The sequence below is a fragment of the Myotis nattereri genome, assembly GCF_964212035.1.
Source record: "Myotis nattereri genome assembly, chromosome: 10".
In the NCBI taxonomy this organism is placed as follows: Eukaryota; Metazoa; Chordata; class Mammalia; order Chiroptera; family Vespertilionidae; genus Myotis; species Myotis nattereri.
The window spans coordinates 81,166,781-81,279,481 of record NC_138085.1 but is presented as its reverse complement, the minus strand read 5'-3'; the positions used below and the strand labels follow the sequence as shown (position 1 = coordinate 81,279,481).

The window sequence follows — 112,701 nt, the reverse complement described above, 5'->3', positions numbered from 1 at the left end:
AGCTTGACTTTTCTAATGAATGCTTGGTCGCTGACCCAAGAGGCAGGGGGACAGGCAGATGACAGTAGGGATGCTCCATGATACACTTCCACTTATCTGCCAGAATGTTTTTTAAAAAAATACTTTTATTGACTTTTAGAGAGAGAGGAAGGGAGTGTGGGTGGGGTGTAGAGAAACATCGATATGAGAGCAGGGATCCAGCCTGCAACCTGGGCACGTGCCCTGACCGCGAATTGAACCAGCAACCATTCGGTGCATGGGATGATGCCCAACCAACTGGGCCACACAGGCCAGGGCCAGAGTGTCTTTAAACCAGCATTATGGAGCACTGCCTCCAGGCCAGGCGTTGGGCCACAGTTATGATCTTGATTGATCCTTCCCACAGCCGGTGTGGGTGGCATTACTCTCCAATTTGACAGAAGAGAAGGTTGAGGTGCGGAGAGTGCACAGCACTGGAGAGGAACAGAGGTCCCACTGCTGGACTCTGGTCCCCAGAGTCCGTCTCCCCCCACCCCCCCCCCCGCCTTATGAGTGGCCTGTCACCGTAGGAGACGCATAACGATACGGAAAAGTCAATCCTAGGATGCGTTTCCGTATGTCCGTCTTGGGCTTTTATAAGCACTCTCATGGATAACAGGTCAAGAAGACGTTATTTTACAAGATGATGCCAAAGAATGAATGCCAACCCTTTCTCCCCTAGGAAATAAAAAGCCCGTGAGTATAACAGATTTAGGTCAGCGTTTATGAAACCGTCCCCTTGTACATGTCGTTATTCCTATTTTGGAATAAAAGCAAACCTTCTTTAGTTACATTTGTCTTTTGTACATAGGCAACTTGGTGCTGTTCTCCCCATTTTATTAATTTAAACTAAAAAACAACAACCCCATCTCAAACGAATATCCTGTTGGTTCCAGTCTTACAAATAAAACTGATGCATTTGTTTCTTTGCGGGGTATGGACACCCTGTTGAGAGGAAGCTTTGTGGCCAGCGCTTTCCAGGGGCTGCCTGCTTAACAGCCGGACAGCATGGCAGAAAAGACAGTTTTGGAAAGGAAATAAGACCAAACCCACACTGGTAGGAGCATAGCAACACGAGGAAGAGTCGCTGAGAGAGAAAAGGCAAACCGGTGGACATGGAGGAGCCGTGGCTGAAAATGTACGAAGGGGTGTGCCACGCAGAACGGTGGCTTTCGGGTGCTGTGAGCTCCCCTGTGGCTAAAGCTGAAAGGGGACCCGGGACTTCTGTTAGGAGGTTCATGGGAAATAAGTAATCAATTCCTCCCAGCTCTTCCTGCCACACTCCCCGCACTCCCCCGGCTGAGGCAGAGTGTGGCCAGAGGTGTGTCTAGACTAGAGAATAGAACTCGGGGTGGGGAGGAGACAGCTGTTTTCCATGACAAGCTTTGTATTTAATATTTTTTGACTTTATGAAATCTGTATCTTTACAGGCTCCCCAGGTAATTCCTTTTTTTAAAAATCCTCACCCGAGGATATTTTTCCATTGATTTTTAGGGAGAGTGGAAGAGGAGGGAAAGAGAAAAACATCGATGTGAGAAAAACACATCGATTGGTTGCCTCCTGCATGCACCCTGACCAGAGCCCAGGCCAGGGAGGAGCCTGCAACCGAGGTACATGCCCTTCACCAGAATCGAACCCGGGACCCTTCAGGCTGATGCTCTAGCCACTGCGACAAACCGGCTAGGGCTCCCCAGGTCATTCTTACACCCAGTAACGTTCGGCCACCACTCCCACAAGAATGGGAAGAGCACAGACTTTGAGTTCGTTTTAAATTCTGGACTTCTGATGACACTTCACTAGCCTGGAAAATGGAGGCCCAATGTTCTGGGTGGCCTGAGGATTAGAGGTGAAAACATAGGCGCCTGCTCCCCCCTCCCCCTAATCTGGATGAAAACGACCATGGCAGGAGTCACTAGCACGGGGTGCCAGCGGGAGGCAGGCTCCGGCACCCCGTCCACAGCCTTCAGCTCCTGCTTCTGCCCCACAATGACAGCCATGGGTGGGGCCAGGCCAGGCCAAGCGAGGCGCCCGGAGGAGGACAGCAGGGTGCAGGGCCTGTCTGACGTCAGCAGGAGGCTGGCACCCAGGGGCTGGCACAGGGCCAGGCAGTGCTTAGTGCTTGGGCCAGCCATGCTGTGCACCGTGGCGTCGGTGCTCACCATGTGCATGAAGAAGTAGATGCAGCAGCCCAGGTCTCCGGAGACCCAGGGGGAGCGTAACCACGTGAAGTTGTAGTTCCATGGGCATGCTGACCATCATCACCATCATCATCCTCATCGCCATCACCGTCATCTCCATCAACATCATCGCCGTCACTATCATCATCGCCATCATCATCATCGTCATCATCACCATCATCATCCTCATCGCCATCACCGTCATCTCCATCAACGTCATCGCCGTCACTATCATCATCGCCATCATCACCATCATCATTGCCATCACCATTAGCAGCAGCAGCAGCATAGAGAGCAGGGCTGAGCATGAGGTAGCTCAGCTGCCTTGGCCCCGTGTCCACGGCTTCAGCACCAGGGTTGTGGACAGCGCATTGCTCCCAGCCTAGCGCCAAGATGAGCAAATGGAGCTGGTGCCCAGAGGGCGTGCCCACAGTAGCTGGAAGTCCAGGTTCATGGCTGGGCTGGGCTGGGCTGGGCTGGGGTTGGGCCTCCCTCGGGCTGCTGGTCTCTGTCCCCCTGCCTCAGCCTATGCTCCCTTCTCAGTGCCTGGAGACTGGGGGCTCCCCGAGGGTGCCCCGGGCAAACTCAAGATCACACAGATGTTTGCAGCAGATTTGTTTACAGCTGCCAAAACCTGAAGGCAGCCAAGATGTCCTTTGGCAGGTGGATGGGTAAATGCTCTGTGGTCCTTCCACACAATGGAAGATTGTTCGGCTATTGAGCCATGAAAAGACTTGGAACTGGGACAGGTGGCGAGGTGAGCACAGGGTTTTTAGGGTGGTGAAGCTACTCTGTAAGGTACTCCGGTGATGGATCTATGCCATTAAGCAGTTACCAAAACCATAGACTGGCCCGGCCATGTGGCTCAGTGGTTGAGCATCTCCCTATGAACCAGGAGGTCATGGTTCGATTCCTGGTTAGGGCACATGCCCGGGTTGCAGGCTCCATCTCCCATAGGGGGCGTGCAGAAGGCAGCCGATCCATGATTCTCTCTCATCTTTGATGTTTCTATCTCTCTCTCCCTCTCCCTTCCTCTCTGACATCAATAAAGATACATTTTTTAGAAGGCCTCAGAATGGAGAGCATGAGGAGCGAGCCCTAGTGTGGACTCTGGGGTTGGGCCACTCTGGTGTGGGGTGTTGATGGTGGGGAAGGTTGTCTAGATGTGGGAACAGGGACATACGGGAACTCTCAGCTCAGTTTTTCTGTGAACCTAAACTCCAAAAAAGCCACTAGTAAAACAAAACATCTAGTTTATTCATCGAGAAAGAACCTGATGTGACTTTTTCCCATGCTCGGTCCCCCCCATGGCGTGAGGCACTGTTGGAACTGAGGGTGAGTCGGGCCTGGATCCTGTTCCGAGAGCCCCTGAGGCGGCGGGGATGCTGAGTCATGAACTCGGGGAGCTCCCCTTAGGGATGCTGAGTCATGAACTCAGGGAGCTCCCCTCAGGGATGCCGAGTCATGAACTCGAGGAACTCCCTGTCACTCTGTGTCCACTAAGGGGTGTGGGAGGGGAGGCCCCTGAGCTCCACACCCCCCGCCCCCCCCCCCCGCCCCGCCCTGGCCAGGCGAGCCGCTCTGAGCCTGTTTCCGCTTCTGGGAACGATGACCCCAACCTTGAGGATGAGCGAGGAAAGGCACTGGCGCGTGGAAGGAATCAGAAACGTCCGGCCAACCGCGTCCTCTCCCTGAAAGGCCAGCGGAGGGAGCAGCGTCACGGGTGGAGAGGGCAGGGCAGGCTCAGGGAGGAGTCTCCCCGGGCCCAGGAGGCAGGCACGTGGGAAAAGGAGGCGAGGAGGGGAGAGGCATCCTGGGAACAGGTCGCATGAGCGAAGGTTTAGAAAGGGCAGACCCCAAAGTGCTCTTGGGGGCTCCCAGGGACGCCCGGGCTCTGTGCTGGGAGCCTGAGCGGAGGGCACCCTGTGGGCTCCCAGCCGGGGACACGGGGTGGATGTGTTTCAGGGGAAGGTCAGCCTGGTCCCGAGGCCCCTGGGGGCGGGGCCGGACTCCTGGGGAGCCCTGTTGTAGGAAGAGGTGGGGAGTCTGCAGCTGATGGAAACCCAAAGTGAAACGGAGGCACTACAGCCTGCCTCAAAGTGATTGTGAGGATGCCTCGCTGCTACCGCTTTGTGCAGGTCCGGTACGCGCCAGGCATCGTGCCCAGGTGCAAGGCCTCCAGTACCCCCACAACAGCCCTCTGAGAGGGAGACTATTTTTATCCCCGTGTTTCCCAGATAAGGAAGCCAGGGCTCCTCGAGGCTGAGTGTCTTGCCCTGAGTCAGGACGGCTTCTAAAGGCCAGAGTCAGACGGAGAGCCCAGGTCCGTGTGACTCAGACTCAGAGATTCACTCACCGGGCAGCTTCTGGGGCCTGTCATCGCTCGCATCCCATCCTGATGTGTCCCAGGCACCTAGTGCCGGCTCTCGGCAGCCCTGCGCAGTGGCAGGAGGCGGTTCGCCCGCCCGCCCTCCCACCCCATCTCCAACACGGTTGCCCTCAGGGCTGTGAAACCACTGCTGGCCCAGGACGCCGAGCCCTGCGTCCTCTTTCCGGAGGCTGCCCAGAGACACCGGGTCTGCCGTGATCAGAGCACCCACCCTGTGCCTCCACCTGGATTCTGGCTGAACGCTCAGCACGGCAGGTGTAATCACTCACGTCCTGTCCCTGGCTGGTCATGAGGTTCTTAAAACATCTTGACAGGACGAATTAGGAACAGCCAGAGTGGCAGTGACACAGCTCAGGAGAAGTGCTGAATGTGCTGTGTTCTCCCTGGCACCTCAGGCCGAGTGGGGCACGCTGACTGTGGGAGCTCGTTCAGGGGGTGGGGCGGGCACCCGGCTGCAAAGCTGTGCACGTTGGTCCCTCCTGGCACTCCCTGCGCTTCTCCGGGTGAGGAAGGCGGGGTGTCTGTGTGACCAGGACCGTGGTGTCGTGACGGAGGCCGGGGACCAAGCACCTCTGTGCCCTCACTGGATGCAGGACCCGGAAGCCACTGGCCCCTGCGCCTGCAGAGGGAGGAGTCAGAGCCACTGCGTGAGCGACACACGGACATCAGTCATGTTTCCTAGCACTTCTCCCACAGCCCGGGCGGGGGCGGGGGTGTCTGTGGGGTCTGTGGTCCGGGCCCCTCTGGAGGGAGGAGGCACCCGCGGTGAAACCTGGGGAGGCCCGGCTGGGGAGGGGTTTGGAGACCCAGGGAGGGGGCTGCTCTGAGCCTGCGGGTGGCGGGTGGCAGGTGGCATTGGAGGACCTCAGGAGGCAGTCCCCGTCCCAGGTTGCAGGGACTCGCACTGGGGCGGGTCTCCGTGGTGAGAGCTGTCAGGGAGCCGACCTGGCACTCCACCTGCCCTCTCCCTGGCCCTGGCCTCACCCGCCCCCATGCTCAGATTCCCGTGTTCCAGACCCCCTTCCGTTCCCCACCGTGTGCTCCGGGCACCGCCCTTTCTCCCGCTGGGCGAGATCGCAGTGTCCCCCACTCTGTCCCTGTCCAACGAGATCGGAGCGCTGCACCCCCTTTGGCAGTGCCCTCTGCCTTTGGCTCGTAGAAACTGCCCTGCTATGTGCCTCCCTCCCACCGGCTGCCGGTCCCTTGACACCCCAGCTCATCACCCTGAGTCCCAACTCTTGGGGGGATGGGAGCCGCTCGCCTGCACAGCTGCGGAAGCCAGTCTGGCCCCCTGTGGCCGCTTCCCACGTTGGGACCCAGGGCCGGCTCTTCAAGCTCCTATTTTTGACCCGTAACCTTATAGCGCTGCTGTGCGCGGTATATGCCAGCTTCCGGCTTAACTGCTGAGCTCCCGGGGTGGGGGTGTGGGAAGCGCTAGGAACCCAGAGCTGCTGTGATGATAGAGGCAGCTGAGCGCCATGAGGTGACGAAGGTGGCCCACTGACCGCGCTCTCCTGACTTCCCGAGGGGGGTGGAGGCGCCCAGAGGAACAGAGAGGCTCCCCCAAAGCCTCGGTGTGCTCTCGGCACAGCCTTTTGCGAGGTGTCCTGCCCCCGGCACATGAGGTGGTCTCCCCCCTTCCCCCGTCAAATCCCCTCTGGTCTGAATCCCAGCTCTGACCTTCGGGGCTGCGTGACCTTGGGGAGTCGGTCGTCTCTGAGTCTTTCTCAGAGTACCTCCTCCAGCCTGTGAGGACACGGAACGAATCACGGCCAGCAGGGGTCATGCCCCGCCCGCCTCCTCTCCCCACGCCCACGGACACTGGCCCCGCGGCCCCTGCACGCTGGGGACTGGGGTGTCTCCGTGTTGTGTGCTAGCCCGTCCCCAGGTGGGAGAGGCCCTGCAATCCAACACTCTGCTCCCTTCCTGCGCCTTGTGACTTGGCCGGGCTCCTGGGTGTAAGGGAAGCGCCTGCCCTGTGCAGTGTCTCGGCTGCGCCGGCCTCCTGCTCCCCAGAGGGTGCCACCAGCCACGGGAGCAGCGTTTCCCCCCCAGAGCTCCTGAGTGGTGGGGAGGGGGCGGCCGCGTCCCGAGGGCGGCCATGGAGGAGCAGGACGATGCCAGCAGCTCCAGCTGGGAGTCCCCGCCTGACAAGAGCCCCCCGGACTCGGACTCGCCGTGGTCGTGGGTAAGGGCTGCTAGGCCCCTGAGAGCGGCCGTCCCCACAGAGGGTGCCCGTGGGGCCCGCGGGACTGTCTGTGCTGAGAGGGGTCATTTAGGATCCGCGCATTCATAGTTCCTCCTTAAGTGGGGGGACAGCTGCTCCCCTGGCTCCTGTCCAGAGGCTGCGTTTATTGAGGTGTTAGATAAAACCTATTCAAGCATCAAAGATGTGTTTCTTGGCTTTGGATAGAAAACAAATAGCGCTGTTTTGATCCCCAAGACAGGGGTATGGGGTGTTTGGGGGGCCTCCTGCTCCCCAGGCCTGTGCTTGGACCTCGCATTGTCTGCGCAGGCGGAGGAGGGGCTCTGAGCGGAGTGTCTCTGAGTGCTGTGCGCTGTGTGTGCTGTGTGTGCTATGTGTGCTGTGTGTGCTATGTGTACTGTGTGCTGTGTGTTGTGCGTGCTGTGTGCTGTGTGCTGTGTACTGTGTACTGTGTGTGCTGTGTGCTGTGTGTGCTGTGTGTGCTATGTGTACTGTGTGCTGTGTGTTGTGCATGCTATATGCTGTGTACTGTGTGTGCTATGTGCTGTGTGTGCTGTGTGTGCTGTGTACTATGTGTGCTGTGTGCTGTGTGTGTTGTGTGTGCTGTGTGCTGTGTGTGCTGTGTGTGCTGTGTGTGCTGTGTGCTGTGTACTGTGTGTGCTGTGTGTGCTGTGTGTGCTGTGTGCTGTGTGTGTTGTGTGTGCTGTGTGCTGTGTGTGCTGTGTGTGCTGTGTGCTGTGTGTTGTGCGTGCTATGTGCTGTGTACTGTATGTGCTGTGTGCTATGTGTGTTGTGTGTGCTGGGTGCTGTGTACTGTGTGTGCTGTGTGCTATGTGTGCTGTGTGTGCTGGGTGCTGTGTGTTGTGTGTGCTGGGTGCTGTGTGTGCCATGGGCTCCTCTGGACTCCGAGCCAGCGGCTATGCTGTCCTTCCTGTGCAGCCCCCATCCTAGACACTGGGACTCTTGGGTGGGGTGGGGCAAGAAAGTTGTTTCAAAAGGAATTGTTTTCACGTGAGCCCCAACGCAGGAGCAGGGGGTGTTCAGGTAACACGCATGGACATGGGGGCTCAGTGGGGGGCCTGGGCTGGAACTCAGGCTGTTTCTTCCCATGGCCAGGGGTTTGGCTGTGTGAGCGTAAGTGTGGAACCCACCCCCTGTGGCGCCCGGGCCCTGTGCCTGCCTCTGGGCCTCCTCGGCAGAAGGCTGGGCTGGCACCCAGGTTCCGAGGGTCGCGTGCCAGGGAGCAGAGAGCGCCTGGGGCTTTCTGCATCCCAGGAGGCAGCGGGAGGCGTGTGCCATGGCTGGGGCAGACGGAGCCTCCTGGCTGTGGTCGCCATCCCTTCACTCAGGGCAGCCTGCTGCTGGTGCTCGGGCCGAGATGCTGTGGGGCGCCGGGAAGCAAGGGGCCACCCAAACTCCCAGGTTAAGACCTTCACTGGCCCGTGTGCGGCCCCAAGGTGGCCCGGATGCCCCACTGTGTGCCATGTGACTTTCTTCCCGGGGCAGCAGGCCTCCGTGGCAGGAGGGTGCTGAGGAGGCAGAGGCTGGGGCCGCAGGGCTGGCCCTGAGGGTGTGTGCCCCGGGCACGGGGTCCCAAGGGGCTGGGAACTGGGGCTGGGCTCGGCTGGTGCCCAGGTCTGGAAGAATCTGACCAGTCGTGCTGAAGGCGGCTGGAGAGCGGGGAGACTGGGAGCCTGACCGGCCGCTCCAGGGGGAGAGCCGGCCTCCGGACCAGCCCTGGAGGACAGAGGAGGGCCTGGCCCAGAGGGGTCTCCAGCAAAGCAGCGCGGGACACGGCACAGGGAACGGAGGCAGAGCCCAGAGGGACGGACTGCGGGCGGGGGAGCTGGGAGGAGGCTGCGGCTGCCGTGGCAGGAGCCGGGCCGGGCTGGCCGCTTCCGGGAAGAGCGAAGTGGCTGGGCCATCATGGGGCACCTCGTCCTGGCGCGGGGCAAGGGCAGCTGCAGCGCTGTGCGCCCTCGGAGGCACCTGTTATGTTGGCACCGTCACCTGTGACATTGGCCACCGCCGTTCCAAGAGCCTGTGGGCTTGACCTCCAAGCCCTAAGTGTGTCAGAGCCCCCTGGGGTGTGCCGAGATGGGGAGACCTGGCCCCCACCTGTGGGAGGTCAAGGCACAATGTGAGTGGGGGGACCTGCACCCAGCCAGCTGCCAAGCTCACGGGCGCGTGGCCAGGAGGAATTCCGACCGCCGGGCCAGGGAGGGAGGGCGTCTCTGAGAAGCTGGAGTTGGAGGCCGGCCTTGGAGAAGGGTAGTGTTTCAGCAGAGTCCCCGGGGCGGAGCCTTCGAGGCGGGGGTTCAGCCTGAGCAGAGTGGCTCCGAGGGGACAGGCTGTTCCCGGAGTGAAGTCGCAGGGTTTGCTCCTCCCACTTGGGATGTTATTTCTCCGGAGCCCACGGGTGACAGTCACCTTGGTCGGGTATCCAGCCGGGGCCAAATGTGTAGACTCCAGAGTGAAGGTCGGGCCTGGGCTCCAGCCCCAGGTGTGCCACGTGCAAGCTTTGGTTTCCTGGAGGCTTAGCGTTCTCATCTGTGAAATGGGCTTACAATACCTAACGATGTGACATTTGCAGGAACTCGGTAAATGGTAACTAGTGTTCATAAGAGCACTGAACCTAAAAAAAAAAAAAGCCAGCCCGCTGGTGCAGGTTGGACTGTAATATAATGGGGAGGAGGAATCGGATCCTTCCACGTGGACCACTGGGCTAGGCACTGTGCCTCGGCTCCGGGGGGGCCAGTCCAGCCTGCACTCCGCTCACCCCGCTGACTGGGCACTGGACGGAGGCCCGCTGGGAAGTCCGAGGGGGGATCCTTCTGGCACCTGTCCATCAGATGCCCAGAGGGGCCCGGTGTGCCAGCTGTGCCCAGGAGGTGCCCTGCCCAGGACTTTCGGCACCTGCCCTCCCCTACACGGAACCTTTGCCACCAGGGAGAATATGCAGACGCCTCCCTGTCGGTGACGTAACAGTGGGCTGGCTTGTGAAGATGCCACGATGGTGAGCGTGCTGCCGCCCCTTTGCGAGCCTCCTTGTCCCACATCGACCACCTCCTTGCCAACCCCACATCCCTCTCCCCTTCACCGGGGCCCGGGCAGCGGAGCTGGAAACCCCTAGGGGAGGGATCCTCCTTCAGGCCGTTCAACTCTGGAATCACTGGCTGGACTTCTTTTTGGAGCAACATGGAGTGACAGTCTCCAGGCCTCGGACGGGTGGGCGGAGCCGTTCTGTTTGGCACGGAGGGCGGGGTGGCGAGGACCCTGTTCCCACACCTTACAGCGGTTCTCAACCTGTGGGTCGCGACCCCTTTGGCGGTCGAACGACCCTTTCACAGGGGTCGCCTAAGACCATCCTGCATATCAGATATTTACATGACGACTCATAACAGTAGCAACATTACAGTGATGAAGTAGCAATGAAAATAATGTTATGGCTGGGTCACCACATGAGGAACTGTATTTAAAGGACCAGAAGGTTGAGAACCACTGCCTTGTCACACCCTGCAGGCCCGGCCATGTCCTCCTTTACCCCATAAGAGGGCGGGGAGCCTTGAACTGCTGTCCTTTGGCCCCTGTGTCCTGGCTCAGGAATACCCGCTAGAGGGCGCTGTCCCACTGGGACCCAGGGCCAGGCACCCGTGGGCGGGATCACACCCCTCCGCTCCGGGGAAGTGAGGACAAATGAAAAGTGAATTAATCCGTAGAGCACTTCAGCCAACAGTCATGTCGACACCCTCCAGGGAATCCTCTCATTCTAAGGACAAGGTGATTGGAACTCCAAGGTGTTCAAAGGAGAGGGGAAGGGAAGGGGCTGGCCGGATGGTGTCTTCCCTGCCTTGACCAGGCAGAAAGCGAGTTTATTAATAGCCACCTGACCGACACTCGGTGCAGCGAGATGGGATCGGGTTCTGGGTTCTGTCCAGTCAGAAGCGCCCAGTGGGGCAGAGGGCAGCCCGGGGAAGGGAAGAGCAGTCTTGCACGTTGAACGTCGCACAGCCGTCTTGTGTGACTTGTGTAAGGTGTTTTGCAAGCATATGAGTGACTCCCAGGTTATGGACAATTCAACGTGCTTTCAAAAACGCTAAGCGTCCGGGTTCACGATGACTTGCGCTGCTCCCCGAGAGCTTTCTGGGTGCCCAGGACGCACGGGCCCCCGAGTCTCCTCCGTCCTCCTCAGAGCCGGGGGAGTGGGCTACTAGCCTCAGGTGCACACAGAGGCGCTTAGCGAGCTCACCTCACTGGCCGGAGGGCTCATGAGTAGCAATGAAGCCGCGGTCCCCGCACGGTCCTCCTGCTTCCAAAAACCTTGCTCTGTGCACCGGAAACGCTGCCTGGAGCATGTGTAGGGGCGCACGCGAACCTCTCTGGGAGCCGCGCCTCGCAGCCTGCGTGCGTCCGCTTAGCCCTGCTGCTTAGGGGTAACAATTGGGTCCCCAGCAGGGAGCATCCCACTTGGATGATGTCATTTCCAGCTGATCTCCGCACTCAGTGCCTCTTCTAAGGGTGATGGTGGGCGGGGGGGGGGGGGGCGCGTGCCACATAGCAGGAGAGACACTGTTCTCCATGTGTCCTGCCCTTGCAAACATTTTGAATGGAAAGAGGACCTGATGGTACATGGGATCCTTACTGCTGGATGGGAAGGGGCCTTGGGCTGGCCATGTAACGGGGCCTTGCACTCAGAGCTGGTCCTGTGGGAGCCCAAATCGCCGCCCTCAGCCCCGGACATCAGAATCCGTCACGGAGTTTCCAAGTGATGCAGGCTCTGCGGGCAGCAGTCACGGCCCTGCCAGGAGGCGAAGGGTTCACTTTCGAGCCCTAGTTCCCTGTCTTAGATTGCGCCCCCCCCCCCCCGCCCCCGGTAGACCTGGCCAGGCCCTCTGCTCCTGTAATTCTGGGATCCAATGTATAGATTGTGTTGCTTCTGGAAATCTGACCATAACTCATGAACGTCTTTCTATTTCAACCCAACGTTGATAAAATAGTGGAGGAGGAAAGAGCTAGAATAGAGCCAGCGCATTTCCACACCCTGCAGGAATGTTTGTTTAACGAGCTGTGCTTATTACAATATTACCCAACCAGTCCTCTAGGGCACGGTGGTAGATCTTACCAAATGCCTTGGCGAAACCATCACGGACGCATGCCTGTGCGCGGCCTGGTGCCTGGGCACGTGTGTGTGTGTGCCGAAATTCCTCTGACCTGAGAACCCGATTCTTCTGTGACAAATGAATGGGTTTACTTGGCCAGAGTTGCTCCTGCATTCTGGTGCCTGCCGCTTTCTGAGAGGTTGCCCATGTCCCCTGCCTTCCAACGCCAGGAACCACCCGCTGGGGGCGTGCGGGGGCGAGTTCACATGGCGACCCTGCCCTCCATGGAACCTCCCTTACGGTGCGTCCCCAGGGAACGCTGGAACCGTCAGAGCAAAGCGTCGCCACTCCCCCAGGATTCTGCATCGTTTTACTTCTGGTGAAAATGCCGGGAGACAGTCTGGCCCGTTGTCTTCTCGCCTTGGCTCTGGCCTGTGTGAGTTCCCGTGAGTGACCTCATCTGTAACACGGGCTGCCGTGAGGGTTCAGCTAGGTGACACAGTGCATCCCAGATCCCAGGCCGCCTGGCGGCGGGAGACGGTCCTGGGTCCGGCCCCTAGAGGCCCTGCCTCCGTAGGTTAGAGGGGGCCTGAGCGTGGGCCATGCTAGCGAGCTCTCCTGTTGATCCGAGAAGCCAGCAGTAACCTCTGCAACATGCTTAGCAAATGCACCGGAGGCCTAGCAAGTGCTCTGGGGAGGGAGTCTCCCCCTCGCTCCCCTCCCCCACACCCCCTTCCCCTCCCCCAGGTGCGTGCTGCCCTCATGCTGCTCGGTGTGTGCCCATGAGGAGGAGCCCACAGGATGCCACTCATTTCAGTTGCTCTTCCCGGGAGGTTTTTCTGTGATAAAAAGAAAAGAAAGGGCAATGCTTGGCTCAGTTTCCACTTAAATTTTACCGTCACTGTTACAGAGGCTGTAGACTCGCTCCCCTTTCTTGAGCCCCGCGATGGAGAGATGGAAAGATTTCGCGCCCCGCCCCTGAGGTCTCGGGCTCACATTGTCGCCTGAGGGATGGACGGCATCGAGACCAGCTAGAGTGGAAGCGCGAGTTCATTTTGGGTCGGGGCCAGCCTTCCTCCTTCCTTCAAATCACCCTCCAGGGCTTTCTGGGCACTTCTGCCCAGCTGTGGGCAGTCGCTGTGACAGATACACACGGCAGGTGGAGCTAGAGAGTCACAGGTAGAAAAGGTAGAGCTCGTTGGGGAGGGGGGCGGTTGGGAAGGCCAGGGGGGCGGTTGTCTTTGGAAAGGCTTCTGCATCAGGATCCCTGAGCACCTTTTTCTTTTTTTTAAATTCTATGGATTCCCAGATCCTATCCCTACGGAATCAAACTTCTGGCGCTGAGCCATGGGCATGGTTAGCCAGTGGAACTCTGTGGTGCAGCTGTGGGACACGCTGATGGGGGGCTTCTAGGACGATCTGAAGGTGACCCCGGCTCTCCACGGAGCGATGGCCCTGCAGCCTGAGCAGGTCTGAGCCTGGAGTCCTGAGCTAGTCAGAGGCTGGTCCTTGCTGAGCAGCAGCGCCAGCACTGCCTGGGAGCCAATCAGGAATGCAGGTGCTCAGGCCCCACCAGAACCTGCGTTGCTAACCGGCATCCCCCCCCCCCCGCCCCCCGGCCCTGTGTGCTCCCCAGGCCCGCCCCACGGCTGCCTCTGGGAAGAACTGCATGTCCTGGAAGCCTAGCCCAGCTCCTGCGTTTGCAGCAGCCCTGAGTCCATGGGCTGCAGCTGCGCTCCTGGGCGCCCGGGGCCCGGGGCAGGGACAGGAAGGCGCCCCCTCGGCCACGCTGGGCTAACACAGGGTGGGCGCTGGCCCCTGCCTCCCCAGCTCAAGGATGCTCAGAGCTTGCTGATTGCCTGGCTCCTTCCTCGCCGGCCATTGGCCGTGGCTCTGCCTGGCCAGGACGGGAGAGGCAGCACTGATGGAGGGCGGGCAGGGGAGAGCTGGGTCGGCGGCCTTTGAGGCTGAACACCTGCCTCACATCTAATCAGTCAGCCTTGCTGGCCTGGGAGCACCAAGCCCCCGTGTCCCGCCCCACCTCCCCTCTCACTCCGCCCCCTCCCATCAGGCTGGGAGCAAGGCCCTCCCCCCCCCCCCCCCTCCGCCCCAGGTCCCTGCAGCAATGGTGGTGGCGGTGGCGGCGGAAGGACAGAGAGGACAGGCCCGACCTGTCACTCCTTCCTCAGCGCTGGCTCTTGGCTGGTTTCCCAGCCGGATCCCAGCGTTGTTTGTGGCCCCGCCTGGGGCTGTGAGCGGGCCAGGCAGTGTCCCTGGTTCAGGGCTGACTGTGTTGTCCTTTTCTCTCAAGCAAGGGACAACCTTTCCCTCCAGTGCCTCCCCCGCCCCCTCCCCCCAGCCAGGTGCCGATTCCCCAGGGGAGCGGGGCCTGTTGTCTCCGCTGGCCACGGGATGAGCCTGGAGGAAGGGGCACACCGTGTCCTGCAGAGCCCGGGATCCTGGGCCACCTCCCCTCCGGCCTGCCCGGGCTCTGCCATCTGGCCCCGGCCCAGCTTCCCGGCTGCTGTCTCAGGAGAGCAGCTTTCGTAGAAGGAACTGGATGTACCGAGGCCAAAGGGCTCTCGCTGGGTTCTTTAAATAAAAGTCCTCCCTGGCCAGGGCCGCTGTGACTGGCTCCCGGGCCACCCGCCTCTTCTGAGAAACGCAAGCACAAGCCACATGGCCCTGACGTCCTCAGAGGCAGCGGTTTCTCCGTGCTCCGGGGTGGTGAGACCGCCTCCTGTGAGTTCCCGGGTCAGGGCCTGGCTTTTACATTGCCCAAAGCTGGGCCTGCCGTCTGGGGAGCTGTGGGGGAGGCTGAGCAGGGGTTGGCCAGCTGGCAGAGGGGGCCGTGCCATTCAGAGAGGAAGGCGCGTGCATGCCCGCTGTGTGGCCTTGGGAAATGACTCAGGCTTTTTGAGACTCAGCTTCTCCAGTAAAAAGCAGATGGCAATAACCACAGCGTTCAGAGAAGGAGGACAGGAGCTGATTCTGTACCTGGCACATAGTGGGTGTGTGTGACTACTCCACACTGAGGAAGATGCGCCATGGCTTCGGTCTGCCTCGGCCTACCGGGTGAAATCCCTCTAAGTGCAGCTCCTAACGGCCACCACGCATCAGGGGTGACTGGGGGGCTGGGCGCGTGGTGCCCAAGGTTCATTGTCACCTGCAGTCAAGGATTCAGTGTCCCCGGGAGTCTGTCCAAGGGCAGAAGCACAGCCCTGCCTCCAGAGCCGGACCAGCCTCGGTCTAGTGCACAATGCCCAGGGCATTGTGGGTAGGCTGAGTCTCAAGGCTGCCCGGAATCCTGGCATGCATGGCCCTCACGGCCTCTGCCATCCTGCCCTCTGTCCCATTGTGCGTGCTCTCTGTCCTGGCCCGCTGCCACCCCCTCAGGCCCTGCTCATGGGCTGTGGCAGGAACCTCAGTGCCTCCTCCCTGCCCCTCTGCAGGCAAATCAGACAGAGAGCGAAGGCCTTGGGGTTGGACAGGCCTGGTCGGGCCTCAACTTGGCCACTCCCACAGCCGTGGATTCTGTGGAAGTGGCCAACCAATGATTCTCTGTCTCGTCAATGTTTCTTTCTCTCTATCCCTCTCCCTTCCTCTCTCTCTAAAATCAATAAAAAGATATATATATATATATATATTTAAAAGTGGTGTTTAGGGTATTTACAAGGCTGTGTGCGACCATTACTGCTATCGAATTCCAGAACGTTTCCATTCATTCATTGCTCATGTTTCTGGTTTTCAGATTCCCATGATGCGAGACCCTGGCTGGATTCGGAGTGTGTGGTCTTCAAACATTAACGTAAGTGAAGCTGCTGTGAATGTCCTAATGATATCGTTACATTTCAAGAGGAGAGAAAAGACTCTTAGACTAACTGTGGGTTATGGTCCGGGCAGATGCAGGCCAAGCCGGGACCTGGCCATGCAGCTACGGCTGCCGAGTTGGTCTGTAGCGCTTTTCTCAGGGTGTGGTCAGTCCCAGAGGAGTCAGGGACGTTTCAGTCCGTTTCTGATCTCTCCCTGCGATCCGTCCTCCCCCAGGCCTGGTGCGATGTTGCTGCCTCTCCGACTAAAGTGCATTCGGTGGCTCCCTCAGGCCAACAGGAGGGGCTCATATCAGTGCCCATGACATTGTTGCCTCGCCATGTACCATGAGGCCTCCTCTCCCCCTCAGCCTCCTCTCCCCCTTGTCCAAAGAGCTCCTCTCTCTCCTCCCCTCTCCCTCTCTCTCCTGGATTCGAACCTCAGGCCCTTCAATCCTCAGGCCGATGCTCTATCCACTGAGCCAAACCTCCTCTCTCTCTCTCTTTTTTTTTAGGGCCTAAAGCAGAGGGTTTTCAATCACTTTTTTTTTTCTGGTAGAGTCAACTAAGACCACTTGTTGAGGTTAAAGCACTCACATTTGCCTCTTGTTGATCCCTGAGAGAGAAAGAATTCGACAGGGCCCCTGTAGTTACATTGTGAAATCCCTACATGAGGAGAGAGAAAAGGAGAATATGTCATTTTTTCCCATGTCTCTAATATTCAGAAATATTCCCCCGAGAAAATTGGGGAGAAGAGACAGGGAATAAGGTGATGTGTGCCTAGCTCCTGAGAAGCCTTCTCAAACTCTGAAAGAATAACAGGAGAACTCCCTGTGCACTAAAAGGCATCTCTGGTCCGCCTCGGTCTTGAAGAAAGTCTTGGCTTAATAGTCCTTTACCAGGTTGCCTAACTTAGTGAAGAAGTTGCACCGTGTGTCTGTTTTCCATCCCCTTCCTCTGACCTCATCCTCTTAGATTTCTTCTCCTCAAAGCCAATTTAACAGTTGTATTTCAGACTCAGGCTCAAAAGCCTCTCGGATGAGTTGTCACACCTGTATCCTACTCTCACCTCACCCTAGCATAACCATGTGTACATATTTATCTAGATTAAAAGATGGTAAGAACATCAAGAGAGAATATTGGGAGAGCTATGCGTATATTGACTACTTATTATCTCATCCTAATCTCTACTTTATTATTGCAGTTCTTCCAGAGCAGTCCAAATAAGACCCCAGAGGCTTGAAATAGTGTACAAGTTGGGGAATTATGATGTGTTCCAACCATAAAGTGACAGAGAGGATGGAAGGAGATGAGGTTGGAGAAAGGGGTCCCAGGCTGTCCGCACATGCCAGTCATTACAAAGCCTCTCTTTCCCCCACACCATCTTCACTCTCTTTCTCCCTTTCACCAGGTTCACCTATTTGCTTTAACATAACCCCTCAATTGAAAATTGAAAACAACTCAGGCCTTCGTCAGGATTTTCACCTTTATCCTGAGAACAATAGGAAACCATTTGGCAGACTTAAATGAGTGGTCAGAGCAGTTTTCTTTTTAAGTTGATTCTCGTTGCTGCATTGAGAATGGTCTGAGAAGGAATGGACAAGAAAGATCTGGACAGAGCAGTCAGGTGGTGATAGGTAAGAGAGATCATGGTGAACTGAAGTGGTGGGAGCAATAAGATAGAAGGAGGATTGGGCAGGTGTGGAAAGTATTTCCAAGGTAGAATTGATAGGTCTTGCTGATGAGTTGAATGATCTTTTACCCTCGCTGCATCCACCCCCTTGGGCATTTAACTTTGAAGTGTCCTCTGCCTCTGTCTCCTGACTTGACCATGTGCCTGGCTTTGGGTAAGAGAATGAAGCAGAAGTGCAAGTATGGTGCTTCTAACTCGAGAGGCCTTGCTCTTTCTTGTGTTTCTGTCATCTCCGTGAGGACATTCCTGAGGTAGCTACTGGCATGGAACAGATACGTGGCAGAGACTTGAAGTGCCCAGTCAGCCCAGTTGAGACTCGTCTAGATCAGTGGTCGGCAAACTCATTAGTCAACAGAGCCAAGTATCAACAGTACAACGATTGAAATTTCTTTTGAGAGCCAAATTTTTTAAACTGAAACTGTATAGGTAGGTACATTGTTATTAACTTAATTAGGGTACTCCTAAGGCTTAGGAAGAGCCACACTCAAGGGGCCAAAGAGCCGCATGTGGCTCTAGACCACGGCCCTAGACCCCACGGTCAGCAGCCCAGGGGCCGCGCCCACGCCTCATGCCTGTCCCAGCTTCTGACTCTCCTGCCTGTCTTAGCCTTCGCTGTGTGGGAGGGGTGTTGGCTGGAGCCCCCCCGAGTGGTCCCCTCCCACAAAGCCAGCTCCTCTCTCCTAGGGCATGCGCCTGGCTCTGGAGCCAGACTTTTAGCTTCAGCGACATCATGCAACTTGCTATACCCCAGGCCCCTTGAGCCTGAGCTATGTGCCTGTGGAGGATGGGTGTGAGGTCCTAGGTTTGGGGTGGAGAGTTTCAGGGAAGGACTTGGGGGATGGTCCAGGGACGACGTGATAAAGCCTAGACACACACTTGTCCCTCTGCGGCCGTCCTACGCCGTGGGGGTGGAGAACAAAAGCAACAACACTTACTCTTTGTTCTCGAAGAGGTCACAGTCTGAGGGGGACCCTGGAACCGGGTGGGAGCAAGGTTTTTTGGGGGGACTCAGGAAATGTCGTGCAGTGCCGGTTAGAGTGGGGTTCTGTCCTATGAAGAGACCAGAGGCCCCCAGTGAATGAATGAAACAGGCTGCTGAGGAAGGCCTGGCCCTTGGACTCTGTGAGGAGCAGAAATTCCATATCCGGGGGGATTGGCAGGGACGGGGCCCAATCAGAGGCCAGGAATGCTGGCCAGCGGGCAGTTAGTGGCTGTTGAGCCGGGAGTGGGGGAGCCATCTCCACAGAGGAGACAGGGCCACCAAGTCCCGGTAAGCAGTGAGCAGTAGGCAGTAAGCGCGCCGTCTCCTGCAGGTAGGAGAGCAGGGCAGCTGGGAGAGGGTCTGAAGCTGCTTCCCGTGGCCAAGCCCCCCTTCTCCAGACGGAGGCGGTTTCGGGGCGGGGGGATGCTGGAGCCCAGGGCCACCAGGTGCCCAGCCCCGGCCGTGGCCCGTGGCTATTGTACACAGCGAGGCAGGCAGGGGCAGGCACTCGCTGGAGCCTCTGTGCGGCCCCGCAGCAGGCCCCTCATGGAGCTCACCTGGTGACAAGACAGGAGGCCCTGGGGCGGACAGGGGTGGCGGGAGGTTTCTGCTTAGAGGGCGAAAGGACAGAAATCGTCGCCATCTATGCAGGAGAACGGGGCAGGAGTCCAGGCTCTGGTCACAGCTCTGCCACTTAGGGTGGGTGTGTCACTGGGCACGTCGGCTGGCTTCTCTGAGCTCTGTCTAGTGCCCCTGTGTACGTGAGCTTTGTTTAATGCCCCCTGTACCCGGAGAGCCCATCCAGCCGGCAGCGTGAAGGGCTTGCCATCTGCTACCAGTTACTGTGGGTTTGTAACTCAGCTTGGTGGGGTGGGAGGGTTAGAAGCAATTTCAGAAACATGCCCCCAGGAGAAGGGGAGAGCCATGGGGTCTTGAAAAGGCCTAAGGCAGGCAGGCGTGGAGGGCGGGGCATGTGGGAGACGGACCTGGAGGAGGAGGAGGAGGGGGAGGAGGAGGAGGAGGAGGAGGGGGAGGAGGAGGAGGAGGAGGAAGAGGCAGGTCCTGATGACCAGGGGCCTTGTCCTCCTTCCTAAGGACCTAAGGGGAGGAGGTAGCAGAGGCGCTGGGAGGGCGGGCGTTAAGCAGGCGATGCCCCGAGATCCACACCTGTGGGAGCACAGCTATGGGGGGTGGTTGGGGGCGGGGGGTGGAGACAGGAGTTCATCGTGGGCCCGGTTGAGCTGGAAGTGCCGTGGACCATCCGCATGGAGGCGTCCAGGAGGTCGCTGGGTGTGTGGTCTGGAGCTGAGGGCTGAGGTCTGGCCCGGAGACGGAGACGCTGAACTGGGTGCGGGTCTGGGGGGGGTGGGTGGGGGCCGTGTCACTGCAGGGGGCAACGTCACAGGGGGGAGTGTATGGCACCGGGAGGTGGGCCTCGGGTCAGAACCTCTCCTATCAGAGCATCTGGTCATTTTACTTATTTATTTATTTAAATATGTTTTTGCTGATTTTTAGAGAGGAAGGGAGATAGAAACATTGACGAGAGAGGTAGGTCATCCATCGGCTGCCTCCTGCACAGCCCCCACTGGGGATCAAGCCCACAACCTGGGCCTGTGCCCTGACCTGGAATTGAACTGGTGACCACTTGGGTCCTGGGTGGACGCTCAACTGCTGAGCTACACCGGCCTGGGCCGTATTATGCTCTCACCCGTACAAGGTAGGTTCCTAAATTCCCAAAATGCTCGGTGATGAGAAAACCGAACACGAGGGGAGGTAAAGCAGGACACAGGCGAGAGCATCGCCCTCTGCGTTCGTCTCTCTGTCCGTCTCTCTCCTCGTTACGTGGCAGATGCGCTGGGCACGGGGACTCGGGGGGAGTGCGCCATGGCTGGCCTTTCCTCTCAAGGGCTCACCAACCAGGGGAGGCGGCAGAGCGTGTACCGGACACAGTGACGGCTTCAGGGAGGGTGCCAGGGTGGGGCACACGTGGGCTCGTTAGCACAGAGGAGCCGGGACTGATTCTTCGGGGACCCGAGGGATGCCTGGGGGAAGGCTGGTCTGAGGGCCTGGCTCTCGGATGGAAGAATCTGGCCGTGGAACGCAGAGACCCAAAGAAATACACGCTCACCAGCTCACCTGCCCCCCACCCCGCGCACCTGCCTGGATTTGTTCAAGGCAAAACGCCTGGACTTCCGGAGGGATGGCTGAGCAGCAAAATGTTCACCAAAATGCCTGAGCCCATCTTGCTTGCCAGGACGTTGGTGCACGTCCTTGCACTGAGCCCGGGCCATCCTTCCTGCTGTGTCCAGAGCAGCGTGTGCCTGGAGACGCCCCCTTGGCCACCCGGTGCTGGGGTCGCGGCCTTGCTAATAGGCACCACGATTCCCAGAATTTCGCTGATCCTGGCCCCTTACTGGGAACCACACTTGGCTGTTTTCTTGTTGGCATGAGGTTTGGCAGAGGCCTGGGTTTGGAACGCAGCCTTGCGGGAGGGAGCCTGCTTGTAGGGGAAGTGAACATGGGTCTGGATGTCCTTCTGGACACTTGGATCGACGTGATGCCTGTGTCTGGTGTGTGGACAATCAACGAGGACAGCGTGGCTCACAGGTGAAGCCGGTTTCCCCGTCCTGCCCCCGTCTGTGTGTGCATGTCCTTGCGCGTTATCCTCCGCACGGAGGATCCAGTAGCGGAGGGCCTCGCTGGTTCTCCAGACCGTCCTGTGCCAACGCCGCCCCCTTTCTCACCCTCGGCTGCGGGGGCATCACCTCACCCCGTGTTTGCTCTGTATCAGACTTTGCCTTTCTCTGGATGTGGGGGGGGGGGGTGGTTTTCTTGGGGGAGGTGTGTTTTTCCAGAAGTTCTGTTGGCCTTTCTTTTTCCTGGTTAGGAGACACAATTCCTTTCTCCTTGCCTCTGTCTCCCCTCCCCACCCCCCGATATCTCTCTCTCTCTCTCTCTCTCTCTCTCTCTCTCTCTCTCACACACACACACACACACACACACAGAAAGGGCTGCAGCCCTCTGAAGGCTGCCGGTTCTAGCTTGCTCGCTCTCATTTCCCCAGTCAGCCCTTCCCTTCGCGTGCACCTCGCACATGGCATTCACTACCTTTTCCACGGAAGAAAGATGCCCCTTCCGTCGTGAGTCTGTACGCTCTGAAGCTTTCTGGTAACGTCATAACCCGCGATCTGGAAGTGAGGGGAAGATAAATGCACATTGGTCTGTTCTGCTCCGCCCGCCCCTGCCCCCTGCCCCCTGCCCCCTGCCCCCTGCCCTGGGGTGTTACTTTTTGTCCGGAATGGGTAATGGAGCTGCTGCGCGTGTCTGAGGACATTCGCTGTGTTCCTGGCAAGCCGTGTGCTCCTCGCCAGGCGCTTCTCCCTGGAACACAGGTCCCCACAGTCCCGCTCTGCACCGCGTGGGCTGGCGGGGGGCGGGCGCAGCCACGCACAACAGTAGCGAAGTGAATGAGAACGGGAGGGCGCCGGCCAGCTCCTGTCCGGGGACCCTAGGTCTTGCAGAGACACCCCAAGGCCCTTTCTCCTCCGAACAGAAACACTGCAGGGACCCACCTCCGCAGCATGAAGCTGAGCGGCCTGTGCGTGCTCACCGGGGCCCTCCTCCTCCTCCTCGGCCCCCACGCGGCTCAGCCCGGCCCCACGCGGGCTGCAGACAAGCCCGGCTACTGCCCAGAGTTCTCCCCGCACTGCCCTTTCACGATGCTGCCCACGTGCTGGCGCGACAGAGGCTGCAGGAAGGCCAAGAAGTGCTGTTTCTACAACTGCCGGCGCCAGTGCATGGAGCCCTGGTGGAGTCTGGATTGAGGCCGCAGCAGCCCCTGCCAGCCGGGCCTGGGGGCGGACGCCGGATTGGGTGCCGGATCTCCACTTCTTCCCTGTTCTCCGCCCCCCTGAGACTCCCTCTCGTCAGCCTTCAGGGCTTAATTGGAAAACAACACAGAAATAAAGCGTTCTCTATTTAAGACCAAAAGAGGAGCGTTGCAGGACTGTCTCATCCCCCCACTCACCAGTCCCTTCTCCCACAGCCGTGGGCACCTTGTTGTGAATGGCCTGTCCTTGTGTTCTCTCGCTGGGGACACTGTCCACCCGACCTTGACCTCTTTGGGGACAGAGGCGTCTTTCACTCAGACACCTCCCACTGTGCCTTGCACTCAGACATGGCTTGTTGCATAAATGAGTTCATTCTTTGGGACATCCGTCTTGCTTCAGTCATGAGAAGGGCATCGGTATATATATTTTTTACAAATTGTATTGATTTTTTTTTTTTTTTGAGAGAGGAAGGTCAGAGCTGATGCTCCTCTCTTCTCCACTCCCCCACTTGCCACTGTGGAGCCTGAGGTCTTGGGGTGACAGGTCTCATGAGTGACAGCACAGCCCGAACCCAGTCTCCAGCTCCCCAGATCACACCCCGTGTCTAGGACACCCCAGCTCCCAGGGCCTGCATCCTCGCTGTTCTGGGAGGAAAGCCCCCGAGTTGGGCTGAGGCCCAGGTCACGTCCAGTGTGGCGATTGGGACGGCGGCTCCCCCTCCCCTGAGGACCTGAGTTACCTGACGGGCAGGACCCGGGTCTGGTGCGGGGGCCGAGCAGAAACTCGGAAATATCTTTTGGAACCTGCGTCTTCCCAGAGTTCCCCTGTCGCTCTGTCCTCCCTGGGCAGAAGCCCCGGGTGCCACCTGCGTCCAATCGTGGAGCTTGCCTAGGCCCAGGTCATCGTGGGCGGTTGGGGGGCAGCAGCTGAGCCCGTCCAGGGCCAGCAGAAGCAGGCGGCAGCCTTCTGAGCCCAACCTGACCCCCTCCACACAGGTCCCCGCCCCCCTGTGGGTGGTTCAGACGGAGGCAGGCACGGGTGGTGCAGTGGTTTTGCAATAGATTCAGCACTTCACTCTGGAAGACAAGAAGAAGGCGAGGACTGACTCAGTGAGGAACATTGGGCCAGTGAACTTCTTGGCTGCCCCATGTTCAGAGCCCTGCACAGCCTTTTCCAACCAGGGCTCAGGCTGGGAGCTTCCCAGCGCAGACACGCCCTGAGGGCCCCCACCCCGGCCTTCCCAGTCTCCTTCGGTCCTTGGCAGAGTGAGCACAGACCCACCTCCCTTCCTGCTCAGCTCCTCGGGAGCCTGCAGGCATAGAATCCCGCCCTCGCGGGCCAGCCCTTGCTCTGAGGCCGCCAGTCCTCACCTCCCGCCCCCGACGCTGGGCTTCCTTTGGCAGGTTGAACAGCGTGGCAGTTAGACCCAGAGCCAGCCTCTCCTGCTGGGCCATCCCCGCTCAGACACGCGTGCCGCTGTGAGGGCGGGCGTGGTGCGTGGACAGCGGCCGCCGGGCACTGGCTGCGGGTAGTGAGTGTGGCCCGATGGGCGGAGACCGGGGAGAGGCCTCCCTCTCTCAGGCCGCAGAGCGGCAGCCGTGCGGCCAGCACCACGGGGCCAAGGTCTGGCGTCCGAGTCCACGGAGGCTGCCAGGGGGCGACCTGGGCTGGAGGCCGGCGGTCCATCGAGCGCGCCGGCTCCGTCACACCCTCCTGGTCGCAGGAGAGCACTGCGCTTTTGGAGATGAGGATCACGACTTAAGACGCAAGTGGATATTTTAGGTTCCCCGCCCTCACCAGTTTTGGTAAGGAGGGGTTCCATGACCTGGAGAGACCCTGATGGTGACCCTGGCACTGAGTGGAATGACCTGCTGATGCTGCAGGCACGGTGGCTTCCTCTGCATCTGCTCAGAAAGGCCACGGAACGTGCTAGATTTGCACCTGATTGCCTGACAGGCGCTGTGTTGCATGATGACAAGTCACCGAGGCAATGTCCCAACACCAGGCGGTTACTGGAACCCCGGCCCAGCCTTTCACCCTTCGGCTCCGGAGTCACCGCCAGTCTATCCGAAGCACCGTGAGCTGGAGAAGAAAGAAAAGTTGTCTTCCTCGTAAGAGCTTCTTTCCTATGAGACGCTTTTCATGCAGAGTCAAAAGCACCCTCCGAAGTGGACTCGGGGCGGGGGATGCAGGTTTTGTCCGTCGGGGAGTCTAGGGGAGCCGGCTCCCCGCCGCGCCTTTTCCCAGAGAGCGAGCGCCCACGGCTCGTCAGCGGGTGTCACCAGCTCTTACCTTCCACTCTGCTGGCGGCACGTGGAACAGGCGTTCTGGTCTCGCCAAGGAAATGGCGGGTGAGAAGAGCGCCCACTCTCACCTCAGCATCCGTGTAAAGACGGCTCAGCCGGGCCCAGGATGCTCCCCGATATCCAGTCCAAAGTTTGGGCTCCCGGGATCCCACCTGAGCAAGGACTTCTGACGGTTGTCCAGCAGTATTGTCATATTTTTTAAAAATAAGTTTTTATTGATTTCAAAGAGAGGAAGGGAGGCGAGAAAGATAGAAACATTGATGTGAGACAGAAACATGGATGGGCTGCCTCCTGCACGCACCACCCCCCCCCTCACCGGGGATGGAGCCCACAACCGGGGTATGTGCCCTGATCCGGAACCAAACCGTGACCTCCGGGTGCATGGGATGAGGCTCCACCACCGGAGCCACCCTGGCCGGGCAGTATTGTCCTGTTTTATAAGATTCCATTCTGACGTTATAACTTTTCGCTTTTATCACCGTTTAAAACTAATTTTAGTTGATCCAACAGTAATTCAGCAATTGTATCCTGTACCTAGCCATCATTTCCCCTGCGACGTGGGCATTTGAAAGGGCTGCTGGATAGCTTCCCGTTCTTGGAATTGCGGCACCACAGAAACCTCTTCATAGCGGGCCTCGTAGATGCCACCAGCTCCCATGCTTTGTGAGAAATGGGCATGGCGGCTTCCTCCTGCAGCACGTCTTCCCTTTGTGGGAGTGCAGCTTTCTGAATGAGACCTTCCTTCCAGTTCGCTCGTTGTGCACCGAGGAATCAGGAAGGCAACACCTGCTGTCGCGAAGGCCTGGAGCCAGGCCGTGCTCCGAGCTTTGTGCGGCCCCGTGCTGACCAGGCCCTTCTGAATCCGGGGCTGGTCTCCAACCAGCTCCCCGGCAGCCGGCGCAGTCCGCACTCCTCCTCCTCTCTCCGGCCTCCCCTGCACTCCGCCCGATGCTGACATCACAATCTCTGGAATCCTCAGAAGCCTGCCAGCCAACAATGAGCGTTTCCGGGCCCCTAGCAGAGGGCGCGCAGGAGAGGAAGCGCGAGGGGAGAAAATGGGAGGGGAGGAGGGGGGTTGAGGGCCAAGATCCGGAGGCAAGACGGGGGTGATGGGAGCCAACCATGCCCATCCCGGCAACAGCTGATAAGCGGGGGACGAGGCTGCTGAGAACTAGAAGACCAGGAGGAAGGGGAAACCGGGAGGCCAACGGCCCCACGAGCCGGGGCCTCCGAATGAAGTCACCGGAAGTTCAGGGGGTCCTGCCAACATGCCCTCCGCATGGGGGAGACCAAGACTTCTTCCAGCAGCTGAGGTAGAGGATGCGGAGGGGAGAGCTTAGCTCGGTTCCCGTGGCTTCTCCACGGGCAGGCTCCTCGGGCGCAGAGCTCACCGAAGAATGGCACCAGGGCCTGGGACTTGGGGACACGACCGCCCCATGACATAACTCCTGGGGTTTCCGTTCCACCTTCTGCTAACTGGTCTGCTCTCTCCCTCTGTTAAGAGTAACCCATGGTCTTCTTGCAGAGTCCTTTAAAGTACAATGCACCATGGCCTGTATTTGTAAAATTCTAATGTATACACATCCCCCCCAATATTCGATCTTATGAACATGCAAAACACAAAGGCAGCGTCGCGTGGGCGTGGGCACCCGCGTGTGACACCGCGTGTATTTGCAGGGAGCGCTCCGAGCCGGGCACCTCCAGAGTCTGATTCCCGTTAGGAGGACGACAGGCAGGAGGGACAGGAGCTTCGATTCCCAAACCAGGACCCCAGGAGCCCCCAGCACCGTGTGAAGTAGGTGAGGCTCGCCTTCGGCCCCCTGGCCCCCCTCTTTCCCTTTGTTTGTTCCGTACAGCGGAGGCTTTTGTAGCGCGCCCTCATGGAAGAGTAATCAGCACACGAGTGTTCCTGGGAAGTGCAGCTTCCTGGAGATTTAAGATAGCGGGTTTTCTTCTTGGTTTTGTTTCTCAATTGGGAACAGGCAGTTGTCAGACTTCTCAGAAGAGCCAGCTCGTGTACACAGACAGACAGACACCTCCCACAGGGCCCCTGGCCGGGACAAGGCCCGCGGGTGCTGCCTGCGTCTCCCCTGTGCCCGTGTGGGGAGGGGCAGTGTTACGGCCGGTGCTGCCCATGTTCATGGACTCAAAACCGGGTTCCTTTGTAAATGGGCCGCCCCTCCCCCCGTTCTCCAGGGCAGTCGACTCCTGATCATCGCTTGACCCTGTAACTGGGTGTCAGACCATCGCAGGAGCCTGGCCGCCGTCCTGCATGGCCTGCCCCCCTGGCAGGTTGCAGACACAGAAAGATGCCCCCTCCTGCCTCTCACCCCCAGGCAGCAGGGCTGATAAAGCCCACTCCACCCTCGCTTTCTTTCTTTTTTTAAAAAAATATATTTTTATTGGTGTCAGAGAGGAAGGAAGAGGGAGAGAGAGACGGAAACATCAGTGATGAGAGAGAATCATTGATCGGCTGCCTCCCGCACGACCCCTACTGGGGCTCGAGCCTGCAACCCTGGCGTGTGCCCTTGCCTGGAATTGAACCTGGGACCCTTCAATCCATAGGCCGATGCTCTATCCACTGAGCCAAACCAGCGAGGGCTGGGTTCAGGACATGGACTTGAGCTCTCCTCAGTAGAAAGGACCACTGTGCTTTCCTCCAGGAAATGGACGTTAGCTCTCCTGAGCGGTAATTCCTTCCTGTGCTAACTTAACTGAGCCGTCAGTCATTCAGTTGATGACTGAGACCGCCCTGAGGCCAGCCCATGTGCGGGCGGCGCTGGGGGCGAAAGAAGCAGAGTATGGATTTATTTTTGCATTCCACCCGGGAGTCAGCCCCACCGGGAGCCCCACAGCACGGATGGCTCAGCACGCCCCGCCTGCCTTTATCGTGCCTTCCCGCGCGCTGGGCCGTCAGCGTGGAACACCTCCTCCCACGCGCACTTCATCTGTCCGGTCTTCCCCCTCCTGAGAGCCCAGGCCTGATCCTGTGTGTGCTCGCAGGCTCCGAAGTGTTCGTCGTAAACGAAAATAACCATCACCGTTGTTGTTGCTGTGGGACTCCCCGCAGTGGGCCGTGCGTATTGTGCTGTAGTCACTAAGTGGTTTAGTTTAAATAATTTATTCCTTCCGACAGCCCAGGGGAACGGATATTTTCAGCTCAGTTCAGAAGAAAAGGAGACTGCGGGTCCGAGAGGTCCCACATCCCTTCCCTTCAGTCCCACAAGTAGCAAGAAGCGAAGCCGGTGGAAGGGGTCCCCCCTGGGAGCCGCTGCCCTGGCGCCTCCCAGCAGGTGGCTGCCTTCTGCTCTCGGGGCACCTGCTGCTCTCCCTCTTTACAGCAAGTCCGCGGGGGTGGGCAGGCGTAGGAGGCCTTGAAGGGAGCTGCCGGGTCTGGCCCACGGCTCCACCTCCCGCCGTTGAGCACTGTGGCCGGGGCTCACCAGGGGGAGCAACGGGGCTGTGAGCAGAACCGGGCGGCACTGGACCAGGGGTGGAAAGTGCCCCGACGGGAGCCATTCCTGGGCCTCCTACAGGGCAGGCTGAGAAGATGGCCTGGGCCAGTTGATATGATCTGCAACCCAGGCATGTGCCCCGACCGGGAACCGAACCGTGACCTCCTGGTACTGTGACCTCCTGGTTCATAGGTCGACGCTCAACCCCTGAGCCACGCCTGCCAGGCTGGGCAGCAGCATGTAAATTCTGTGGTGAACAGTGGCCCCCCCTCCGGAAGCACGCCTGCACCCTCCCCTCCGCCTCCTCTTCCCTGCGGCGCCTCACCTTCACTTCCTCTCACCCTAAGCCTTGCCAGCGACGAGACTATTAGAAAGCTTCCTTCCGGCCCCCTCCTCTCTCCTCTGCCCTTTCTCTCACCCCTGTAACTTGTTTCCTGAGCCCATTTCTTCAGCCGCTCACGTCTGCCTCTGTGACTTTCTGCAGAAACGTTGTCTCATAGTTTGGGGAAAAATTCTAGAGCTGACATAGAATGTATTGGCAAATCCAGTTCTATTTGTTTTGCGCTGACAAAGGATTATATAAGCAGCATCTTAGATTTTATCTTAACTGGGGATAAAGGTCTAGGAGCTGAAAAGTCTGGTAGCTGAACAGTTCCCCGGGGGCTGCCCGAGCTCACAGGCTGTCATGGACAGGGGGCATGCTGATGTCTCCGTGGGAACCTGGTTTTATTCTGCCGCCAGCTTCTGGCACCGGGTCAGAGACCGCCGCTCTGCTTAGCTCTGCGTCCACGGTTCCGGTGGGGCTCCCTCCACCCGCAAGTCCTCATCTGATTCGAGTCACCTCCCCATCTCCACGTGCCAGCCCACCGGGACTCAGGGCTTCCACCTGGCGTGGCGGTGGGGTTCGTGGACATTCAACCCATAGCAGATGAATTCCTCAGTTAAATACATGGACGTTTTCTTCGTGGGTACATTCATCTAGGCCAGTGATGGTGAACCTATGACACGCGTGTCAGAGGTGACACGCGAACTCATTTTTTGGGTTGATTTTTCTTTGTGATATGGCATTTAAATATATAAAATAAATATCAAAAATATAAGTCTTTGTTTTACTCTGGTTGCAAATATCAAAACATTTCTCTATGTGACATGGCACCAGAGTTAAGTTAGGGTTTCTCAAAATGCTGACACGCCGAGCTCAAAAGGTTCACCATCACTGCTCTAGTATGAGCTCATCTGGCCTTGCCTACGCTGAAAATATTAGGAAGTTTCATTCCCGCCCCTTCATCTCTCCTCTTCCCTTCCCCCTCCCACCTGCGCTGTGCTGCCTGGCATCTGTTCCGATTGGTCCATGCTCTTGCCACACCCGATAGCGTGCCTGTCGACCCTGGGACTGGCACAGACGAGACTAGTGTTCGCTGTAAGGCAGGGCCTCGGGGGAATGCTGGGGAGGACGAGGGCCGAAGAGCTGCACTCGGACACACTGATCTCTAATACACACCAAGGGCCGGAACTCTGGTTTTTGTGGGATTGGCCGTGATACCCCCGATTACTGCCCTGACTGACCGTACTCTCCCCGAGCTGTGGTCTGCTCCCCAGAGGAGCCCTGAGGGCTCCACACAGGCCTGGCACAGGGCGGACACCCAGCAAACAGGATGCATGCAGGAGGGCGAGTGACTGAGCCAGGGATGGCTGGGGCTGCTCTCTGAGCGAGCGAGACAGTGTGACTCTTCCTCTGCTCAGCGCCTGGCCACGGCTGGTCCGCGATGCTATCTGATTGATGTCTGTTGGGGTGATGGGGTGGGGTGGCCTCCCAGATCCAGTGCGGCCAACTGTCAGCCTCTCCCCTTTATCTCCTTGCGACTCCTTTCCCTCTTGGATGCCTCAGCCCTAATCTAGGATCCTCACCCTCATTTGGGGGTGGGCCCTCTGGGCTTGGGCTCCAGACATTCGCTCTCCCTGGTTTACCCGCCCCCCTCTTCTCCCCATGGAACCCGGGGCCAGAGCCTGGCTTTGGTCAGCCGGCCCCAGGTCTCCAGGGTTTCCAGGCTGCTCTGTCCCCTGGTTTCCATCGGGTTCTCGGGGCCCCAACAAGGGAGTGTCCCTGCTGAAGTCACCTCCTCAGGGGCTCCAGCCAAGCCAAGGACTGGCCTTGGATCCGGAGGCCCCCTCCCTTCCTGGGAGCCCAGGCCACCCTGGGCCTCTGGGGGAAGATTTACTCTTTTTTTCTCTTTATTGATAAAGGTATTACATATGTGTCCTTATCGCCCCATTGCCCCACCTCCCCACTCATGCCCTCACCCCCCTGCTCTTGACTCTTCTTTCTGGGGCACCCTTTCCGCGGGGGCATTTACAGGGCTGACCACTGGTGCCGCCCCCCCCCCCCCCCCCCCAGCTGCAGAGCCCTGTCTACTGTGTCGGCAGTTAATCTGGAAAACTTCAGAGCTCCCAGGGGGTAAATTACTGTCACTGGCTAAAAGGGGGCGGTTCCCAGCTAGAATAGGGCGGCTGCCACCACTCCGGTGGCCTTTCTGTGCAGAGGGGTTGTCATTGCCTAGCCCTCCGCACCCTCAGCGATGCGGTGCTCTCTGGGTGGCCCTCCCAGGAGGGCGGCTGGAGCCGGCTGAGCAGGCCTAACACTCAACAAATCTTTCTGGGGATCCCAATGTGTGGGGTTCCAGAATCTGAAAATCTTTCAGGAGGTCAGCAATCGGCCACGTAACCTACTTAATGGCCTTTTCAGTCCTCACGGTGGGTCTGTGGGGTGAGTGTCTGCCCCCACTTTCCAGATGGTAAAACTGAGTCTGTAGAACCCAGGATGCTGTGTTGCTTTGCCCTGGCCCCTCCTCCTCCTCAGCCAGCAGGAGCAAGTTTCCCTCCTCCCAGGTTCCTCCTCCTCTGCGCTGGCTGCCCGTTGGGCTGAAAGCAGCGGGTCCTGGAAGTGGCCTTGGGGATGCCTGGGCCCTGCCTGGCTCCTCCTGCTGCCTGCTCCCCTGGCAGAGTCAAAGCTCAGACCACCTCTGACCCCCTGGGGGCTGACAACACAGCAGGGCCCTTCCAGGGGGACTCCAGTCCGGGCGGGATCAGGAGAGAGAGAAGCAGTGACCCTCTGTTCCCCTTATCTATGCATTCATTGATTATTTGTGCCCTGACCAGGGATTGAACCTGCAACCTTGGTGTATGGGGACAATGCTCTAACCAGCGGTTCTCAACCTGTGGGTCGCGACCCCTTTGGTGGTCGAACGACCCCTTCACAGGGGTCGCCTAAGACCATCCTGCATATCAGATATTTACATGACGATTCATCACAGTAGCCACATGACAGCTATGAAGTAGCGACGAAAATAATTTTATGGTTGGGTCACAGCATGAGGAACTGTATTTAAAGGGCCAGAAGGTTGAGAACCACTGCATCAATTGAGCTACCCGGACCAGGGCACTATCTAGGCCTCTTAACATGGCCCACGGGACCCTAAAGGTTGGGTCACCGGTACCCCTCCAGCTACCCCCCAGGAAAGCTAAGGTAGGCGGTGGAAGGAGGGCTGGCAGACCGGCCTCCCTCCGAGGGGGGCTCTACCGCCTCGGGCGGGCGGGCTCTGAAAGCGACAGCCCGGCCCGGGCGTCGCGAGGCCCCCGGCGCTCACCCGCTCGCAGGCCCCGCCCCTCGCCCCGCCCCCTCCGCCCCGGGAGCCGCGCTGTCAGCGAGCGCGCCGGGCGGTGTTTGCATACAAAGGCGGCCACGCGCGGCGCCCGCGGTGAGTAGCAGCCCTCGCGCGGCCGTGGGGCCCGGGCCGAGCCCCGCAGAGCCCCGCAGGCGGCGGTCGGGGGAGGGGCCGCAGCCTTGGCGGGGCCGCGGGGCGGAGCGGGGGCGGCGGGGACCGGGGCGCGCGGCCGGGCCCACCTGACAGACGCCCGCGGACCGCGCTCTGTCCCCGCGGCCTTTCGTGGGAAGTGGTTCCGGGAGGGAGGGGGGTGCGGGGGGAGGCGGGGACAGCGGCCGCGGTTAGATGGACGGGTTCATCCTCGGGCCTGCAGGGCTGACCTTGAGCGGCTGGGCCGGCCGGCGGGGCGGGGCGCTCCGGGACCGGGGATCCTGGCTGGGGGGACCCTCGATGGCGGCAGGAGAGGTGGTTCTTTCTGTGCAGCGAGCAGCCCCTGCCCTCTGCCTGGGACTGTCACGCGATGTGCCCCGGAGGGTTAAGATTCCTGCTGTGCAGTTGGGGAAACTGAGGCCGACACGCCCAAGGTCATGCAGCTGCCGGGGCAGGGTCAGCGGCGGCGAGCCGGGCTGGAATCTGGGTCCCCCGATTGCCAGGCCTCTGTGCACCCTTCCCGCAGCCTCGTGGGCGCTGGGCCTAGGGAGTCCCGTCAGGTGCCCCTGCACATAGTCTAATTTTGGGGAAAGCCCGACAGAGTGGGATGAGGAGTAGTGTTCTGCAAATCACTGTAGGGCCACAGCGCTGGCGTGTAGGTGGCTGGCGAAAGCAGATGTCAGCCCTGTTTTTGACCACGACACGGGGAACGTGAACGCGGATGGTGGGCAGCATTAATTCGGAGAGTTTTTAGCACCCAGGACAGTAGGGGTGTTTTGGGAAAGATGAGCTTGAACAGGGTTTCTTTTATGTTATCGGGGTGTGTATGGCCGGGAAATTCACTGTTAACCTGGGGTGTGTATGGCCGGGAAATTCACTGTTAACCTGGGCCCCATAATTCCGGGCCCAGGGATTAAAGTAAGCCCCGAGGACAGTGCATAGTAATCCAGAAATAAACACACTTCCCCCCCCCCCCCCCCGAAATGTTGGAAGATCTAGGGGTTTATGTTTTGGTTCCTTATTTTGCTAGCGCTTCATGTTTGCCAACATTTGTTTGATTAGCAAGCGTTTTTGTGTGTGGGTGTTAGTCTTGGAGCTTTTATTCCTGTTTACATGGGACCACGTGGCGCAGGCCTGGACAGAGCCCCGGATGGGACCTGAGGCCGGGGCTCCAGTCTAAGTTTGGCCTTAGCTGGCTGTGGGACCCAGATTTCAGTTACCAAAACAACCCTCATCTATTCGAGAAAAGACCGGACTGCAGGGGCAAACCTGCTGGATGTCAGCGCACGGGGAGAACTCGGGGGTTCAGGGGAGGGGCCGGAGGATCTCTTGGTTCTTCAGGCGGAAAGATGTCCCCTGTCCCGCCGGGAAGTTGGGTGGAGGCGAATGGACGGGGCTCAGGCTGGCGAGGAGCAGGCTGCTTTCCCACCGCTGGTGGTCACCGCCACATCTCTCAGCCCGCTGACCGAGTTTTGTGATCCCTCCCACAACTGGTGTTCAGGTCCCAGCTCCCCGCAGACTAACCTGTTACAACAAGCAAGTTACTAGCCTCTCAGCTTCAAATCTTTAGAATGGGATGGCATGCCCATGACCCAGCCTCCCAGGAATGATAAGCCAGAATGTTTTTGCTGGTGCCGAACGCCAGGGCTTTCCAGAAACATAAGCTACAGGCTGCTGGCCCGAACTCAGGGCTCCCTGAGCCGTGTGCTCCGTGCACGAGCTGACCACAGGCCCTGTGACCCAGACGCACCTGTTTGCCAGCTGCTCCTGGGACAGGACAGTCCATGCGCGCCGTGTGCCTGGTTTCCAGGAAGTCCCTGTCCTTTTGATGAAACCTTCCTCTGTGTGCACGGGCCTCCAGAGGCAACAAGCATGGGTTTACGAAAGGGACAAGCCACACAGGTCATGGGGTCATGGGGCCCCCTCCCCCACAAGGTGCACTCCTGGGCAAGAGCATTTCCTGCCGCTGAGCTCTGCATGCGGCAGAGCGCTGCCCAAGGGGGGGCTGCCTTTGGGCTTAGATTTTTTTGGACAAACAAATGTATCCGCACCATGTGGGAATAAAAGCGTACCCTCCTAATATTTCCGTAGTCATTGGAGCCAGTAGTATTCTTTGCCCTGTCTTTTTGGGGAAGGTGCACTTAAAATAGTTGGAGGGGCTTGATGGGGGAAAAAGGGGCACATATGTAATATTTTCAACAATAAAGATAAAAAAAAAAGTTGGTATGTGCAAAGTTCCGCCAGGCAAGAACTCAGTTCGAAGCCCAGCCTTTGCCTGGAGCCAGTTGTGACCACAGGATGAGCACCTGGCTGGCATTCGGGCAAGCCCCTGGGAAAGTACTTTATTTTCTTATCAGTCCTGGGAGGCTGGGCCATGGGAATGCCATCCCATCCTATAGATTCGAAACTGAGAGGCTCATAACTTGCTTGTGGTCACAGGTTAGTCTGCGGGGAGCTGGGACCTGAACACCAGCTGTCTGCATTCTTGCCCCCGAGCTGTGTAGGCCGGACTCTGGACCGGCCAGCTGGTACTCAGCCCTCCAAGAATTCTGGGGTGGAGTGGGCGAGTGGGTGTCATACCGAAGTCACCAAAGCAGGGCATTCTTTTTGACCGAGACACAGACTTGGGCAGAGGGGTCTGGCCAGTGTGTGAAGAGAGGAAGCAAGCCCGGATCAGTTAGAGTCCAATAATGAACAGCAGAGGGTCGGACCGAGGTCTGGCCGCCCAGTAGTTTAGGCGCCTGCGTCACCCACCGGCCAGGCCTTTTGTGCTCCTTGGCAGGGCCCTGCGGACACTCGTCACGTGGGGCTATCCGGTCCGAGCGTTGCAAAATGCTGGAGGAGCCGAGCGGGCGCCCATCTGACCTTCCTGACCCCCCTTTACCCTCTGGCGTCTCAGTGGGTTCAGTGACGGGGAGACCTTGACACGGAGCGGGTCAGAGGGTTCTGTTCTCTGAGGTCCTTACAATTTAGTCATCCACGCACATGTAGAAAGCGACGCTCAGAAACCAGCATGGCGGAAACGCACGCGATGAGAAGTGAGGCTCCCCCTCCCCCGGGCCTGTGAACGAAGCTTGCTTGGCATGGGAACCAGTCCGGGAGTTTTGTGTGCACATCAGGATATGAGTACATGTAATTCTTCACACGGGGGCTCATGTTGTAAGCACTTGTGTCCCTTCCTCCTTACGGTGTGGCTGGTCCGTAATCCACGTACTCAGAGTCCTGGAGACGTTGGCGTTGTCCCTGAGTTTCCCTGTCACGGTCAGTGCCGTGATACGGTCTGTATGTGGCCCTTGCAGAACTGCTGGGGTGCGCTAGTAGGTGTCGAGTGACAGCTGTTCCCCTGTCGCAGCCCCCCTCGCCCCCCACCTCAGTGCTCACCCTGTTTCTTACCCCGCCAGCAGTGAGCGGCGGGTGTGCTTCCCCCATTTTCACCAACCCTGGGGGTTTCTGAAATGCACTGAATTTGGGCCGCCTGCAAGGCCCCTTTGAGTTGCATGTGGTAAATTATGAATAGGGTTGAATATCTTCCCATGTATCCTTGACCGGATGGGGTCCTTCCCTCTTTCCTTCCTTCCTCTCTGAACTCGTTTTTTATTTTGCCCATTTTTCTGTTGGGTGGGGCTGCGGCCATCCTAAACTGGCCCTGCTATTCTAGAGGGGCCGGTGTGGGCCAAAGCGGCCGGGTTATGAAAGCTGTGGCCGGAGCTTTGAGTTTGGGCATTTGTTCAAGAAGCCAGTGTTCCTTGGCCATTTGTGAACCCTGGAGGAGGATCCTGCCAATTTGGGGACGAAATGCTGATATTTTTCTGATGTAACAACTAGGTGAGAAGTGGTGAGACCTCCATTGCCCAATCCCGACCCTGTCAGCAGCCCCGCCCTCCTGGGACCGCGGGGATTGGGGTGGCTACCGCTCTGGCACATCTGAGAGGTGCCGGCAGTTGTACTGATTGGCTTCAGCGTGGGGCGCTTCCGCCCGCCCGTGTGGGGACCCCCATCCGCTCTGTCTGCTCCCTGCAAGTCTGATCGTCTGGCGCCCACTCCTGCAGGGTGACAGGGCCCTCCGTCCTGACACACTCACTCCGCACACCTGCCACTACCTCCTTCCCTGCAGGATTGCCGGGAGCAGCCATCCCCTCCTGGCCCTGAGCTGAGCTGGGATGAGCGGGAGCGCTGGCTTTGTCTGACCGGCTCCATTTGGACAGGACTTTGGTGGGGCGACTCCAGGGCCCCCCGGTTTTGCTGCTGTGTCACTTCCCTCAGGAGGTCTTAGTCTGACCTGCAGGCTTTTTCAAAGCACCTCCAGCTTTTGTGGTGAATTTTCTGATTTTGGACGAGTGTCGCCAGAAGAACCCCGACGAGCCAAGAAGGGGCCCGCATCCCGAAAGGTATGGCCGGCTTCGCGCTCTTGTTTAAGACGCCCCTGTGTGCGGCCGTGAACGCAGCGGGCGGAGCGGCTGATGGACCCACGCAGCCCCAGTCCGCGGTCCCAGTCCGCGGCTGGCGGGAGGGAGTGGCCTGCCCCAGCTGGGCTGCCAGGTGTGCTGCCAGGTGTGGGTTGAGAGCAGGTACCTTGACTTTCAGCCTGCTTTTCTTTCCCCTGCGTCGCGCTGCATCTAAGTCATTCTTCCTGTTGTTGTGATGTAACCGTAATTTACTGTCCTCACCGGCTGGTAAACGTCCAATAGGCAGCACAGACTTCCTTGTTGCCGTTACCATAAGCCACAAGAGGAAGATAAGCTGTCTGTAAGCCAGCTTCGTTTTCATGCAAGTCTTATTAGTCAGATCGTTTTTGGCATTTCTTACAACACGCTTTTAATGCTTTGGATGAAAACCAGCGTTGACGTCATAGCCGTGCAGGTGAGCGTGATCCGGGCCAGCGCAGTGGCAGTGAGCTGTGTGTGCTTTTACTCAGGGTTCGTCAGACTCAGATTTGGACCCCAGACCTAGAGACCGACTGGAAGGTGCTCAGAGAGCAGCCAGGGATAGCCCGCACCCCATCCTCCTGGGGCTGGGCTGGGGGCCGGCCTCGCCCCCTAGAGTGCTAGGGCCTGGGACAGCAGCACTGCTCTCCTCCGCGGCCCCAGGACAACCCGGAGGGTGGAGGGTGAGCTATTTCTGGGCTGACTGGGGAGAACCCAGGGGAGCAGACTCGCATGCCCTTGAGGAGGAACCGTCCACTAAGAGCCAAAGGGCTTAAGTACCCCTGGTGACAGGCTGCTCACTCTCCCAAAACAAAGTACTCAGCTTCCTAGGAAGGTTACAGGTGGACATGTATATCTAGTTGTTCAGTAACTGAGCCAGTTTAGGGAAAGGACTTTCTGCTTCCAGGGACAGGAATCAGTCTTACCTGGTGCCGAGCCCAGAGCCAGGCCCCGGCGAGCGCTCGTGTCACCTCTGCTGCGTGAGGGGAGGGGTGGGGATGGGCCAGCTGCCCATCGGTCTCCAGAGGCCATTTCAGACACACGAGGTGGATGGGGATGAAATGAGGAGGGCGGAGGTTTCAGCCCTGAGTGTTTAGACTTTCCTATCAACACCTTTCTGCCCTTCCCTTCGTTAACACAAAAGTAACGAGACCCCCCCTCCGCGCTGCAAGGTGCATGGGCTTCCCCCTGGCTCGAGAGCTGGTGGCAGGGCTTGGCCTTGTCAGCGAGCCCGACCCGAATGGCTGCCTTACCTGCCTGTGCCACCCGGAGAGGGCAGGGGCGGGCTGTCTGCTGCTGCCAGCTCAGGCACACCTCCGGAGCACGCAGGCACCTTAGGGAAAGGAAACACAGCTATGGAAATGCGCCGCAGTGGGTCATTTTGGCCTGGTCATTGGGAGTCAATGTATTTCCATGTACGGAACATGTGCTCTGCTCTCCTGCGTGGTATGACTGAGTGTGTGTGTGTGTGTGTGTGCGCAGCCACATGTGCAGTGCGGACTGGGAAGTCACGCGGGAGGCTTGCAGGATGGCGCAGGCTCCCCTGCATGGGAATGCTGCTTGCACCTCTCACCTGCTTGGGGCCCTGAGTGAGTTACATAACCGAAAGCTCGGGCTCCCGCTCTGCCAACGGGGACACCATACCCCTCGCGTCACCGTGAGAAACAGTGAGTTATCGGACCTCGCTGTTCTCATCACCCGGGCAGCGTGCGATCCTGATGGCTGTGACAGTGGAAGCTGGGCGTAAAGGTGTCCTGCCGGTTCCTGGCTGACATGATCTCGGCCTGGTGCTGCTGCTAAACTCCGTGGCTGTTTGCAAGTTTCCCCGATGAGCTCACTTAACCACAGGCTGGGCCGGGACAGCCAGGCCGCCGGTGGCTCCGCACCCAGGTCTGCAGTCCTGCCGCGGATAACAGGGAACAGCAGGCCTCGCGGGGGCAGAGGTGGAGTTGGTTTCCAGTCCGCGAGCTCCCGGCTGCCTTAGACCCGGGCCCCACACTTGCTGTGAGGGAGGTGGCGCAGTGTGCGTCCCTGAGCACCGGCCGTGGGCCGTGGGTTCGCGGCAGAGCTCTCCAGGAAGCCATGCTCGTTCTGAGGACAGATGTGCAGACACTTCGACCGCAGGCTGAGCAGAGGAGGGTGTTCCCGCCCTGGTCCTCGTGGGGAGCGTTTGGGATGTACCTTTAAGGGCCCTGAGGAGGGACGGCTGATGGAACACGCGTGAGAATAGCCCGTCGGAGCCACGGCTGAGCCAGACTTCCTAGTCACGTGGCGAGGTAGTGACAGTCCCGTGGCCCCAGCTTTCCTGGGCAGAGACCCATCAGTCCCCACTCCCTGCAGGAAGATCGGATGAGTGCTGGCCCCCCGTGGCGGGAAGACCACCTCCAGGCCTCCGCCAGCCCCACAGTGGGTGCAGTTCCTGCTTTTCCGGCTCTTATCCGTTACCTGCCATGGCCTGTTGTTGGCAAGGGGTCTATGAGCCTCTAATTTAAACTGCGTTTGGAGTGAATTTTGTGGGGGCATTGTCTTGACAAGTTTCAATGGCGAGACTATACTTTCTTAATTTATTCTAATTTTTAAATTCTAGCACTTTCCCCCATATCCAGACTTGCCTAACTACTTCGGAGGGAGGTGGAGGGTGTGCCTCAGTATCTTTACAGCCTGTACTCCATTCTCCCATTTCCCCGCCCCCCATCCCTCCCCCACCCCCCCATCCTTCCCTCCCCCACCCCAATTCCCGGGCTCCTGCTTGGGTTGAAGGCTTGATTTCTTTTTATTTTTTTATAATATATTTTTATTGATTTCAGAGAGGGAGAAGGAGAGAGAGACAGACATACTACTGATGAGAGAGAATCACTGATCAACTGCCTCCTGCACGCCCCACACTGGGGATTGAGCCCACAACCAGGCATGTGTTCTGACCTTGAATTGAACTGTGAGCTCCTGGTTCATAGGTGGACGCTCAACCAGCCCCGCCGGCCGGTGTCTTGACGTCGTTATGACCAGGCCCTAGAACCATAAGCTTGGAGCCCAGCACATCCTTGAACCCCCTCTCTAACTGCGTCGCCAGGGGGTGGCTCAGACTCCGACCACAGCTGGTCTCCCGTTGTGCCGTCCACGCCGGCTCCGGGCGGCCTCTAGGTGGTTCTGGCTTTCTCACCACCTGTGACCATCGTGCAGCACTGGGTACCCCGTGGGCAGTCTGAGTGTTCGTTGTCATTTAGACCCGGATGCTCACCCTCTCTTTGCCTCAAGCCACACAAGGGGCCTTTCTTACCCGAGCCTCGCCCATTGGTACCAGTGTTAGCCAGTGAGATGGGGCAGCCGTGCCAAGGGGAGCAGCGTGGACCAGGGCTCCAGCCTGGCTCCTGTCCCCGCTCTGCCCCGTCCTGGCCGGGCTATTTGCTCCGAATGAGCGTCACACAAAGTTGGCGCCCGGGTTCCTGTGACACACTGGGTGGCGCTGCTGGTCCTGACCGTTGCGCAGGGTTGCCCAGGTTCGTGTTCCGTCCCGGAGCTCCCGGTGCGAAGGGCCTGCACACTGGGAGGTGCTCTGTGGACGAGCGGGGGGTCCACGCGGCTTCTTCCCGGGTCCCGGTTGGCGCTAGTCAAGGGTGTGGAGCACCACGGGATGGGTGCTGGGGCGGCGCCTTCGCATACGGTTTCCTCTCCAGGTCGGTAGGCCTGCTGGTTTCCTAGCCCGCTGCCGCCTTTCCCGGAACCGCCTGCGGCGATCACCCCGAGTGGCCGGCTGGGTGTCAGGGAGCGGCAGGCGTTGGGCGCAGGGGGCTGGCAGCCGGCAGGCAAACATTTAACACGTTAAGCGCCTGTTCTGCCTTCCGGACGGAAAGTATAGTGCCAGTCACCGGTGACTGACCGGGCGCTTACCGTGTCAACTCTTCAGGCCGCGGATTTGTTTCCTCCCGGAGCCGGCAAGCCTCGGTTCAGGGTGTCCTTTCAGAGCCGGAGCAGAGGTTAGCCGCTGTGGAAACGCAGTGCATTGGGTAATCTGCTTCCAGGAGTCTCCGCTTGCTCCCAGTGGCGTCCTCATCGCGCTCTGTCGCCACCGCAGGCCTCATTAGCGCGGAGAGGCCGCGGGTCCTGCCGAAGCGGGGGCCTCCCCCGCACAGAGCCGCATCCCCCCCTGCACGCTCCCTCCTGCTCGGCCTCAGCGTCACCTCAGCACGGACCCTTCCCCGAGCCTGGCCCCCATGCTGGGCATGATGCTGGGCATGATGCTGGGCATGCATTTGTTGTCACTGTGCTAGAGGAGGAGGGAGGCAGTTCTGACCCTGCATCCTCTGTTTCCATGGTAACAATCTAAACCAGCATTTTCAACCCGTGTGCCGCGAGGATTTTTTAAAACTCGCCATACCTGACTATTTAGTCAGGGGCACTGACCTCTTTCCCCTTAGGTTGCGAAATAAAAAAAAAATGACACCAGCCAGCACAACAATAGCTGTCCGGCGTGAGTGCCCTGCCTTGAACCATAACATACAGGTCATATAACAGAGTTACATTTTATCCGTCATGTTGCATCATCAGGTTGCATCTGGTTGGTTAATTATTGGTACCAGAAATCCTTATATACGGTACAAATATAGGCATCTGATTTTTTAAAAAGTCACTTTGGGGCAAAAAGGATAGGTAATTATTATTATTTTTATTTTTTTGTAAATCAATCAAAATGACACCTTTTTTTGGCCAGCATTTTAGTCGTTGGTTTATGTGTGCCAGGAGATAAGAGAGGTTGGAAATTGCTGTTCTGAACCAATAAAGCACTTCCTCTTTGGGAAGACGGTCACCATAGAGATTTAATTCAGTCCTGCCAGACGCACCTAGTTTAACAGACAAGAGAAGTAAGATTAGACTCCCGTCTTTCGAAAGTTGAAGGATCTAGATCAGCGGTTCTCAACCTGTGGGTCGTGACCCCTTTGGGGGGTGGAATGACCCTTTCACAGGGGTCGCCTAAGACCATCGAAAAACACATCTATAATTACATATTGTTTTTGTGATGAATCACTATGCTTTAATTATGTTCAATTTGTAACCATGAAATTGGGGGTCACCACAACATGAGGAACTGTATTAAAGGGTCGTGGCATTCGGAAGGCTGAGAACCATTAATCTAGACAAAGGACACATGGAAATAGTTAGAGAAAACATGACAGGTGTGACCCCAGACATCTCCCAGGCCCCTGGGGGGGCGCCCGGAGAGGAGCCAGCCTCCCGCCCTCCGGAGAGACCAGCGAGGTGGACGAGGTCCGTCCAGCCACTTGACAAACGACAGCTCCCATCTATCCAGCCGCTGCCCTGGACGGGCGGTGAGGTCATGCACTGGCCCGGGGGACAGGGGCAGGTTGGCCGCAGGTGAGGAGGGACATGGAGGAGGCAGCGGGAGTCCTGATGAAGGATGAGAACAGAAAGCAGAGGCGGGAAGGGTGGTTCTGAGAGCTGTGTTCAGTGAGCGATGTTTGCGTTCAAGTTGACCCTGGCTGAGGTGGGGTCTCACCGCCGAGTCCCGGGCTGCAGCCTGCCCAGAGAAGAGGAAGGTGGTGGCACATCCTGGGGTGGCACCCCGTCACCATAGGAAATGGAGAAACGGTTATTTCCCAGGCAGCGTGCCTCCAATAACGTTACAGCTGGGAGGGCTAGAAAGGAATGGAATTCACTTTACCCACTTGTATAGTAAGTGAGCAGAACTACTGGTTTCTGAATTGACGATTAAGGGGCTCGGCTTCAAAGAATCCAAATTCCCATATGTAGTTTTAATGATTGACTCCTTTTGGTAAGATTTCTTTTTTTAAAAAATATAATGGACTCTTTTTGATCTGAACACACTCTTTCTTCTTAAAGTGGTAGGTGGGCTCCCATGTGGAAATACGCTTTGGGTTTTTATTCCTGCTGTGCCATCGATTTGGGTCTGATGTAAGTGCTCTTGTCGTTTTTAATTGATGGAAGACTACCTGGAAAAGTGGGGTTCCGGCGGGAGGCAGTAGCCCCAGACACGTAGTATTTTCCAGGTCAAGCTCGGAAATGCCATGTAAGGAAAAGTCTCATGTGTCCGTGCTGCTGCGTCTGAGAGCCACTCTGACACCCACACCACGCCTCGGGGACCCGCTTGTCTGGAGGGTTTGCGCGGTTCGGCTCAGCGCTCCCGAGACACCCTGTGAACCAGGCTGCGGAGCCCCTGCCAGGCGCAGCAGCTCTTTCTTCCAGATTTTGAGATGAAAATCCACCGATGGGAAGTGATTTGGAGTGGGGGAGGGGAGGGGCACGGGTTTTCCATTCTGTTACCCTTTTTTCTTTAAAAGTATATTCTTATTGATTTTTAGAGAGAGAGGAGGGGGGAGGGAGAGAGAGAGAGAGAGAGAGAGAGAGAGAGAGAGAGAGAGGAGAGAGAGAGAGAGAGAGAGAGAAACATTGATGAGAGAAAACATCAACACCCATTAGCTGCCTCTGCACGCCCCCTGCTGGGGGTCAAGCCCACAACCCCTGACGGGGAATTGAACCCGAGACCTCCTGGTGCGCAGGTCCAGGCTCAACCACTAGGTCACACAGGCCGGGCACATTATGTTGCTCTTGAAGCTTTTAAGGTACTTTCTTCTTCAAAACAAATGTTGCCCTCAGGCCTGGTCACGCGTCCTGTGAACCTGGCAGTGATGCGGTGAGCGCAGAGTCCCTCTGGGCTCTGTCTGGTTCCGTATCTCCAGGTAAATCAAGTTAGCGACTTTCTGAGCCTGTTCCTTCAAAGGGAACCGAGGCGGCGGAACTTGGGAACTGGCTTCCCGCTGGTCTGTTCCTGGCTCTTTAGTGTCTCCTTTGTTTAGAGGACATCCTGGAAGGGTGGATAAAGGAGAGCTGGTCGCCCCCCAGCTGGCCTGCACCCCTCCGCCAAGCCCGCCCCCGGGCCTCCTGGGCCCACCCTCTCCCGGGCCCCCTGGGCCCACATGATCTTCCAAATACATTTTTTAACCAAATCAGTCACCTTCCCAGAATGAGTTCTTGGTGAATACAGTTTTCTTCCTCATCCCCTTACATTTTGTTTAAATGGAGGTGACATATACATAACATTAAATTTATTATCTTAACCACTTAAACCTGCCCAGTTCCGTTCACTTAATACCAGCACATTCACGCGGCGGCAGCCCTCACTTCGTCCAGGCCCAGCCGTTTCTCGTCTCGTGGGAAGAAGCTGTGTCCCCATGAAACTTCACCTCTCCTCCCCCGTCCCCTCGGCCCGGTAACCACTGCTCTTCTTCCCGTTCCTCTGAGCCTGTCTGCCCCCGCTGCCTCCCACGCGAGCTCATGCAGTGTCTCCCTTTTGTCCTAAGCGTCATGTCCTCAAGGGCCACCCGTGGTTAGCATGTGCCAGGATCCCCCGTCTTTTGAAGGCGGAGTGAGCATCCGTTGTGTGTATAGACCGCATTTGTCCCTTCTCTCATCATTGGACGCGTGGCGCGTCCCGCCGTTTGGCTGTTGGGAGTCCTGTAGCTGTGAGCATGGGGGTGCAGATCTCTCTCTGAGACCGTGCTGTTAGCTCTCGTGGCCATACACCCAGAGTGGAATGGCTGGACGGTATGGCAGCTCTCGGTTTAATTTCTGGAGAATCAGCACCCTGTGCTGTATTGTGGCTGCACCGTTTCGCATTCCCATCGACAGTGTGTGGACTCAGTTTCTCCACATCCTCACCAATGCTTGCTTTCCCTGCTTTTCAGATAGTGGCCATCCCAGTAGGTGGGGGATAGTAGCATTTCCCTTTTAAAAATTCTCAGTGCCCAGCTAAGGCCGCCCCGGGGTACAGGCTGAGGATGGGGGTATTGCCGGGTGGGGCCATGACCCTGCCGTTTGTTAAGAATTATGGACCAGGTTCTCTGCTTCTCCATGGGGGGTATTTCCAGAGGCCTCCTGGGGTCTCCGGGATAGAGGCTGGCGGGCGATGGGGTAGGCGTGGAGCCCATTCCAGGGAATAGAAAACAAAACGATGCTGGCAGGGTGCCAGGTTGGACGCGAAGTTCGTGGTTTGACGGGCTGTAGGTACTGGCCTCCCAGAATTAACTGTGTGTGTGTGTGTGTGTGTGTGTCTGTTTTCCAGGCTCAGACCATGAATTACGTGGGGCAGCTGGCGGGCCAGGTGTTTGTCACCGTGAAGGAGCTGTACAAGGGCCTGAACCCCGCCACCCTGTCCGGATGCATCGACATCATCGTTGTCCGCCAGCCCAACGGGAGCCTGCAGTGCTCCCCGTTCCACGTCCGCTTTGGCAAGATGGGGGTGCTGCGCTCCCGAGAGAAAGTGGTGAGAGCGGGGCCCCGGGACCCCGTTCTGTGGCTTCCCATCTCCGGAGCTTGTCGTGGGCCCAGATTTTTAGCTCTCCGTTGGGTAGGGCTGTTCACTGAGTAGACGGTGAGCTCAGGTTGTTCTGGTTACGATGGCTGCGTGGACGACTCCAGAACTCTGTGGCAGAAACCAACTGTTTATTCAGCTCCTGGGTTCTGTGGTCAGGGATTCGGACAGCAGAGCTGACTGTGTCTGCCGCCGCCATCCAGGGCTCAGCTGGAAGGCTCCAGGCCGGGGCTGGAACCCTCTGGAGACACGTCACTCACATGACGGTGGCTCCTGGCTTTTGGCCCCTCCATGTGGTCTGGGTGTCCTCACCACATGATGGGTGGCGAACATGGGGGGGGGGGAGAGAAAGAAAAAGAGAGAGAGAGAGAGAGAGAGAGAGAGAGAGAGCCAGCCCAGTGGACGCTGCCTTTTCCTCTGACCCAGCCTCTGAAGTCACATACGCAAGCCTGCCTGGGCTCCGGTGGTGGTGGTGTGGGGCGGGTGCAGACTGCATTTCCCGCTGGGGGAGAGCAGGCAGGACCAGGCTCACCGACTGTGACCTGGAACTGTGAGCTCTCTGTGGCGTGTGTGCGATTCAAGTGCACGCGTGTGGAGGCGTGGCCAGGGGAGGTTTGTTTCCTGATGTGAAGACGTGCGCTTTTCTTCCAGGTTGACATAGAAATCAATGGGGAATCTGTGGATTTACACATGAAGCTGGGAGATAACGGAGAAGCCTTTTTTGTTCAAGAGACCGATAACGATCAGGTAAGGAAGGCTGGAGGTCAGGGCCGCTTCCTAGCTCCGCGCAGGAGACAGCGGAGTGTGGGTGGAGCACACTGCCAGCTCCCCGACGGTGCGGACGGGGGTAGCAGAGGAAGCAGGCGCTGTCTGTCCTGGCATTTGAGCCAGACGGGCTGGTGTGTGCTGAGTCCACAAGCCTCAGCAGCCCGGCTGCTTCCGCGGGCTCACCGTTTCCAGGGGGACAGAGGAACCCAGTCGCCTGGCCTGAACCCTGGTCCATAGCACACGGATTGTACTGCTGTCAAACGCAGATGGCCGAGTGGCCGGTTTTTGTCTAGTGATTGACCAGATTGCTTGTATTTTTATTATTTTATTTTATTATTATTATTTAAAATTCTCACCTGAGGATATTTTTCCATTGATTTTTAGAGAGAGTGGAAGAGAGAGGGAAAGAGACAGAAATATTGATGTGAGAGAAACACATCGATTGGTTGCCTCCTGCCCGCACCCTGACCAGGGCCCAGTCCGCAGAAGAGCCTGCAACTAAGGTACGTGCCCTTGACGGGAATTGAACCCAGGACACTTCGGTCCGAAGGCTGACACTCTATCCACTGAGCTGAACCGGCTAGGGCTATTTTTATTATTTTAAAATGTCTAACAGCGTTGTTGAGATGATTCTCGTACCAACAATTTAGCCATTTCAAGTGCACAATTCAGTGATGTTTAGTGTTTTCACAGATGTGTGCAACTGTTACCACAGTCAGTTCTAGATCACGGTCATCACCTCCAAAGAAGCTCCGTACCTTTCATTGTTACCTCCCCATCCACCACTCCTCCCCACCCCCGAGCCCTACGCAACCACGCATCTACTTTCTGTCTCCATCGATTCCCCTCCTCTGAGCTTTCCTGTGAATGGGACCCTATAGTACATGCTCCTTCACGCCTGTCGTCTTTCACTCACCATAATGTGTTCCGGTCACCCGTGTCCTAGCGTGTGTCGGTACTTCGTTCCCTTGTGCGGCGAACGGCCACCTTTTGTTTATCCTTTCATGTCAACCTTGATGGACACTTGGGCTCTTCCCCCTTTGGCTGCTGTACGTTCATGTACAAGTTTTCACATGGACATACGTTTTCATTTCTCTTGGGTGCATACCTGGGAGCGGAATTGCTGGGCCCCACGGTAGCTGGTTAACATTTGCGGACCTGCCAGACTGCTGTCCCAGGCTGCTGCACCGCTTACATCCCCGTCAGCAGCACGTGAGCGTCCCCGCGTGTCCGCATTTTCACCTGTGCGTGTGATCTGCCTGTGTGACCGCAGCCATCCTAGTAGGTGGGAAGTGGTATGCCATTCTGGGTCTGACTGGCTGCAGACCACAGAGGGCCTTGTTGGCTGGCCGCCCAGGGTGCCGGTGGGTGGGACGGGGCCCGGAGGCCAGAGTGTGTTCTGTCCCAGGCGATGCTCCTTTCTGTCCTGAGAGGGGCTACAAACTGGGAGCTGTGTCCTTCCTCACCAGATCGCTGTAGGGCTGCCTCCCCTCCGCACGCAGCTGCACCCCTCCCCTTTTCAGTCAGGGAACCTCCTTTTCCGCTCTGGGCCCAGTGTCAGCGCTCGCTCTGCTTCTTCGTCGTTTGGTCCCGGGAGCCGCTGGGTGAGAGGCCCGCCCATCCTTTCCAGCCTAGGGCTGCGACTCTCCACGCACATGTCCAGCACTGAGAACCATGACCAACCAGCTCTTAGGTCGACAGGCTGTGTGTGTCTTCCTTTTGGTGTGAAGAGAAGGGCCAGTATCTAACTCCCTGACACCCCCCTGCTGGAGGCGCTCTGGCGTAGGCGGGCACCAGGGGCGTGACAGGGGGCACTGGCCAGCGGTTCCCTAAAAATTATCATTGACAACTTAATTCAGTGCATATTGAAAACTACACACACACACACACACACACACACACACAGGCTCTCTTACACACTCTTACACATACACACTCTCTTACACACGTGCGCGCACTCTCTTACACACACACACACACAGGCTCTCTTACACACACACTCTTAGACACGTGCGTGCTCTCTTACACATACACAGGCTCTCTTACACACACATACACACACGCAGGCTCTCTTATACACACACTCTTACACACACACACACACACACACACACACACCCTGACCCACACTGAAATGCAGAATTGAGTTTAGTTCCCAGGGCAATGTGGTGACTCAAAGCCCATTTTCCCCTCTGTACTCTGGAGAGTTCCACAGAGTTGAACCCTGGCGCCCAAAGTCGCTGAGCATGACCTCACGTTTTAATGACGAAGAGGTGGGATTCAGTACAAGACGGCGCCTAATGAATTCCATGCTGACTTCGTGACCTCCCGTGACACCGGGCAGCCACACCCCCAGGTCACGGGGACGTTGTCACACGGGCGCCCTCGGGCTCGATCCTGCTCCTGAGGCCCTAGTGCGCGAGCCTCGTTGTAAACAAGACCTTCCGTCCTCAGGAAGTGATCCCCATGCACCTGGCCACCTCCCCCATCCTGTCGGACGGAGCCGCGCGCATGGAGTGCCAGCTGAAGAGGAACCCCGCGGACCGGGCGCGGAGCCTGGACCCCGGCGCGGCGGCCCCCGGCCTGCCTCCCGGCGAGACCCCCTCCAGCGGCTCCCTGGTGAAGAAGAGACGGAAGAGGAGGAGGAAGTCCCAGCTGGACAGCCTGAAGAGGGACGACAACTCCAACACGTCGGAAGACGAAGACATGTTCCCCATAGAGATGAGCTCCGACGAGGAGCGGGACGCGATGGACAGCAGCAGGTAGACGTCGGTCCGCGGGGACAGGGCCCCTGGAGACCCGGGTGACGTGATTTTCAAACATGATTCTTACAATCCCCCCGCACCCCGCCCTGTGGATGCATTTAAAAACGGACACTTGCCTTGTTGTGATTCTGTCGCTTTTAACCTTTGACTTGAATCTCTCTCTCTCTTTTTTTTTTTTAACCAGAACTCTTTCTAACGACATACCTCCATTCCAAGAAGATGTTCCCAAGGAAAACGTGCCCCCAGTCATGCCTTATTCTCAGTCGTCATCGTACCCTAGTTCCGATAGAGAGTGGTCACCCAACGCCAGGTAAGCTGCCGCCCGCGTGTGTGTGTGCGTGTGCGTGTGTGTGTGCGCGTGTGCGTGTGTGCATGTACACGTGTGGGTGTGCGTGTGCGCGTGCGCGTGCGCTCACCTGTCCTGGTCCAGAGGATTTGAAGTCAGCTAGGAGGCATGTTCCATAGAATAGAAACATAAACAAAAGTGGAATTCGTTAGGACAGAAGAAGATGCAGGTAGAGTAGAACGCACAGAGGGGGATTAGCAACATGTGCAGGCCCTGTCTCAGAGCTGAGATGCAAATACAGCGCTTAGCTCCCTGGGTGGTGTGGAAAGGGTAAGCACTGGTTAAGGGTCACAGCGCCAGTGGTCACGGGAGGACACAGGCGACAGCCTTCCTTGATCCTTGTCTCCAAAGTAAGATTCAAGCAGCGAGGCTGCTTCAGGGGCCACTGAGGCCGCTTGGACGATCGCTTCTCTCTTCTCCCCGAGCTCAGTCACTCTGCTGAGTTCAAGGGTGTTTATTTCCTGGAAATGAGCCCTCACGTCGGCTAGACTTCTGATGTGGGCAGTTTTCAGAGAACGGGAGGGGCTCATGCAACTGCAGCAGGGGCCACGGCACACACACAGCTACCCAGGACCCCGGCATTGAAATCTCACGGCCCCGGGAGCACTGTTAGGGGAAAACAGCCAGATGCTCCAGGGGTGGTGATAGTGAGAAAGAGGCGGAAAAATGGCCATCTCAGTGATAGTGCAGGACAACTGGGTTATTCTTATTCTTTCCTTTTTTTAGAGAGAGAAAGGGAGAGGGAGTGAGGGAGGGAAACATCGATGTGAGAGCGAGACATCGATCAGCTGCCTCCTGCACCCCCTGACCTGAATCGAACTGGCTACCTTTTAGGTTCACAGGATGACGTGCCCCCCCGCCCCCGGGCCGGGCTCTGCTCACGCTTCATGTGAGACTTACCTCTGGTTGACGGGTTGTGGGGGGCCCCGGAGCGGCAGAGCTTCCTGCCTAAGCCTGTTTCCTGCTCACCAGGCCTGGTTTCACTTTCACCCGTGTGCTGCATGCATGACCCAGCGCAGTGAGCCGGGTGGGTGGGTGGGGGGGCGCAGGTGCTGAGCTGCAGGTCAGGGAAAACAGGCTGCATCCTGGCTTCCAGCCGGGACTGGGACGATGAATGTCAGTCAGCCGGCAGCCAGGGTGGGGCTGGGGGCCTGGGCAGTCCCCTCACTGAGGTCTGTCTGTCTGTCCAGCCCAACAGCAATATCGTGCTAGCTACAGACGTAAATTAAAATGTTCTAGCAGCCATCCTGGAAAAGTAAAGACACTGAGGAAATGAACTTGGATCATGAATTTCATCTGATCCCATGTATCCAAAACATCATTCAGGTAGTCAGTTTTTAAAAACATTATTAGTGGGCCGGCCGACATGGCTCAGTGGTTGATCATTGACCTGTGAACCAGGAAGCCACGGTTCGATTCCCGGTCAGGGCACACACCCGGGTTGTGGGCTCGATCCCCAGTGTGGGGCGTGTAGGAGGCAGCTCTCATCATTGATGTTTCTCTCTCTCGCTCCCTCTCCCTCTCCCTCTCCCTCCCTCTCTGAAATCCATAAAATACATTTAAACCAGTGTTCCTGAGATACTTCACAGTCCATGTGTGTGGTAGGTCTTTGAAGTCGGTGTGTCTCTCACATGGACAGCACTTGGCCGTTCGGACTGGTCACCTTTCCCGTGCCCAGCCGTCACCGGCAGCCAGTGGCTCTCCTGTCGGACAGTGAGGCGGGTCCCGTCCCGGAACCTCGGACATTCTCTCCTGGGGTCCCTGGAGATAAGCCCCCCAGAGGGGAACACAGGACTGAGGAGGAAAATATGGGGGTGTTTGGACACCAGTGGGTGGAAAACATGTTCACTCTTTATTAATGCTAAGAATTCAGGTGTTTCAAACACAACCCCGAAGAGGTTTTCTCTTTCCCGTTTTCCTCTGCGAGTCCGGGTGACGACTGTGTCAGCTTATGAGGACCCGACCACTGTCCGATGCAGTGACCAACTCGGATGAGCGGGCACACTTCCATTCATGGCATCATGTGTGTTCCTTAAGGGGACAGCTGGCAGCACACACAGTCAGACCACGCACCCAGAGCCGGGAGGAAGCCCTGTGCTCTGGGCCACGGAGGGCAGCCCTTCATGGGCACGTGGGTGAGACAGAAAGGGAGCTGGGCCTCGGGCAGCTTCCTGTTTTTGCGGTTAAGAGAGTTCATGTTGATGGCGATGTCAACAGAGCTGCTCGGCTGCGGTCAGGGGCCTGGGAGGATCTTCCCTTACAGTGTCACCCCGGACGCTGGTCCTGGGACGGGTAGGAAAGCTGGTTTCACTTAATTGATCTGTGACCTTTTTTCTCTTCATGTGCACCCGGCCTCCAGCAGCCTGGTAGATTGCAAAAGGACGCCCCCTCACGTGGCCGTGGCGGCCGAGGGCCTGCTCTCTAGCTCTTGCCCTCCACAGTCGTCCGTCCTGCACGCCCTGGAAAGGTAGCGGGCCCTGCCCCACGGGGGTGTCTTCCTAACCAGCTCTTACTGACTCCTCCACCTCTACTCACCGCTAACCACAACCACTTATGCAGAAAAACGTGTAGATTCTCTGAAGTGAACATTTATATCTAACTCTCACAGATCTATTCTACCGACTAACCACGGGGCTGATGATGAAAACACTCGGTTTCTTATTCTCCTTTCACTGTAAGCTGATTCGACTCTAACTTAGTACGAACTTGGAAACTCTCTGGGAATTGTGGTTTGATCATAGAATTTTTCCTAATTCTGTGACGTGCCTTCAGAATAGAGTAATGAAGTACATTTTGGGAAGGTGACCTTTTGTTTTGTGTCTAGTGTTGCTCAGCCGGTAGGCTAACACGATTTTTTTAAAGGCCGTTATTTTAGAGTAACGGAGCTTATTATACATGTTTAATGAGCTTGTTAGACTCGCTGAGTCGCGGCATCGGCTGTTTGCACGGCGTTCCTAGAATATTTGGAGACGAGGACGGGACGGAGCCTAAGGTCTGGTCATAGGTTTGTCTTCTCGTTGGAAGCAGTGGTCTCAGGCTTCTGCCCTTTTCCCTGGGGGTTGCCCGCAGCCCGACCGGCCGGCAGTCCTGCTTTCTGGAACAAAGGGGTTCACTTTAAACTTCCGCGAAGGAAGCGAGGGTTACTTTTTAGATGGGAAACTGCTTTTCCTTTTGATGAAAGACCCAAATCTCTGGATGTGCATGTGCAGAAGAAAGGCCGTTTTTAAATGAGGTGGACTGAGCTGTGAGCAGCGATAGCTGATAGGCTTGTTGGAACCGGCGGAAATGCTGAGCACGGTTGTCTGGCTGGTAAATGCGTTACTAAGAAGATCAGTCAGCGACCTCATAAGCTTACCTTTTGGAGCAACCCTTGATCTCAAAAGGCTAATATTTGACAACAGAAACCTTCCCCGGTTCCTCTTCAGCGGGTCTGAGTCCCCTGGCGCGGTGGAGTGTGTGTGCGCTGAGCACAGGCGCCTTGGAGGAGGGCTGGCGAGGGGCCGCACTGACTGCTGTTACCGACCGAGCGGTGCGGACGCGCAGCTTCTCTCCGCCGCTCACAGGGCGAGGCTCTCTGGGGGTCTGCGTGGGCACACCGGGCGCCTCGGGGAGCCTGTGGCCTTTCTGCAGGGACCAGGTGTCCGGGTGCTGGAGTGGGGGGCTCTGGAACTGTGGGTGTTTGCATGCTTCCGGAGCAGAGGGCGGCAGACGGCACCCCGCTGGCCTCATGGGAGGCGTGTGGGGGTGGGGGGGGGGCCGTCTCAGGCTGCCTTCGTGCTCCGATGGCAGGGCTACTGATGGCAGGACTGAGTAGCCGCGACAGACGACAGACGGGGTAGCCCACAAGCCTGGAGTAGCCGCGCTCTGGCCTTTCACAGAAAGTGTGAGAGCCCCGCCCTAGAGCAGCTCGGCCGAAAGGGCTGCACTGAACTCAGTGGCTGAGACAATTTAGTCCACGGACTTGTAACAAGTGATATCACACAACAGAACACAAGCTGCATTAGTGTGACAGATAGAACGGCAGGGCCTCAGAACGAGGGCCCCCAGGTGTGGGTGAGCTCTGGGAGGGGGTGTCCTCCTGGAGGCCCTCACCAGGCGTGGACGCAGGCTGCAGTGGACGCAGGCTGCAGTGGGCGCAGGCTGCAGTGGACGCAGCTGCAGTGGACACGGGCTGCAGTGGGCGCGGGCTGCAGTGGGCGCGGGCTGCAGTGGACGCAGCTGCAGTGGACGCAGGATGCAGTGGACGCAGGATGCAGTGGGCGCAGGTTGCAGTGGACGCAGGATGCAGTGGACGCGGGCTGCAGTGGTTGCAGCTGCAGTGGACGCAGGATGCAGTGGGTGCAGCTGCAGTGGATGCAGGATGCAGTGGACGCAGCTGCAGTGGACGCAGGATGCAGTGGATGCGGGATGCAGTGGACGCGGGCTGCAGTGGATGCATCTGCAGTGGACGCAGGTTGCAGTGGACGCAGCTGCAGTGGACGCGGGCTGCAGTGGGCGCAGGTTGCAGTGGACGCAGCTGCAGTGGATGCAGCTGCAGTGGACGCAGGCTGCAGTGGACGCAGGCTGCAGTGGGCGCAGGCTGCAGTGGACGCAGCTGCAGTGGACTGCAGTGGACGCAGGCTGCAGTGGACGCAGGCTGCAGTGGGCGCAGGCTGCAGTGGACGCAGCTGCAGTGGACACGGGCTGCAGTGGGCGCGGGCTGCAGTGGACGCGGGCTGCAGTGGACGCAGCTGCAGTGGACGCAGCTGCAGTGGACGCAGGATGCAGTGGACGCGGGCTGCAGTGGACGCAGCTGCAGTGGACGCAGGATGCAGTGGACGCGGGCTGCAGTGGACGCAGCTGCAGTGGACGCAGGATGCAGTGGGCGCAGGTTGCAGTGGACGCAGCTGCAGTGGACGCAGGATGCAGTGGACGCGGGCTGCAGTGGATGCAGCTGCAGTGGACGCAGGATGCAGTGGGTGCAGCTGCAGTGGATGCAGGATGCAGTGGACGCAGCTGCAGTTGACGCAGGATGCAGTGGATGCAGGATGCAGTGGACGCGGGCTGCAGTGGATGCATCTGCAGTGGACGCAGGTTGCAGTGGACGCAGCTGCAGTGGACGCGGGCTGCAGTGGGTGCAGGTTGCAGTGGACGCAGCTGCAGTGGATGCAGCTGCAGTGGGCGCAGGTTGCAGTGGACGCAGCTGCAGTGGACGCGGGCTGCAGTGGACGCGGGCTGCAGTGGACGTGGGCTGCAGTGGGCGCGGGCTGCAGTGGACACAGGCTGCAGTGGACGCAGCTGCAGTGCAGTGCAGAGGCCCCGCCGGAGGCCACGGCCTGCTCGCTGAGGCCGACATCGCTGTGGACATGCCGTCGGCGGGCATGGGCCCTTGAGGAAAGCGTGAAGTCAGAGCTGGAGGAAGCAGAGAGGTGGGCAGGTGATGACCCTTGACCTCTCCGACGTGTGGCTCCTCCCTGACGGCCTGTGCTGTGTCCCATTTCCTGTGCCCCCACCAGGTGCCATCTCGGGACCCTCGCCCCAAAGCGACATGTGTGCAGTGGACCATGGCGGGGGCCCCGGAGGAGGAAGCCGGCTCTGTACGCAGAGGGCGGGAGGGGGCAGCGGCTTCCCTCGTCTGAAGGGCTCCCTGAAGTGAGGCAGGAGCAGCGCGGCCAGTGAGGGTCGCGATTGGACACAGTTATGTGTCATCTGTGCGCTCTCCGTGTCCTGACAGGGAAGCGCGTTCAGACGGGTGGACTGTCCCTCAGCCAGGGGACCGAGCCCGGCAGTGAGGCGCCGAGGGACCAGGTGGGAAGAGGGTGGGAAAGGAACCGCGGCAGCTTCCTCTCCCGCTCCACCTGGAAACTCCGTCTCCCCCGGAGTGAGGCTGCGGGAGGACAGACAGGAAATGCTCCCGGGCGTCTCCCCAGCGGGGTGTGTGCCCCGCTGTGGGGATTCTGTGGGTCAGCCGGTCACTCGGGGCCGGTGACGTGGGCTGGACAGCGGTGAGACCTTGTTCAGGTCTCAAGAGTGAACATACAGAAAACAGGAGAGCAGCCACGGACACGGAGCAGCCGGCCCGGGCGAGGCCTTGCGACGCCGTCGCGGAGGGGCCGGCGGGTCGGAGCCCGTGGTGTCCTGGGCGGCGGACTGTTTCCTGAACCTCGCGTGGGGGCTGCTGCCGCGTGAGTGGGTCTGTGGCACCAGCGTGTGCGGTCGGTTGGCACACGGTGTGGTTTCCTCTTTCCAAAGCCAGAGCGGGCTCTGCCCTGTTCTGAGTGTAGCCTAGAGAGGCGGTCGGACGGCCAGCGCTGGGCGCTGTCGAGCCTGGATTGGCGACGGGGACGCGGGAGAGGGCGCCAGCGCGTGGCAGGGCGGCTGGTGGTGGAGGGAAGACAGGCTCTCTCTTTCCTGGCCCTTTTCATCTCTCTCTTTCAATCTTCCCCTTTTAACGCTGCTCCTCACCTTCTCTACCTGGCACCGGGTGCACCTTCCGCCTGGACAGCTGACTGTGGGCCCCTGGTGGCCGCAGACGGGACACGTCCCGAAGCCATGCTCACAGGGCAGCGATTTCCACCTGGGTGCTGAGGGCCTTGGCTCTGTCGTCAGGGGCCCTGACCCCTTTTGCCTGAAATTGTCAAATAAAGAATGAAAACAGCCAGTGCAGCAATAGCCCTCTGGTATAAATGAATCAAAGTTACTATTTTTGGGGTCAGATTGGCAAAAAAGAATTTATTTTTGGCTGTGCTGCAGAATTTTAGCAGTTTATGTACCATGGGATGAAGAAGGTTGAAAATCGCTGTCCTAAGGGAATGCCGGCTTGGGTGCCTCTTTTGGGCTGTTGGAACCATAGATTTTAAGGAAGGTTCTTCCTGCTTTAATCCTGGATTTGTGTTTTGTTCAGTCCTTCAGGTTCCCGCCCTTCGACACCTAAAAGCGATTCCGAGTTGGTCAGCAAGTCGGCGGACAGGGCGGCGCAGAAGAGCAACCTGGAGATGCTGTGGCTCTGGGGGGAGCTGCCCCAGGCTGCCAAGGTGAGTGTCCCCCGTTCCGCCCACAGCGAGCCCGCCCCTAAAGACTAGAGACGGACAGTTTCCCTCCAAGAAACTTTACTTCACAGGCCAATGTATTTTAAGAATCTGGAATTACTATGTTTGCAGCTGTGTGTGTTTTGCAAAAAGGATTTTAAGGCCCTAGGACGATGCCACGGCCTCTCGTATCCCCAGTAAATGTTTGTGACCCGAACGAATGAGCGGGGAGTGAGCGAGGGCTGGGCCTTCCTGTTGAGACACGGGATGGGCAGCTGTGTGGAGAGCAGGCCGCTGGGCTGGCGCTGGTCCATGCCCTCGGTGGGTTATATTTAGCTGTCGTCACGGCAAGTGCTGATTCCGCTGCCTGCAAACTGCTGACCCAGGCAGCCCCCCCCCCGCCCCCTCCCCCCGAAACCCACGTCACTGGTTGCTGGGGAGACGGCGTGGAAGTGCAGACCCATCGCTTCTGGAAAGCGGGTCCAAGCACAGGCCCCGGCAGCACGTTCCTCTGTGCCGGGAGCCGAGCTCAGACGCAGGGCTGAATGCCCGCCCCCCTTCTAGTGCACAAATCGCCTTTGGGTTTTGTCTGGAGGAATCGTTTCTGTGACTGGAAACTCCTTGCAACCAGCCACCAAATTGTCACTCATTCACTCACATTTGGGGGTGAAATATACACACACACGGAAATGCCCAGATGGTAAGTGCTGAGGGCCATGCATTTTCCACGGTGAGCGCGGCCATGCGACTTGCGCCCAGACCAGGGAGCGGGACCCCTGGAAGCCCCCACCTTTGCAGTGGCTGCTCACGCTGACCCCCCGCAGGGACAGACCAGATCTTGACTCCAGCAGCAGAGGTTGGCCTCGCACGCTCATCGGGCCGTCTGTAACCGTGGCTCAGTCACTCTGGTCCCGGTAGCAGGTAGCCTCCCCAGCGGCCACACTGCCCGTTCTCCTGGCGCCTGGGCTGCCCCCTGCTGGCCATTACTAGCCTCACTCTTCTGCTCGGCAGTTGGCGTTTTCAGTCACAGTTCCTCCGTGTTGGCACCACTGTTCTTGGCTTCTGGGCCCTCTGGCCGGTGCGGAAATCGCCAGGTGACCCTGAGCTGGAGCCCGCTGGGCGTGGACAGTGGTCAGATCCTGACCTGGCCAACGGGTCCTTGGTTAACTTGCTTTTTCTGCTTGTGCTCTGACCGCTCCTGCTCCCTCTCCGCCTGCCCTTCCACCCAGGCGCCTACACACAAGATGAAAGACTCCAGCCCGCTGAGCAGCAGGAAGTTCTCGGAGAAGATGCACTTCCAGGCCATCCACAGCGAGCCTCCCGAAGCGTTTAGCGAGCCGTCGCCACCGCTGGCCGAGGCGCCGCCTCCGCAGCCGCTTTCCGAGCAGAGCAAGTCTCAGACCGAGATGCAGTTTGTGAATGAGGAGGACGTCGAGGCCTTGGGAGCCGCAGCCCCGCCCCTGCCTGCCACCGAGGAGCCCAGAGCCCTCTCCGCCCTGGCGGCGAGCAAGACGGACTCGCCGTCTAGGAAGAAAGGTGCGGGCAATGCCGCTTCCCGCCCCTTCTGTGCCCGTGGGCAAGCTCCGGTCCCGCCTCCAAAGCGCAGAACACGGACCCGTGATGTCTGTCCTGTCCGGTCCCTGCCCTTTTGCCGAATATGTCAGTGAAGAGAATTTAGTCGTAGACAGTGAGACGTGAAGGAGGTCTCGGGGGGTCGTGTGGTGAACCCTCACTTCACAGTCCGGGCCCTCTGAGCTCCTCTGAACACCGGGCTGGGTTCCCCAGAGGCGCTTGGAGGTCAGAGGTTGGAGGTCAGAGGTCGGGGGTCCCTGGGCGCGGCTCTGACCTGCTCCTTTGCTCCTTTGCAGACAAACGAAGCCGGCACCTCGGGGCGGACGGCGTTTACCTGGACGACCTCACAGACATGGATCCCGAAGTGGCCGCCCTGTATTTTCCCAAAAAGTAAACCTTTTTCTTCCTCGGGCCGTGTTCCATGATCTGAATAGGAATCTGTGCGAGTTCACTTTTTCCTCTGGTTTGATTTAAGAGTGAGAAGAGGTGTCCTGACAAAAGCAGCCAGTACAGAGTGGGCTTTCTCTGTAGACGTGGTGGTGGTGGGGTATCTCCACGTGGCTGGCTTCCCGCTGTCGGAGCGGGAAGGAGGCAGGAGGCTGTCTCCCCTGATGATGCGGAGGTTGTGTGTGGTGGTCAGTGACCCACCGATGACCCCGAGGTCACGTGTGGTGGCCTGTGACCCACTGATGACCCCGAGGTCGCATTGTGGTCTGTGACCCACCGATGACCCCGAGGTCGCGTGTGGTGGCCTGTGACCCACTGATGACCCCGAGGTCGCATTGTGGTCTGTGACCCACTGATGACCCCGAGGTCGTGTGTGGTGGTCTGTGACCCACTGATGACCCCGAGGTCGCGTTGTGGTCAGTGACCCACCGATGACCCCGAGGTCGCGTTGTGGTCAGTGACCCACTGATGACCCCGAGGTCGCGTTGTGGTCTGTGACCCACTGATGACCCCGAGGTCGCGTGTGGTGGTCTGTGACCCACTGATGACCCCGAGGTCGCGTTGTGGTCAGTGACCCACCGATGACCCCGAGGTCGCGTTGTGGTCAGTGACCCACCGATGACCCCGAGGTCGCGTGTGGTGGCCTGTGACCCACTGATGACCCCGAGGTCGCGTGTGGTGGTCTGTGACCCACCGATGACCCCGAGGTCGCGTTGTGGTCAGTGACCCACCGATGACCCCGAGGTCGCGTTGTGGTCAGTGACCCACCGATGACCCTGAGGTCGCGTTGTGGTCAGTGACCCACCGATGACCCCGAGGTCGCATTGTGGTGTTCAGTGACCCACAGCCCGATTCCGTGGCCAAGGCAGCAGCTGCGTGGCCCTCTCTCCACAGGAGGGCCCGTGGCCCATCCTTAGTTCTCCTGGGGTTTGCAGGGAGGGCCAGGTCCACGGAGGGTGAAGCCCAGAGCTGTGGCCTCTGAGGCGTGTGCTCGATCCCCTGTCTCTCCACGTGGGTTTGGGGGGGTGCAGGGGATGTGGGAGCAGAAGCTGACTGTGCTCTCTGCTCGGAACGCCTTCAGCTGGTCTCTGTTTGGTGCTTTAATGAGAAGTCAGTCCCGGGATGGAGCCATTTGCTCCGTGGGGGTCGGATTGGAGTCCTTTCACGTGTGTGTGAGACCCCAGACCAGGAAAATCCTCAGAAAACCTTCTCCTCTTTGTCCTTCCAGCGGGGACCCTTCTGCGCTCCCCAAACATGCCGACAACGGAGCCCGGTCCGCCAACCAGTCCCCGCAGTCCGTGGGCAGCTCTGGGGCCGACAGTGGTGTGGAGAGCACCTCCGACGGCCTGAGGGACCTGCCGTCCATCGCCATCTCCCTCTGCGGCGGCCTCAGCGACAACAGGGAGATCACCAAAGGTACTGGCACCTCGGAGCTGGTCCTCAGGCCAAGAGCGCCCTCTGGTGGCGGCTTCTCAGAACGCCCGGAGGCCTGGCTTCCATTCTTCGTTCCAGCCCGGCTGCCTCCTCTGCATTTGGTGAACAACAGCACATGTGACTCACTGTTGCTCACGACTCACGTGCTGCTGGCTTGCCCTTGGCGACCTTGGCTTGCCCCCGGCGGCCTTGGGTTCTGGTGTTCACACGTGGCTTCAGGCAGCAGCCAGGCAACGGGGGTCGCTCGTTGTCAGGCGCGCCTGCTGAGCCCGCCCTGGGTCCTTGCCCCGTGCCAGTCCTGCGAGGCGTAGGGCCTGCAGCCCCGGGGGGAGGCAGTCTTAGGGACACTGTGCACTGGAGGGGTGGGGGCAGCAACGCTGTGGGTGGAGGAGGGGCCCAGCTGGAGCTGAAAGGTGCTCCCGGGTTGGCATAGGGGGTGAATGGATTCATGGCGTCCATCAGAGTCATAAAGCGATGTCCCAGTGCCCGCAGTTACACGGTGAGGTGGCCCAGGATCCCAGCCGGTACAGCCCGCCATTCCCCCTGACAGTCCCCGAGGAGACCTGGGGTCTGACTTCCACCCCCGCCGTGGTCTGAATTGCTCGCAGGGAACGGGGTGGGCCCTGCACTTCTCCCGCTGCCTCTCATGAGCCTCCTTCCTGCCCCGAGATGCCATCCTAGACCCTGTCTCCTCCTGAGGTCCCTTCACGCTTGGTGGATTGCTTCCCACCGGAGACTGGGGCCCCTTATTCTGCCCTTATTCTGGCACCTGACCCCCCTGATCCATCACCCCAGTGATGGACTGAAGGTCGCCTCCTGACCTGGGGCTCCCTGCCAGCTCTGAGCGTGTGAGGCTGGGTGTGCAGCTGGGGCTCACGCGGTCCCCTGCCCTTCCTGGGGGTGACGGTGGTCAGCACCCCGCCTGTTGGCATTGAGCGAGCCCTTCTGTGAGGCAGGACACTGCCTTCCGCTCTCGCCCCCGCCCGTCCTCACAGTCCCCGCGGCAGGCGAGGGAGCTGAGGCTTGGGGAGATGATGCGCTTGTCCAGGGTCACAGCACCGCTTGTCACTTAGACCCGCTTCCCCAGGTGTGTGTGCAGACTGTCTTCCCACCCCCGCCCCGCAAGCGTAGGAGCCCCCCGAGGGGACGTTTCCCCACATCCTCCGTCCGCCTGGCCTCCCTTCGCTCTGCACAGACGCTGTCCCCAGGCAGGGTGAAGGTCCTGCCCTTACAGTGCCCGCGAGGACTTCCCGCACGGGGCACGCACAGGGGACGGTGTAAACTCAGGAAGCTCAGTGAAATCGGCCTGTTCTCTGAACCAGATTGTCCTTACCTCTCCCTCCCCTGCCATTGCTTCCCAGACGCGTTTTTGGAACAAGCCGTGTCGTATCAACAGTTTGTGGACAACCCCGCCCTCATCGACGACCCCAACCTGGTGGTAAAGATCGGGAACAAGTACGTTTCTCCCGCGTCGCCTCGGCGGTGGCAGTTGCCCGTTCGGTGTCAGCTTTCCAGACGGAGACCTGGACGGGGAGCCGCGGGCACTGTTCTCGACGTGCACTGTTTGCTATGCGTCTGTGTCCAGCTGTGACTGTCAGCGTGCTGTGACAGTGGCTGGCACTCTGTGGCTGGTGGGCTGATGGAATCGTGTGTCTTATGGGTCACCCGCACCGGATTTTATATGGAACGTGTACAGTCCCGGGCCTGGGGGACTTGGCCTGAGGGGCCCACGGGGGTGACGGAACGGGCAGCGTGTCCCCCCTGGAGAGCCGGTCTGAGTCGGGCGGGCAGGTGGTCCATAGACGCTGCCGGACTCCCGGAGGGAGGCGTGGATGTTTGCCTGGTAAGCGAGGAGCCCTGGTTGCCTTTTCCTGGAGCCCGGCCGGCGATGCCACAGGCTCTGCTGTCGGGACAGCCGCTCGCCCGCAGTGCGGCCACTGCAGAGGGGACATGAGGGGAGGCTGGGGTGCGGGCAACAGCTTGGGCTCTTCACAGACCCAGCTGGAGTTCCAGAACTTTCCATGGCCACGCCTTATGACATTGGCTTTTCGGTCTGGCCTTGGGTCTTTTAAAAGTTTTTTTTTTTTATTATATATATTTTTATTGATTTTAGTGCAGCAGGGAGAGGGAGAGATAAAAACATGAATGATGAGAGAGAATCATGGATCGGCTGCCTCCTGCACGCCCCACACTGGGGATGGAGCCTGCAGTCGGGCAGGTGCCCTGACCAGGAATCTGTCTGTGAGCTCCTGCTTCATAGGTGGATGCTCAACCACTGAGCATGCCGGCCGGCAGGCCTCGGTCCTTTGACGCTTCTTTCGTTGTTTCCTGTAGGTATTATAACTGGACCACGGCAGCCCCTCTGCTGCTGGCAATGCAGGCTTTCCAGAAACCTCTGCCAAAGGTGAGCTTGAACCCGAGAAAGACAGGGACACCAGAAACACGGGCGGTTGGAATTTAGATTTTATTTTTAAAACCACAAAGTTAATTACGTTGGGCTCTTTCAAAGTTCCCAAGCATCAGGGTCAGGAGTTCGAATCTGCTTCTCTTGCCCCTCAGAGGCCACGGCTTCCCTTGCACCCTCTGTGCCCTTAGCAGGTGCTCGTCTGCTTCGGTGTCAGAGAATCCTGCTACCTGGGCCCCCCGGGTCTCATCTGACCTTGGAGAGTGTGCGCTCGCTCCTTCCTTGTGTGCGAGAGTGCGTGTGAGTGTGTGCGAGTGTGAATGTGTGTGCGAGAGTGTGAGTGTGTGTGAGTGTGACAGTGTGTGTGAGTGTATGTGTGAGTGTGTATGTGTGAGTGTGTGCGAGTGTGAGAGTGTGTGTGAGTGTGTGACTGTGAGTGTGTGCATGTATGTGTTTGATGAGTCTATGCTTGTTTGTGAGTGTGCGCGCATGCGAGTGTGTGTGTGCACACGAGTGTGTCTGAGTGTGAGAGTGTGAGTGTGTATGTATGAGTGTGTTTGATGAGTCTATGCTCGCTCCTTGTGTGTGTGTTTATATGAGTAAGTGTGTGTGTGAGAGTGTGAGTGTCTGGTAAGTCCATGCTCGCTCCTTCCTTGCGTGTGTGTGTGTGTGTGTGATTGTGTTTTGGGATTTGGGGATTGTGACCTATCTTTGGGGGACTTTATCTGTGAGCATTCTTCGTGCCCTGGGCGGAGGGCTTGCTTTCCTGGGTGGTTTCGTTTTGTCTTACCTGGTTCCTCACAGTGTCCGTGGCCCTGGACGCATGTTTATGTTACACACTTCAGCGCTTACAATTCAGTAAGAGAAAAGATGAGCGCCATGGAAATGCTGCTAAAGGATTTAGTTTACAGACCAGGAAATGCACACGACTTCTAAACGGAAAGAAGTGCGTCTCTGTGACGCACACCCTCGGTCTGTTTACAGTGTCAGCGCCCTGACCGTCTTTGAGGCGTTTATCTAACGGAGGGTGGTTCTTACGTGCAGAGCCCGCCAGCCTTCTGCAGCTCTCGGGGTTTGTGTCCTGTTCGGAATGGCCCTGCTTGCCCGTTTCCAAAGCCTGTGGCAATGTGCCCGTCTCTCCTTCTAGTACTTTCTTCAGTCTTCGATCCATCGAGATTTTATTTGGAGAGTGATGGGTGAGGCCGCAGGAACCAAGCCACTTTCTCCAGCTGGTTATTGCGCTGGGAGGCGTTGGTTGCAGGGACCAGGGGCGATGAGTGGCTTAAGTTACAGGGGTTTCCATCGCACGTAGTAAGACTCGGCGGCTGGCGGTCCCGGGCTTGCCGATCTGGGTTAGCTTCTCTGGGATTTTCTTGGCTTTCCCTGCGGGATCACGAGGTGACGGTTCCACGCATCACCTTTGCAGCCACATCCAGAGTAGGAGGCATAGAGGCAGGCCTCTGCATTTCATTGGCCACTCGGTCACATGCTCACCTTCCAGTCGGCTGCTGGCAAGACAGCGATGACTGTGAGTGGTGCAGATCAGTTGAGGTTCGTTTTCTGGATTGGAGGCTGCCTTCCCGAGCGGATCGCAGCCTGATCCTCGAACAGAGTTTAGGGCGTGTGGGCAGGAAAGTCAGAAAGGGGGTGATGCCCCCACGGAGGCAGCTGGCAGTGTTGGCACAGCTGCCCGGTGACTCCGGAACCTTTCATTCGATGCCTCTTGCCCCGCTGACAGGCAGTTACAACTTTACCATCTAGTGCACTTCTCTGTGACTTTACATTTATTTCTCAACGTTGTCTTTTGCCCTTTAATAGGTTTATTCATGTACCAACTGCATTTTGAAAAGTCACTGTGGTTTTAAATACACTTTACTATTGAGTAAGGCTGTGTCTTCTTACTACCCTCCCGAGAATGGCCTTGGCTATTTCTGTGTGTTTTCCCAGCGAACTTGGGAATCCGCTGGTCCAGGTCTGACAGGAGTCCTGTTCGGCGTTTTTCATTGGGGTCTGACCTTGACGGGCGCATTAGGAGGGGCAGGTCCTCCGCCTCTTTGCGGGGGGACGGGGCAGGGGGCTGTTCGTGAAGCGGGGTCCGTGCGGTTTGCAGGTTGTAGGTTTTTGTGTGTTCAGGTTTTCCTATGTGTCGGGTGGAAGTGTTTTAAATGATTAAAAAAAAGCACACTTCCGGCCAAATACGTGAATTGCTTATCTTTCCACTTCCTGCAACCTGTTTGGTTGAAAGACCAAATCCTTCTTTCATTCCTCGCTGATGGCAGCTACCTGGAACAGTTCTATAAGCTGAGGAAGGGAAATGAGATAGCATTGACCTGGGGACTGGAATTAGCCTCAGGGAGATATTTTGTTCTTTGGAAAGACTTAGAAAACTGTTAGTTATTATGAAATCTCCCCCCATCAAACTTCCATGTCTTTAGGGTCAGCGTGTGATTTTTTTTTTAACACTTGAGATTTTCAATGCTAATGTTCAGTTTGTCGAAATGTACATTCACTAACACCATCCTGTGCCTTTTACCCCATGCTATTAACATGCCCGTAGGAATCACTTCATTATTTTATAATGATCACAGCGAGAGTGACAGTACCTTAACCAGCGAGCCACTGTAATTTGAAAACGTGCGGTCTGACTAATCACTAATGATTCTCAACGCTTTCTCTCTTTTTTTGTTGTGTTGCATCTTTTTGTTGTTCGTTTATTCCTTTGGCATCTTCTTAAGTCTTCATGCCTAAGTTACCTTCACGCGATTTTGGACGCCATTAGGTTTTGCTTCTCGAAAATTTTTAATTCACACGTCGTATGTTGTGCTTCCTCTTGTTTGTTTGAACCTCACTTCAGTTTGCATGTGTCTTTTGGTTTGACTGTGCTGAGTTAATCTTCTTTTGGTTCCGTTATTTATGTTGCCATCCATTTAAAACAGGCCACGGTGGAAGCCATCATGAGGGATAAGATGCCCAGGAAGGGAGGAAGATGGTGGTTTTCGTGGAGGGGAAGAAGTACCACGATCAAGGAGGTAAGCGTGGAGCGCCAGGGAGCATCAGTGTGTTTCGGAGTTTCTCAAGGTCTTCCTCCACCGGCATCCGCAGAAGCCGGAACACGGAGCTTTCAGGAGCCCGCTCCACCCCGGGGTGGGAGGGCATCACGGAGCGAGCGGAAGCTGGAGAAGAAGGGCCCGAGGGGAGAGGGGCCGAGGAGAGAGCTGGCCTCACCTCCTCGCTCTGCTGCCTCTTAGCTCGGAGACCCTGGTCCAGTCACACTTTGTAAAAAAGTATTTTATTGATTTCAGATAGGGAGGGAGAGGGAGAGAGAGAGAGGAACATCAGTGAGAATCATTGGTGGGCTGCCTCCTGCACACCGCCCCCCAGGGATCAAGCCCACACCTGCGGCATGTGCCCTGACCGGGATTTGAATCATGACCTCCTGGTTCGTAGGTTGACGCTCAGCCAACCACTGAACCATACCAGTGGGGCTGGTCCAGTCACTGTTCATCTGTAAAAAGAAGGGATTCAACCGGATGGTGAACCTTTTTTCAGATTAAATATTTTCCTCTGCGTGTGAGCATCGTTTCAGTGAGGTATCCTCACGGCTGTGGGCTAATCACCATCAGCCAGGACTTTAGTGGTGGGTCGGGGTACAGGTGGCTTTGCTTTCCATCGCTGTAAATGCCTGTCCCTGTTTTCAGACCTTTGTCTGCCTCCCAGCCTGTCCTCCCACCATTCTCTCTGCTCCCATACCACGTGTCCCCCGGCTTTCCCCTCGGGCTCAGCCCCCCCATGAGGGTTCTCGAGGGTGGTCTTGGGGTCCCCTCTCCCGCTTCGATTGCCTGCTTCTCCCTGAGCAGCCTCACCCACGCCCCTGTGAGGACCCCGTTTCATTTCCAGACCAGACATTCTTTTATATTCGATGCCCATTTAGCAAGTGGCCAACTAGGCAGGCATCTCCATGCGATTGCTTCAGGACACCTCAGGCCTGTCGTTTTTAATGCTGAGCTCACAATTTTCCTGCCAGTTTCTTCACTGGACCATATTCAGAAAGGGGGTCGCTGCCCACCCACAGGCTCGACACTTCCCTTTCCTCACTCTCACTCCGTCCCTCGCCAGCTCCACCACTCACCGTCCTAAGTATTTCCCAGATTTTCCGGTTCTCTCCACCTTCACTCCCACACATGGAGGCGGCGTGATCTCTCCCAGGATCGCTCCTAGATGCACTGCTTGGGTCTGTTGTTGCCCCCTCTCCATCCTTCACACTGCAGTCACAGTGTTCTCTTCGGGAGACTGGTCCAGTTCATGCTGCTCCCGCCTTAGAGCCTTCTGGTGGGTTCCCAGGGTTCTTCTAATTAAGACCCCCGTCCTTAACATGGTCACAAGATTCGGGTGCCCTAGTCCCTGCTCCCTCTTTAGCCTCATCTTTTGCATTCTCTCCCTCGTCCTCTGGGCTTAAGCGTCACTGGCTGAAATCACATTCTACCCCAGGACCTTTGCACGTGGTATTTCCTCTGCCTAGTGCTCTTAGGACCCTTCTCGTTCCTCTTCACTGAATTAGCCGGCAGATTAGTCTGCTCTGCCCTTCGCTGTTCTCAGAGCCAGGCCTGTGAACTTTTCCTTCATTCATGACTTTGACAGGGTTTGTAATTATACACATATTAGTGTGGGTATTGGATGAACACCTTTTCCCCTCTAGGCCCCTACCCCCAGGGCGGCCAAGACCAGGTGCCTTTGATTCTGGGTGTCCCCGGTGTCCACATGGGACCCAGAGCGGGGGTCGGGCAGATACTCGTTGGGGGAATGCTGATCGCTTTTGGAAGACACCCCAAGGACAACGGCCCGGCTGGTGGTTAGAAGAGTAAAAGCACCCTCAGTGAGTTCAAGTTCTGTGTCCCGTTAGTTCAGAGGGAGGAAGTGTGGGAGGACCTTATGGAGATAAAGTTGTTCTCCGCCGTCTCCTGCTCGCAGACCTGAGCTTACTGACTGTTCCACTATTCCCAGGGCACCTAACCAGGTTAGAACAAACACGTGCTTTACCTCAGGAGACAGAAAGCCTGGGGGCCTCTCTGGGTCCCTACAGGAGGGCAGGCTGTTGTAGGATTTAGGCAGACGGCTACTTCAGAAACCTGTTTATTGTAGAGTATCCGGTTTCTCACCAGTTTGGGTTGAGGGGAGTGCCAGCATGAAATAAGGAACAGTTATGACATTAAATATTTCTAAAATAAATGTGCTTATTTCAGATCGATAGCTATTTAGGAACCAGACTAACAAAGGATCGTTAATACTGAGTTACCTGCCTCAACAAATAGATGAGGAATTACCGGGCGTGTTATCACACCGATGATTCGTGTGCCTAGAAAAAGCTAAAGAATGTTTCAAAGTACTTAGAACTCATCCTAGGTTGAGATGCTCACCTGCTGTTATATTTTTTATATCTGATATTTTTTAAATATTAAAAATTAACCTACCCCCTGAGCAGATGACCACACATGAGACTGAATTGACACTCACTTCTGTTCTCAGCTTCATTGTGTACCTACGTGCAGAGGGCTCGCAGGGCCCTGCCTGCCCGGGACAGTGCTGTGGGGGAAGGCTCTGGGCCCTGGCCTGGGCTTAGGGGGTGCCCATCGGGGCCCCCCGCCCTGTTCTGGTGCTTCCCTTCGGTGCACCCTGATCTCCTTTCTTCTCCAGGAAAGTAAGCCGGAGCAGGGCCTGGCTGGCGAGAGCCACAGCACCGGGGAGCAGCCGCCGCCGCTCAGCATGGCCACCAGGTACCGTGCCAGGCGGCTTGGGGTGGCAGCGCCTTTCTGGTTCCAGGGCCAGGGCACAGGCCTGGTGGGTGCTGCTGGCACAGTGCCCGCCGAGCAGCACGGCCTTGGACCCGGTGGACCCGGTGGCGGGCCTGGGTTCCACCGGCTGTCGTTTGTTGAGGGACGTGGAGCAATGCGTTAGGCTTCCCGCCAATCAGAGGGAGACGGCCGCTCCCTTAGATACTGATTTCCAGACTCAGCGTCAGGCCGACGTGGTGGAATGTAACCAGCGCTCTGGGTCCTGGCCGCGAGAGCAGCGGTGACACTGGTGGCGGCGGTGATGGCCGACGGGCAGTCCCTTTCCTCCCGAGGACGCGGCCTTCCTCTGTGGTCCCCGCGCCAGGACTTAGGCTGCTGCCTTTCTGCGTGGTGGTGGGGGTCCCTGTGAGCCTGGCATCGGAGGCGTGAGATGTCGGTCACGCCGGCCAGCGTTAGCCGAGTTTCGTTTTCGAGTTGATCTGTCTGCGGGATCCGGGGTGGCTCTGCTCCGCGGGCAGTGCCATCGCCGCTCTCACTGCGGCTGCTGCGTATGGACAGAGAGCGGGTCCCACACCCCCTGCCCTCGCCTGGCCTGGCCGTGCTCCCGGCGTAGGCAGCGGGATGGCGCTTCTTACTACTCAGCGGGCAGGGAACGCTCACAGTTACTTAACTGAAGGCAAGATGCGCATCCTGATCCTGATCATTTTTGTGCCTGGGAAGCCCCCCCCCCCCCCCCCCCGCCCCGGTGCTGACATGTGGCGGGCTCTTCATCGAGGTGGTTGGCCGTCACTGAGCTGATGCGATGCCCCCAGGATGTTGTTGCTTCGAGGAGAGGTGGGCTCAGAGTTCAAGTCCTCAGCCTCCCTCCTGGCCAACACTGTCTCCCAAACTGTCGCATTTCGAAGTTCACTGTGGGGAATAGAAACGCGGGCAGGTGGCAAGCAGGAAACGGCCTGATGACACTGTGTTTGAAGGTGACGCGCTTTATATGAGCCATTTAAAGAAGAGGCCCCTGCTCCCCCCGCACCTCCCAGCCCCAGACGGGGCATCCGGAGGAGCAGGAGCCTCGCGTGGGTTCTGTGCAGCCCCCGCCAGGCGCCTTGCTCCCGGGTCGGCCCGCTCGGGGACTCCGGGAGGGGCGAGTCTTCCGTCTTCACTGGCACCACTGGGGGGCCCCGGGGTCCCTAGTTACTTGACATTGTGGGTGTGGAGAGGAGACCCAGGGAGCTCATCAGTGGACGGGTAGAAATTCAGACTCCAGGCGCCTGTCCGGCGGCCTCGGTGGGGTGGGGGAGGGGAGGGAGCGGGGAATGTGCGCGTCCTTCCAGGCGAGGGGCTCCGACCCTGCTTCTCGGGGAGAGGGCCTCTGGGTGCCTCGTGGAGCGATGGTCGCTGGTGACAGGTCGTGGCTGGGAGAGCAGCCCCTTGAGTGCGAGAGCGTGCGGAGGGGTTTAGTGGGCTCGTGGGTACCCGCAGTGGCCTCTGGTGAGTGGCCACGCGAGGCAGTGCTCAGGGGAGGCCGCGAGCCTGCCATGGGTTCCAGCTGAAAGCGGTTTTCATGGCCACCCAGATGCATGTCCTCATTGGTGACGACATCACTGTGTTCTAGAATGAAGCAGGAGTCGTCCTCCAGCGATGAGGAGCACTCAGCCGCCAGGCCGTCCAGCGCCCCCCTGCTGCCCCTGCTGTCCAATGTCGGCTACAAGAAGACCCTGCGGCTCACGTCGGAGCAGCTGGTGAGCGGCTTGGCCCTCCCTGGTCTGTGTGTGGCCCTGGTCTGCGCGTGGCCCTGGTCTGCGCGTGGCCCTGGCCTGCACGTGGCCCTGGCCTGCGTGTGGCCCTGGCCCGGTGGCGAGCCCAGCTGAGGCACGGCCACTCAGACTCGCGCGCGATGGTCTGGGCGTCCCTTCGCTCAGGCTCCCACTGCTTCCTGGCGCCCTGGCCTCCCAGAGCACCCGCTGCCCTTTTGGGATCCTGTGTCTCTGCTCCGATGTGCACGGTCCCGGCCGGCTCCTCAGAGTCGCCTCCCCTCGCCTGCTCCGACGCAGCCCCGGACGCTCCTGTTTCACGTGTGGGAAGTGCAGCGAATTCACCCTGAGGTGTGGGTGACGGACAGGCCAGACCAGGTGTTCGGTGTTTCCGCTGTGAGAGACGCGCGTTCCTCCCCAGGGCCCGGAAGGAGCCTCCCGCCTGAGCAGGACGGAGCGAGCCCTGCTCAGGGCCCCGGGCACAGAGTCCGAGGCCCTTTGTGTACATGTGCCACCGCCTTCTTACCACTCGTCTGCTGGTTGGTACAGTCACACCACTGAATCCCACGCAGCAGTGAACAAGACGGATCCCTGACCCTGTGAGACGCAGGGACGGCCTGGAGAGCATCGTGCTGAGCGAAATAAGCCAGTCAGAGGAAGACCAGTCACATGATCTCACTCATCTGTGGAGTCTAATGAACAGAATAAACTGAGGGACAAAGTAGATCCAGAGGCATGGACGCCTGGGACAGACGGACCATTCTCAGAGGGAAGGGGGGAGAGATTAACCAAAGATCTTATTTGCACATACGCACAACCCATGGGCAGACAATGGTGCGGGCAGGCCGGGGGAGGGGGCAGGAGGGGGGTGGAGGGGTAAATGGGGAAAGAAAAGGGGGCATCTGTAACACTTTCAGCAATGAAGATGATAAAACACTTCACCTCTTTTCCAAATAAACCCCAAAACTCCTAACCCCGCTTCTCGTGAAACGAGCCAGCAGCCCCCGCCCGGGCCGCCCCTCAGGAGGACGCGTTGTGTCTTCCAGAAAAGCCTGAAGCTGAAGAACGGCCCCAACGACGTGGTGTTCAGTGTCACCACCCAGTACCAAGGCACCTGCCGCTGTGAGGGCACCATCTACCTGTGGAACTGGGACGATAAGGTGATCATCTCCGACATCGACGGCACCATCACCAGGTGGGTCCGGCCGACCGTCACGTGACCCCTGGGCTGCGCCAGCCCCTCCGTCCTCTGCCTGTGGCATCGGGGGCCCGTCCCGCCCGGTGTCTGTGCAGGGGCTGCTCGGGGATCCCCGCCGCCTGGGCCCAGCAGCTCCTGTAGGGCTCGCTGGCCGTGCCCCCCCGGGGGGTGGCGCCTCACCTGTTCCCGCGGACGGGGCTGAAGAGCCTGCTCAGTGGCCTCTTCTCGCCGGTTACGGTCCAGGCCCTGATCCTCGCTCAGGCGGGCGGGGCCCTTCGCGTATTGGCATGGCCCCTTCGCATATTGGCATGGCCCCTTTTCGTATTGGCATGGCCCCTTCCCGTATTGGCATGGCCCCTTCCCGTGAGTGTCTCCTGGGATTCGGGTTGGTCTGTGCCTCCTGGGCCCCCTCCCAGACCGTGTGGGTCCTGTTGGCAGTTTCATGAGGCGTTCCTGGTGCCGTGAGTTGGAACGGAAGTGTTCTCCCTTTTGCGACGCCCTCTTTGCTGTTTTCTCATTTCTCTCCTTACGCAGGTCAGACACTCTGGGCCACATTTTGCCCACCTTGGGGAAGGACTGGACCCACCAGGGCATCGCGAAGCTGTACCACAAAGTGAGCCAGTAAGTACAGAGCAGGCCCCCCGCCCCCCGACTCCCACGCGCAGAGCACGGGATGCTGACGGCGGGTCACTGGCCGAGGGGCGTGCCTCCGCCTGGGCGTCAGCGGGGGTGGCGGAGGGAACCCCGAGGTCAGTACCCAGACAAGCAAGGAGGTGATCAGTGAGTCTAGACAGCCCGCGTTCCTCACTGCCCAGCGGTCACTGGGTGCCTGTGGCGTGCGGGCCCTGGGACGGGCTGGGGGACGACGAGGTAGGCATGGTCTCTGCCTCCCGGACCCTGTGCGACTCGTTTGTGTGTGAGTGAGTCCAGGCCATTTCTTTGGATGTTACATTCGTGGTCGCCCAGAGATGCTTAGAGGGAGGGTTTGCAGCCGGAGACCCAGGAGGAGCTGCCGCTGGAGTTAGAACTGGCTGTTCTTCTTCCCTGGCACTGCTGACCTTGAACGGGGTCCCTCTTAAATGTGAGGCGCTGCAGGCAGGCTAAGGGAACCCGGCCTGGGAGGTCGCCGCTGGCCCGGAGACGCAGAACGCCCGGCAGTTCTCCTTGTTTATTTTTTGCTGAACGTAATGACTTGTCTGATGTGGTCAGCCCGTGAGGAATGCGCTGTAGGCTGATTACACCTGGCTCACAGAGGGTATTGATTGCAAAAGCTTGCTTGGTTATTGATTAAAAAGAACTGTAGCAGGTACAAAGGGAAGGCACGTGAAACTCTCACACTCAAATACGTTCAATAGAAGGATGTTTCCTAAAATACCTAGGCCACTGAGCGAGCGGGTGCTTCGGGGCCACATTTGGACGAGAATTGTCTGAGTTTCTGCCTTATTCGGTATAAATTTTTTATTCCTGTCACCGGAAGTCAGCGTCTGAGAGTTAGCAGGAGTGAGTGTCACCGTGTCCTCAGATGGACGAGCCCGTCGGGGCCTCAGGTGGGAGCCCTCTGCAGCCGGGACACTGAGAAGGGGAACTGACTATTCCCAGGCTGTCGCTCCTCTCCCCTCCGGCTTCGTGGGTTCCTGTGGTCACCACCCCACCAGTGAGGCAGGGGCCTGTGACCGGGAGGAGTCGGGGCCCCTGGGTTCCGGGGTGACAGCGCAGCTCGCTGTGGACACTCGGACCTCATCCCCATTCCCAGCTTGCGATCTCATCTCTGAAACGAGGACATAGGCTGGGTGACCCCGAGGTCACTGTGAGCCCAGACTGACCTGCCGCCGGGCTGTGCATGTGTGGGCAGCTGGGCGTGGCTTGCCCAGCCACACGTGGGTCAGAACCCCGAGCATTTACTAGTAGCTGAGGTCACCAGCCGGCACCAGCCGCTGTGCCCGGAGCTGTCCTGGGTGTGGGCGCCTCGCCCCTCAGGGAGCCATGACCTCGTCAGAACAGGCCGCGGGGCCCCGCACAGGTCGCGGGAGGTGCGGTGAGCAATCAGAGCTCACAGACATCCAGGCGCAGACGGTAACTGTCCGAGGGACGCGGGACCGAAGGCGCTTCAGTGGGTGCCCTGAGCTGAGCCTCAGGGGAGGGCAGGTTTGAGAGGACAGCTCGTCGCAGGTGGCAGTAGCAGTGAGAGGAGGCGGAGATGGGAGCAGGGGGAGGGGGTCAGGGAAGGCCGGCTCCGGGGGGGCGGGGGTGTCAGTGAACCGGGAGGGTCGCCGGGCACCAGGTCGCAGAGGCCTGACGCCGCTTTCGGGGGAGAGTGTCCCTGCCGCCCACAGGCGTGTCCGGAGCCGGTTCCGCTGCATTGGCGATGGCCCCGGAAGCAGAACACTGTGTGGCGAGATCAAACCGTGAAACGCATTTGAAAAGCACGTTTTGAGTAAAATCAGCATCTCAGACCCTGCAGGTGGCAGCTTGTAGGACTTGGATGTGAAGAGCTATATACAGAAAGTGATTGTTTTTTTAAAAAGGGTCTGCATTCATCAGGCAGCTAAAATGCAAAGATGTTTCATTGTAAAGTTGCTGGATGTGCCAGACAAGCCGATGCTCCTAGATTCCCGTTGTCTCACAGCGTCCTGCGTCTTGTTTTAAAGGACACGTTGTTAAACCATCTGAGACCAGCCCTCCAGCCTGGGGACAGGAGGGGTGGGAAGTGGTGGTTTGTCTTTGCTCATCCACAGGTTTTTTTAAAAAACATATTTTTAGTGATTTCAGAGAGGAAGGGAGAGGGAGAGAGAAACATCAACAATGAGAGAGAATCATCGATCAGCTGCCTCCTGCACGCCCCCGACTGGGGATCGAGCCCGCAACCAGGGCACATGCCCTTGACCAGAATCAAACCTGGGGTCTTTCTGTCCACAGGCCGATGCTCTGTCCACTGAGCCAAACCAGCTAGGGCTCCTCCACAAATATTTACTGAGCGTCTATGACAGGGGTCCTCAAACTACGGCCCGTGGGCCACATGCAAATATATTGTATTTGTTCCTGTTTTGTTTTTTTACTTCAGGGTAAGATATGTGCAGTGTGCATAGGAATTTGTTCATAGTTTTTTTTTTAAACTATAGTCCGGCCCTCTAACGGTCTGAGGGACAGTGAACTGGCCCCCTGTTTAGAAAGTTTGAGGACCCCTGGTCTACGACATGCCAGGCAGTGTTCTGGGCACAGGGTGGCAGCCAGGAACGCGCCACAGTCCCACCCTCAGGGAGCGTCAGTGCCAGTGACATGGGGCCAGCAGAGCGAGGCTTAGTGCCCGGTGAGGGAGGGTGTGTGTGTGTTTTATTAGATAGAGGGACAGGGCAGGACCTCTGAGCAGAGACCTAGATGGGGGGGAGGGGGGGGCGGGGTGGGGAGGGAACAAGAAAGCCCGGCAGATGCAGATGCGGGAACAGTGTCCCAGCAGCAGGGTCTCCAGGCGCTGGGTCCAGCGCAGGAGCGAGTGTGGTGGGCGGGCGGGAGGAGCGGAGCGCACGCCTGTTGGTGAGCCAGGAGCCGGTGGGATTGCAGAGAAGGCCAGGGCCCGGGTCTCGGCCTCGTAGGTCATGGCAGACACTCGGGGTTATGTTTGGGAGAGATGGCAAGGTTTGGGAGGGCTTGGAGCGAGGTCGGGTTAAATGTTAAGTTTTAAGTGTTCTGTGTGGAGACTTGACGAAGGGCAGGAGATGGGTGGGGCAGTGGCAGGAGGGCGGGTCAGGGCCCCCACAAGGCTGCCCCCTCTTCAGACGCTGCTCTGTCAGAGGCGACCTTGCGGGGCCTGGGCAGGGGAACGGGAGAGCCGCGTGGGCCGGGTGGGCTCAGGCGCACAGCTCTGAGCGAACTGTCTAGAAGGGGAGCAGAGGTGGGCGTCCGCCGGGAGGCGGACCAGAGAAGGGGCTTTGGTGGTGGTTCTGCTTGGCTGGCTTTAGGCGGAGATGAAAGAGGTCAGAGTGCATGGAGGTGCCGACAGGATTTACCCAGGGGAGAGGGCTGGGCTCGGAGCTGGCGTCAGGCCTGTGGAGGGGCAGGTGACAGCGGGGCCGTCACCGAGGAGCCGGCGCCAGGGCAGGACCCACGCAGGTGCAGTCAGGCTGGGCAGTTCGGTGCCGCGGCCTCAGGGTCCGTGGGGTGAAGCAGGGGAAACACACCCACTGACCGATGTCCCCTGAGGCTCTCAGGAAGTGGGGTGGTGGACGCGCTCAGCACATGATGGCGGAGCGGCCTGTGGTCAGGCGGTGGACCGTGGCCGCCTGCGCCTGTGGAGCTCGCCTGCTCCATGGCGCGTGGGGCGGGCGGACAGGGTGGAGGACGGGGTGGAGTGCAGGCTGTCGGACGGGCGGACGGGGTGGAGGGCGGGCGGATGGACGGGCGGACGGGGTCAAGTGCAGCGCGTCCCCGTGCGGTGGCTCAGCGTGCCGGTCTCTTTCAGGAACGGGTACAAGTTCCTGTACTGCTCCGCGCGGGCCATCGGCATGGCGGACATGACGCGGGGCTACCTGCACTGGGTCAACGAGCGGGGCACCGTGCTGCCCCAGGGGCCCCTGCTGCTGTCCCCCAGCAGCCTCTTCTCCGCCCTGCACAGGTAGGCGCTCCCCGCCGCCGGCCTGGGCGGGCCTCTCCCCTCCCTGAGGGTCGGCAGGAACAGCCTCCTAACGCTCTTCCCAGCCACCTGCCCGCTCCATCGTGGGCACGGAAAAGTCACCCCCAAATGCAGGCAGGCCTGCCCGCTCCCTTCCTGGTCCCCAGGGCTCTGCGGACAGGGGACGGGCCGGTTCCCGGGCTCAGTGTCATGTGACGGTCCGTGTCCTGCCGCCTCCTCTCCCGTGTCTCCACTTGGCAGAAGGATGCTCTCCCCTTTTGTGGGGGGCCACCCCTCCCGCTCCCTCCCCCCTTTCCCTCCCCACATTGTCCCTCCAAGTCTTAGAGAATCAACTTGCGGTCCATCTCATCGGGGACCTAGGCCGGGTTCCATGGCCCTTGTCCCAGATGCCACCGCTCACCTGGCCCCGTCTCCCATTTTCATCCTCTGGGGAGTTCCGGTCACTTCATTCTAGTGGACCTGCCGCTGACCACTAGCCAGTCTTTGAGTGCCCCCACCCTTCCCCCCTCGGCTGTGTTCGAGGCAGCCAAGCGGGCTCTGGCCTCCCGGGAGGCAGAACCTGCTGAGAATTTAATGAAGTTACAGCGAATCTGCAGGTGGATGAGTTTAGGGAGACTGCTGCCTCCTTGGGACCCATCTTCCAGTTCAGTCATGCGGTGCACTTCCTCGTTTACTCAGGGCCTCCCGGACGCAGGTCAGAGTGTAAGGTCCTTAGGACTCGGGCACGGGCGTCCACCAACGAGACGGGCTCCCGCTTTGCTGACGCCTTTCCTCTTTGGATGGGCTTTGAGGGTGTGCGGGCTCCCCAGGAGCTTCCCTCCCTCCTGCTCTGGAGGCCGCTCTTTGCTCCCTGGATGACTGGTCGAGGTCTCGGGTGAGGTCACGTGTCCCGAGCCTTTTCTCTGGGGAGACTTGAAAGTAGGGGTTCCCTCCCTGCCTAGTGCTTTCCTGACCCGCACACGTTTAGCCTCCCAAGACCAGTGTCCTCGGGTCCCGGCGTCTTGGAGGGTAAGGAGAGCCTGACGCGATGGAGCGAGTCCTCGCGCTGACCCGCCGTGTGTGCTCGTTTGTTTGTTTTGACAGAGAGGTGATTGAAAAGAAGCCAGAAAAGTTTAAAGTCCAGTGCTTGACAGACATCAGGAACCTGTTTTTCCCAAACACAGAGCCGTTTTACGCTGCTTTTGGAAACCGGCCGGCTGTGAGTAGTGGACGGGGTGTGGGCTCTGGGGGTCCTGCCGGCTGACAGCAGCCACGGGGGAGCTGCCCGGAGCGGACGGTGGGAGGCCAGCCCCCGCCTGCCAGGAGGCGCCGGGAAAGCCAGCTGCCCCTGCCCGAGGCGGGGAGACTCCCCTTGCTCACGGCCTCTGGCTTTCCCGCAGGCGGGCTGGTGCGGCGTGAGATGTGGGACTAGACACATTAAGTTCGGAACCGCTTGCTGAATTGGTAAAACAGGAACAGGGAGTAGGATTAGCCGCTTCCTCCCACACGGGGTCCACGGAGCCAGCCCTCAGCCCCGCGGGGAGTCGGTTTCCAGAGCAGAGCAGCCCCCGCTTACCCGCGGCTTCGCTCTCTGTGGCTTCAGTAACTGATCAGCCGCAGTCGGAAAACGCTCCATGGAAACGTCCGGAAGTAGCTCACAAGTTTTAACTCGCTCACCTTTCTGAGCCTCGAGATGAAATCTCCCACATCCTACGCCGCCCCGCCCTGCCCGGGAGGCGTTGGCGCTTTGCCCCCTTCCCGCCTCCCCCCTGCCCGGTGTATTCATACTGTGGATGCGCCTCGCCCATTAGGCCAGTCACTCAGCCGTCAGGTGATCAGACCGACGTGTGGTGTTGCAGTGCTGGGGGCCAGGCCACCCGTTTTACTGAGTAATGCCCCTTCAGGCCACTTTCCATGCACCGCTGCACTTGCCTCGTTATCCGGGGTTATTGTTCCTGTGCCTCACTTGTCAAGTACACGTAACCAGAGGTACGCGTGCACAGGGACAGTGTGGCCTCTATAGGCGGGGTGCCCTCTGAGGTTTCAGGCACCCACTGTGGGCCTGGGAGCGTGTCCTCTGAGGACCAGGGTCCGCCGTGCTGTTCCACACGGTGAGAGACACCCCGTGGGATTGGGGGTCGCTGCCCCCCGTTTGCTGGAAAGCTCAGCGTTAGAGAACCGAGTCGGGGAGTAACTTCACATAAGAAAGTTCTACGTGTGGAGAGGACGGGCCAGAGAGCGACCTTCAGGAATGTCAGGGTGCAGGCGGCTCACTGGGGGGTCCACCCTCTGACCCCCTTGCTGCATAGACCTGCACGGTGCCCGGAGGGGAAAGCTGGTGTCACGTTCACGCCCAGACACTCTTCCCACACCGCGGGGAGCGTAGTGCTGGTTCGTGAGACGGCGCAGCATCGTGTCCAATCGGGGAGGTCCTGTGTCTGTATTCACAACGCACTCCTCCTCCCGACCCTTTCCCCAACGCAGGACGTGTATTCGTACAAGCAAGTGGGAGTGTCTTTGAACCGAATATTCACCGTCAACCCCAAGGGCGAGCTGGTGCAGGAACACGCCAAGACCAACATCTCCTCGTGAGTTCGCGCCGGCCAGGGTCGCCGCTATGGCCGCCGCCGCTGTGGCTAGGGTCCCCGCACCCGCCAGGGTCGCCACGCCGGCCAGGGTCGCTGCTGTGGCCGCCGCCGCTGTGGCCAGGGTCCCCGCGCCTGCCAGGGTCCCCGCACCGGCCAGGGTCCCCGCGCTGGCCAGGGTCGCTGCTGTGGTCGCCGCCTCCGTGGCCAGGGTCCCCGCGCCGGCCAGGGTCGCCGCTGTGGCCGCCGCCGTCGTGGCCAGGGTCCCTGCTGTGGCCAGGGTCCCCGCTGTGGCCAGGGTCGCCGCGCCGGCCAGGGTCCCCGCGGCCGCCGCCGTGGCCAGGGTGATGTGGGAGTGGCCTCTTACGTTCACGGCATTCCTGTGGGTCCTTCGGTTGCCTATATTTTAATCTTTAATCCCTGCAAGGAAAATATGCTCTCACTCCTCGTATTTTTGCCCAGAATGTAATGTTTGGACAATCTGGATTGAATCAGGTCCCCTCTGGGTGGAACATGGAAACCGGCGGTTACATGCTGCTCCGGAGTGGAATTGAATGAATTTGAAAACGAGTGGTTTTGATTTGCCAAGTTGGGTCGAAAAGCCTAGAAGGCGAATGAAAAGGGTGACCAAATGGACTCTCACATGACACTGTATTTAAGGATGAGGTGCATTCTGGCCTGGGCGCCATCTCACAGAGTCACTGCTGCGTGATCGTCCGGGTTCCTCCCGGGGTTGTGGTCACGCCGTTCCCGGAGGCAGAGGGCTGGGTGGGGGCCTGGAACGAGGCAGCCTGGGGGGCCGCAGACTCTCTCTTGACCTTGACAGCGCGTTCCGAGGCGGGCCCACCCTGCTGGCGAGTGGTGACCTGCTCCCGGGGGTGTGGCCGCCTCCCCTGGCCGCAGAACTCACACGCGTAGGTCTCAGGGCAGGAGGAGGTCCGAACATTGGCTTCAGTCCCAGGAAAGACAGCCTCTCGCTGTGAAGGGAGATGCTTTGTGTCCTGCGAGCGCGATGCTCTCAGGAGCCCTGGGAGGGCCTTGGTTGGACACACGCTCCTTCTTGTCAAACAAGCCATCTCATGCCTCGGGCAGGCCGCTTCCTCAGGCGGGTGTTGGGAAAGCCCCTTTCGGTTCTCAGCAAATTGGTGCTGGAGAGGGACCCGGTGGCCGCGAGGGGCTCGGTGTGCAGAGAGGCCGGGCTGGTCACGGTGTCGGGTGGGAGGCACCGGAGCCTGAAAATGCGTCAGCGCAGCAGCTTTCTTTTCGGAGCACAGGCCACGGAAACGAAGATGCTCCGGCCTCTTGGGGATCACAGAAGCGAGTGAGGGGCTGCAGGGAGCACTGAGAAGCAGGGCCTAGTTCAAGTCCATGCTCGGAACTGAGCCCAGGGAGGGAGAGCCGGCCCCAGGCTCCAAGCAGGAAGGCGGGGGAGGGGGGGGGCGGGGGCGGGGATCCGTTTCCCCAGACCAGGGCAGCGGAAGGTCCAATCCGCGTCCTTAGCCCAGGGCCCAGCGCCTTCCCACTGCACAGAGGCCCCGGCTCGCAATGCTCCAGAGGCCGATTCCCTCCCGAGACGCGCACATGTGAGCTCTGCAGGGGTGCTGCCTCCGCTGCTGACCCCTCTTGTCCTGCAGCTGCCTCCGGGGTCCTCTGTGCCTCCGCAGGCCCGTCGCCTCGCCCGGGGCCTTCTCTCATCCTGGGCGCTCCCTGCGGCCTCCTGCTGATTCCAGAGCGCCCTCCACAGCGTTAGCCCCAGGGTCCGGCCCCAGGCCCGTGGGTCTCTCCTGGTTTCCGAGCTCAGCGCAGGGAGCGTGGCAGGTGCTGCCCTGGGCGGGCGACCCTGGCGGGCGGTGACCTTGCCGTGTCCTTCCAGGTACGTGCGGCTCTGTGAAGTGGTTGACCACGTCTTCCCGCTGCTGAAGAGGAGCCATTCCTCGGACTTCCCCTGCTCGGACACGTTCAGCAACTTCACCTTCTGGCGGGAGCCGCTGCCCCCGTTCGAGAACCAGGACGTCCACTCTGCCTCGGCGTGACGCCCCGCAGCCGCCTGCGTCAGCCAAGACCGGCCGCCCATTAAAAGATCGGTTGTGGGAGCCCAGGAGGGAGCTCGGGAGCCGCGTGCGGTCATTGCGTGAGGGCAGGGAGCTGGGGCACACCCTCCTGCCCGCTCCCCGGGGCTGGCGTTTCTAAGTCAAGTACCAGGGTGCACATCCTGGACAAGGAGTCGGGTGCACTCCTGGGGTCGGGGGGAGGGGCCTTTCCTCGCTGTGGCTGAAAGCCAGAGGCCACGCTGCCCTGTCTGCGTGCGGGCGGCCTCGTCGCTGGGCAGCGTGTCCCTGTGAAGCCCAGCAGAGCTGGCGCCTGGTCCCTGCTGGGGACTGTCCCCCGAGGTCGCCAGGTGCGCGCCACGTGGAGAGGGGCACACGTCCCCGTGGTGGCTCCACCCATCTTCTGCTCCCCGTGGGGGTCGGGGGTCGGGGGCACATGCGGGGTCATGTGACCCGGATCTGGGGTCTCTGAAGGGCCTGGCCCTGTGGGTGTCCCTTGCAGTATTTGCTGACGGTCTAGTTTTAGGTGACAAGCTCTTCTTTATACTCCGGTTAGAGAGCCGACGTCACTGGCACCCCCTCCCCCCGCCCCCTTTTTGTGGCTCACGGCTGAACTATCTATGCCTTAATGCACCTGGCAGACGTGTTCCCTGGAATGTGCTTTGTCCAGCTCCCGGTAACTGCGAAGCCTTAAGCTCAGGCCCGAGGGAGTGTGAGGGGCAGTGTTTCCCGTCAGGCCGGCCCTCGGCCGCGGCCTCGCCTCCGGCAGGCGGAGCTGGGCATGCGGCTGGCACGGAGCCGATGCCACATGGCTGCGATGCCGGTTTCCACGGGAAGCTCTCAAAAGAAGCTGCTTGGTTTTAAGAAAATCGTTTCAAGAAGTTAAATTATATTCTTTGTAGATATTATTTATTACTTTACTCTGATTGGTTATTGTTTTAAGCATTTAGCCATAGTCTTTCTATGATAACGGTCACTGAAATATTAAAAAGATGTACGTTAGACTACCCAGAGCCTTATTCTCGAATCTCACCACACCGACCTTTTTATTTTCTTCAGCTTTTCCCACTCAAGTCAGGGCACGGCCCGTGGATGAGTAACGGCTGGAGGGCCGTTCTTTAAGCCATGGGGAGATTGACTCTCTTGTTTATATAAACAAATTATCGAGAGAACAATTTGAAAAGTTAGAGAGTTATTTTGGTAAAAGATTTTGCTTTATTTTTTGAAGTATTATTTTTCTAAAGAGCGTTTTCCTCCGGTGGTTGAAGTGCTTTCCTATTCAGATGCTGCTGTTAGAGTCCTAGGAGGCCGCACTGTGGAGCAGACGATGGATTTAACTCTTTCTGTGAAAGAGACACAGAGGTTGCCCGGCAGGCGGCAGGCGGAGGCTCCGGGACGAGGCCCCGTGGGAACGGCTGTGGCCCCACAGAAAGGCATCCCCTTTGCATAGAAACATGCACGCACCCACAGAGCCCCTCGGGAGGCACGAGACGTGATGAAACTCGGTCCTGCCTGAGCTCTGGGCTTGGGCACTGGCCACCTTTGGAAGCTACACTCATTCTTTCTTCCAGAGGGTGTTCGGGATGAATTGTAGCTGCTGTGACCTGAGCCTTGTTCCTCCTCCACCGGAGAGCGAGGCTGGGAGAGGGGGCACCCCCTCAGGCCATCGCCCCCCAGGACGAGCAGTGCCGGCCACGCCACCTGCAGGTGTGAGCGCATCACCTGGGGCGTCCGCCCTGCGGCACGTGACCCGGGCACGCCTGCCAGAGAGTGGCCCTTGGATCTGGGTCCAGGTCACATCTGTCACGGGCACACCGGCCGCGGCTCGGGAACACGAGACTTGCACGTGGGGGACGTGCACACGTGTGTGTGTGGGCTTGTCTGTGTTCACCACCACTGCCCCGCACCCCGCGGGCGGGCCGTGCTGAGTGGGCCGCCCTCAGAGGGGCGTCGCCGGGGTTCCTGCTGCGACGGAGAACGCAGGCCTGGTGCACGGAGACATGAGGACGTGCAGAGACTCCCCTCTGCTGCTTAGGGTGTGGCTCCCCGCTTTCACCGGTGCCGCTTACAGCACCTCATGTGCGCGTATGTGCTGGGAAACGATACGCATCATTGTGATACTCCTTGTGTTGTGCTGGATGCAGAGCTAGAAACTTGGAATAAAAGAGACCCATGAAAGGCTCTGAAAGTCAATGTGAACTTTATTTTATTTATATTTTGTTATTGATCTCAGAGAGGAGGGGAGAGGGAGAGAGAGAGAGAAACATCTATGATGAGAGAATCACGGGTCGGCTGCCTCCTGCACGCCCCCTACTGGGGATGGAGCCTGCAGCCCAGGCCTGTGCCATGACCTGGGTCATAGGTCGATGGTCAACCCCTGAGTCACGCGGCCCGGGCTTGTTTTTCATTTTGGACCAATCCAAGCCCTTGCCTCGTTCACCCACGTCCCTTGAAAGCCGTCGCCATTCCTCTGGGGGTGTGCCTGGTCCCTGTGCCGGAGACACCCTCTTGACGTACCTGTGCCAGCCGGTGCTTTTGGGACAAATGTAAGAGCCATGGTCCCTGCCTGTGTAAAAGCTGGCACCAGGGCACCGGGCTGGGCTGCTCGTGCAGCCAGACCCAGCGGCCCCCTCCCGCAGCTAAACCAGGGCTGGGCAAACTTTTTGACTCGAGGGCCACAATGGGTTCTTAAACTGGACCGGAGGGCCGGGACAAAAGCATGGATGGAGTGTTTGTGTGAACTAATATAAATTCAAAGTAAACGTCATTACATAAAAGGGTACGGTCTTTTTTTTTTTTTTTAGTTTTATTCATTTCAAACGGGCCAGATTCAGCCTGCGGGCCGTGGTTTGCCCACGGCTGGTCTAGAATGAACGCTCGTGTGCATGGGGGAGACAGCAGACCCTCTCCCCCGGCTGCACACCGCAGACTCACTCCCACACGGTTTCCGACGGTCGGCTCTCCCACCTGTAAAATAAAGGGAGCCTGACTCCATGGTCTTGGGCCCTGAGATGCCCACGGCCTCCCTGGGGCACCGCTGGGCGACGCATTCTCCTTTGCACGCGCAGGCAGCTCTCACACGCAGGGAAGCTCTTCCACGGGTGGAATTTCTCCAGGCCTCAGCTGCCAACAAGCGAATACGTAAAAGACTCCTTATCCTGGCTTTCAAAGCCGACACCCAACCCCCCCCCCCCCCCCTGCCCACCACCTCCCAGCCTCGCCATCCCTTTCTGCGGAAGCCACGGAACACTGACAAGTGGCCATGGGCTTGGGTCCCTGCAGAAGGTCATGTGTGAGCCGGGGTGCCACCCGGGGGCGGGAGAAGAGGTGTGCAGGGCAGCGAGGCGGGCGCCTTTGAACAACAGAGAGAACCTGACTTCTGGAACCTGCGTGTGCGCTTCTAACAGGAGCGCTGCCCCAGCTGCTGCTCCAGGACAGCCGCCAGTCCCTGCCGCCCAGTCCTGGGCCGCCCCCCGCACGCCTGTTTTGTGTCCAGACCAGAGGGGCGACGTGAGAGCAGGGCTGCCGTTCCCGTGGGCCCGGGCCGGCGGGAGGACATCCCCCTCAGCCCCGATGAAGGGGAAGTGGTTACGATGCCACCGGCCTCCTTCCCGCCTCTGGCCCCTTCTCCCGCTCCTGCTGCAGTCGAAGGAGGCACGTGTCACCCCCTTTGCACGAGGGCTTGGTGCCTGGAAGGAAACCAGAAGTTGGCCCTGGCCCCGGCCAGTTTGGCTCAGTGGATAGAGCGTCAGCCTGCGGACCAAAGGGGGTCCCGGGTTTGATTCCGGTCAAGGGAGTGTACCTCGGTGGCAGGCTCCTCCCCAGCCTAGGCCCTGGTCAGGGGTCGTGCAGGAGGCAACCAATCGATGTGTTTCTCTCTGCCTTTCCCTCTCTCTCCCACTCTCCTTAAAAATCAATGGGAAATTATCCCCAGGTGAGAATTACAACAAAAAGTTGGCCCTGAAAGCCAGTGGCTCCCCATGGCCACCTGGGGGCACACTCCATTTGGTTTGGAGGCAAAGCCTTTGAAAACATGATCCAGGCTTGATAGAGGCCCCTCCCGGAGCGCCAGCCAGGTGAGTGGTGGGCTCCTGCCTGGGGAGGGGAGGAGCCCCCCTCCCCCCCCCATGGCCCGGGCACCAATGGCCCGGGCACCACAGGGCCTCCAACTGGCACCGCTCAAGGTCAGCATCACCGACTGGCGTGGAGGAGGGAGGTGCTGGCGGCTGTTTGACATTTGGGCCCAAGATGGGTGGTTCCCAAAGCGTAGTCTTGGGGCCTGCAGTGCCTGCATCCGGCGGCTTGTTAGCAGTGCAAGTCCCTGGGCCCCACCCGGGACCTTTCGCATCCACCTGGGTGTGGGGCCCACCTGTGTGGACACATCCTCCCAGATGCCGGTGCTCGCTTGGCTTCCAGAGGCACACTGAGACCCGGGCCCTGGTCCCCAGGAGCTGCGCATCCAGGGGCAGCTGGCATCTGACTCGGGCCTGGCCAGGGCGACAGAAAGGACCTGCTGAAGGAGGGAGGCCCCTGGAAGCCCACGCAGGGGTCCCCCGAGTCCCCAGGTGTGCTGAGCCCCTGGTGCCAGCAGCTGGCCAGAGCCACCTTCCTGGGCATCTCGGCGGCAGCAGGGCCTGCCTGGGAGGGGAACTGCGTGCGACAGGCCGGGCCGGGCAGCCCAGCGCTTGGAGCCGGAGGACCCGGCTGGGCCCAGCGTTCGGACGGCGCTCCCGCCCCCAGACGGTCGGGGCCTGGAGGGGCTGTGCTGTTGCCGGGGATCCTTGCATGGGGCAGGAAGTCCGTCCAGCCCGGCACGGCTTTTAATGAGTTCTGCAAGCGAGTGGCCTCTTCCGGTGACTCATTCTGCCTTTTGTGCGCCGGAGGCTGTGGCTTTAGGTTTCACTTTGGGGAGTAACCACACCGCCGTTGCCGCTTTCTCCGCTGCTGGAATCCGGGCAAGTAACAGTCATTGCGCAACCAAGGAGCGTGCACGCGGCCCGTCCCACTGCTGCCCTGATTGTAAAACATCCTTTTCCGAGACGGACCACGGGCCGAGCGAGGGAGGCCCGCTCTGCAGTTTCAAGGAACACATTCCTTTGGGGATTTGATGTGTTTTCCTCGCAGAAGTGGCCCGGCAGTTTCGCTTTTGTTCTTTGTCTTCTTGATTCGTATTTCAGGACGATCCTAGAAATAAACAGCAGGCAGTGTGGGCGAGCGAGGCGGCTCCCCTCCGACTCCTTGGGAGAGACTGAGTTCCGGGCGAAAGCGTGTGTTCTTGCTCTCAGGTAGCACAATGCCAAGGTAATGACGGCGGAGACAGGTTTTATGCAGCGGAATCGTCTTCATGTGGATTTTCCACGGAATCAGAGTGTGGTCCCCGAGAAGGCGAACTGCTTAGGATCAGACAGACGTGTTCAGTGGACAAACACCATGGGACGTTTTCCTCCAATTTGAATGATAGTCATCTTCAAAAATCTTCCTGTGGAACTGAATTATGCTTACATAATTTCACTTAAATACATTCAAACATAAGACAGTGGCCCTTATAACTAGTTATAAAACCAAAATGTCCCTGGCTGGTTTGGCTCAGTGGATAGAGCGTGGGCCTACAGACTGAAGGGTCCCAGGTTCGATTCAGGCCAAGGGCACATGCCTGGGTTGCGGGCTCGATCCCCAGTAGGGGGCATGCAGGAGGCAGCCAATCAATGATCCTCTCTCATCATTGATGTTTCTATCACCCTCTCCTTCTTCCTTCCTCTCTGAAATCAATAAAAATATATTTTTAAAAAAGTGGTACGCTAAAGGTGGGCAGCTGCAGGGGCAGGAAGGCCAGTGAACTGGGAGGGCACCGGGAAGGAGGGGCGGGTGCCTCAGGGGGACGGAGTGGTGGGTGTTATCAGGGTAGAGGGGGGGCGCCTCCTGGGCGGGGGTGGGGCTGCTGGACTCAGTCTGGAGCCATGGCTGGGCCTTGTCCAGCCGGGAACAGGGAGAGGCCCAGGGTGTGAGGAGGTGGCCTGATCCCAGGTGGCGGGCATGGATGGGGAGATGTAGGGCAGCTCCGATGGGGGAGGTTGAGGCCCAAATCCAGGCCAGACTATGGGGGTGGGGAGAGCCCAGGAGTCCAGGATACCTCCCACGTGCTGGCATGGACACCGGTGCCCAGAGGCGCCCCGTCAGAATGACAGCTGTGGCTGATGCTACGACAAGTATTGGGAACAGAGAACTGTTGTAGCCAGTGTGGCTCAGTGGATAGAGCGTCGGCCTGTGGACCAAAGGGTCCCGGGTTCGATTCCGGTCAAGGGCACATACCTCGGTTGCAGGTTCCTCCCCAGAGCACAGGCCCTGGTCGGGGCCCGTGCAGGAGGCAACCAATCGGTGTGTTTCTCGCACATCGATGTTTCTGTCTTTCCCTCTCCCACTCTCTAAAAACCCATGGAAAGGTAACCTCGGGTGAGGATTAACAACAACAAGAGGAACGGAGAACCTGCCAGGCCTCAGTGACGGGCCCGTCCGCCGTGGCTGGACGGTAGACCTGACGGGAGGGAGGGATGTTTAGAAATCACGGGTGTCCTGCTCGCTTCGGCGGCACATATCCTGAAATCGGAACGACGCAGAGAAGACTGGCCCCTGCGCAAGGAGGACACGCACATTCGTGACGCGTTCCATATTTTAAGAAAGATAATGGATGTCTAAGTCCCACCTCAGACCGGTGGGCTCGCGTCTCCGAGTCGCCAGCTGCCCCTGGGCTCTGCCTGGCTCGGAAGCGCCCACGTCATAACCTCTGGTCGTCGCAGATGTGAAGGCCCCAGACTGAGATAAAGACCCTTTGCGGGGAGTCGGGGGGGGGGGGGGAGGGGAGGCACTGTTGGACGAGGGGTGTTCCATCTCCCTGAGTAACGCAGAGGAAAAACCAACAGGGAGGTATCGGGAAACAAAGAATAACTGCAGCGACAGGAGGGGAGGGGACAGATGGGCCGCCTCGGGCGCCGGGATCTGGGGAGCGGACCTGAGAGGCGTGAGCGGCAGAAGGAGCCGCTGATGGGACGCAGCGGCTTCGGCGCGATCAGGCCTGCAGGGAGGCAGCTACGCCTGAATGTCGCCGTCCAGGGGCGGCCGCCCCCCATCACCTGGACCTCCGGGAGGAGGCCTCCTGGTGAGTGTGTGTCCACAGAGCAGCCCGTCCAGCGACTGGCCAGACACTTACCTTCTGCACACATTCCCCACGTGTTCTCCCCCAGGAATCCCGCCGTCTCAGGCGCGGGTCTGGCTGAGCTCGGAGCTGCCGTGCGCTCGGGCCCTGTCACCGTGCGTCCTCGGGGCCTGGCATTTGCTTGGGTTTTCTAACTTTCCCGGGGGTTGGGTGGTATTTTGATGATCTTGTGTTCTTGTTTTTTTATAACAATGAATAGGGTGTTTAGATCTTGTATAATGGAATGTGTCAACATTTAGGAGATCAGTACAGCTCAGTGAATGAATGTTTTCTTTTTAAAATACCATTCTTATTGATTTTTTTTTAGAGAGCGAGGAAGGGAAAGGGAGAGAGAGAAACATTGATGTGAGAGGGAAACGTGGATCGGCTGCCTCCTGCACGCCCCCTACAGGGGATTGAGCTCACCACCCGGGCATGTGCCCTGACCCGGAATTGAACCAGTGACCTCTTGGTGCCCAGGGTGATGCCCCATCAACTGAGCCACACTGGCCAGGGCAATCTTTGGAAAAATGGGATATGCACGAGACTTGGCACTGAGTTCCGCCCCTTTGCGGGTACTAGCAGGGTTGCATCCTTCCACTGGAAGAAACCCCATCCTAAACCCATCCTAAAGCCAGGTCCGCCAGAACCCCTCTCACTAGCACTGAGCAAAATGAGAAATTGGAAAGAAGAATCTGTTAGATGTCAATTTCTTTGGCCTTCAATTCCTATGTGGAAATTTAAAAACGGGAAAGAATGTACGGTGTCCATGCGGGGACATTCTTCAATGTGTACCTGGGGTCCCTGTAGAGTCCCTCCAGGACTCCCCGAGACAGCATGGCTGGGCTGGTCTGCGGTGTGAACTAGAACGGGGCGAAATTCCAGTTGGGAAACATGTGACCATGGAGACCATTTAGTCAACATTCTATTATTTCCACTTCAGAGCCTTCGGTGACACCCGCGGACTAGCAGTGGGAGTCGAGGCTGCGGGGTCACAGTGCAGGGAGGGGCATCCCTCTTAGGAGGACAGCTGCACCCCAGACTCACATGCACGATTGAATCAAGCCTGTGGCTACATCCCAGGGCCTGGTGACTGCAGCTGCCTCCTGGTTTTGGGGTGCATTTGATCAGACGGGATAACTTGGGTACCTGTGGGTGCCCTGACACATCCCAGTGCTACTCCCACACCCTCCTCCCTCGCTGACCTTTCTGGGGCTGGCAGAGTCGTCCTCCCAAGCTCGCCTACTTCATACATCATCTTTGGTTGTGTTACGTTCAGGTGGGTGATGGATTTGACACCCCTCACCCCGTGGCAATATCTACTCTCTGGTAGGATTGTTTTCTGTTTAGTCACCTCCCGGGAGTGAGGGAGGCGCCCCCCAGAGCAGAGAGCAGAAGATACACTGAGCTGTGTCACCGTTTCCTTTATGGCATGTACCCGCGGACCCTCGTCAGGCAGGTAGGCTCTCGCTGGGTCTACAGATGTAAATTTCTTGTTGTTTCACAACATCCCAGAAAACCTCATTCTGCACAGTCCACCCCGGACTGTCCTTTAATGCCCTTCTATCTGGGAGGGAGTCAGAGAGAGAGAGAGAGAGAGAGAGAGAGAGAGAGAGAGAGAGAGAAGAGGGAGGAAGGAATGACCTGCCACATGCTCAAGGCAAACATTACTAATTTAGTCCTTAACAGACAACATTGAAAAATACAACGTGTAAAAGACCTACTTAAATGTATGTTGTTTTTATATAGCAACCAAGTTTAGTTTGTGACAGAGACATTAATGATCAGGTGTGATGTGTGTGTGTGAGTAACTGGACGGAACCAACAAGCTTGGATTTGAATCCTGATTGCTGCCACCGTTGACATCATGGCTTGTAATGTCGGAGGGTGATACGAGGCGGAAATGCCCCGGGCCTTTCCTGAGCGCCACCTGCACACAGGCCGCCCGGCCTCAGGTGGGCCATGGCAGACAGGAGACAGAAAAGGGCGGTGCTCCGGCCTCGTCCGGTCATCCGCTCAGCCAGTGTCTGTGCTCCAGGGACTTGTCCGGCCCCGGAGTTCAGAAAGGGATGATTCCAATAGGACCACAAAGACACCTTGCCTCGGGGAATGGAATTGCCTCCCTGAGCCTCGGCTTCCCACCGTGACCCTGTTAATTTGTGGAGAGAGTGGACAGAAGAGACACACACACACACACACACACACACACACACACACACACACACGGATGTGAGAGAGACACATAGAGGGTTGCCTTCCCACACACCAGGGAATGAGCCTGCCACTGAGGTACGCGCCCTTGACTGGGATTGAACCCAGGACCCTTCAGTCCACAGGCCGACGCTCCTCCCACTGAGCCAAACCAGCTGGCGAGGGCAGAGGCGGGAAGGTTCTGGTTCCTCTCTTTGCAGACATAACCTTCTCAGAAACACTGTTCACTTTGGTTGGGAGGTGGGTGTGGTTCCCCGCGCCACCGGCAGATGGAGCCCAAGAGCCCCGTGCCAGGACCAGCACCCCGTCCCCCCACCCCTACCCCGGCTTCCTCTCTGCCTCCCGGCCCTCCCCCCCTCCCTCTTCCCAGTCATCCCAGGTCCCAGGCAGAGAGGCGCACAGAACACTGCCTGTCAGCAGGTTCCTGGAAGGTCACGCGGACGATGCTGCTCCTGGGGAGGACTGGAGGGCTCTGTTTCTGTCTCCCGTGAATTGCATCACTGGGCAGCCTCTTGGCGCTGTTCCTCAGACGCCTGTGGTTCCCAGCCCTTTCCCAGTTCCTCTGCCTCTGTGTCCTTGCCAGGCCCCTTCTGGCCAAGGCAGGATGTCCAGGGGTGGCGGTGGCCAGGGTGCTGGTCCCGGCCCAGCCCTTTCCATGGTCCCTCCCTGTGCCCATCCTGTCCCCCCTCCCAGAGCTGGAACAGAGTGGTCCTGGGGACAGGAGACCTGACACGGCTGGGACCCCAGGCGACTGCCTCTCAGCCCCGAGCCCCACATCAGGGAGCCTAGCCCAGCGGGGAAATGAGCCTCCTTTTTGAAGTCTGGATCTCACCAGGGCGCAGCCCCTGGGCGCCCGCCTCTCTCTGACCACACCTGGGTGGCCGGTGGCAGCTCAACCTGTGCCAACTCTTTTTAAAAATTTACTTTATTTTGTCTATTTATCTAACCTTTACAAACTCTTTAACTAAGGAACTCCCCCCAACTGGGAAGCCATTTGTTTTGCTGGTGTCCTGGGATGGTCCCAATTTATTTATTTTTAAAATATATTTTATTGATTTTTAACAGAGAGGAAGAAAGAAGGATAGAGAGTTAGAAACATCGATGAGAGAGAAACATTGATCAGCTGCTTCCTGCACACCCGCTACTGGGGATGTGCTCGCAACCAAGGTACATGCCCTTGACCGGAACCGAACCCGGGACCCCCCAGTCCGCAGGCTGACGCTTTATCCGCTGAGCCAAACCGGTTAGGGCCCAATTTGTTTTATTATTTTATCTATCTTATTTTATTGTTCCACCAGAGGATATTTTCCATTGATTTTTAGGGAGAGTGGAAGAGAGAGAGAAAGGCAGAGAAAAAAAAAGATGTGAGAGAGACACATCGATTGGTTGCCTCCTGCACGTGCCCCCACCAGGGCCCAGGCCAGGGAGGAGCCTGCAAGTAAGCTTCGTGCCCTTGACCGAAATCGAACCCGAGACCCTTTGGTCCGCAGGCTGATGCTCTATCCACTGAGCCACACCGGCCAGGGCTAGTCCCAATTTCACATGCGGACCTGCTGTCCCTGTAGCAGGTCCTAGGACCACAGTCTCGATGTTTTGTTGGAGGAGCGTGAGTCAGACCACCCGGAGGCATAGAGCATGTGGTCCAACAAAGCCCCCTTCTCCTTGCTCATCTCCCTTGCTGTGTGCTGAGCACTGTGAGCTGTTATACGGACGGAGAGAAAGGAAAATAGACCTTGTCTTCAAGGAGCCACTGGGCAAGGAGACCCGAGGAGACAGACACAGGCCTGGTGGCTGGAGTGAGAGGCGCTGTGGAGTAGGTAGAACACGTGGGTCCAGACACGAAGAGAGGGAAGCAGAGTGGCCTCTCACCATCGCCCCTAGTGGCCCAGGTGGGGAATTTGTGCTTCCTGCCGTCTCCGCTGCTTCAGGCTCTGAGTCTGGAGGCCTTGGGTCCTATGACGTCGTTAGAGCCCATGAGAAAATGGATGATGCTGGCCCGACTGGCGTGGCTCAGTGGTTGTGCATCGACCTATGGACCAGGAGTCACGGTTCAATTCCGGGGTTGTGGGATCGATCCTCAGAGTGGAGTGCGCAGGAGGCAGCCAATCAATGATTCTCTTTCATCATTGATGTTTCTATCTGTCTCTCCCTCTTCCTCTTTTCTGAAATCAATAAAATATATTTTAAAAAAAAGAAAATGGATGATGCTATAGTGTAGGGGAGGCTGCGGTGCTGAAATAGTTTGGTATAATAGAGAGATCATGGAATTTTCAGTCGGACAAACCTGGAATCCTACCTTAGCTCTGTGTCTGCTAACCAGGTGGGAAAGATTGAATGTCTATGTCCCCCCAAATTCCTATGTTGAAACCAAATCCCCAATGTGATGGTATCAGGAGGCGGGGCCTTTGGAGGTAATTAGGTCACCAGGGTGCAGCCATCACCAATGGGGTTAGCGTCCTTATAACAGAGGCTCCAGAGGGCACCATCCTCTCCCGGGTGAGGACACGGAGAGAGAAGGAAGCAGTCTGTGTGCCGGCAGGCAGGCCATCATCAGGCAGCGATCTACTGCTATTTGACCTTGAACTTCCAGCCTCCAGAACTATGAGAAGTAAGTTTCTGTTGTCTCTATGTGATAGCAGCAGCACGGACTCGGGCGCCAGGTGAGTTGGGGGAAAGCGTCGCCCACCCCGAGTTTGTTTTCTCCACCTGTGGTTGTGCTGTGCTTGATTCGCAAGCACATTGCTGGGAAGGAGTGAAAATGCAGCAAATGGTGATGGAAACGGGAATGACACAGGTGCATGGCGGGTTGAGGGTGCGGCTGAGATGGGGGCCGGCTGGGAGCCCTCCTGCCAGGCTCACGTGCCTGTGAATGCTGCCCGAACACGTACAGGTGACGGTGGGTTTTGCTGAGTGAATGCAGAGCACAGACTGAATCTGCCCTTTCTTGGTCCTTCTGGCTGCTGGAACGATTAAAATGACCTAAGACAGGTTAACAGGAGACAATAATCATACCTAATCACGTATGCGCATATGGGGGTTCCGAAAGAATATGCGCCCCAAGAGCAGTTGAGATTTATATTCCACCTTGAGTTAAGGAGAAGGGGGGGGGTGGATTGGAACTTTAGAGGGCAGAAGGCAGTCCCCATGGCGATGCAGAAGCGAATGTTCGGTAAGTAAATGCTTGCCGGGCTGGCTTTGCCAACGGGCACGGAGAGGCCTTTGATCCAAGGGCCTTGCCAGGTCCCTCTATCTGTGCTGCGCTAGCACAGCCAGGTTAGGTGAACCTGAGGGGGACGGTGAAGGATTAAAGAAGACAGACAAGAGAAGAAAGCTGGCGCCAGATGGGACGCTGCTCTCTGACGGAGAGACAGCGCCACGGCCTGTAAGCCGAGTCTTTATTTTATAGCCAGATTCCACGAGGCAAAGTAAGGGCGAGATCAAGATGTTTACAATGTTCTCGCGGGTTTCGAATCTACTCAGTTACATGCATCTGATCAAGCTTTGTTTACTTGCTGCACCTCCTGCAGCCCATATCTCTCAGCCACGTGGGACCACAGGTTCGAACCATAAGGTCAAGCTTACAGCTATAACCTTTGGCCATAATTGTGCTGGGACTTGCACGTGGCTTTGCCACGAGAGTATTGTGTCCTCTCATTAGTCCCAGGCTTGAGCCTGTCCAAACGCTGTAGCCGCTCTCCACACCTATTCACTCGTCCACGTCACACGGTAGCTCTCTGTGACATCGCCCTTCTGGGAGCAGGTCCTCAGTCTACTTCTTTTAGGCCAGTGGTTCTCAGCCTTGGCTGCACGTTAGAATCACCTGGGAATCTTTTTAAAATCCTGATTTCTGGGAGGATGAGGCCCAGAAATCAGGATTTTAAAAAGATTCCCAGGTGATTCTAATGTGCAGCCAAGGCTGAGAACCACTGTTTTAGGCAGTTAGGGGGAAGGTCAAAGCTTCTTCCTGAATCCCTTGTTTCTTAAAAAAAATAAGCAGCTTAAAATAACCAATATCACAAAGAGGCATATTTTGGGGCAGCAAATTCTGCCCCCTTCCCAGGTGAGGGTAAGAGCGATTGTGTTGGTGACAAGGTTTTCCTGGTGACGGGGTGAGATCCTGGCGCTGGGAATCGCATCGTGCCGACTTTCCCAGGCACACAGGGCTCATCTGTTTTTCTCAGGAGTCACAGCAGCCCGTAAACAGCTCTTTGCTAATGCACCATGAAATGGGCTGGTCACAAGATCAAGTCTTCCCCTCACGACTGGCTACTTCGGAACAAAGAAATCAGAACTGCTGCTCCTAAAAGATTCCCTAGCGGCTGCCATAGTTTGGCTTCCTAAACATACCGAGTGACTTGGCGGTTTTCCTAGAACAGGAACGGGACCCATCGCCCGGGGCTCTGTCCTGCGTGTTTGGGAGACATGCCCATTGGCCACACTCATTCTGGGAGAGAGCAGTGGCGATCAGGTCTCTCATCCCTCACCTGCGCGGCCAACCTGGGTGGGCCCTCTCTCCAGCTGGGTAGATGCATCCGCTCCTTGTCTAAAGGACATTGTGAGCTGAGACCTGACAGCCAACTGCTCGTCCGCACCCCACACCATGAAATAGCAGCTTTATTGGATCCATTCTTCAGGACATTGGGAAATAATGAAAAGCATATTGTGTAACCAAGATATGGTACATTTCAGTGCACACAGGTCCAATGGCCTTCTGGGTTTTCCAGCAAAGTGTCAATTACTGAGTAACAATGGAGTGAACCGAACTCCTAGACACTCCAAACAGCATGGCCATTATTCACTTAATGCAGAGCCCACGGGAGATGGCTCCAGCATGGAAAATGCATTATGGGAAGTTAGGCAATGGCTCAACTTCTCCAAAACATTTGTTTGCAAATTCAGGAAGTGGGAACACCAGCAAATCTCAATTTTAATGGGCCTCACAGAGATCCCAGGGTAATTCTTGGTAAATTAAGAGGTGGTGGTGGTGGTGGTGGTCGGGGCGGGGGGGGGGGGGGGGGAGGGTGGGAGGCTGATTGCTATTATTATTGGTAAACAAGAGGGGAAAAAACTTAAAGGTTAATAAAGTCTGCAAAGTACCTGTGAGTTACTCCCTTATTTGTAACTTGCCACCCCCCATTTTAGAAATGTAGTGAGCGCACGTGACGCGTCTTGAGCTAGTAAAGGACATGATCTGATGTTGTTTTCATAGACGAGGAAGTAGAGACTTAGGGAAGTGACGTCTGAGTTTCTGGAACAAATTCGGATGCAGTCAGAACCCCAACGAGGCCTCAGGCTCCAGCCAGGGCTGCTCCCAGGACCCTGCTCCGCCTCTCCCCGCTCACCTGGGGCAGAGGCGAGGCCCTTCTTCTTGGCTCTCACCTGGAGGCACCTGCTTTGAGCCTGACAGGGTCTCCTCCTGGCATCAGTGCTGCTGGTCTGAGGCAGGAGAGGAGAGTGGACTGAAGAGCGATTGTTTTAGGTTGAACGGCAGCCGAGGGCTCACTCGTCTTCTCCCTCCGTTCTCACCCCAATGGTCCCCTCGGACTATTTAGAAAGGGACAATCTAAGGGTGCGATGTGACCACCGCTCTCCCCGTTACGTTTAAGCGGACGTTCCTGAGTCCTGCCTGTGACGGTGGAGTCCTGCCTGTGACGGGGGAGTCCTGCCTGTGGCGGGGGAGTCCTGCCTGTGGCGGGGGAGTCCTGCCTGTGGCGGGGGAGTCCTGCTGAAGCTGCTCTGGAACGCCGTCCGGAAGGGAAAGGCCGGAGGACTGGACAGTAGAAATGCAGTTGCTCGTAAGTGACTTCCTTGGCTTATTGCAGTGAGAAAAGTTAGCTGACAAGAGTGAATCTTCAAAGAATTAATTTACGAACCTACACGTCCCACACTGCAGCCTCAGCGGAAAGAGCAGAGAAGCGGAGAAAGTGCTGAGCGCGGGGAAGTCACCGATGGCCTCCGCCTCGCAGGGCCAGCCGCGTCAGCATCCGGAGCGGGACTGTGGCCCTGGGGGACGGCCAGCCTCCTGGTGCGGGGACTGTGGCCCTGGGGGACGGTCAGCATCTGGAGCGGGGACTGTGGCCCTGGGGGACGGTCAGCCTCCTGGAGCGGGGACTGTGGCCCTGGGGGACGGTCAGCATCTGGAGCGGGGACTGTGGCCCTGGGGGACGGTCAGCCTCCTGGAGCGGGACTGTGGCCCTGGGGGATGGTCAGCCTCCTGGAGCGGGGACTGTGGCCCTGGGGGACGGTCAGCCTCCTGGAGCAGGGACTGTGGCCCTGGGGGATGGTCAGCCTCCTGGAGCGGGGACTGTGGCCCTGGGGGACGGTCAGCCTCCTGGAGCAGGACTGTGGCCCTGGGGGACGGTCAGCCTCCCGGAGCGGGACTGTGGCCCTGGGGAAGGTCAGCCTCCTGGAGCGGGACTGTGGCCCTGGGGGACGGTCAGCCTCCCGGAGCGGGACTGTGGCCCTGGGGGACGGTCAGCCTCCTGGAGCGGGGACTGTGGCCCTGGGGGACGGTCAGCCTCCTGGAGCGGGGACTGTGGCCCTGGGGGACGGTCAGCCTCCTGGAGCAGGACTGTGGCCCTGTGGGACGGTCAGCATCCGGAGCGGGGACTGTGGCCCTGGGGGACGAGTCTTTCAAATGAGCCACACTCTGTGAGAGAGCAGCTTGCCTTCTCAGGGTCCCATGGGCAGGGCTCTAAGATGGCATGGCCACTGCCCAGAAGCCACCTTCCAGAACCACAGCGAGCTGCTTAGCCAGGCTGGTGCTTGTACCACCAAGTTCTTGATGCTGCTCAGGAGTGTGGTAAGCGTTGACGTCAGCCCATTGCGATGGCTGCAGGCAGGAGAGCACATTTTTAAAAACACTTTTCTGAGCCCCAACATCCGCTCCTCTCCTCCCTAATGTGGCACATGCTATGCTCAGGTGCCACACTGGCAGGGCAGCGTGCAGGGAGAATTAGGGGTGACTCTGAACATAGCACCAGCTTCGGAATCAGACGTAACTGGGTTTGAGCTTGAGCTCCACCGTTTGCTTGCCAGATGACCTTTTATAAGTAATTTGGTTCTCCGAGACTCAGTTTCTCATCTGTGATGTGGTGGCCAAGATACTTACCTTGATAGCCATTATATTTAATACAGTATTTCTAATTACAGTTTATGCTAGTACCCAACATGGACTAGTAATAGATGCTGGTACTGCCAATGCTGCTGCTGGTGATGGTGATCATCATGGTGATGGTCGTCATGGTGATGGTGGTAGTCATCATGGTGGTGAACTTTATCAGAAAGATTAAAAAAAATATTTTTCTTGATTTCAGAGAGGAAGGGAGAGAGAGATAGAAACATCAATGATGAAAGAATCATTGATCTTGCACACCCCACCACTGGGGATTCAGCCTGCAATCCGGGCATATGTCCTTGATTGGAATTGAATTTGGGACCCATCAGTCCATAGGCCGATGCTCTATCCACAGAGCCAAACCATCTAGGGCTATCAGAAAGATTTAATGAAATCTGACAAACATCTTGACATGTCCCTGGTGGAACTATTGAGTTCCATGGATAACAAAAGAACCTTAGAAAACTTCAGACGGAAAAAATCCAAAATAGCCCAACAAGCACCGTGGAAAGAATTCAAGGAGACTTCAGACTTCCTGTGTAGCATCGGATAAAGGCAGTCAATGGAACCACATTTACAAAATCTGGGAGAAAGACTTGTGATTCAAACATTCTATACCCAGCCAAACTGTCACCTTTAATTTTAATAACATACGTTTTCCTATTAGAAAAATATATTCATTGTAGAAAACAAAAACATACTATTAAAAAGTTAAACATTTTTAAAACTCAAAACCCTATGGAATCCAGATTTTTAAAATTTCAATTTCTCCACCTTTTCCTTTGCTCTGCAGACACACAGCGAGGCGTCAGGTCCGTGGAAATATGACTTATTTATGCTCATTCTGCTCCCCCAGCCCTCACAACGAGGACTGGAGTTCGGCTCTGTATTTGTACTGCCCACCAGGCAGAGACATTTGGGTTTGGTTTTGGTTAAAGTGGAATTGAGAAGCAGTTCAGAATGAGCACAGAGCCTGGAAACAGGCAGACTGTGTGCCTGCAGATCTGAGGTTCAGGTGTCTCCCTGAGCTTTGAATGAAAAACAGGCAAAGCCGAATGATTTGCAAATGGAGGAAGTCCTCAGTCCTTGGGAGTTTGGTAGACCAGGGTTGCCAGGGGGTTCGTCTGAAAGAAGGCCTATTCCATGGGCAGAACTGGGCAGACTCAGCTTTTGCATGTTTGGCTCTTCACCGGATCTGTGGGGCCTCGGCCCCTCGGCTCGCAGGGCCTCTTATTGTTTGGCCACATAAAATGGCGACAACGATGCCCATCTCACATCGTTGCTCTGAAGGTAAGTAAAACGATGTGTGCAATTCACCCAGCACAGCCACGCACCGCATGCTGACACATTAAAAAATGGTGGCTGCTAGTTAAGGTAATCAGTTAGTAAACACACAATCGCGTTAGCTTCGTGTCAACGCCGCATTAAAAAAAGTGAACGCGTCAAACCAAGAGCTCCAGAAATTAAGCATTCCTTCAACATCTGGGCCAAGTAATTAATTCTCATATTCATAGGCTTTGGTGACACATTATCAAGTAATGTAGGCCTCTTGTGAATTATAACTTTTTAATTAACTCATCTCATGGGTGCTGATGAGTGCTAAGTTATAGCTTCATTTGCATATATTCGAAGGGGAAAGTGGTGTGCCTCCGGAGGCCCATACAGAGGTTCTCCCAGATTTCGCCCTCAAGCAGCTCTGTCCCTCCTCCCAGGCTGTCTTGTGCCCCAGGCCTAAGATTTCCCTGCGGTTTTTACTGATCCTGGCCAGGCAGACAAGTCCTGTGGTCATCTCTCCCTTTGCAGGACTTAAGAGAGATCTTTCCCTCTCCCTCTCCTCTGCCAGCCCCACTTTCTGCCCCTGGCCGTTCTCACGGGATCAGAGCCAAATGCTATCCACATGGCTCAGGAGAAAGGTCTTTTGGGCTCAGCACCTGCCAGTGTTGGGTTAAGTCTTGGCACTGAGAGCTGTTTGCCGGTTATGTCCTGGGGGGTATTCTCCACCCTCTCTGACCCTCTGTTTCCTCTCGGAGAAAGATGGGTGACAGAGATCTACTCTACCAGGTTGCGGTAAGAGCTGGAAAGATGACATAGGTTCAACTGAATTGCTCTGTTCCTTCAAAGGGACGGGCGGTGCATTGCCAGGAACAATGAGACCATTTCTTTGAATGGGACTCTCTTTCGTGACTTCTTCCCATAAAGAGGGAAACGCAGCTCGGAGAGAAGCAGAAGGGGTGCCCGGCGGGCCTGCGGTGGCTGTCTCGGCTCTGGCATCCCCTCCTGCCCACGAGGGCCCCTGGCGAGACTGGGCGGGACTGGACGCGGCTGGTTTCACCCTGAGGAGTGGTGAGTGGGGGAGGGGACACGCCCGAGGGGGGCGTCAGGGCATGGCCTGAGCCCGGGCATCGCTGCTGCGTGCTGTGTGAGCCTGGGTGACGCCATCACCTCGCTGTAGAACTGAGGGTGGTGAGGAACGGCGCTTTCTCACAAAACAGCTGCAGGGGCCGCTAAGAAAGCGGGTGGAGGGGTTTGTCCAGTGCGAGGTGCTGCGGACGGTGCTTGTTGCTGTGGATGACCCGCCGCCGCCCAGCTCGGTCCGGAAGGGAAGACGTGTGCTGCTCAGTGCAGCCGTGGTCCCAGGCGGCTTTCCCTCAAGCAGCGACCATGTCAGCTCCCCAAGCTTCCAGCCTGAGCACAATCCAGGCCAGCCTCCTCCGGGGAGGAAAGGCCCTCCTTGGGGCCGTGCCTGCCGCGGGATATTGGGGTGACTCAGGGGACCGCGCTAAGCTGGGTGCCCCCCCCTGAACTAGGGGCTTTAGGGTTGCAAAGTGCAATCAGACCCTCTGAGGTTAAAACCCAGTTTTCTTGACTCAAATTCAAGTTTTTCAAATACTCCCCCATCTCCCCCCCTTTTTTTTAAACCGAAAAGCTCCCAGAAAACCTAGCTGGCTTCTTGGGCATGAGCTGGCCCTCCTGGGGAGGGGCCATTGTGAGGGACCAGGGGTGAGTGAGGCTGAGACATGCGGGTTGGATGTGCCCCCTGAGGCGCACGCGTGAAGATGGAGAGGACAGCTTAGACATGAGGAGCTGGGGTCCCTCCCAAACGCCAAGCAGCCTGGGGAGAGCGAGGTGCCTGGGAGGAAGCCTCCTTATCCCGGGTGGGCGGAGTGTCTGGCGTGGAGGAGCACAGCCAGGCCGCGGCCCCTGTCAGGCCTCCCACGGGTTCCTCCCAACGCCCTGCTGTCCCCGCGCCTGCCACTCAGCCCCTGAGCCACACGGCCGGGCGTGCATCCTCATCTCAGACATGACGACGCAGAGGCCAAGGCAACGAAGTGAGCTCTTCCACTTCTGGTGACGCCCGCAGGCCTCTTGTTATGAAAACAACATTTTCACAGGTAAATGGTCAGAGCTGTGAGCTTTCCTTCGTTCCTCCCTTTGTTAACTTGAACTTAATTTTCCAGTATCGGGTGATTTGTCCTTTAATTGTCAACACGAGATTGGCCCAATCTCTCTCTCTCTCTCTCTCTCTCTCTCTCTCTCCCTCTCTCTCTCTCTCTCTCTCTCTCTCCCTCCTTTGTTGTTAACTGTTTGAATTCTGGCCATGACAAATTCTAATTCAAATAGTATTGCTGGCCACATTAAATAAAAGTTTAAAAGTATTTAGGAGAATGTGAGGAGACAGAGGGGGCGATCTTTATGTTTTTAAAGGGGGGAGGTTGTTTTAAAAGTCTGGAGAGGCAGACCGGCAGCGGAATCTCGTCTTGCCCTCGACTCTTTGGGGCGGAGGCTCCTCCATGCGAGATGCCGCCCTGTTGTGTAGACGCACGTTCACACACACGTAGAGCCGGAGGGCCCCTCATACCTCCCTCTCAGAGACACGGCCTTCTCCTTCATGACACTTGGGACTGCTCCAGACGCCCTGGAGGAGGCCACCTCTCCCGGCAAGGGGGTCCCCCGGATCCGGGGGGGCCGAGCCCTGGTCCTGGCACCTCTCGGAGCGAACAGGGCAGTTCCGGGGCGTCTGAATTTGCATTCACAGCAGCGTGCTTAAGAAGGCAGCGTGACCTGGTTTTTTTCCTTTGTAAGCACGTTGCGATGAATCCACAAAATACTCATGTCTTTCTGTAGCGTCTGGTGGCTCGATTGCCTGGTGGTGTTATTCCCAACAGGGCAGGAGTTTAGGGAGAGGGGGGAGGGGTTGGGGGTGTCCAGGCAGGGAACAGACAGAATGAGAGAAAGCTCTGTGAGGCAAAAGCCATGGAGGCTTGGATGTGGCTGATGGGGTGGGGGGGCGATGAGCCCAGAAGCTCCCAGCCCGTTAACTTGCAGAGTAAAGAGGAAGAGAAGGGATCCGATAGGTAGGGAGAGTCACAGTGAACACTGCCCCGGGGGTCCTGAGACGGGGGCTTGTCGATGGGGTGATGCACTTGTCGAGGAGAGGTCACTGAGCCTGACCTTCATTTCAGGAGGACACGGGGACTTGGCGGAGGCCGGGAGGCTGATGGCAAGAGTGATATTGACAGTGAGGGAGGGCGGGCTGGGGGCTGGCACCTGACCCCTGGGAGGCAGAAGGAGATGGAGTTGGGATTGCAAGGTACACTCGGTACCAGGATGCAGTCCCAGTTAGGGAAAGCGATGGGCATATTTGGAGGTCAAGATCCAAGCCACAGTCGCTTCACCTCTGAGCCTCACTTTCCAAATATGGAAAATGGGCACAATCACGGCCCCTCCCAGTGTGCTGGGATACACGCGTGACGGGCACCCCATGGAGGGCTGGTCCAGAGCCAGGGCAGGGGCAGAGCAGGAGGGACACACACACTGATTCCACCCCCCCTCCCCCCACCTGGACCAGACAAAGGAAGAGAGGGCAGGGCAGCTCACGAGGAGATGGGTGGAGAGGGAGGGAATCCAGGGAGCCTGTGTCAGTGGCTCCCAAAGTCAAGCCCGTTTTGATCTTTCACCCCAATGTTTGCGTTTCTGAGTCAGTGCAGCCTTGAGCTTGGAGAGAAACGGCAAGGCCACCTGCTCTCCTCCAGATGTGGTGGCTGAGCCGCCTTGGACGGTGCGGCCGAGGCCCGGGAGGCTGGGCAATCCCGGGTCACACAGCCTGTGGGAGGAGGGGCGGGTGGGAAGCCACAGTGAATTCAGAGTTCTTCCTGCTGGTGTCAGAGAAGGGGGCTTCCTGGCCGGCCCGCCCCACTCTGCAGCCCCCCACCAACCTGGCCCCAGCTCCTTGCCTCTGGAGCAGGAAGCCCCGTGCACCCACAGTGGGTTTGCAGCCACCCTCAGTCTGATGTCCTCTGGGTTCGCCTCTCTGAGCCCCCAAACCTTTCCAAGGGCCCAGGGGAGTGTCTCCCACCCAAGCCACTCCCTCTCCAGCCCCAAGGAGGAGGCAGGGCCCACGAAGCGGCTGGCTGTGCCCCAGCTCAGGACCTTGTTTGCACCGTGAGCAGTAAAGAGCAGCGCGGGGTGTCTGCAGGACTGGGTTCAAATCTCCCCACTCTCAGGTCTGGGGCCCCGGGTTGGTCTCTCCAGTGCCATGAGGTTCAGCTTCCCTGTTTGTAAAACGGGAATGTCAGTTTCAACGCCCCTGGAGGGCAGGCGCTGGGAGAAAGGGAGACGCAGAACAGCCCAGGGCTGGCCCGGAGCAGGCTCCAGGGCGTCCTCCTACCCCTCTCCCTCCACCCTCCTCTATTGCTCCGCTCTTGGCCAGCTGGTCTCTCTGGAGGTGGGTGTGGTCGGACAGGGGGACACTGGTGGCCTGTTTTGCAGATGAAGGACCTGGGTCCAGGGAGGTGACTGCTCCAGCCAGCACGGAGACCCGGCTTCCTCCAAGTCCTCCTCTGACTTCTCAGCCCGGCTGGGCCAAGGCCATATCTGGTAAGCATTCAATGACGCGGGGTGGGGCAGGGGACCAGATCTCACATTATATCCCGTGTCTTTGCCAAATTGATGCCCGATTAAGGTCTGAGATCTGAGGCCGCCAGCCTTGCTCATGTCTCCTGGGGCACCTGCCTTTCCTCCCACCCATTACGGTTTCTTTCAGCCTCATGCATGCGCCTAACTCTCACCAGAATCTTCTAGACACTAATGTGCTAATTTTCTAATTTGTTATCGTACACGAGCCCCTCTTCGGTTCTGTTTTATTTTTTGTGCCTGAAAACTTGCTCAAAGGCTCCTTGGGGGCAGGGACCACATGGCCTGCTTTTCTTGCATTTCCTTTCTTAGCATCTAGCACGTTGCTGAGCTCCCCCTAGTCCTGGAAATACGTTGTGTTTGCTTTTCAGTCTACAAGAGCGATAGTAACGCACATCTGGAAATCAGGTAGACGTTTTACCAAACAAGCTCTATTATTAAATAAAATAACCAAATGCAGTTCAGAGACACCAGGACCAGCCCCGGGTGGCATAGCAAGCGACTTGGAGGCAGGGTCGGGCGGACCGCAGGACCCCACTGAGCGAGGCGGGAGGTGCACAGCACAGCCGGGCACATGCCCAGGTTCTGAGGAGCTCGCCTCGCTGCTTGGAGAACCCGTGGCTCAGAAGGTCCCGGTCAAGGGACACAGCCAGAGTGATAGTCTGGTGATGCTGGGCCACTTCTCGTCTCAGACCGACAGGCCCTTTAGAAAATCACTTCCTTATGTTAACTTTTTTTTAATGAAGCTTTTGGGCTAAATACATATTTTCCATTTTTGTTGTTGCCTGAGCACAGTATTTATCTCACCGAGGATTATGGTAAATGCCTCAAATGTTGCATATTTTTTCACAGTTCATATGGAACATGTTAAAAATAGCCTCCCGTGCTATGGATTGCCCCGGAGAAGGGCTCGAAGACCCATTCTCCTCCAGGTTCTGCTGACTTCACGTCCGCCTCGAATCTCCCACCTGAGGGCGCCCAGTGAGGAGGATCCCGTGAACACCTGGCCCTGGTCCTAAGCAGGTGCACATCTGAGCCTTTGACAAGCGAGTCCATGTCCTTGGGGGAGAGGTGTCGTTGAGGATGGTTTCTTGTTTGCAGGCGTTCATGGCGGGGAGATTGGTGACTCCATGGCGCTGCGCAGGCCTGAGATGCACTCTGCCCACCGCGTCTGGAAGTATCTAAAGACGAAAAACGCAGGCCGCCATCCAGGAGCCTTTGATGAGTGTCTGCGAGCGCGTCCAGGCCCTGAGCTGCTGGTTTCCAGGACTGGAGTTGGCTTTGTCCCATGGACTCTGCTAGGCCCCGCCCGGGAAGTGGAGGGATGCGGGTTTACATCCCGTCTGTTGGACTGGGAAGGGCTGTTTTGTTTCCATTCTACCACGTTGTTCAGAAAACCAGCTCTGACCGGTCGTTCTGCCGTCTTAGAAGGCTGACCTTGAGAAAATCATTTATCTTCTCAGTGAAGTGGGGCGACAACCCCAACCTCAGTGAGCTGTGAAGAATAGAGGCGCACCAAGTACCTCGCCATTCAGTAAGTGTCGGCGAGAAGCCACGGTGTTGGGCCAGTGAGCCTGCTGATGTGGCTCAGGGGTGGGGTCAGGGCTGGCTGGGTCCAGGCTTCCCCCCCTCCCTCCACACCTCAGCACCGAACAGACGGACGGGCGAGCGTGGGTCTGGGTTCTCCGGGACAGTGGCTGCACGCGCTCTGCTAACCGGAGGGGCTGAGGCGCCCCAGCCCCGGGTCTGTAGAGAGGAGACTGAATTGGGGCATCAGCTGGCTCTCCCGATGAGAGAGGGACCTGGGTCTTCTCTCGGAGACCTTTCGTGGCCACAGTGGCCCCAGAGAGTAAAGGTGGTGGCGAGGCAAAGGCAGGAAGTGCCAGGTAGGTCCCTCTGTCTGTCCATCCATCCAGCAACCCGCCATGCAAGCCCTAGGTGAGGCATATACTAGCATGTTTATACGTGTCCTCACTTCATTCTCCCAGAAACGCAGGAGGAGGTCTTAGCTCCATTGGACTGAGGAGGAAACTGGGCGGGGGGTTAATACTCAAGGCCACTCCGCTGAGAGGCCTGGGGTGAAAGCCAGAGGCCAAGCTCGCCCCCGGGCCGCGGCCTCTCATTGGGCCCAGCTGCTTCTCATTCTCTGCCTGGGAAGGCTGTGCGCCCAGACCGCGGGCCGCTTGCTCGCGGGCGGTCCTCCCGGATCGGCTCCCTGCGTGGGAAGCCTCCTGCGGGGACGCGGGGTGACCTCTGTCCCTCCCTGGGGGAAAGAGCCTTGCGCGACGCTCCCGGCCGCCTCCGCCACTCGCTCATCGCGGGACCGTCGACTTCCCACGCTTCACAACGACCTCGCGTCTCGCCTCTCTGCCTCCCGCCTAGGGCCGCCCTGGGACTCGGGGCACAGGGTGAGTAGGTCCTGCGGGGCTCCAAGCTGCTGTCCTGACCTCTGACTGCACCTGGGCCCTTTGCCCACCTGCAGACCAGTTCCCGCTCCGGTGGTCCAGCCCCGTGTCCGCACCCCTCCTCCTGCTCGGAGGCTGGCTCTCTCCGCAGCATCCTCCGGGCTCACCTGGAAATGCCACGCACATGATCTTGACCTGCAGCTGCGTGCCCGGGGTGTTTCTACTGTTTTCTGGTCTGTTTTTGGCCTGGTTACAGGAGAACAAAATGGCGTTTCAACTTCACTTAGGGTAGGCCGCCTTTGGTCCTGTGCCCTCCAGCCAACCAAGCAAACCGCCAGAGCCCTCTCTCACCGCGTAAGCTACAACGTTGAGCCCAGAGTCTTTGCTTAGCGGTTCCTTCGCCATGACTCGGCCTGATCCAACTTTATGTTCTTTCCTCCATCACCCAACTCCGTTCATACCCACTCCCACATACAACCCCTGGCTCTGCGCACACTGGGAAAGTTATCATTATTCCTGTCGTAGATTGAGAGTGCTTGGTTCAGGGTTTCCAAGTGGCTTCTCTATGTCTCTGTTTTGGTCACAGGAAAGCGAATGAAGTAAATGTAGCGGGAGCCGCAGTGAGGTTCCTGGCGTAGCTGCTGTTGATTGTGTCTGGGAACAAGTCCTGACTTAGAGCGGGGGGGTTAGGGAGCCCCTTCGAGATGGAAGATGAGACTGGAACTCACTTCAAAGATAACTTCTCCATGTACAGGAACTTTAAAAAATTATAATTTCACAAACTATGCCTAACACCCAGCTTGTGCGGCAAAAGAATAAACCATAGAGGGAAATGTTCAGGCACGAGCAAGAACATGCTCAAATTCAAGCATTAACAGTGTCAAGTCAGCTTTTCTCATTTGAGAAGTGTGTGGGTTTTATGTATTCACTGGAGGCCCAGTGCACAAAATTTGTGCACTCGAGGGGGGGGGGTGTCCCTTAGCCCAGCCTGCACCCTCTCACAATCCAGGACCCCTCGCTTATTACTGTTCGGCTCACTGCTCTTAGAGCTGCCGCGGAGGTGGGAGAGGCTCCCGCCACCACTGCTCCTCTCTCCAGCCGTGAGCCTGGCTTCTGGCTGAGCAGCGCTCCCCCCGTGGGAGTGCACTGACCACCAGGGGGCAGCTCCTGCATTGAGCATCTGCCCCCTGGTGGTCAGTGCGCATCATAGCAACTGGTCATTCTGCCATTCAGTCGATTTGCATGTTAGCCTTTTATTATATAGGATTTGTTGGGGCTGCCATTGCAAAATGCCACAGGCCGGGCAGCTTAAATAAGAGTTTATTTTCTCTGGACAGGAGGTGGGAAGTCCAAGGTCACCGTGCTAGAGGGGAGCTTCCCTCTGAGGCCTCTCCTTGGCGTGTGGACAGCGCCCCCTGGCTGTCTGTTGGAATGGGTGTCCTCTGCACGCACCCCCCTGGTGGTCTCTGTGAGTCCGAATCTCTTCCCATAAGGACAGCAGTAAGATTGGAGGGGGACCCGCCCTAAGAGCCGCTTTTTAACTTAATCGCCTCTAAAGGCCCTGCCTTCCAATGCAGCCGTCACGTTCTGCCCTGCGGGTGGCTGGGCGTCCACATACGGATTGGAAGGGAATATGATTTCCACGATGACCTCCCACATAGGACTATTGCAAGGATTCGTGGCAGGAAAAGGACCACATAGAAGAAATTGCTTCAAGAGAAAAGTGACGGGCATTTGTATGCTCCTTAAGAAAACAATCCCACAAGAACCTGTTAAGTTTATGTCAGACGTGAACGCAGCTTTAAGAAGTTCCGTCTAGTCTGGACGCTTTAGACCATGAGGGTGAGACATTCCCAGCATGCTCTTCCCCGAAGTTGCGCTCTCCAAGGTTTTCCAGGGATGGAGGGACTCCCCCCGCTGCTCCAGCGCTTATTGATGGGGTGAACGTGGCAACTGGGTACCCCGACAAAGCTGTCGCTCCGAGACCTGTCAGGAAAGGGCTGTCCCACCAGGCGAAGGGGATAGAAGGCTAGAAAGAGTGTCAATTCCTTGAGGAAGGCTTGGTCTCCCTACAGGAAACCAGAAATGCAAATGTGGCCTCAAAATCCTCTAAGGAAGCCCAGGGGCTAAGTCCCGTTGCCCATCCCAAGTAACACCCCAGGTTCTGGGGACTAGGACGTGGCCGTCTTGGGGGCACCTTCCCCCCTACCCCACACAATCGCATTGTCTGTGAACAGGTGCGGTTTTTGTTTTGTTCTTTCTCCATTTTCAATTCTTACCCCTCGTGTTTCCTTTTCTTGCCCACGGGGCCATGTGGGACAGAGCAGTGATGGTGGCGTCGGCGCCTGCTTTGGGGCAGTGCCTCCCACATTTCACCACTACCTTCCCGTTGGCTGCGAGCGTCTGCCAGGCCCTCACCAGGCTGGGAGGATTCTTTATTATTGGCCCGTGATGAGTTTTAAATCGCACAAACCTGTTGGATTTTACAGTGTTTTCTTACCCCTGAATTGTTGCAGGTTTTTTGGGTTAGAAATAAGTTATCTATTGCTGCATACAAATCCATTAAAATTCAATCCCATCATTGATTGGCTCTATGCTGCCATTTGGCCTGGGCTAGTTCGTTTGGTCGGGGCCCACTGGTGGCATCTGTCTGCTCCGTGGGCAGGGCATGGCACAGGGCGGCCGTGGCTGGGGCTGTCAGCCAGGCAGCCTCGGAGGTTCTCCATGCGGCTCCTCGGGGGCAGGCAGGCTCCCATGTGGCCGCCGTGTTCCAGGACAGCGGGCCCGAGGCGCCTGTGGGAGCGCCTGTGCTGAAGCGCTATGGGCCAGAGCAAGTCGCGTGGCTGCATCCCGGGAGGCGGGGCTCACAGTGGCATTAAGACAACAACCCCCCGCGGGCAGCATTGGGTTTGGATTATCACCGAGGCCCAGGTGTCTGCGTGTTTGGGTGCGGTGGCTGCTTCATCACACGCTTCCCCATTAGCTCCTTCATCACCGGCTCCCATACGCCGTGGCCCTGGAGACAGAAACTGGGCCGTGAGAGGAGGAATGTAGCATCACTTACCTCCCCGCGTCCGGCCAGCTGTGGGCGGAAACCCTAGGACCCCCATTTCCTGCCGCACAGCCCCCTCTTCCAACGCAGTGCTGTTTGGCGTTGTTGGGCCTGTGGTGACCCCTGCCACCGAGGGCCGACTCCCCAGGACCCTCCGACCTGGCCCCATGTCCCCTCACGTGCCTCCCGCTCAACCCCCTTCTCTAAGCGACAGACACGCCCTCTCCTGATCTTTTGGGGAGCTCACCGCACACTGCCTTCCCTAACCAGCCAGCTTCCTCTCCTTCTGACTCAGCTCCGCCCTCTGCACTTGCCAGCGCCCCGATGGCGGGTAAAGGGGACGCAGTGGGTGCTGGGCTGGGCGCCCCTCAGGAAGCCCGGGCCCTTCGGGGAACGGAACGGAGGACACCGAGGAGCAGCTGCCGAGTCCGTGAAGGACTGATGGACAACGGGACGGAGGGGTGGAGAGGGTTGGGCGAAGCTGCGCGGACAGGCCAGGGGGCACGCAGTCAGCAGGGACAGGGCAGGAAAGGGAAGGGGAAGGGGTGGAGGTGGCCCATTAACATGAGAATGGAGGAAGGGTGTGGCCCTGAGCTCGGCTAAGGAGGGAGCCCTCACTGTGACCTTGAGGGGTTACAGCACCCCTTGGGCTCAGACCCCAGGTGGAAGGAGAATCGGGGACCTCTGTCCCACTCCTCACACCGACTACTGACATATTCTGCGTCACAATTCCGCTAACGGAGAAGCAAAAGCGAAGGTCAGCTCCGTACGGATTCCATCTCACATGAGCCTTTGACTAATGGCCCCAGTTGGAATTCATTTTTCCTTCCCTGTAGTCTCAAGCTAAGCCCACCCGCCCCAGAGGCAATGGAAGGCTGCCTTCCGCCCTGGCCCCTGTGGATTTCCCCCCACGCCCACCCCTCTGAGCCCTTGGCCTGGTAGCCGTGTGTTCCGAGGGCTTGGGGAGCGTAGCACGCGTGTTCTCTGACAGTGGGGCGGCGTTCCTGCGAATGCAGTCAGGGCCCATCTTCCTGAGTGTGCGCCCACGGAACGGCGCTTAGCCATTTGCCACCTCTTCCAGCTAAACTCTCCGTCTCCCGCGGGAAGGCGGGGGCTGGAAGCAGCTCTCAGGACTGCAGGAGGACGCCTGTGCTTCTCCTCGGAAATTGCGCTCGGTTGTCTGAGTGGCAGGTCTGGATGCAACAGAAACCTGCCTCTCCCAAAGCCTCCCCCCTCGGCGTGGGAGAGCTCTGTGCGCGCCGTGCGGGACTGGCAGGGACCTGTGCCGCTGCTGTTCTGGGTGGCGCGAGACCCCCTGCTGCTCCTTCGTCCGTCCTCAGTCTCTGGTTGACGTGTCTTTGCACCCGTCCTTTTCTTCCGGAGGCAGCGGAGCCAGCAGACAGGCGAACGAGAACTCAGATCTGTGATTACGGCTCTCACGCCCTTCCCGTTTTCCATCTGACTCCGTTCTCCTAACCGTGACAGGTCACCGATGTGCACTAATGCCCCCAGTTCACTGACCATTCTCCTAACCGTGACAGGTCACCCATGTGCACTGATGCCCCCAGTTTACTGACGAGAAAACGAAGTATTGGAGAGAATGAGTCACTTGCCTAAGGAGTCACCTATAGGACCTCCTGCTCCTGAAAGGCTAAGGCTGCAGCCCGGCCCGTGTGGCTCAGTGGTTGAGCGTTGACCTATGAGCCAGGAGGTCATGGTTCGATTCCTGGTCAGGGCACATGCCCGGTTGTGGGTTTAATCCCCAGTGTGGGGCATGCAGGAGGCAGCTGGTCCATGATTCTCTCTCATCAGTGATGTTTCTCTCTCTCTCCCTCTCCCTCTCTCTTTCTCTCTGAAACCAATATAAACATATATATTTTAAAAAGGCTAATGCTGCATGCTATTTTCATTAAGAAAAAAAATCACACAATTCAAGGGAAAGATTCTGTCTCCATTGAGCACATTGGCCTGTTGGTCAGGGCCCTGATCCCGTGCCTAATTCCCTATTTCCTCTTGCCCCGCCCAGATATGGGGTTCTCCTCGCCTGCAGCCCTCCTGGGTTGCTGGGTGGGACCTATCAGGACAAAGAAAGGCCCGTCTTCTCTGGCTCACTAATCTCCTGACAGTCACATGGAAGCGAATAACGAGAATGCGTTCAGTCTGGTGTGAAAGAGAAAGCCGGACTATGGCTCAGGCAGGACCCTCAGCGAATGGCCACGCGTGCTCAGAAGCTGTCCCCCCAGAGACATGTGCCCTGCAAACACGGTGTCCTTTCCCGTCACCGCATTCCCGAGCAGTGGGAAAGGAGAGATAAACAGTAGCGTGGCCATCATGACATCGTCCAAGCTACCGTCAGCATGTTGAGGATCATGCCGGCCGTGGCTGGACCGGCTCGGGAAAGCCAACTGCATCCGCTCCTTGCCCATGCCATGTTCAGAGACAGAGAATCACGTTGGCAGCTGGACGGCAGTCACCGTGGGACTATTTACACCACAGGAATCAGCACGTGCTCCTACCCAGTGGGAGGCACTGGGGTGGGCATGGCGTGTTAGGATAGGCTAATCGCCTTCAGTGTCCGGCTTTGCCTGATGGTGAACTGGATGAGGTGCCCTAGGAGTGATGGAAAGAGGCAAGTGTCGGACTCAGACGACATGGGTTAGACTCACGCTTAGCCACCCCCAGCTGGGACGGGTGGAGGGTGATGTGACCTCCCGAGCCTCCGTTTCCTTACCTTCCTGCCAACCTTACACGTCTGCGGTGTGAGCTGTTAATAAATGTTGGGTCTCCACCTTCGCCCCTTTGCTGGTGTTCGAAGCGCGCTGCTCTGTGAGTGATGATGGCTGAGCCGACCGAGTCATAGCTAACAGGCCGCTTAAAGGGGTCGGCTTCAAATCCAAGAATGAGCAGAACAAAAGATGAAATGGGAGGCTGACCTTAGGGACGAACGAGAAGGGGCCTGTTTTCCGTGGCTGCTTCTCTAATTCCTTTTGTTGGCGGCGATGCTGGGTCTCTGTTCAGCAAGCTTGTTTTTTTGAGTTAAGCAAAGAAAGAATTCAGAGCCAGGAACCCTCGTGCAAGAGCAAGGTTCTTGAGCAAGCAAGGCAGAAGGACGCGGGAAGAGAAGAATCCAGGGGCTCCGCGGAGAGCTGCCTTGGCTGTTTAGAAAGAAAGTCACTGGCAGAAGAGGTGAGCCAGCGGGCTGCGTGTACTCAGGAAACAGCCACAGAGGCAAAGGAAGGGCCCCTGGAGAAAGAAAGCAAAGATACCTGGGTTAGGAAAGAAGGGGCAAGGCGTGGGCATGTTCTAGAGAGAGAGGGGGAGAGGGAGAGCAAGAGAGAGCCTACTGGGTCCTTTGCCTTAAGGGTTTTCATCTGTTTTCTACAAGCAGGAATTTTAGGGGAGGTCTTGGAGGAGGATCTCATTAGACTAGTCATCAGCTTTCCAGGGTGGGGGTCCTTCGCCATTGCTTCTGATCCTGAGGTCAGCCATGGCGTCCTTTCCTCTGTGTTTCTGAGCAGAACCTCTTTGTCCTGACGGCTTGATGCTTAAGGACAGGGTCATGCCAGGGAGATGGAGGGAGGCAGGGGAGTCAGGGTGCTGGCGGGGGCCAGTTAGAATCAGCCACCGGACTCATTTGCCCCATCCCACTTTCCAAGGAGTTTTCCCAGCTTCTTACTCGCCTGCCTCACTCTTGGTACCTCTGTGATTCCTCACCCACCACAAAGCGGTTTCTAAGATGCCTACAGGGAAGAGGTCTGAGGGGGGGAAGCTCTCTGCCTCTCCCTATTTTTATTTCATTTGGTTCTATAATCACCCTAATAGCTAACTTCTCTCTACGTGCCAGGCGGTGTAACATGTGTTCGCTGACTCTCCCTCGGCCACAGAGCTTCTGAGTGTCAGAATGAAGATTCACAGCCGGGCAGCCTGGCTCCAGCCCTGCCTCTCCAGGGCTCTGTCGCCTCTTTGTGTGCAAATTTGCTTTGTCTTCCACGGTTCCAGGGAGCTCCAGGGAACGTGCCCCAACACCACTCAGCATCGAGCCTCCCGCCTTGCTCCCACTGCCTTCAGGATTTCAGGCTAGTCCTCCCACCTACCCAGAAGCCCAAGAGCAGGCCTTGGCCTCTGCGAGTCACATCAGGTCACATCAGGCCTCACAATGAAATGATCACCAGATATTAGCAACCCGAGTCTGTCTCAAACCTGTCCCCATTATAAGGCCTTTCGTGCATTAATTAGCGGCCTTGCAGGGGTCTCCCTGTTAAAGATAAATAACTTAATTTTTAAAAAGACAGATGTTTTTTCCCCCATTGACTCCCTCGCCCTCACTTCCGTCCTCTCCCCAGGCCCTCACCACACTATTGTCTGTGTCCATGGGTTATGCATATATGTGTGCATGTAAGTTCTTTGGTTAATCTCTCCCCCCCCTTCTACTCTCACCTTTCTTCTGAGATTCGTCAGTCTGTTCCATGCTTCTATGTCTGTGTTTCTATTTTGTTCATCAGTTTATTTGACCTTGATCTACAGTGGGAAATATATTTTATGCCATGACCATGACCCAAGACATACTTACACATACACCTACCCTACACAGACACACACACACACACAGACATACACACACACAAAAATTTGCTCTCACATGTTTACATAACCACATATAAAAATATAAAACTAAAACAAAAGTCTTGCAAAACAATAATTGCTTCTCCTATATGTTTTCTATTAAGTTTATGTTTCATTGCAAAAAACAAGCGAATTGTGACCTGCCAAATTTGTAGATGCCGACCTTCACTTTGAAAACCAGGGAATTAGAAGATTTTCAGTTGCTTTCAAGTCATTGGATCCTTATGTTTCTGCATTTCTTGTAAATGCTATTGGGCTTATCCCATCCATTAATTATCCCAGAAAATACTTCTCATCGTGTGAGATATAAACACTTAACACCCCCTGGTCATAATATCATAGGGTATTGTGTTGTAGAATTTGTTAAAAGTGTATTTTATAGTTTCTTTTTGTGTGTGTTTTGTAACAGGAGGCTTTGCTTTTATTTCTCTTATTTACCAGAAATTGTATTAGGGTGATGGTTTCCATATGTATTTTTAAAGTTGCTTGGCAGGGTTAAAATTTATTCTTTAGGTTACAATGGCATTGTATTCAAATAATAGAACACTCAGAAATGTGTTAATTAGGAGAGCAGTAGGCTTTGGTTCCCATGCAAATGCACATAATTAAATAGAATTGCATTTTTGCAAACGGAATGTGAAACTTTGGTGGAAAAACTTGGAAGGTAAGCATCCTCTAAACTAAAGCAAATGCAATCTGTATATGTAAATGAGATCAATTCATTTTAACAGGCAAATGAGAAAAATCAGTGATTTTTTCAAAATCTAGTAATTTGGTAACCATTCGATTCATTAGCCTTTCTGCTTCAAACTTCATTATTCACATGTTGCAGCAGATTAAAGTATAATTTATGGAGAACTCATCCTTAAGTTAATTACAGGCCAGCCTTTCCTCCTACAAATGGAAGGACTGAGGACGAAACTGTAAATG

At 57.7% G+C, this 112,701-nt stretch overlaps 1 protein-coding gene across 2 annotated transcripts; it reads left to right on the top strand.

Annotated features, from left to right (window-relative positions):
* Positions 1–31,653: 31,653 nt before the first annotated feature.
* Positions 31,654–82,038, top strand: LPIN1 (lipin 1). 2 transcript variants are annotated; one of them, XM_081101430.1, is made up of 21 exons: positions 31,654–31,719; positions 44,296–44,496; positions 45,196–45,291; positions 47,767–48,074; positions 48,262–48,387; positions 50,783–50,890; positions 55,307–55,436; positions 56,660–56,966; positions 57,299–57,392; positions 58,678–58,865; positions 60,245–60,338; positions 61,218–61,287; positions 64,224–64,316; positions 66,979–67,058; positions 68,686–68,812; positions 69,871–70,019; positions 70,557–70,643; positions 74,479–74,631; positions 75,733–75,847; positions 77,113–77,216; positions 79,087–82,038. In XM_081101430.1, the coding sequence occupies exons 2-21, from the start codon at positions 44,305–44,307 to the stop codon at positions 79,244–79,246; spliced, it is 2,781 nt and encodes a 926-aa protein (XP_080957556.1). In that variant the 5' UTR covers positions 31,654–31,719; positions 44,296–44,304; the 3' UTR covers positions 79,247–82,038. The 2 variants fall into 2 exon arrangements, with proteins under 2 accessions (XP_080957556.1, XP_080957557.1); XM_081101431.1 differs by lacking the exon at positions 50,783–50,890.
* Positions 82,039–112,701: the final 30,663 nt, after the last annotated feature.

What these genes read in the sequence shown, in the direction of transcription:
- LPIN1 (XM_081101430.1), top strand. Translation starts at nt 44,305, where the DNA reads ATGAATTACGTGGGGCAGCTGGCGGGCCAGGTGTTTGTCACCGTGAAG. An exon ending in GAAGTACCACGATCAAGGAG is followed by an intron (nt 64,317 to 66,978) that starts GTAAGCGTGGAG and finishes TTTCTTCTCCAG; the next exon opens with GAAAGTAAGCCGGAGCAGGG. An exon ending in GCCAAGACCAACATCTCCTC is followed by an intron (nt 77,217 to 79,086) that starts GTGAGTTCGCGC and finishes GTGTCCTTCCAG; the next exon opens with GTACGTGCGGCTCTGTGAAG.